The following is a 142,418-nucleotide window of genomic DNA, read 5'->3' as shown; positions in this document are numbered from 1 at the left end:
TGCATTGACACCATCAAGCAACGTGTTGTAGCCATCCGAGGGGGCTGTGTGTCACTTCACATGTGAACTCTCCATGCACACCTCTCCAGGCTGGGATTTCAGTGTCATTTATTACTCTAGGCCCCACACAGGTAACACAGAGCAGCTGCTGCTCTGGCAGTAAAACAGGCAAGGAACCAAATATCCTTGCTGAGACTTGACATTTTTGAGTGTATTCTACACCTGCAGTAAATTCATCCTTCACTGCACATTATCCTGGCCCCCTGAATGCTCCTAGCTGTGGGAATGTCCCTCGCAGGGCAATAGCTATCATGCTCTCAAAGTATCCTGGTGCTGGTGGACTTGATCCCTTCAACCCTGTGGACCTTTAGGATGTGGCATCTGGGGAAGAACTGATGATTTTTTTGAGAAAGGACTAGCAAGTTTGTGGCTTTGGGTGGAGTGAGGTGAGGTGATGGTGAAGGATAGTTGCAGTTTCTTCCACTCCTGGTTTTAGCATATAACCATACAAAGCACAAAATGCTTGCCAGGGTGGGGTTTTTAACTTTAAAGTGCCAGTGCAGGCTCTCACTGCTCCTATTATCTGGCAGCTACAGCCACTGCATCCCATCTCCCATTACTTCCTCCATTTTTCCTGGTTTAAACTGAGCAACCCCCCAAAAAGCCGCTGTTTTGTTCAGGCAGCTCAGTGCAGTGAATGACCCATTTTTCCTCTTGGATGAGTCATGGATCCTCCTCTGAAAGATCTCATTATTAATGTACCATTTGAGGGATATGGCTGGATTTTCCAACAGTGGCAGTGGCTTTGTCTGTGCTCACTAAAGGAACCTACACAGTTGATAGCACGTGCCAATTGGCTGCACCCTAATGCAATAGGTTTAGGATCTATCCATTTTTTAAGGATATATTGCTCTTTTAATGGGCATTTTAAGATGTAATATGCTTAACACTTTTGCCTTATTATAAATCTGTTGGAATTCTTCTCATGAGGAAGTGAAGGGGATCCCTCCCCAGATGGTGCATCTCGCAGAAGAGAAGTGGAAGGGGACAAGGGAGGTATTTTTGGATGTGCAGAAGGGTCACAGAGTGGGGTTGCAGAGGGGGAGAAAGCAGACTTCACCCCTACATCTGGGCTGCAGCACATCCCAAAGGCCTGCTCTTTGTCTTTTGCACAGACCTCGTTAAGCTGTTGGAGAAAATGAACCCTTGTTTCAGATGCCCCTGTAAGGGGAAATGCAGAGTCCAATGGGAGATCAGAGTTGAGTTTGTTTTAGGAAGAGGCCAAATGCAGAGTCTGGGCTGTCTGAACCCCACCTCGAGTGGAGACAATCTGCTCTTTTTTAAATGATACCTTTACTTACAAGCTCAAATAACTTTTCCCTAACATTTGTGCAGCTCCTGCCTCCAAAACACCACCTGAAGAGTGACTTTCAAAAACACCTTCCTAGTCTAGCAGATAATGTTAACTCAAGGGTATCAAATGCAAGCTGAGAGAGGATAACCTTCTTCTCATTTTCCACTTGTTGGTTTCCCCTGAACTGCATTTTCAAAACCTGACTTCTCTGCAGCATCCTGCAAAAGCTCAGCCTCCAGCAAGCCTAGAGAAAACACTTAACCACATATACACACACACACATACATATGGATTCATTATACACACATGTTTAACCATCCAGGAATACACACATAGGTAGTTATGTACTGCCTTGCTGTTGCAACTGTCATACCACAAACACCTGCATGCATCCTCTGCACATCTTGCATCTCTCTCTCCCATTCTCTCATCCCACACAGAGTAACCAGCACTGAGGTCTCTCCCATGGACACTTCTGCTAAAAGAGTCCAGTTACTGGACTGGTTCCAAGTGACATATTTTATATGACTTACACTAAAACCTAATTGCAGGCTGATTATATACCATAGAAATCATTAGCCTGATAAACTGGCTGAGCTGAAGGGTGAGCACTCTGTGCTCTGCTGAGAACAGCTTATAGGAAAAGGACTCAATAGTCAATAAGGTTTTTGGAAGCACTAAGCCTATTTACAGGTTTTGGGGTAATTCTGTTTATGGGGATTCTGGGATCAGGCAGGTGCTGGGAAGAGCCCTGTGGATAATTGTCTATTTGTGCAGCTCAGCTCTGCTATGAGACTGAGACATCCCTCTGATTAGATTAGTTTTGCACACCGAGCTCTGCCTTTTTCCACCACCCCTAAACCCTTGCCTATTATCATGGATCTGCTGAAAATAACAGGTCTTTGCCAATTTTGGAGCTGGGCTTGTGCTGGGGCAGAGCCTGGCAGCTTTTCAGCCCTCCCCATTTCTCAGAGGAGTGTTTGGGTGTGCACAGGATTGATGCACAGGAGGGCTGCAGCCAGGGGCACACAATTTAAATGATTTTAACCTGTAGCTTAGTGACTCACTTTAGAGGCTTTTTAATTTTAAATGGAGGCTTTGCACATGTGCCTGTCTGGCCTGGGGCTCTCAATGTCTGCTTAAAGTGGACAAACACTGTTCTAGTGGATTTAGTGATGGTGCCTGCTCAGGCTCCCTGAAATGGCACCAAGCAGCTTGAGCACGTGGGGAACTCTGACCTGTTTTCTGATTTGGGAGGAGCTATGGGATGACAGCTGAGATGTGCAAGAGGTTTCTAGAGAAGTAGGTGACGTGGGAGCCAGATACAGAGTCCTGGGGGCCAAGGCAGTTGGCACCCTCCTGGGGTTGTACCTGGATCTGTCAAGGATCCATCCCAGCCATGTCCTGGCTCAGCCCTTCATTGCTTCTGGGAACTCAAGCACCAGCTTTCTGGGGGCAGATCCTGTTGGTCACTGGTCTGTTGTGTCCTTTTCATCATGAGGAAGGTCTGCTTTGCACTTGTCCATCCTAGGAAGCAAAGCAGAAGCAATCTTAAACACCTTCATCAAACAGGGTTTATTGAAAAGTGGGATGGAGACTGAGAAATAAATTAGCCTCTATGGCACTCACAGCCCTGGGAAAGGCAGCACTGAGACCTTGTATCTCTGGTGCCTCCCGGAAGGCAGAGCCGGACAACAGGTTTTACATAAGCTTCAGCAATTGAATCTTAGCCCAATACATTTGAAACCCAATCTGCCTGATCTCTGCTCAGACAGTTTCTCTGGGCCCTGCATCAGGTGAGAACTGTGCTGAGCTGGGGCAGCTGCTTGCCCTGTGGGAGGCTCTGCTGTCCCAAGCGTGAGTCCTCTCCTCAGGAAGGCTGTGGCTGGTGTACTCCAGGGTAGCATTGTGCAGGTAGTGCAGCATCCCTGGCCATCTCTGGCATCAGTACAATTTCTTCTGGCTGCTTTTTGAATATGATTTTGAACAATCAGTGGGTGACTCTGCAATAAGAATGCTAATTAAGTGGCACTTCCACAACCGTGGGGTTAAATTAGCTTCAGCTGTCACCAATGACTTATTGAACACTTGTACTCCTGGAGACTTTTTGTGATTTTTCTTTAAATGTTCTTTAAATGATTCTTCTTTAATTTTTCTTTAAATTTTTCTTTAGTCCTGAATCCAGAGTGGTTCCATTGTGATTTGCTTCCAGATTTATAGTTGTGTGGTTGAATCTACAACCTGTCTGTAGTTTGGGCTGAATCTCCCTGTCAGCATCTTGAGAGAAGTGAGACCATCCAGGACAGGAGGAGACAACGAAATACTTTTTGCAGGGTGGAATCTGATCTCTTTTAATTTACTGAAAGGGTTTGCTGTGGGTATCTTCTGGCTTGGCTTCACCATTAAAGAATAAAACAGACTGAGTGTTAACAATACAGCTCACGTGGGCAAGACAGCAGGAGGGTGGGATGCCAGGATGGAGAGAAGCCATAGTGGCTTCCCCGGGGTCCACGTGTCCCCTCCAGGCACAGAGGGATGTAGGAGCCAATCTGCAGCCATGAGCTGGCTTTATTGCCAGATGGATGTATTGCTGTGCTGTCTGGTTTGGCACGTGCTGTCTGTTCTTCTCTCTACCCCAGAGTTCTAAAAAAGCATTGCCATATGTTGTAGGAGCTATAGGCCATAGGGGATGAATCACTGCTCCCACAGCTGAAATGAGGCTGTCTCCAGCTTGGATCTTGGTGTTGTCAATAATATGTGACTGTTTAGCATGATGATGTGGTGGCTGAACTAGTGCCAGGAGGTTGGGGTCAGGCCAGAATGGTAACCCCACAGAGCATCCAGACTCAGAGCATCCACACAAGGTCTGGTCCAATGGCAGTCGAAATCCCCGTGCTGGGCTCTGAGACAGACCATGGGGCTGGAGGTGTCCCTCAGCTGGGTGAGAATCCAGCTACTGCCCTGTCATGCTTTTGGCTGGGGTAGAGTTGATTTTCTTCCTAGTAGCTGGCACAGGTCTCTGGTTTGGATTTGTGCTGAAAACAGCATTGGTAGCACAGGGATGTTCTGGTTGTGGCAGTGCAGTGCTTGTACAGAGTCAATGCCTTTCCTGCTCCTCACCCCTTCAGCGAGTGGGCTGGGGGTGCACAAGGAGCTGGGAGAGAGCATGGACAGGTGAGCTGGTCCAAAGCAGCCAAAGGGCTATTCCAGACCACAGAACATCATGCCCAGTGTATAAACTGGGGGGAGTTGGTGGAAAGGGGTGGATTGCTGCTCAGGCATCTGTCAGTAGGCAATTATCTCAGGCATCACTTGTTATTTTCCCTTGGGTTTTACTTCTCTTTTTCTCTTATATACCTTTTAATTACAATCATTATTAGGTATTTTTATTAAAAATGCTTTTATAATATTTTATTTAATTTTAATTGTTAAACTCTTCTTATCTTAACTCACGAGTTTGACTTTTTTTGCCCTGATTCTCCTCCCCGTCTCACTGAGAGGTGGGGGGCAATGACCGGGTGGCTGCATGGTGCTTGGTTGTTGACTGGGATTAAACCATAACATGCCCCTATTTTGTGGATGTTCATAGTTTGGGAGGGAAAATCTGAGCAGCAAGTTTACCTCTATACAAGCCTCAGCTTTCAACACTTTGCCAAGCCTTTCAAAGCAGAATTGATTCTGAAACGTTCTAATTCTCGTGGATTATGGCAGTTATGTTGAAACCTGTTTACCTTCCCGCTCCCTGTGGGTCTCAGAAACGAAATGTGGGGGACCAGGGGAGTGGAAGTTGGTGCTAAAGCTGCACCTGAGTTTCACCTCTAACTTGGATGTGTGTCTTTTTTTGCTGTATGTGATTAAAGACTGTGTTGGTTCCTTTTTTTCCTGTTGTTGCCTCCAACCAGCCCCATAGGGCCAGGAAACAAGACAGGGCTATTCCAGTTCCTTTGCCATCATACATATTGGTGTGGGATTTGAATTTGGCCCAGTGGCATCTTTTTGCTAAGTGAAGGCTCTAAGATAAGATAAAATAAGATGCTATAGCTGGATGCTGTGAAGAGGAAATGCAGGCAAGGCTGTGGCTGGTACCTGCCCTGCACTTGCCAGACTGTGAAATGTTGTCTGGACAGTGAGGATGCAGAAAGCTGCTTTACAGCAGGGACTCCCAGAGGGGTGGGAGTGGGAATAGCTCACCATTTATTAGCATTTTCTTCCTTTCTTGCAAGAATTGGTTGCAGGTGAGGGACTAGTTTTCTGGCTGAAGTAAAGCAAATAAAAGTGGTTTGGATAAGATGTAGTAGGTGAGAAATTGTGGCCAGATACTGCAAAACCAGGAGCTGCAGCAGAGCAGGGATGGGGAAAACAAACTTAAAATTTGAACCTGATCAGGATCTTCTTTCTAGAAGAGAGGTAAGTACATGAATAATAAAAAGAACTAGTCATTTGACTAGTTCCCAGAGAGAAAAGACCCTATGAGACAGGGCATACTGGTGAGCAGGCCTAGAAGGACACAGCACAATTGTCAGTGTGAAACTGATGATTGAAGAACAAAAGTGGTTCCCTCTCTGGTTCTCTAAATTGCCCTTGCAGCAATTTATTTTAGTTAAATGCTTCATCCCTGCTAGCTCATTTGGGGAACTGGTCTCTCTGCTAATGACAGATTTTTTTCATGGAGCCAGATTCTGCACTGATTTGCTTTGTGCCCTTTCACTGACTTCCCTGGTGATGCCCAAGGTGTAAAAGAGCATAGTTCCCACATGCCAGACTAAAAAGGAGCCTGTTTGCATAATAAAATGCCTTTTATGCTACTAAATGAACAGTTTAAAAACAAAGCCTAAAATCACTGTTATTAAGCCATGGCTGTTGCTGGCCTCTGCCTTTTCCTGTAGGTTATTGATTGCCACCTTAGGTATCAATTTTTCCTGCTTGGGTTTCTTTCTCCCCAGGCAGCTGAGTTCTTGGGGAACCCATATTTGTCTGTGACATCCTTGTACCCAGGGCATGGTGCTTGCCAAGGTGGCCAGGGTGAAGTGTGGGCTGTTGCAGGGAGGATGGCTGCTTTGCCTGGTGCCTTTTTCCTCCCTGCAGAGAGCTCTGCGAAGACCGAAACTCTGCCTGAAGCCTGGAGTTGCAGCAACACTGCTCTGTAATCTGAGGGAGGCAGCTACCACTGCTTATAAACACCCTGCAGAGATGAGATCTTTTGGTCCTTTCTCTCAGGAAAGCTGCTCAGCTCTCAGCTTTGTTGGAACACTTCAGCACAGGCTGGCTGTCAAAGGAGCCTGCGGGATGAGTTACGGATGGGTGCTGTGATAACGCTCGCTCTGCTCCCTGCAGCACCTCTTCAAATACACAAACAATAGCACACTCTAATTTTTCTATTATGCTCATTCTGAACATGCAATTTCCAAACAGCTCTGGGTGTTTGGTTTTTCCATTAACTCAGACAAGGCATCCTCAAGTACCACCAGAGACCAAACGATATCCCTGCCAGCGTAAGCAAGCCTAGGAGATGTTCTGCTCTGTGTTTTGCAAGAGAGACGATAAAGATCGGATTTCCATGTTGGGTTGCTGTAATGTTTGTTGCTGCTCGTCCCCTAGCGATGCTGCTGAAGTCACACTGGGGCTGTGGGCCAAATTCAGCCTGGGTGGAAGCACCAGGCTCTCCTTGGCTTTGCAGAGGGTAGGGCAGTGCTCTGTGTCACTCCTACCAGTGCTGGATCAATGCAGGGACTTTTAAGGAAGCCCCAAAATTCAGCTAGTCTGAGATTTCACATGCTGCCAAAAGCAGCTTCCAAATGTCAAGAAGGCTGCCCTGCTGCTGGAGACATCTTTCTTCCCAGGCAGGTGGCTGCTCCATGTTGCACCAGGGTTACCCCACAGTCAGGCTCTCCTGGCTGGCACAGGGATACCCTGGCTGCACAGCCCAAAAGGGGAGCACCAGCTCTGCCCACCCCAGGGGGACAGCAGCACTCACAGGGATGGTGCAGAGATGCTGGCCACTGGGCAGCATCCAGCCCTGGATGCTTGGACAGCACAGAAACTACCAAGAAAAATGAGTGGAAAGGATGTGGCTGCATGGGATTTTGCAGACCCATCATCAGTCCCTGTGGCCTGAGGAGCATTGTAATGGAAACCTCTCAGATTAGTGTTTTCTCCTTGATTTTGCACGGAACACGTTCAGTGTCTATTTGTACTTGGTCCAAATGCCAGATTCCTTGTTTGGATCTAGGCTTTTAGCATGTCTTACTCCAAGTACCATTGCGGGAGAGTGAGAGCTGGAGCAGTAATGCCCTCGCAGAGCAGAGGACAGAATGAGTCAGGCTTAACAAGCAGCTGGCACATGGTAAGTTTTCCTTAGTGTGGAAAACATTTCATGCATTTTCTTTCAGCAAAGAGCCCTGAGGAAATATTTCCCATGGAAGCTGGCTCCCACAGGCTGCCAGAGGAGGCCGGTGTCCTGTGGGAAGATGCTGCCAGCTCAGGTCTCCCCGCTGTGACACACAAGGAGTTTGTGGCACAGTGGCATTTGCAGGCAAAGCCACCTTGCTGCCCCTAATTAATGCTGTCACTAACTGACTTTTGTTCCAGGTGCTTCTCCACACAAATTTCCCATATTGGTGGCAGTGGGCTGACCCAAGCCAGAGGCTTCCCAAGATGATGGAGAGGAGCTGCAGATCTTTCTGAAACCCAGTGCAAAGAGGCATCTCTGGTTGCTGCTACCACTGGAGCAGACATGGCTCACCTCAGAGGCTCCTCTTTGTAAAAGTTTGCTGAAGCTAGAATGTGTTTTTTCTCCCCAGCCTCCAGAATGCCACTTTTCACTTTTACTGCTTCTGATGTGACAGCATTAAGGACAGAGGGCTCAGGGCACACTCACGGTTCATGCTAAGTCTGCCCATAGTCATGGTCAATGGTGAGCAGGGATGAAGGAACTGTCCCTCTCCAAACACTGAGACCAAGTCCACTGTCCTGCTGTGAGGCTCCTGGGAGATCATTGCTTCAGACCAGGAAAGGTAGGACTCCAGAAGCATCCTGTTAGTGGGTTTATGCCCCATGAGTTAAAATCCAAGTGATGATTTAACAAAAGCAGTGGGAATTGGGACAGGGCTGTGGCCAGGAACCAGTGGGTAGATGAGGGATTTGGCTGGAAGTGCCCAGGGGTGGGGCAGGTCAGGTTGGAGACCCCCAGCAGCCTCGCTTGGTGGCATGGCAAACACCAGCCAGGACGCAGTGGGAAGGAGGAGCCCAGCAGGGAGCTGGGAAGAAGGCTGCAGCCAGGCCCTTGCTAGAGCCTGCAGCACCAAGCAGCTCAGTGCTTCCACCGCAGCCTCCCGCCCCGTGGGCAGCGCTGCGTGTTGGCCTCCTCATGCCCAGAGAAATGAAGGTTTTTCTCCTTAATTTGGCACAAGCTGACTTGCAGAGCTGGGGTAGCTTCCCTGCTGAGGGCTTTCCGGATCTGCCAGACAGGCCCCTGGGGGGCTGGAAATGCTCAGGCCTGACTTTGACCTTACCGCAGATGTGATTATCCTAATGCAGCACGGCTCCTGTTGCATGATTACGCCCCGTTGGCAATGAGCTTCTCCGTATCAAGTGGCTTCCTCTGGGTGCAGGCACCCACGTCAGCCATGGTGGGGAGGGATTGCCACCCCTAGCCTTTCCTCTGCATGCAAATGCCACGATCTGCTCTGCAAATCTCAGTTTCTTTGCGCCTCTCTACCTCTCTTAGTTCTTTCTGTTTTCACAGGGATTATAAAGCACCTCTTTGCAAAAGGCCTATTGAAAGCAAACATCAGGTTCTGCTGTTTGCACAGTGCTGGGGATGGAGGAGGAATGGCTGCAATCCCAGGCAGTGGCAACAGCCTGGTGGGGTGCTCCAGGTCCTGAATCTCTGCAGGGGCTGATGGGCCAAGGCACAGCAGGTGCCTGGGGTGCACACAAAACAGCTCAGCAGAGTCAGGCAAGAAAGAGATGCAGCACAGGGAGAGCAAAAGGAAAAGAAAAGCAAGTGGATGAAATCTCATGGTGGACTTACCATCTTGGGAAAGGCAAAACTCAAGACTGAAGGTTTTGTCTGAGATGCTCTGCTCGAGCTCTGCTCGTGCGCTTGAAGTTGACAAAGATGTGTACTGGGAAGCTGTGCAGGGCAGCAGGGGAATGACTCTTCAATCATTCCAGATGCAAAATTTAGCGTCTGACCTTGGGCAGCCAAGGCCAGGCTGGGGCTGCCATCCCCAGGGCAGCTGGCCACGGTCAAGCTGAGGACGCTGATCCCAGCGTGGGCGGGCGACTCTGGGATGGGAGGCTGAACTCAGGCCAAGGAGGTCAACCCAAGGTGAGTGGTTAGGTTATTGTTTTTCTGCCCCAAACAACACTCAGAAGATAAAGTGCCAAGTTCTTTGGTTGACACCTAGCCAACACCTGGATGGACAGCCCAGCACCTGCTCAGGGCTGAGGGGAATGACCAGGCGTGCCTGAGGTGGTTGCTGCTGTTTCTCCCCTGCGGGGCAATGCCTGTGGGGACAAACTGGGAATGTTTGTGGGAGATGGGAGTGCTTGTCAGGAGAAGGCTGGTGTGGCTGCAGCATCGCCCCTGCCTTGTGTGCTCACCACTGCAGCCCCATGGCTAAGTCCGGCTGTTTGCTGCAGCAGACGAGGAAGGAAAAACGTCCCTGCAATGTGCCTGGCCACGGGGTGAGCTGCAGCTCTCGGGGACAGAGGGAGCTGGTGCAGCGCACATACGTGAGAGAGTGCTGCCATCTTTTGGCTATGCAAATCAGGAGAGGGATGGAGGGATTATAGCCAGTCCCTCTGGCAACTTGCGTTGGCTGGGAAAGTATTCTTTTCACCATTATTCCCATGACTGTGTATTGTTCCCTTTACCGTGTGAAGCGGCCCGGGGTGCAAAGGGAGAGCCCTGACCTATGCTCAGCACTGGCCAAAGCAATACTGTGGTAGCTGAGCATCCAAGCAAGCCTTCCATGTTTTGGGACAACTGTATCCCTTTCTTCCCAACAAAATGCCTGGTCAAGTATCTATTTGTAATGTTTTAACCTAACATAGATAAAGACTTTCTGTAAATCTGAAACTGAATTATTGAATGATGGAGAGTCTTGGGTTTATCTATTTGCTTCAGTGGCACACTGCAATATCTGGAGCTATGTAATTAGCATTTTCTTGGGTTTAAAAATGGAGTGTGCAAAAACCAAACAAGTGAGCATCTGCTTTATACAGTGTTTACTGTGTATGCGTTGCTCAGGATTGAATAATAACCTCCACCACTGAGCACAAGTTTCAGGTCTCTGCTGAGCACCATCTAGAGCTCAGCATGACTCCCTCCCTCCCTCCATCCATCACCACAAAATTCACCTGTGTGATTTCTCTCGAAGAATAGGGGTTATACTTTGACAGGTCCAGGGGATCACCAGCCATAGAGACTGTCAATATGGCAGCCTTTCTGTTTAATCTGTATGGGTCTAAATAGCTCATTTGCAGTCCTTTGACTTTGAAAAGGAAAATGAAATGGAGTTTATTGGAAAAATGTAAGTTTATACTCGTGGCTGCTGAGGCTGGATGTAGGAGAGGCAACCTGACAGCTCTCTTTCTACCCTAGGCTGGAGCCGAGCTGCTGCCCATGCTGCAGTGGCATGGTTTGAACCCCACTGAGGCTGCTTTGTGCTTTGTAATCCCTTCCCCAGATGGGAAGCACTGGCCACTGGTGCTTGATTCTGTTCCATCATGGCCATAGTCCTGATGGGTGGTTTGGCAGGAGGTGCTGGGCCGAAGTACCTCTACAGGGGCTCATCCTGGTTTAAACTTCTCTTTTGGGGTGAATGCTTTTTAGGAGAGCACCACTGTGAGAACAGCCCTGAAAAGCTATTGTGAGCATTTGCTCTATCAGTCACTCCTGTCCTATTTGAGCAGCCATGAAGAAAGAAAGAAAAATCTCCTGAGGAGATTAAAGGGTCAGACTTTGCAAGGTGCTTTGTTGATGCAGGTGTGATCCATTTGAATGTGACATCTCTGGCGGTGACATGAGCTGCTTTCCCAAATACAAGGCAGTCAATACATCCCTTTTCCAATAGGGCAAAATACATTTCAGTGATGCTGCGCTGAAAGAAGTTGGGGGGCGAGGAGGATGGAGACCTCCTCTGAGATAATAGCCCATCACTGAGAAAATATGACTGCTGAACTGGTGCATTCCAGGCTGTTTTTCTTGCCTCTGCCCAAATCATCAGCGGTGAGTCATCACGGCAGACGGGATCAGCTGCTGTGGCGTTCACAGCGGTTGATAGCTCAGGCTGCTGAAACCTGCTGCTTTCCTCTGCTGTTGACAGGGGCAGGACTCTGATCCTGGCCAGCCTTGGCATCAAAGTGGTGATTGCTCATCAGAAGTGTGGTTACAGGAGCTAGAGACCCTATGTTTTATTTTCAGTACCAAAAGAAGTGGTACCTGCACACCTATCCCTGCACCAGCGCTGGGATGGGAGACTGGGAAAGGCTGGGCAGAGGCTTTCTGAGGGGCACTGGGGAAAAGGAGCTGTGAGACGGGTGGCCCAGTGCCCCTGTCTGGCAAACCCCACAGACACAGCCTCCTGAGGGTCTGAGCATTGTGGTACCATTGTGATAGTGATATAGGAACTCTGTAAGAGGTAGCAAAGCAAAGGGTAAGTTTTAGTCTCCACCATCTGTACTTTGACCACCCCTATGCCAGAGCATCCCTGCAGGTCCAAAGCAGTGTTCCCCCTGCTCTAGCTCAGCAAGGACTGGAGTGAAGGGGAGGCAGGGCCAGCTGGGCTCTGCTGCAGCACCCTTTTGTTCTGTGCAGCTGAGTGCCTGTTTTGTGGAGACAGGGATGGTGGGTGGGGAAAGGGGAGTTTGGTACCTTGGTGTCCTGGAACAGTATGAATTCAAGCTGTCTCCAGGGCATGTCCCCACACCTGTGACTGAGGCTCTCTGTATGCACCCACTTGTGCAGAGCTGATGCAAGTTTTGTGGGGTCCCATTCCTTTCTCATGTAGAAGGCCAATGGTACCCTGGCTTGTATCAGAAATAGTGTGGTCAGCAGGACCAGGGAAGTGATTGTCCCCCTGTACTTGGCACTGGTGAGGCCTCAAGTACTCTGCTCAGTTTTGGACCCCTCACTACAAGAGAGACATTGAGGTGCTGGAGTGTGTCTGGGGCTGGGCAATGATGCTGGTGAAGGATCTGGAGCACAAGTCTGATAAGGAGCAGCTGAGGGAATTGGGATTATACAGCCTAAAGAAAAGGAGGCTGAGGGAAGACCTTACCTTCTCTATAACTGTCTAAAAGGAGGTTGTAGCAAGGTGGGGGCTGGTCTCTGAGTAATGACAGGACAAGAGGAAATGGCCTCAAGTCTGCCCAGGGAAGTCGTAGAATTACCATCCTTGGAGAATCTTAAAAGACATGTAGATGTGACTCAAATCCATCACTTTCCACCCCAAAACCTCCTGGCTGGTGGCTCCAGGAAGGCCAGCATGGTGCTTGGTAGGGCAGAGTGAGCCTCCTGGGGCAGTACCTCTCTTCCAGGCCTGCAAGTGCCCATGGCCAAGGACTGGGGAAAGCCTCAGGACTCGTAGTCATTTCCCAGGCTTGACCAGAACAGCTTAGCTAAAGGTCAGTTCAAGGCTGGAGCCAACCAACAGTCCTTGCAGGTGCAGGCACATCCCCACAGCACCAGCAAAACCAGCAGCTGCTGAAACATGCTGGCAGGACCTGGGAGGACTGAGTTCCATTTGCTACAGAGGGAAGTATGGCAGGAGTTTTTCAAGGTCAATGGAGATGCCCTTTTGTCTCAAAGCTCTTGTACCACAGCTCCTCTCTGTCTCTTGCTAGGAAAGGGAAGTACAGTTGGAAGTCAAGGGAGCAGAGTTGAATGCTCTGTTGCTTTGGCACAGCCTGAGGTCTTTGCCTTATGAAAGCCCTGGCTGCCCAGCTCAGGATTTAAGAAGACAAGCTTCTCTGCTGCCCACATAGCTCTCTGCACACAAGCAATGGGATGAGGAAAGCATGAATCTGCCTAATCATTGCTATTAATGCCATGAGCCCAGTCTCCAAATACCATCCTCACAGATAACAATCAACCAGCCAGGCAGATTAACCAGATTTCTGCATCCAAATCTGATGCTGATGTCCACTTCAGAGCACAGGCAGTTAAATAGGAAGGTGTTTCCTATTTGTGCACGAGGATTGCTCATAGGAGATAAGGACACATAATAATAAGAGTCAGAGGAAACAGGCAGCAGCAAGGCTGAATTAGCAAGGGGTTTGGTATGTTTTTGGTCTGATAGTTACTACAGCCTCAGGAACTTGCTAATTAGATGTGTAGGGCAACTAATTATCTTGTCAGCCAGGAAGTCAAATAGTAATTCAGTTAAAGTATTTTTTTTTCTCCATTTCAAAGCATATTTGTCACTTTAACATCTCTGTGTGCTGTTGCACAGGCTGCAGGTCACGTTTCCCACTACTATGTGGGGAGGTGGGGTCACAAGCAGCAAAGGGATCTCTAAGGTGACACTGCACACAGCCTCACTTGGTGCTGCAGGAAAGCCAAGTGTGGCAAAACATTAAAGTTTGGGGTTTTATTTTGGTTGGGTGGTTGGTGGTTTTTTTTGGTCTTTTTTTGTTTTTCTTCATCCTTCCACAGGATCCTGAATTATGTCTGAAGGATGGGGCCAAAAGCCAAGCCCAGAGCAAGCAGGAGCTTTCAGATTGCTATTTGGAGGCAGTGGTCTACAAATACCAGAGCTAGCCAGAAAATAGCAGACTGAATGTTTTTAATATGAGACACAGATCTCAGCAGTACAGAAAATTTTGTCTTAAGCAAGTGTCCTCGTTACTCCAGGCCCTAATTTCCTCAGTCTCATATGCTTCTCACGTATCTGAAGCTGTGTGCACTGGATGGGGTAGAAATTAAGAGCTAGAAAATACTTCTTTTCTTTTCTCCTAGTTGGTAAATAATTTGGTCTGTGGGTTTAACCCTGCTCTGAGTGATACCAGAGTAAATCTGAAGTTAATTTAATGTCTCAGAGTTACTCCAGGTGTAACAAGCTGCAGAATTCATCCCTGCATCTGGCGAGGCATCCACATCCTGGTCAGGAGAAGGAAATCTGAGATCAATGCTGCATTTTCCCCTGTCAGTGTAAGAATTATCTCCCCTGAGCCAAGGTGACTTAAATTATTAATGAGCTGAGTCCTAATGAGGCTAATCAACAGCTAATTAAAGTCCTCCTATTAGATATCATGTGCTGCTTTGCCCTAGTGTACAACGTGGGGAGTTCTTAGCTGAAGAAGCTGAAACAATTTCTATGGAATAAATTCCAAAATCACTTTAATATGTGATGTGTGCTGGGACTGGATGAGTCAGAGCACTGTGATGGGACTGTGAATGGGATGCAATTTATTTGAGCTGAAGTTTAAATGAGATTGATGGAGCCATAAAAACATCATTGAAGAGACTTCACAGTGGAGCCTAAGGGGAAATAAAGCACAGCAACAGGCTCTTGCTTGTGTAGAGTCCTCCCACTTTACTGTGGGCTTGTGATGGGGGTAGGTCTTCTTTGTTGGATGAGTTTGGGTCTGTGACTACCTGTAGGCTGGGGTGGATGTCTGGAAATTGAGAGTCACCAAAGCTCTGCAAAGAGATTTGCCAGGGAATGTGAGACAGCCTGTAGAGTGTATCTTGTAGAAGTTTAAGGTCAATGTGAATTTTCTGGTTTAAATCTGAGGTTTTGTCAGAATTGGCCTTGAGGAAGAAGGCTGGCAAGTCTGGTGAGGCCCAAGGCCAGTGCAGTGGGGATAACACAGTAGGGATGTGGAGGTCCCAGCTGATTTCAGCTGCAGTTCCTGAAAAGCTGAAATCCTCCAACTGCCCCTTTTCAACTGCAAATTAATATTCAGTTGCCTCCTAATGCATTTTACTAGCAAATACACAAAACCCCACTTCCAGGAATATTCACTTCCTTGCCACGAACTAACGACCTGAACATACCCCAGTGGTTGAAGGGTAAAGAAACGTGTTGGTCCAAAGGATGCTGGCAAAAGGCTGGATTTGGTCAATTTGCTGTTTCCTTGAGCCATTTCCAAAAAACTTCCCACGAGTGGAAAGCTTGAATCTCTTCCTGTATTCCTTGAAACAGTGATGGGAGAGTAGATCAGAAGATGATGTCTGACTGGCTGGGATGAGTCAGGGCCATGGCAGGGAAAGGTGTTTTGCAACAGAAACCAGAACATCCAGAACCACTGAAGGTTTTGCTGAGAGTTATTGGTGCTCAGACTCTTCAGAGATGGCTTGGGATGCCTCAAAACCTCTTGGGAAAGAGCATTCCTGCTCCTACAGGTGAAACTAAGCTCTGTTGCTGGCTGTGGTGCCTGGGAGAATCTTTGCAGTAGCAAGTGACTGCAGAAGAGAGATGCCTTGGAGTCCAGGCCCCCCTCATGGAATTTGAGACTGTCCCTCCAAATCCCCCTTCCTCCAGGGCAGCTGAACTTTGTTCTCCCTTCCTCATCCCACTGCTTCTCAATGGTGCTGGAGCCTCTGCAAATGGTGCTGTGCAAGGAACCCCGCCAGGCTGTAAACCAGAGACTGTGAGTCTACCACAAACACTTTTGGGAGGAGAGCAAAAGAAGTGGAAGGGATGCTATAATAAAACTACAAAGGATGATTTGCTTTGGTTTGCTTTTCAAAGATTAAGTAACTCTTTCAAGTGTCTTGGGCTTCATTTATCACCTAGATATAGACTAATGCAGGCAATTATGGTATAAGATATCTCTAAAGGTCTTTCTTTGTACTTCACAGCTGTGAGGTATCAAACTCTCAGCTTTTTAATGATAGTTTAGCCAAAGTAAGCTGTAAAGAGGAGCAGCAAGTGCATACGGAGCTGTGGGAGTCTGCAACCACAGGCTGGGTGTTCGTGGGCAGCTCTGCTTGCCCTGTCCTTGTCATGTTGTCACAGCATCACCATGGTTCAGCAGCAGGGATGGTCTGGGAAGGGTCATGAAAAGACTGTTGCAAAATATTTACAGGCATCTCCTTTTGGAGAAAGCCTCTCCATTTGGGTTTATAGAAAGACTTAGTGGTGGCTGCTGCCTTGAGGGTTTTCATTGCCACGCGTGTGCAGCTGACACATGCAGTATTTCTCACTTGGAAATCTCTTTCCAAGCACACTGAGACCTCAGCTTCAGGGCAAGGAGTAAGAAAGACCCAAGACACACCAGGCTTTCCAGATGGGATATTTCTATTATTGCTGGATAAAAAAGTGCTGAAGCAGGATCTTTGTGAGTAATTCAGCCTGCCTTTGCGACTGGGCACGTGAGTCATCAATATGTTGACACATACTCATTTTAGTAAAATCTGGTATTTGTTTCACTACTAGTGTTGATGTACAAAAGGCATTGAAATTAAGTGCTGCATGTTAAAGATCAATTAGCTTTTACTCCCACTGAAAACGACATTGGTATTTGGAAGACATATGTGCACCCACGTCCTTGCTTACGCCTGAGGAGAAATTTATGGCTCTCTCCCCAGCTGCAGAAAGGACATTTCCTCTGCAGCAAACTTGAATCTTTGGTTTCTAGCTCTGCTCTGTCTCCATTTGAGTGTGTTTTTGTCTGCAGGAAGGAAAATCCTGGAAAGAGTGAGTGGATAAAGGCCGGCCAGGAGAGGCTGGCAGCTGCCAGCCGTTCTTCAAAACTCACTCCCTTCTCCTGAGGCTTATTTTGGGTAACTAAAGGAGCTGATTCACATCATGTGTATGGGCTGCAGGTGGAAACATATCACTTGCCATGACAGCTGCACCCCATGGGTCATTAACAGCGGCTGAAGGGGAGGAAGGGAAGCACCGTCACAGATCTCTCCAGGACACGTGCTGTGAAGTGCTGTGCAGAGGTTTGTGAGGCTCATACTAAGGGCTTTCTGCTGCTCTCACAGAAGAAGAGATGAGGTAGGAGAAAATATGGTGAAGATGCTTGTCTGGGTTACTAGAGACTTTGCCAAGTCTGTCCCAGTCCCGATGGGCATCCTCAGGTAGCTTGGGGCCCTGCTGACTTTCTGCTCAAGCAGCTTTATTTATCAGTTCCCAGTGCTCTTGGGCCACTGTTTTAAAAGAAAGTGATACTTCAAGGAGTAAGGCACACCTCTCAGGTGCATTATTTAAAGCAACAGTCATCTTTAAACAGAGGGTGGCACCTGCCTGGACTTTCCTGTTCCTGTGGTTGGTGTTGTAAGGAGGTGGAGGAGGCTGTTGCTCAATGCCTGTCACTAACACACCCCTCCCTGCCCACAGCTCTCCTGAGGAGCAGACACCCCAGCACCTGGAACAGAGCTCTGCATGAGAGGACATGGGTCAAAATATCCCTGGGAAAAGGAGATGGAGGGGATCTTTTCAGCCTGTGTGGTTAAGGGGGCTGGACAGAGTCTGCTGCTGATGGAGGAAAGGTGTGCTTAAGAAATTTCTTGCTGCCAAAGGAATTGCTTGAGAGGTAGTCACAGGTGCAGCTGTACTGGCTTCAGCCACTATTCAAAGATAATAAATTGACAGAGAAGGGAGGTGATTCTTGCATTGGATCAGTTCCCTGGTGTGGCTTTTGACGTGTCTCCCCCTAAAAAGGTGTAGTGGCCCAGTGGGGGTAGGGCTGTGCCAGTGGGAAGATGCTCTGCCCTTGAGAGGGGGGCACTGTGCTAGGGGCCAAGCAAGTAAAACACAAGCTTCCCTCGTGGCATTTCGCTCCCTTCTGGACCCGGAAATTCAAGCACTGCTGCGTGAGGGATATGAGCACCTTTTCCCGTGTTGTGGCTTGTTTTCTCTTCCATCGCTGTGTGAAGGAGACACAAACTGGGTTTGGTACAGAGTAGCTACAGAGGGGATTTTAATTGCCAAGAACAGGCTTGGAAAGAGAGAGGGACATGTGTGTTCTGCCTCTTGTTTATATCCAAGTCATAGATGTTATTTGTCATTTCCACTTGTGTCCATGACTCTGGTTAATCAAATCACTCCTTTTAACGCTAGACTTGTTCAAGGGCTCCTTTTCACTCCTTCTTTGTCAGGTGAAGATCTAACATGGGTAGGGCAGGGGGAGGCCATCCTGCAGCCTCCCCAAGGGGCTGGTAGCCAGGGCTGTTGCTGAAGGCCGTGCCTAGCTTTGGGCCGGGGCAGGGGCTTGACACACAGCAGCAGTGAGTCAGGGAGGGCCCCCAGCAGCGGTCTCTGCCATGGTGCTGGTCCCTGTGTTGCTGGTCCAGGGGAACTCGCCCGGCCGGGGAAGGTGTCCGCGGGTGACGGCAGGCGGGCGGCAGCCAGAAACTTGACGTCACCCGCTACGGCTGCTCGCTCTGTCTCGCCTGCTGGAGACTATTTTTAGCATTATCTCAGAAGTGCCTCCTCGCTGGGGTTCAGTTGCTTAGCAGCGGCTGGCGTGATGAGGATGGGAGCAGGCGGCATTAGTGCACACGTGCGGAGATTACCCTGCGGCTTCCACCCCAGGGCTGGCCAAAAACCTGCCAGCTCCTGCAGCTGTGGGGCTGGCTATGGGGTTTTCTGCCCCAGGGGCTGATCTCCCCCGCGTGCAGTGGTGACCCTGGGGGCTGCCTGCATCCTCTGTCTTGGGCTCAGCTCTCTGGCATGGCAGGAGGGTTTGCTCTGTCTAGGGACAGGCATCAGAAACGGGGCTCAGGCTCAAAATATGCCCCAGTGGAAGTCCCAAGCCCAGAGCTAAGAAAACATGGTGCACAGAAGATTGGCGGGATGCTTTGTTTATTCTTTGGTGAGCCATTTTGCTTGCAGATGATCTGTTTTCTCTGACATATATAGAATTGCATGTTTCTGAAGCTGCCTACCAGGATTGCTGGTATCTGAGAGTGGAATTATGTTTGTTTTAAAGTCGGTGATACCCTCAGTCATAACAGGGCTCTCAGAAGACAAAGGGAGTTATTTTCTCAAATTGAAAAGTTTAGTGCTTAAATTATATCTACTCAAACTGATGAAATCAGATTGCTGAGGCACAGGTAACTCTCTGTTAAGCTGAAGAAAAAAAAATCTTTCAAGTTTTCATCTCCTGAAGGGCTCCATTTAAACCTGGAAAATCCTCAATTGAGTTACCAGAGGTACAAATATAATACACAAAATAAAAGGACTTTTAGGGACTGGTTCTCAAAATGACAGGAGCCCAAGATGATACACAATCTTAAGCACGTCCCAGCTGCTGGCAGAGTGATGTCTGCCCACGGAGGCCATTGCAGCCTTCCAACAGTCAGAGTATTGCAGCTCCTCCTAGGAGTTGCAAGAGGTCGTTTAGACAGCAAAGTTGGCCTTCGGCCTCTGTCCAGAGATGATCTTGCTCAGTGGTGGTGTTAGTGCCTCTTTGGGATGGCTGCTGGGCATAGGGACAGCCAGCATAGTTCAGCCAAGTGCCTGTCCCAGGGAACCTTCATAAAGGTCTTGGAGATTAGGTGGTAAAGATGAGCTTTTGTGGGTGGGCAGAAAGAGACTTCCACCACCTTAACACTACTCTTGACTGTGGTCTGGCCCTCAGCATGCTCTTTTTGAGCTGTTGTAGAACAAGAAGTTCCTCAGCAAGGCCCTAGCACCTTTAATCCTTTCCAGATCCTGGGATTGTGCAAATAATGTACCTCAAGAGGTACATTAGGGGGGTTGGACTAGATGAACTCTAAAGGTCCCTTCCAACGCTACCATTCTATGGTTTTATGAAGAGTACATGCCTTTGAATGCACCAAAAGCTTGCATGTAGACATAGAGCAAAACTGGAGATGGCACAAAGTGAAAAGTTGTGCATAATCTGATAAACCTGAACAATCAGACTGAGGCTGTGTGTGTCTTCTGGGACACATCCTATTCCTGTCTGCCCACAACCCTCAGGGACATGCTGTAGCTCCTGTTCCTGCATTCTCATCTCCTCATCATGTATGACTAGATATGTCTGGGAGAGCATCCAAGTTACAGAGCTGTGATGCAGAGCCACAGGTCTCTGAGCACAAGCAAAGGAGGAATTGGGGAGGGGAAGGCAGTGAGGGTGTATGGGGAGGGCTGTCAGGGTGAGAAAGTGCTTGATTTGCACAGCTGAGGGAGGGAATGGAGATCTGGGATCTCCATGATAACCCCTTGCCCTGTTATCAGGGAGGGACATGTCATTGCAAGGACAGATGCTATTTCAGGAGTGATGCTGTTTGTGAGACAGAAGGTCTCTGTTAGACACCAGGGCATGAATGCTGCTGGCAGGAAAGGGTTTCTGCTGCATGTCAGAAGCTGCCAGAAGAGTCCTTCAGCAAACCAGGGATCAGGTTCCTGCTCAAGGGAAGTTGCCTCTGAATATTACCCCCTGTTTAATCCAGAGTAGGTTATACTACTGCATGTTTTATGCCCAGTATTTCATATGGAACCTCTCCACACCCCTTCTAGGCTGTGGGCAGGGATAAGGGTTGGGAGCACTGGCTCCTGTCATGAAAGCCCTGTGTGCATACCTGTAGTCAAATTGATTTAGCATAAAAGGAAGAAATCAAGTATGAATTCAGCCTTCTTTGCCAGCTTGGTCCACAGATAATGCATTTTTAGAAAGCCATCCTACATCCTTCATGTAACTGAGAGATATGGGCCATCACTCAATAAATACCAGCCAAGTATTAAGTAGGGTATGGGAATGGGGCAGTAATGTGTTTCCTGACACTGACACCAAAAGCCTTCCTGGTGGTCTGTGTTCCCACCCAGCTAGCTGGCAAGCTGGAGCAGAGCTTAAACAGTTTGAGGAGAAGTAAAATATGGTACTACACAATTGAGGTGGCATTTTGGTTCAGTTATGATTGGCACCCTAGAGTAATCTTTAGTCATTTAAATGATTAAATGGCAATTCCTGAGCTACTGAAAACTTGGCATTTCAGGAAAAATGTTCCCTTAAAGCATGCTTGAGTGATGGAGCTGTTTCCTCTCCCTTTGTCTTCTTTAATTGATGGTACAGTGAAGGATGTGAAGGCAGTTACCAAGTTGTCTTTCCTGACCAGCCCTTGGAAAGGTGAATCTGGCAGACAACAGCAGCAGTGGCCTGGGAGTTCTGGACAAAGCAGCAAGACATGGAGGCATGTTTCTGCCATGGTCCCAAAAAGGCAATTGGGAATTGAGTATTCCTGTTCCCCTGCTCCTGTTCTTCTGCAACTAGAGCCAGCTCATTTGCCGTGTCTGGCGCATGGCCTGGCTGCGTCAGCCCGGCGTGTGCCCAAGTGTCTGCACAGGCGTGCCCTGAGGTGATGCTGGCTCCTATCAGTCACGTTAGCACCCGCATTCGGATCAGTTCTTCCCAGAAGTGATGTGATGCTGAGGCATGAAGTGAAAGCCCCTCCGCCCTGACGAGGCAGAGTGAGGGCAGGTTGGTGTACAGCTGTTCTTTTGCAGAAACAACCCCTCGCTGGGCCTTTTTACCTTTCTCATGAAACACTTTCTGCATTCCAATTCCAGCTGCCTCTCTCTCTGCCAGACAGCACCTTCGCTCTGCCACCTGCTGCCAGCATTGGCTGCAATGCACCCTGGCCCAGGCCTTGGGCTGTTTTAGGGCAAGAGCTTTATCCTACTCCTTGTTTGCTTAACGCTCTTTACTTTGGCAAGCTGTCAAGAGTGGGAAAGGAAATGAGTGTTCACATTTGTCACACATTTGGTGATATTGCATATGGAAAGGTAAATGCCAAACGTACATATGTCGTTTTATAAATAAATGCTTCTGGCAAGGAAAGGCGTTTTCCACCCAATTATGTGGCCTTTTTGATGTAAATGTTATGAATGTGTGGTAATATTTGGCCATCTGCTGATGATAGTAAGAATTGCATGGGCATGGCAGAGCAGAGTCCCTCGGTGCTGCCGGAGCCAAGGCCACTTGTGCTGCCGCGAGTGGGAGGAGGCATCCCAGGGCCCACAGCATCCCACAGAGGTACTGGGATCCTTCTCCCAGTGGCAGGATGGGGGTGGCAGCCTCATCTGGGCTTCCTGACATCCAAAGAAACTAAAATCTAGGTTTGGGATCAGCATCTCAGCCTGTAAAGCGTATCTGCAAGTGTGAGGTAGATGACCCTACTGGCCTGTGGCATGTTTTCCCCAGGCTCTTGGTCACTTGTTGCTTTCAGTGGTTGGAGGAGTTTCTAGAAATGCATTTACCTAATGTCTGTAATTTATAGGGTCACCGACCCCACCTTGGAACAAAGCAGGGCACTATATCTGGGGAGAGAGAAAAAAGAAGGTGAGATAAGAACACCAAGCGAAAAAGGTTTAGCTCAAAAAGCTGGGACAGTCTTGGTTTGTGTGGTCGAGCCTGTGTGAAGAAAGAGGTGGAGGTTGAGAGAATAAGGAAAAGCTAATGAGAGGAGGCATGGAGACAAGAAAATGAGAAAGGCAAGGAGCAATGGAAGTGATAAGCCTCTCTCAGAAGAGAGATTAGGATCTGCCACCCAAATCACAATATGTAGAAATTCATCTCTTGAAAGTCTCTTGTGCTTCCCCTCTGTACACACAGGCCATGGGACAGCAAAGATAAGGGGAGGGGGCAGGACTTTGTTTTCCTTTAGCAGGACAGGGTTTTGTTTTCCTTTTCCTCTCTGAGACTGGCCACCCTGTTTTGTGTGCCAGCAGAGACCAGCACTGCAGTGACCCTGGCCAAGGTGGACACGGGGACATGGATACCCCAACCACGTCACCAGGGAGACAGCTGGTGCTAAAGTCTTCACAAGTCCTTTCCCGCTCCTCCCTCATCACATCCACACGGTGCAGGGTGTAATTGTGGTAACTGTGCCTTACAAAAAAAGGTTACTTAAAGGGATGCCATTTTACAGTCTGCCTGGCAGAAGGCATTCAGGTGAGTTCTGACAATATTTGTCTTCTCCTGTCAGAGGGAGCTTTCAGAATTTCTCACCCCTGCCACCCCAGAAAACGTACCAAGGAGGTGAAAAGGGAAGACTTGGCTTTTAAACCCACAGAAACATCAGGAAAGGTTTCTAGAGGAGACAGGTAAAATAATAGCACAGCTGTTTTCTTTTGATCTTTCGTAAACATGTTCCTTGCATCTCCTTCTGATTAATTAATCTTGAATTTTCTCAGCACAGCCAGAGTTTTGCCCTGCAAGCCCAACCCCAACAAGGGAAGTGGCATGTGGCATCATAACACCAGTTCCACTTGTGTCCATCAAAGCCTGAGTCTCAGCTGTGGCTCATGAGCTGGCAGCAGAGGACCATGTCCTACCAGAAGAGCTTCCAGTAAAGGAAGGTGACATATATGTGTCAGGGATGCTGAACCAATGGAGTTCAATAGGAGTATGTTCCCGAGGCTGGACAGTGTTGAGAACCTCCATCATGAGGAGCAGCCCTTGGGGTGTGTGTTGCTGCTCATCTGGCTCTTGTGGAGGAGAAGGGGAAATTCTCATAATCTGGTAAAAGTCATCACCTGAACCACCTCAGTCCCTGGTTCAGCCCAGGTTTCATACCACTGCTGCAATGAATTTGTGCCAGGTAGAGACTCTTTTGATTGCATCTGTAAAATAAATACTTTTTTTTTTTCCTTTATCATCCATTTGAGAACCACTTCCATGTTTGACAGGAAAGGTCTTGACTTGCTTCTGATTGTTTGTTTTCCAACATGGATTTTCATTTCCCATTCCTCTATGTCTCACCAGGAGCTATTCAAATTTTCTTTGACAGGGCACATCCTCAGACTCAGTACTGCAGACTTTGGACAAGAGGTGTGTGCTTCAAGGCTTACAGCTTAGTTTTTTACAGAAACATGAACAAGTTGCAGAGAGGTGCTGTTTCCAGTGAGTGCAGCCAGAACTGTGTAAGGGAGATCCAGTACAGCATTGTAGCCACTTTGCTGCAGCACTATGGTTTTGTTTCAGCTTAGAGTAAAAAAATAAACCTGACATATAGTGAAGGAATTGGTGGAGATGTCAGACAGAAGAGCAAGGTACTTGTTTTACATATATGGGGTTCCCTGTAGGGACCTTACAGGGGACAGCCTGACTTCCAGGGGGGATAGGATGGTCCTTTGGCCAAAAACCCCGTGCAATTCCTTCACCCTGCTAAGTGAAAAGCTATGTACTCCCTCTCTTATCACAGTCCTTAATTGTGAGTGAAAATCTTTCCACAGGTGGCTGACATCTGTGTGTGGCCTAACAGCATTCATATCAATTGTATTTCAACTTCTTATTTGATAGCTTAATAATATCCTGAGTAGCCTTTAATGCTACTATGATTAATTGCCACATCTGGTATAGAACAAGTATTGATCCTTTACAAAGCTGGAGGTTCATGAAAACTTTCCTTTATGCTGTGTTCATTGTTGATTTATTTTGTGTTGCCCTTTTGCATCCTCAGTTTCAATTAAAGAAAAAAACAGCTCTGAGGAGAAAGGAAAAAACAAGTGGGAAGGAGAGAAGGCAGTTTCTGTGGGCTCATGTTAGTGTTCCTGACCTGAAGCCTCTCCTTGGTCAGAGAGCTGTGAGGTTAAACCAAAGCAGAGAGAGAGTAATTTCTTACCAAGAGACAAATGGTATTACTCACACAATATGAACAAGATCTATCCCAGGGCTTATGAAGACTGTCAGCTGTGCACACGTGGATAAAGGAAATGTCTCTTATTTTTTGATGTGTTGTCTTTTCTGGGACTTGCCTGTTTGTTGGGTTTGTGCTCGCACACTGAACACATTTCAAAGCTCTGTTCAAGTGCAGTGTCTTTACTCGGCCTCACAGGCAGGCACCTTGTGGGACACAGTCTGTCTTGTTGGCAGCCTGTGAAAGATTTTGCCATTGTTCTTTTTCATTTGGCATGCAAGTGTCTGCACACAGTGTCCAGAATAGCCAGGTCCAAATCACTGATGACATCATGGTCTCCGGAAGAAGAACTTCCTTGGGAGCAAGGGCAGTACGTGCAGCTTTGGGCTAACTACAAAACAAATCCCCTTCTGAGAAACATACTCAGAAAGATAAAAGGGAATAATAATGTTGGCCATTAGCAGAGCACGTGTTAGATGAGCCCCAGCTCTCAGTGAATTCTTCCTCATGCCTTTGTTGGAGCTTTTCCTCTTATAGGGGCAAATCATGGTCCAGAATGACCTGCCAGGATTCAGCAGCAGCTGACCTGAGGGAAGGTAGGGCTCTTCAGTAAGCCTCCTGGCTTGGGAACACAGCAGTTCCAGACTAGAGCCTGCTGGGCCCCAGGTTCTGACTTGGGGCCAGGTTGGCTTCCCTTTTCCTTGTTTTTCTTTCTTTTCACTTGAGCTGACTGCTGATAGCAAATGCTAAAAGCCATTTTTGCTGACACTGCTGCAGGAAGATTCAGAGATTCCTCTTGGTTTTCAGGAAATACCAAAAACCCCAAGGCAGGGAAGAGTCGGTTGTGAGGGAGAGAGGAGGAACATGGCAGGAGCTCTTCGGCGGTCCAAGGAGATTCACATCTTTCAGCTAACAACTGAAGAAGGGTATAATAATGAAACTAATTTTAAATTGCCTAAACAATCAAACAGCAATTACTCCCTTTAATGACAAGTGAGATCGGGGAAACAACAGGATCTAGTTTCAATAAAATCTCAATCAACTCAGCCGTGACTTTTAGCTAACACAAAAGTGACAAAACTTCCTGCTTTATGATATGATACATGTCTGAAAATACTGTGCTTTATCTTCACCATTGACATGATAACCCATGGTATGGACTTTGTTTAATACTCAACACCTGACTGAGAAATAAACCAGGGACACACACTTTGTTTTCAAATTATATCTGTAGTATCTGCTCTCAGTGCCAAAGTTCACTGGGAGAACCCAGCACGAAGTTGAATGATGGCCTCTTAGTTTTACTAGTACTTATTCATTATATATATGTTTTAGACACCCCCCCCCCCCTTCAAGTACTGTAGTTCTTTACAGAGCAAGAGCTAACTTGATCTTTCCCTAGAGGAGTGAAGGGCTCAGAGAGAAGGATGTGAGGGGAGCCATTGGGTAGTCCTGGGCTGGAAAACCTTACCAAAATCTGGGTAAACAGAAAGGGAAATGAGAGCAAAAGTAACAGCTGGACTAGCTGGCTACTGGAGCACTGTGGGCAAGCTGGTGAGTGGCACAGCTGTAGAAAAGTTTTGGCTTGCTTCTTCCTGCTTTTTTTGCCTTTGTAGTTACAGTTTGGGCTTTTTTTATCATTATTCCAGTTTGGTAGCATTTAACCTTGCTGCTGTAATAACTGCTGCAGAAATTGTCATGAGGGAGTTTATTCAGACTTTGTGAATATGTTTGTACAGTATGAAATAAAGAAGGCCTGAGGCAAGCTGTGGAACAACAAGGAAAAGACAAAATATTGACTTACCAATTCAGTAAGCATCATCTGCCTAGGGTGTTGAAGAAGGGCAGTGGATCTCTAAGAATAATCTCCCTTGATCTTGTTATTAAGGAACATCTCATAAGGCAAAGGAACAGGAGGACTGGAGACATCTGCATGGCCTATAGTAAGCCTGATAATTTTTGAATACCTGTCTTTGCAGCATGGGAATATATAAAACTCATACATAATTCATATAGACAGGGAAAGGAACTGATATACACAGACACATACTTCCAATTCCTGTAAGTCAGAGGTAGTTTCATTCCTGTTGTTAGTAGTTACATTTATTCTTATCTTGGTTCCCATTGCTTTTATTTAGAGTAGCCTCTTCTGACGTCCTGAGTCACTTCAGAAGAGGAGGACATGAAGATCCAGCTTTAGCTTCTCCAGGCAGCGTTCTCAGTCTCATGCCTTGGTTGTTGTCAAGGAGACATATCTCTGGCATATATCTTCTCTGTGGTTTCTCTTCTTAGTATGATTTTCCATTGCTATGGAGACTATCAGAAACTCATTTAGCAACTCCCAGTGCCCCATGAGGAATGTGTCTTTCATAACTCACTGCTTAGAACAAGGAGTGCTGTTTAATTTTTGGCCTCTCACCTGCACTGTCCAGCCTGGCTACGCCGGGGACTGTCTGTGCTGAGACTTTCTGAACTGACACAGCACAGCTCCAAGGGGCAGGGCTGTAAAAAGGTGTCTTTGATGGGGACAGTTTCAAACCTGAGGCAAACCTGGCATGTGGGAGGTAGCCAAAGGCTTGCCCTGACTACTTGGCATGGCTGTCCAATGATCCTCTCATTCTTCAGGTCTTCAGCTTGCATTCTGCTGAGTTCTCATGCTACTGCTGTTTCCAGTAGAGACTGTTTCAGATCAAGGAGCAAAGTGTTTGTGTGCTGTAGCTGAACTGTAGCTCTGGAGACGTGAAGGATATCCTAATAAGTTATTTTGAGGAGACATAATTACATAAAGACTATTAAAAGAAAAGTCTTCCAATAGCAAGAAGTAACTGGACTTGCTGGGATAAGCTGAGCAGAAGCAGCTCACAAACTTGAGGATCAGAGCAGAGAATACAGGGATGTTTAACTTGCATGGATACTACTTGAAGCAAAACAGGTGGAACCAAGGAAAATGCAGAAGTATAAGGATGCAAAAGAGAGGGAAACAGATCCCCTCCGTTGGTCACCACCGCAGGGCAGGAGAGACGGAACCCCTCAGTGAGCCTAGCAGTATGGAAGTAAGCAGTAAGAGGGAGGATCTGCATCGTGATTTGATCAGCTCCCAAGACTGCCAGCATCCTAACATTGCAGATGAAGGCTGCATCCCCCTCAGGGCAGGACCTGAGTTTGTGTCAGTGAAGCAGTGGCCTTTGGACTCCCACTTGCAGCTGCAGAATCCCAGCTACAGGAATGTAACGGTGTGCTGCCACTGTGCATTCAAGTCACTTTGGCCAGTACAGAAGTGTAGGCTTTACTAAGAAAACCAAGACATAAGCTATCATTTGGTGTTTACAACAACTGGCAAATAGGAAAGTGGTTGCTGCTGGGCTGAAGGGCCAGCAAACAGTGGCTTTGCCACACCAGAGTATCTTCTGAGACAGGGGGGAGAACAGTCCTTGCTACCTCATCCAAGAGGGCCTCAGTACTGTGGGAAAGGCGCATTTCAAAGTGGATGCAAGTGAACAGGCAAAAATTAGAAATAAATAGAGCAGTCTATAAAAGAATAAAATTCCGTGTTCAAGATGGGAATTATGGCCCCTCTCATGAGCTCTGTGGCTCATGCTGAGATGGCAGCTAAGGCTGCAGTTCCCAGCTCCCTGCCCTATTTTCCCACTCCAGTGCACTCTGACAGTATAACTCTCAGTTCTACTTTGCATTAATATATTGGTCTATGCCCTACAGTAACTCAGGAACAGATATTCTGTCTTTTGGCTACTAGGACTAGAAGGCCATGGAAGGGCTCTGAGCCACAGAATCATAGAATGGTAGGGTTGGAAGGGACCTTTAGAAATCATATAGTCCAATCCCCTGCAGAAGCATGGGCAGTAACTGCATTACACTTCCTGGGTAAATCAGAGCCTACTCACAAACAGAAATCCCTGAGTAGCCAGGTTGTCTCCAAGTCACCACCTCAGTGCAACACAGAGCCATAAATATTCAGAAGGTACTAGGAATAGCTGAACCCAGGTAAAAGAACCTAAATATGTAAATAAAATGAATTTAAAATGTCCAAAATGTACATTTTACAAAAAAAGTACCTCACATTTACATATTTTACCAAAGTACGTGGTTTGTAATGAAATAGGGTGTGGGGAACCAAAAGGAATCATGTACACTCTGTCACTCATGCAGATCACACTCTATTTACTGATTTTTACAAAAATCAGTTACAGGTGAAGCTGCTTTAAGATATTGATGTGCATCTCCCAGATGTGCCTCAGGCTGTGTTTATGTATGCTGTGCTGGTGTAGGAAGCACACCCCAAAAGCACCCTGAGCGTTAGGGAGCCAGCACACTGTGGCTGACACGCTGGCTGGCAGTGGAGAACGAAGAGAGGAGGGAAGTGTATTACAAATCCACCCTGAGAAACTGATTTCAGTGTGTCTTAGAAGTGATGGATCACTTTGTAATTGGCTTCAGTGTCATTTTTAGTCTTACCAAGTTCAAAATGTAAAGGATGCATTTAATTCAAACTTGGGTGTTCCTTTCTTTTTTTTCAGCTTGGATTCCAGATTTAAAGGAAATCAGTTGTGTTGATCCAGCTTGTGTCTACAGAAATGTACATGTATGTGTGTGTACACCACACAGGCAAATCTATTTCAGAGGAATATCTGTGTCCAAGCAGCAGTTACCTGTTCAGCTCTGGTTCATATTGTTATATTTCTCAGTGTAATGGGTTTGCTTCCTAGTGTTTAAATGCTCAGCTTGTTCTTTAGCTGTGTATTGGTGAAACTGCACAGCTGGGATTTATGGATTTGTGAGCACGTCATTATGGGGTTGGTGGACTGGGTCTGCAGGCTTCAAGCCGAATTCCATTTATCTGAAGAGTAGGTGTTTAACTAATGGACACATCAGACATGGAATAAATGCAGGGCAGCTTCTACCGTCAGTGTTTTACAGAAACGTGTGAATGAATGAGCTGAGAGAGCAAAACATTGCCTGGTTTTATATTCAGTGAACAGAAATAAGAAAAAGCACCATGATGAAGCACTATCCCTGTGCATTACTTACTATTTCAAGGTTAATTTTATTCATTCTGAATGATTGCTGTTATCTGCAAGACCGAGGAACAAGTCCAGAGAATTAAGTAATTACAAACTATAGGCTGAAAACTATCTAATATCTCAAATAAGAATCTAAAGGAACTGATGTGAAAGATAACAATAAGTTTACACCACTTATCAATTACTTTCTAGTTGAATGACAGGTCGCTCATGCTGGTGTGTGCACCAGCTGTGTGAGTTGTGGTCTAAGAAAGGGGCTGTGCTACAAGGAACCAGGCATGAACTATGGTCTAGAAAAGCAACGAAAGACAGAAAGAGGAGAGAGATGTGCTTGGTTCAAGGGCTCATTCTTCTTCAAATGATGAAGTTCCCACCCACTTCAGGCTCTTGGACAATATAGCAGATTATAGCAGAATTATTAGACTTAACATTATGTTCTACTCTAAGATTACAACTTGATCAAGGTCTTACTGTGCTAAACATAAGGAAAGATGTGATTTCTGCCTAGAAAGCTTCACAATATACAATGTTTTCTAGATTAACGTGTTTTTTAGGGGAAAAATCACAAGTATTGGGGACTAAGGAGTATCAATTATGTGTAAATCACCAACAAAAAAAGTTCAAAGAACACGTCAATACTGTGTGGTGAGATCTGCTCTCTTTCTTCTGTTTATTTGTGATTAAATCCTTGGAGTTTTCTCTGTAAATGTGCCAAAACTGAATTCTATGAAGGCTACAAAAGCAACATTTGCAAATTGGGAAGAATAATTCAGGTTGACTGGGAATCATGTATGCTTTTTATGCACAAGAACACATGCTATTTTTTCACCCTGGCTTGGAGATGAGTCAAAGCTGCGTATTGAAGGAAGCTGTGATTTGTAAGGCTGTTGTTAGAGAAGCTGGAAATTGTAGTGATTTAGATAGGGCACTACAGGAAGATGATCTGGTGGTTACAGTGGATGTATGTTATTTGGGAAATCAGATTCTCTTTTACATAATGCTAGACAGCTCTCCCACACCAAGATTTTCACAGGCTCAAATTAATAGCAAGTCTTTGCACTGAATGTATCTGGCAGTAGATGATGACTTATTTGTGTTTAATTCAGCTTGAATTGTCGTGATTTGGACATGAACTCAGCCTATCTCACAAAAACAGCATGCAATAACAACTACACTTGAACCATGCAGTGCCTAGGGCCTCAGTTTCCCCTTGTGGAGACTTTGAACGCTCCTGGGTCTGCTGTAGATAGCACCAGACACCCACAGCCACAGGCTTGGCCATCCTCTGCAGCACCAAGCAGAAGAGCCACAGCTGAGCTGGAGCTGAGCAACTTCTGCTGCTGCTGTCCCCAGGGGTACTCCAGTTTTCTCCACATGCCACAGGTGAAGGAGTCTAACTCTGTTTACTGCTGGTAAGTGTTTTTCAACCATTGTAAGTGTGAAACCACGCAGACATCCAGAGGTGTGAAAGACTTTGTCTTCTTAGCTGGTTGCTTATGGAAGCAGAGGTTACATGGTCCCTTGACCAGTAGCTGGGCTGTGGATCGTTTAGTAATAACTTCTGGTCCCATTGGCAGCTCTGTTGTCAAACATCTCAACTTGTGAGTTTCCACAAAAACACCCTTCAGAAGCACTGTGAGAAAATCCAAGTGGGACTTGAGAAGTATGTGCAGAATTAGCAGATAGTCTGGTTGTACTTCACCCATGGAATCATTCCCATGGAAGACTGCTTGGGTCAGAGCTTGAACTCTGGTGGACGAGGGCTTGCTGCTTAAATCTCACTCTAAGTCTGGCCCCATGCCTCCTCCCTTTCGTTCTTTGATTCAGTGTTTTTTCTCACAAGGGCTGGTTATTGAGCTGTCTCTCAAAGAATGATCCAAGTCACATTTCTAGCGATATCATCCAAGTCTTTTCTGGAGGCTTCAAGGAAAGACAGAGACATAAGGACTTGGTAATGTTGAGACTCAGAACACACTAAAAAAAAAACAGGTAGGAAAATAACCCCAGAAAAAGCAGTTAAAATTAGAGAAGGTTAAAAGGTAGATACCCTGGGGGAGTTTACTGTATGTTTCACTTCTAATTGTACTGCACTTCTTAGACTAATTTTTCTTTTAATGTTTATAGCACTCTACTATCAGAAATAAGCACCAAACTGAGAAAAATTAACAAGTTGGATTCGTTACACAATCCAAACAAATTACCCTGGGCTTATTATGCCTTAAAGGCTCAATACTTTCCTGGCAGCCTCTTTCAAATTACCCCTTCAGCAAACACGACATAAACTTGGGTCTGCAGAGCATGAAAATTTATGACAGAGCAGTTATTTTAACAGATGGGAATTATCAGATTCACCAGAAAGGTGAAGCATCAAGTACACTGTTAATTTTTCACAAAGACTTCACGGTATAATCGCATTGCACTATTGGCATCCACGGTAAAAGATAACGGCTTCCTGATCCAACTTTGTCTTTTTCTGCAGTGCAGTGCAGCAAACGCCAGCTCCCTTCCAGCACTGTGAAGCATTTCGTAATGTGCAATTGCTAGTAAGCCCTGATTCAGCTTTTCAGTCTCACGGGATGCAATGTTTCTCACTAAGCTTCTGCCTAGGCTCTCCAGAAGTAAGGCAAGCAGCACACATCTCCCAACAGCTGCTAGTCAAAACAGTCACCTCTTGCAGCAATGTGAACTGATCTGCAGCCAGGCTGCTTGGCTTGCAGACAACAGAACACCCTGGGCAGGAGCTTGGGTACAGAACTGCCTCACTGAATAGAAGAAAGGGAAGTGCTACTCATGGCACGTATTTGGCATAAGTAAAAGCACACTGGATTCTCAACTGGTGCTTCCTACCAATCAGACATGCCGTTGTCCCACAAAGAGTTTGATTTTTGGAGATGTTGAGAAATCCTTTTAAGCGAGTTGCTATGACGCTGTCAGTGTAACTACGTAACACACTGCATGCAGACTATGACTTTCCTCTAAGGCATTCTGTGTGGCTTCCAAAACTCGTAAAAGGATTGCTGCAGTTTCTGCTCTCCTGAAAAGCAGCATGGAAACTACTGCTTTGGGCTGTCTCACCATCTTTACCCTAGCTGGAATTTTACAGATGTAATACAGCTGGTTGTGTTGACAAAAATTTTACTTTCCTATCATATTTCCTTGGGAATTTCAAGACCTAAATGTTTAAAAACCTGCAGTTGTATGTATTTGTCAGGTCCATCTCCAATGATGACTTGTTTAGGGAACCAGACACTTAAATGGAAGTGCTCAGTTTTCATATGTTATCTATGACTGCTGCTGGTAATATGTAAATGATGCCTAGGACATTTAAGGAAGCATATAGTTAATAAACAGAAAAGCATACTGTTGATAACACAGACAATGAAGAAACAGCTTATATACACAACCAAAGATTTCTATAGTCCACAATGTTGTAAATCTATAGTGAATGTCTGTGACAGGAATGCAAATATTTACTTGTATACTGCACATAATACTTCCTTACCTAGGAGGTGTAAAACACCTTGGAGAAATTCAGTAGAGCAAAACCAGAAGCTCTAAGAAAGTTAACGGATGGATTTGTGGCATGGATGTAGAGGAATACTGTTCTGTAGAAGTTATCCTCCAAAAGACCTTGAGGAAATGGAGCAGATGGTTCCATGTGCTATCCCACTTAAATTCAAAGCGGTTTTATAAACACTCAGAAAAGGTAAAATAATATTTTCCTTGGCCTTTTATGTAAAAGAAAGAAAGTAAAAGATGGGTTTTGTTAGTACTCAAATCGCAGTGCATTTAATATGGAATTCTAAAGTAGAAGATTGACTTTTCTTTTTGCATGAAAAAGATTTTCCACACAAAACTCTGGAATGGTTCAATATGCCTCGCCATCAGCACTATTTGTACATTGGATTTCCATCCTAATATACCCTATAGGATGAAGCAAAATCCCAGTTTGGGATGAAACAAGGTAGGCCCCAATACAGACGGCACCATTTGTGGATGATAGATGGGACCTTTACTCAGCAGGACAATCTCCAGAGATGGTTCTACCTGCTGGCATTTTAATGAAGAAAACAGCAGGAGCCCTGAGAGACTCACTGTGCATGTGCTGATGCGCTGTGCCTGTGCCACAAGTACAATATGTTCTGGAAACCCTGGGCTCTCTGTGCCTGCACAGATTGGCCATACATCACGTGTGCTTTGAGTCTGCTATGGCCAGAAAATAGTGTATTGGGCCATTCAACTGAAAATTTTGGAGGTTGCTGATAAAAACAGGATTCTGCCATCAAAGCAGTAGAATTGGCAGGTATAAGGAATAACTATTCTAGGAATCCTTTATCATTTTTTAAGAGGTATCCATCTGCAATATACAGGCTACAGGATCTTGGCGTCTGGTATTTCTTTGGTCTAGTTAAACATGATTTTACTCCTTGGCTTCTGTCCTATTTCCAGAAGAGGAAGTAGCATCTCTTTTTCTCTCGTGGCTGGTGATTATTTTGCTCTCAATCTGTAGCTTTGTTATGGATCACAGGGAGCCAAGGGCCAAAAGCGACTTGTAATCCTGAGCACATGCTACTGTTCCTAGAATACAGCTTAGTAAGAAAATAAACTAGTAAGGGGTAAAAGATGAGCTTGCCACCCTATTTCAGTACATTAAACATATGCAATCTGCACTTCATCCCAACTAAAAATAACACTCACATTAATACAGCGTTCTGCTGTACATTAAATAGAGAAATCATTACCATGAATCATAAAGCAGGAGAAGTGTGGTTCACGGTGTCTGTCACTGTGGAGTTCGGCATCAGGATGGATGTGAACAGTCGGATGGAGAGGATTGAGCGTGCACCCACGAATGAGACGGGAGACGCATCTCTGTGAGTGTCATCAACTCATTTTGAGATTTAAGACAGGTCTTGTAAGTCTATATATTTCTGTTTTGAGAGGGTTCTGATTTAGACATATTTTTTTGTTTTTCTTAACAAGACTCAAGAATCTACACCTCCAATTGATGTCAGCAATGTCCACTAAGCACCCAAAACTGAAGCCCCAAACTTGAAGACAAAAAATTAGAAGGGAGTTTTGAAAATCCAGGCCCCAGCTTTGCTGGGCTTCTTCAGTCATAGAGTGGTGTCTGAATGGCCTTATCCATCTTTGCAAAGCGGCTGATTGAAATCTGCAACCAAGAAAGTGCTGTACAAATAATTACTGTTCTATCTTACAAATCATAATGAGCATTGTAACTATTATCTAGTGCACCATTCACATTTCACAATATAATCGCCCTTTTAGAAATAGATGAAGTATGTCTTTTCATGTGGCAACTATGTAACATTTTAGTTTTAAGGCTGCACACAGCAGCAGTTTAGAAAACTAAACACCACTGATCCGTTTTACAAATGGAGATGGCTGCACTCAGAAGAGGAATCTGCATTAGACCACACAGACTGCAGCAAATTCACCACTAGAATACAGGATTTCTGATACAAAATTTACGTTACCAAACACTAAATCAGTGGTTCTTAAACTCTTGCTATACGCAGGCAGTTGTTGGTCATGGTATGCCAGCTTTGTTTCTTGACTCCTCTTGCTAAATTAATGTAAAAGGTAGTTAAAAAAACATTCCTAGTGTTACCTCGCCCCTCAAGTGATTCATGTTGTTACCATTGGGCTAGTACTAAGTCATGGAATAAAGAGAAATCATCACCTGCTGCATCAGCAGGGGCAGAGTAAATCTGCAGTGGGTATTGTTGCTATAGTCATAAAAAACAAATATTGCTTCAGAGTGTGTAGTTCTGGCCGTCTGTCACAATTACACAGAAGGGGAAAACTGATTCTCTTAAGATACACAGGGGTATGTCAGCTGAAACGGAGCCTGATAGGCATGGGGTTGTACTGCACCAATTACAAGGCAACAAAGCCGTGTGATAGGATGTTCACATTTTTTGTCCTGAAGCTGAATTTGAAATCTGTACAAGTCTTGCATGCATTTCTCATGGACTGTAAGCCAACAAGTCCGTATCAGCAGGATGATGGCTGCCCAGCAGAATCCAAGGGAAGCGGCAGTATGCCATCTGTCTTGGCTAAGTCGCCAACAGAACCGTGGCATATTAGCCTCAGGGGAGTTTTAAAACTCTCCTCAGGTCTCAAAACTAGGATATTGTAATTAAAAAACCCCAGTTTGATCTGCTCAGATCGCTGCTGAACATCTGACTGAAATACATTTTTTCATAACTATGGAAATATTCTGCAGTAAGGAATTTGGTTTATCAAAACAGCTAATCTACGTTTCCAGATCTTGCAGGAGAATTAAAAATATGCCTGAGAGAGTCTTTACATCTTTTTTCTGGGAAATGTACTCAGAATATCTTCCAAATTGAGGAGACATTTCCCCCCCCTTCAGACTTGCCTGCCTTCCTGTTTACAGATAGGCTTTCCCCACAACGGACAAGAAATGCCCTTCTAGCAAATGTGCCGACTACTTTACACAGAAAAGTCATTCAAAGCTTAGAGAGACCTTGTTTCACTAGTCTGCTTTTGAAACACTTTTTAGCAGCTGTGAAGGAGGGTTTAGTTAGTATTTAGCGTGAGATTATTCAGCTCTTTGCTGACCACTGACTGAAAAATCAGACTTCTCCCTGGCAGTTAGTTACATATGGGTGAGATGTTCTAAAGGGGAGAAAAGTAGGGGATGAGTATGTCATCTATTTGGAGGGGCCACAGCTCCCCACAGACACTCCAGCAAGGCCAGGGACAGCACTGACAGCAGCGGAGGGAAGCAGGGAGGATGTCCACAACCTCTTGACAAAGAATGGGAGTGGCGCAGGAGTCTTGCTCCTCTCAGGGCTTCAGGACCCCAGCCTCCCCTCACACTCCGGGTACCTTAGTACTCTCAGCATCCAGCGGGCTCAGGCTGCCCTCAGGATCCGGGATCCTGTGGCTCCCCTCACAGCTGGGGGACTGGGAGTCCCGCGTCCCCTCATGACCCAGGGACCTCGGCCCCTCAGGGTGCCAGGATCGGCTCGGGATGCCCCAGATCCCTTCGCGCTGGCCAGGCCGGGATTAGCTGGCTGCCTTCGTGCACAGGGGCCCGCGGTTCCCCTCACAGCTGTGGGGCCGCGAGCCTGCCGGCTGTCACCGCCTCTGACGGGCCTCCGGCTGCCCTCAGGCCCCGAGATCCTCCGCCGGTCTCTCGCCCCGAGGAGCTGGGATCGCCCGCTTCGCTCACGCTCCGGGGCAGGGTGATGCCGACGGTCATCTGCTCCCCCCCGCGCCCTCAGCGGGGAGGCGGCAGCGGCGGGGACAGCCCGTCCCGCGGGGAAGCCCGTCCCGCGGGGAAGCCCGTCCGCCCCTTCCCGTGGAGCCCGAGCCGGAGGCGGAGCCCCCCCGCCCCCGCGCCCCGGCCCCCGCCCTCCCGGCGTGCCCCGCGGAGGGGCGGGCGGCCCGTGCCCGTGATCCCGGCATGCCGCGCGGCCGGGCAGCAGCCGGAGCAGCCGCGGCGGCCGTGTCCCCTCCCTCCGGTGTGAGACAGCAGCCGCCCGCGGAGCGCGAGTGAGGAGCCGCCGCCCGCGCCTCTCCCTCCACCCTTTCTCCTCCTGTGCCGCCTCCGCCGCCCCCGTCCCGCGCCGCTGCCCGGCCGGCCATGCCGTCTCGGGCAAGGTAATGAGCCGCAGAGCCCCGGGGTCTCGGCTGAGCGGCACCGGCAGCAGGCAGCACTACCACCCGCGGGGCTGGAATGACTGGCAACCCAGGTGGGCAGGGCTGGGGCCGGGGGCGCGGCCTGGCCGCCTGCGGGGCGCGGGGGCCGCGGCTGGCGGCTCGGCTCGGCTCGGTCCGGCGCCGCCGCCGGGCCTGGGGGAGCGGAGCGGGGCGGCGCGGCGCGGGCCGCGGCTGCTCGGAGCGGCGGCGGAGCCACTTCCTGGCTGCTGGGCCTAGTGCGGGGCGGGTGGCGGCGGGCCGGGCACCGGGCCTAGCGGCGGGAGCCGGGCAGGGGCGCGGGGGGGATTTCCGGATCCGTGTCTGCCGGCGGCCACCGATGAGACGGGGACAGGTCTGTCACTGCGCGGTGCTCCGTGTGACCCCGGCCAGGGCTCTGAGCTGGCGGGCGGGAGCGCTCCTTCCTGCCGCCGCTGCCCCTCGGTCTCTGGCGGCTCGGAGTGGCTGTAGCGTAGCTGGCCGGTACCGGGCGTGTGGCCGCGGGCAGCGACTTCTCTCGCGCTGCGCATCGGGGCGGCAGAGGCGAAGCGTGGGGGAGCCTGCAGTGGGGCGGAGAGCAGGGGGATGGGCTTCATACCTGTTTTTTTTCAGTCTAGTTTTCAGATGGCAGTAAATCAGAAAAGAGGAGAAGCTGCAGAAGTACTCGTAGTCCTTGAGGGTTAATAAAATAGTACAGGATTGCTTATTTTTTTTATTTGAGGAAAGTAGTTGAGCTGTAAATAGGGTGAGAGCTTATACAGTGTGTTAGATGTTAAGGTGTGCTTATGCCTGGTACTTCTTAGTACCAATCTGATTTCTTTAGTCAAGTACAGAGAGTGTATTTCAGGTCTTGATTGCTTCTAACATTTGATGCCAATGGATTTGCTGTGCTGTCCAGCTTTGCTATTTTAAAAGTAAAAATTGTCATGACGAAATTGTAAATAAGTTTCATGTTTCTTATTTTTTTTTTACATGTGAAAGATTGGGAGGGTTTTTTTTTAACTGCTTCTGAAAGTTTGCCACAATACAGGATCCTACTCTTAAACTTTTCACCAAGAGCAGAGTGGCATGTGCTTGGAAATGTTTTTACAGATGATGGTCTCTGCTGCATGTGGTAGGAAAATTGGGTATATGTGAAGGGAGATCTTGGGAAACACAGATGTAGCTTCATTATTTGCTGGGAAGGAAGCTTTCCTTTTCCTTGAGCAGCTAGCACTGCAGCCTCTAGGGCTAATGCTAGAGGCTGTTCAGTTCTTAATCTTATGTGGGGCATGGTTATTTAAGTTGTAATTTCTTCTGTTGTTGACCTATTTGGTCAAATAACAGTATTTTTTTCCTCACTTAAAAACTTGAAAGCCTTATTGGTGACATAGCATCTAGATTTTAGGGAGGGCAATTAAGTCTCGTGTCTTTTTTAACTACAGCCTTACTTCAGATTTTTGGGCTGCAGTCTAGAATCTTGGACTCTTGACTGTTGACCTTTCCACCTGGGAAGGTACATCTTATGTCTTTGCAGTGGATGGCTTCTATAAATGCTCTTTGGTTCGAGATATTAATGTGTCACAATTTTTGTCTTTTAGCCTAAAAAATAATTCTCAAAGGGGCTGGGGAGCTGACATTGTCTGCAATGTATTCAGTTGTGATGGGAGTGAGAGTAAGAGTGTAGCTGCAGAAGTGTTTTGCCCAATGATAGAACTGTTTTAAGAAGTTAGGCTGTTATCTCCATGTCTGACTCTGATCCATTCCCCATTCTGTGTTTTGTTGCCTCCTGAGCTCTCAAGTATAGCTGCTGAAAACTGGGCTGCAAAAACAATTACCCCAAAAGCTACAACAGAAAGAAAAATCTGAAGGCACTGGGGAAAGTGTGGGCAGACTAGTGGAGCCTCATAGTGTGGATGGGGCCTAGTGCAGTTTCTGTCACACTGCGATTAGAGCTCCTGCTAATAAATAGGTAGTATTTCTTCACTGATCCTGTCACTTGTTAGAATTTAGCTTTATCCTTTCTTTTAAATATATATTTAAAATCTAGTGAGAGAACCCAGGGATCACAAATGTTTGTGCAGTCCCAGACTCAGAGCACACTTTTCTCTATATTTTATGCTCAGGTGTTTTAAATCTCAGAAAGATAGCTCTGGTGGTATGGAACCTCTGAGTTTACACCCAGGGCTTAAAGAATGACACAGATTAAATCAGTCTTTGTTGCTTTGGTGTTAAATAATTTTGAAAAGTGATTCACGTGCATGGTTGAAAGGACATGTGTTATGTAAAACTGACAGTGAGTGGGGGTTTTTGTTGATTGTTTCGAATACTATCTTGGACAAACACCACAATACAAAATATACCCACTTATTCTTTCCCTTCTTTTCTGTTGATTTCTGTTTGATTTAGCTTAAGTGATGTTGCTGGTAGATGCTTTCTCACAGGGCATGGAAGAGGGGAATGCACATGGCTAAAGTAATGAAAACTGCAGTAATTTTGTTTCAAACTCCTAAAGGGGAAAGGAGAACTGCTAATGCACGAGTATATTATCAGATGAATATGTTTTCAAATGCACATCTTGCATTGATCTAGTAATTTTTACACAGTGTTCATTACTAGGTCCAAATTCCTTCTTATTTTTAGTAATGCTCATGAGTATCGGGACTTGAGGTGAAAACTGTGTGAAACTGAAAATTGGAGGCTGCATCCTTCTTTAAGGGAGAGGCATTTTTAATTAGAATATTTTCTTTGGTGCTTGCATAAATGCAGTCATATCTGTCAGATGCACGTGGACTGGTTTTCCTACAGTGTGTGTATTAATAGAGCTGTGTATTACAGAGGAAGGAATTGTCCTGATATATATGGGCATAGTAGTTTGTGCGCTGAGGTGTACCAGATTCTAGACTAATAGCAACACAAAACCATTTTATCTAGAAGTGGAATTTTTGTGACAGAACAGTGAGGCTTTTTCAAGAAGGCTTGATAAGATCTTGTTCCCTATTCTTCTGAACTTTTTAGCTTTCTACACCTTTACTTCTTTTTTTCTTTCCTTGATTGACAGATCTCGCTGCATTTTCCCTGATGTGACTTCAAGGGAAACCAAAATTATGTCAGTGTCCAGGTCTTGCATGTGACCAAAGTTAATTTGGTAGAGTACTAAAGGCTAATTATATAGTGAAACAAGCAATACCTCCCTTTGATAGGGAATGCTTTGGTTGGCAAAGCAAGTTAAGTTTCGTGTGCTTACGGTGGTACTAAGCAGGAGTGTGAGTGCAAGGTAGCAGGTTAGCAAGCGCAGAGTGCACCAGACTTCCTTATTCTTAGAGAAACTGAGAAAAGGAAGGTGAGACTGTAATGTACAGCACTTCTTGTCATAAATGTGGATTAGCAGGGGAGTATGTGGAAAAGTGAAAACATTTTTCACTTCTGAGAAATTCTAGAAGTTGTCTTATTAGGTTCAGTACTTAAATATGTCCTTTTCATGCAATGTAAGTCAGAGTTATGAATTACTAACTTCTGTTAGCAAGCACCTGCCAAACCAGGTTATTGTCTTGGTCCCCACGGGTCTAGACGTGATGAGACCAGACAGTAAAATCTGGCTCTCCCTTCAGGTAGCTTATATCCTAAGCAGGAGATCAGTATTGACTAGCACTTTATAACTGAGGACAAGTACCCTGTGTGTAATTAAAGGCAGAATGGCAGGTATTGGCAGGAAGCATAGACTCTCATCAGAGCAAATGGACTAAGAAAGTGATGGTTAGAGAAGTGGGGTGTTTTTTATGTGGCTGTGAGGTGCAGAGGCATGCCTTTTACAAAAGGCAAGCACTAATTGTTATGGATATTGTCTGTTCATAATGCTGGACTAACACATTGAATGACAAGCAAGGTGATGGTAGTGGATGCTGTGTATAAGGAAAGTTGAGATAGAGACTATTCCTTCTGCATTTGCATGTAAAACAAGGTATACAGAAAATATTGGTTAGAAATAGACTGAATTTTTCATTTGGACAGGTCTGTAACCAATCGACAACACGGAGATTTCACTGAAATTACCTAAGAGTTGACATAGTTACAAGGAATGGAAGTTGGTAAGGCTTCTTTACCTCTCCAGGGATAGTTGAGATAGATGTGTACATTGGGGGAGGGAGAGAGAGAGAGAGAGAGAGAGAGAGAGAGGAAAAAATAGTCTGTGATGTTGAAGGCAGCTTGGAGAAAAAGATGCAGTATCAGTTGTGAGGTGCCATTGTGAAGAGGTCAATAGAAACCTTGGGAAGAGATTCAGTAGACTATGTGGGAGATGCTGAACAGGAATGGGTTCAGTTCTGAACTGGCAACAAGTAATTCTTATTCAACATACTCAGATACAAAAAGAGATTATGCTGATAAGATTGGGAAGGTGTGAGATGAAAGATTGGGGAGCCTAAGTTTATAATGTGAAAGCCTTTGTCTTTCATGTGAAGACAGAGACCAACATGTGAGAAAGATGAAAAATGAAAGTATGTCAATGGGAAGCAAAAGGAACTTTGAGACCATATAGTCTTCCAAACAAGAAGCTATATGAGATCAGGCCAGTGATTTAGCTAACATAGTATCCTGTATCCAGAAATGACTGTCAGAAGCAGCCTATGGAAAAATAGGAACAGGGTGCATATATGTGATATATTCCTTCTATGTCCATCACAGGACAGAAGGAAATTGATGAGCTACTGTGTAAGAAGGGAGTGATAAAGAATCAAGAGTTGGAAAGCTACTGTGGCTGCAGGTAGTTGTCCAGTGGAGATTTTAAGTAAAGAAGAATTTATCTGCATTATAATAAATAAACTTGCCAAATAGAGCAAATAAGTAAATTTACTGATTTGGACAATAAATACAGCTCATACAGTAGAATTTTCTTAGAATAAGTTCTCTATGTAGATCCTGTACTTGGAAAAAAATTAAATAGAATAACAATTATTTTTGTCTCAAAATAGTGTCCATATGGCAGGGTCCTTCTGAAAGAGCTACAGATAATGAACAGTGTACGCCAGATTATTTTTAACAAGTTTCTTGGACAGAAATTGTTAAGGCTTCTGTATAAATAAAGGAAAATGACGTATTTTTGGTTGAACTATTTTTCTTTTTTTTCTAGATATAAAACCTTTTATTTGAAGCCAGTTGTTCTCAGACATGTGTTCTTCAGTTATACAGACTGGCTAGTCAAATCACGCTGATACTTTTGATGGGATGATACACACATTTTGAGAAGTTTAACTTTCCTTTTGTGTGTCCCTGGAGAAAAAATTAAATAGTTTTTTTTTTTAAAGGGAGATGTAATGGCCATTTCTGCTTATTTGAGTGAACTTTTTTCTGATGGGTAAAGGCAGGATAAAAATCATCCTGCAAGAAACCTGAAGGCAATCTTTTCTGTATAAATGATATTGTGAAAGTGGTGTATGCAGGTAATCGATGCTAGTGTTGATGCTAAATCAGGCAGTCTTCCACCCAGAACCAGGCACAGATGAAAACCGTTAGATGAACTCTTAAAGTACTTTGCTTATTTCATCAGTGTTCTTTTTGGGGGGAATTAAAGCAGAGTAATGTCTCAAAGTGGGAAATACGCTTTTGAAGCTGCAGTGTAAGGTAATCAGTCATGTTCATCCCTGCACTTTTCCATTCCTACTTTGTCTAATATCAGACTGTATTTGTACTTTTGCTTATCTGTTGCTGACATTGTATGTTGTGATTTTATTAGTATACAATATTTGCTCAGGTATGTGAAAATATCAATGTATGTAACTGATAAATGTCTTGGGATGCAGACTTCTTTTGAAAGCTGGTGCTAAGCATTCATGAAACATGCTAAGCTGTCATGAAACGATCTGCTTGGCGCAATGACATTAAAGTGGAAGCATTTTAGAAGAGAAATGCCCTTCTGAAATGCGTGGCTTGTGGTAGCTGGGAGGACAGCTCTTTCCATCACCCAAGGGACTGGCACCAGTGTACCTGAACAGGCTTGGGGGGAAGCAGAAAAAGTGTTTCTTTATAAGACTTTGGCAAGTGCCTGTCCATAGTGTGACTGGGTTGCAAGTTCTCAGTGGTTGTCTTCCAAAATCACAAGTATGTGACTGATGTGAAAAATGGATATTTTTTTTTTTTGTCAGAAACAGATTTGAAAATGAAAATGTCTCTTCCTGTGCATATAGTCCTTGCTTTGCTGTGAGTTTGCACTGCAGTGTCCTGCGTCACCCAGGCATCTGGCTTCCTCAGGAAGGGAGCACAGATGTAGGTAACAGGCACTGGGGTCACATCTGCAGATCTTGACGAGCCCGTGCCACAGACTCCCAAAGTGCTGATGAAGGAGTCAGGAATAAAATTTTATTCCCACTTGAGAAATGATGTATGTGACTGGACAACTGGAAATGCACCATGAGGTGGTGGGCTCTGCTTCTGATGTCAGTCTTATTCCAAGCTTCTTTCAGTTCCAAATTCCAATATGGACCATAGCAGCCAACTGGGTCACAGAACTTAGTTCTCTGGAAACAGTATCATTCTATGAAGTTTTTTTTTCTCTGCCTGATAAATGGCAGAATGTTGAATATCTAAGCTACACATTTATTGTACAGAGAACAATGTTTTCAGTGGGAAATACTGTATCTTTAATTGATATATGAGAACATATGTATCTTTAATAAAATGGTGCTCACCTTTTAGTTGAGTGATAAATTGTGAATAAATTAGGTTGCAAAAAGACGTTCCCAAAGACAGAACAAAGTGAGCGTGTGGCTTTCTCCAGGGAAACAATAGGCCAATGTATTTTGAGTGGAAAATTTTAGGAAGCTTTCAAAGGCTGTGGTAAGTGAGGTTAGCTGAGAACACATGTAGTCCTTCAGTTGTTTGAGATCTGCAGAGCAGTCTTAAAAATGGTGTGTTTAAGCAGCTTGCCTGAAGGCTTAAGAATTTCAGACTTAATACTTGACAATTGGAGATGATACAGTCTGCAGCACATATAGCCTTAAAAAAATGATGCTCTTTGAGGAGGTACACTATTTAGGACCCATCAGCACTTCACTTTAATTGAAAATTTGTCAGTCACTTTCATTGAAAGGCTAAAATAATTTAATTGTCCCATAATAGACTCTGCTGCTTCTCAAAGTGAGCTGGAAGACTCCTGAGATTTTTATGGCAGGGCTCTGTGGGCTCTGTAGCTGACTGGAACATTTGCACACGGTGTCAGCACATTTAAAGTTGATACCACTTGAAGGGACAGAGCAGAACTTAGTTGTTGGTCAGCATAACTTAGGTGAGTGATGAAGGTCTAACTATGTAAGTATTCCTACTGTCTTAGTTGACTGTCGTGAGCAAAGACTTTTACTAAGGCTTTGCCTCTTGCATAGAATAGTGTGTTCTATAAAATAGTCCAAGCAAGCGCTTGACAAAACAATGGATGTGCTGCCACAGTGAATACTGAATGACAATTAGTACTGTGTATATATCTAAAGATTAATTTACTTATAGAGCAAAATAGCCAAAGCATAATTTTATTCTTTTGAGCTCTCTTCCAAATTGATAGTGTATCGTCTTTTAACATTCTCAAGAGAACAAAATATGTTGAAGGGGTTCTGTAATTCCAGTTATTTTTGCAAATATCAATCATCATGGTGTTACTCTTCCAGATGTACTGAGGATGAGCCATATTTGAAAGTAGCAGTTCTTCAGGACAGCTAAAGCAAAAACTGCTTTTCAAACATTTTAACTGGGTTTTCCCCTTTTGGCCTTGAGACATATTTAGCTCCTTTTCCCTGAATTTGTCTACCAGTTCTACTCAGTGTTCTCTGGAAAGTAGAACTGAAAGATTTTTTTTCCTCAGGAACATGCAGTGTTTTTCCTTACACAAATTTACAGGAATAAAAAGAAATTACCTGTCGTACTTTCTGTTAAATTAAGAATTGAACTGTCCAAAGCTTAAAAGGAAAATAGTACATCTTCAGCGTTTGTTTAGGAAAAGATGTCTGTAAAGAATTGGAATAGTGCAATTCCAAATATATTTGAGTTGAACAAAATTCTGCTGATTTCTTTTTCTTGATTTGGATGGGTATTGTTTTACTGGTTTTAATGCAAAACCTCCAGTATTGCTTGTAAGAATGTGTTTAAAGCGATTTGGGTTCTGAAGTCTCACGTGTACAAGTTCAGTATATTAAAGTTACTGTATTTTTAAAGATTAAATCACTTAATGTGTCAAGTGAGAAAAGTTCATTTCATAATTTTAGTGCTTTGCTTAAAAGTTGATTGTGGTCTGTAAATCAGTTTCTGAGTGGTTTAAACTTAATGCAGAGTTTTTAATGTAAACATTTACTCTAAAGGACAATGCAAACATTAACACATAAGGATGACATCTCTTAATTTACACCAGGTTTTTCCACAGTAAAGTGAGTTTTCTTGCTTTGTAAAAACTTAATATGCGATTCCCATATTGATTCAGTTACATGCTAGTAACACCTCCATCTAATAAGTAGTTTTACATGGCTCAATAGAGCCCATAGCATATGATGTGAATTAGAAACGACTTTCACAAATGGTAGAGACTGTCTTGCCTAGCTGTGGTATATACCTATACCTAGTTGTATTTGAGTTTTCACTTCTGGGAAGTAATTTGTCTTTGTATAAATGTACAACTGAAAAGAGACTGGAAAGTCCTGAGAAAAAGCACTGACACACTAGAATGCGTTTCCTTTGCATGTTACCAGTCAATTCTGATCCCAATGTGAATTTCAGGTCACTTTTTAAGAAGCAGGTTAGATGTACAAGTTTTTTAACACAGGAAATTACATTTGGGATTGCCATTTAAATATATTGCATTTGTAAGTGAATGTGACTCCCACTCCTGTTATACTTCTACATAAAAAAAATATTTTTCTCTTTATAGAACTGACAGTGCATCAGCTGACCAGGACAATTTAAAATACTCTTCATCCAGAGATCGGGGCAGTTCTGCCTCCTATGGATTACAACCCTCAAATTCAGCTGTGGTGTCTCGACAAAGACACGATGATATCAGAGTCCACACTGACATACAGAATGAAGAAAAAGGTACACAGATTGCTGTTTCATGTGTAAATTGCGAGGGGACATTTAGAGAAAGACAGTAAACTTGAAGTTGTGGAGATTCATTTTCTTTTTTACAAAGGCAGTGAGCTGCTACAGCTCATTGCCACAGTGTCACTGAGATTTAGCAGGGATCAAATAAATGTTATCGTTGATATGAATAGTGGAAAAAATATGCAGTTACTTTAGAAGAATGTAAGAGATGACTTAATACATTAACAGAATTAACTTTTTTCTAAACAATAGTATCCTTTATGTGTCTGATCTGCAAGTTGTCATTTCTTCCTGAGTACTGTATAGCGCTTCTGCTGTTGAAAACGAACTGCCTAAAAAATGGACTGCTGATCTGACACATCACCTCTTCAACTTTACTGCAGTAAACTAGAACCTTTGTTTAGGAAACGAATTGATATTTTGTCGTTAGTGGAAATTTCTACTTCTGTGTTCCTCAGTCTGACTTCATGTAAATTATGTGATGTATGGTTCATACTTTTTTTTCCCATTTCTTTTGAAGAATGGAAATACTTCCCCCCCCCCCCCCCCCCCCCCAAATTAGCTAAAAATTCAGAATCATATATTTTTCATCTTTAAGAAAAAGTCTGTATTCTGATATTTTTCAATTGCCTAATCCAGGTAGAAAATAAGATTTTTTTCAATTGCACGGTCTCTTTTTAGACTATGTAAATCTTCTTTAGGCAGTCCAGACTCAAAAAAAAAATTCACAGGAATATTAGTGTGGGAGTTTCTATTCAGGAACTTAAAAGCTTTTGCACTCCTCCTACTTCTTTGCCCAGTAACTGTCTGTAAAGGGTTGCTACATCTTAGGGGAAATTGCTACTGGGTGCACTGATGCAAATTTAAGGGTTTTTTTAATAAATAGTAGGTACTGTTATGGTGAGGCAAGAGCATGAAACAGGCACTTATCTACATGCCTTGAGAGCCTTAACCTTTTTTCAACTTCAGCAGAGAAACTGCTTAGGAGTTGAGTGTTTTTGTTAGTGTGTCTACTAACATGGAGAGTTTCACACAAACTGACATAGTAGGTTATTCTTATGCTCTGAAGTGTGCTAGTATTTAAGGAATAGGGTGCTAGTATTTAAGGAATGTACTGACAGCACAGTGACATGGTAAGTTTTGAACTAATTCAGTAAGATACTTTGTAAAGCTGCTGGAAAAGCACCTATCTCTCCCTCAAATTCTGTATCTTACAGGGCATGTCTCTGCTAGTTCAAAACTAACTGCTGTGTTGCTCAGGTGTGATGTGAAAAAGGGATGGTTGGGATAGTCTGTTGTATAAAACCAAATTCCAAATATCTTGAGCTCAGTTTTATTATTGGAGAAATTTGTAAGGTCACAGATGCAGAATAGTTCATTTGTTTACTAAGATTTTTCAGTTAATTTGTTGGAGTCTGCCAACATGGAACCTTCATTTTTAAGAACTAATTTTTCTATTCTGCATAACCACATGACAAAAAGTACCTACAGTCCTTGAAAAGGTATTCCTTCTATCCCTCCCACCACACACCTCTAGTTTCTGATGTTCATAATGAACATGACTTCCAACTTTATAATTTCTGAGAGTTGTTCATGTTTGAAAACCTCCAAGGATGGGAGATTCTGCATCCTTCCTTAGCCTCTGTAGTGCTTTGCCACTCTTCTATTAAGTAATTTTCTCGTACTCAATTTGCCTTGCTGCAACTTACGCTTTTGTTCTTCTAATGATTCTATGGATATTTTTAATAACCCTTCATGTTAACCAGTGGAAGATTGCAGTTAGATCTCTTCTCTCCTTCATAAAAACAAGACGGGAGTTGGAAGATTTTAAGTTTCTGAAACTAAACAGAAGGCCTTTGGGTTTTTATTTCTAGATGAGATGTACTCCCTTCCTGCACCACTTTCCTCCCTTCTAATTTGTAGTTGTGGTGTGCTCTGAGTCCTTACTGTTAAAATATTCTGCACTAGTATTTATATGTCATGATATCTGCATATTTATGCTAAAATTGATGTGGCGTAACTGGTCATATTCTTCCTTGGTCTTGGATTTAACATTTAAAGGAAAACAAATAGAGTTTGTGTATATTGTGATTTTTTTAAGACTTTTTAGACCAGGAGATAACTGGAGAGTTGTAACATAATATTTACAGCTTTATTGCCAAGAAACCCGATTGCCTTGCTCAGTTTTAATTACTCTAAATGAAAATTTCTTTTGTATTTTTACCAAAGATGTACCATCTATCTGTCAAGTGGGAGAATATGGGATTGTGTTTAGTTCATTTAAGATGAGGTCAAATACATACTGTAGCAAATACTACATACCTTTGCAGATAACCAAAAAAGCTGATTTTGTGTGTACTAGAGGGCAAGTGTAGTAGCTTCAATTGCTCCAGTAGTGTATGGTAGTAAGTCTGCTTTTGCAAGTTGGTGTCTGAGGTCTGAATGCATGGTTATCCAACATCTTCATTTAAACTAATGTCTTTGTTACTTTAAACAGAAGTGTATCACTAAAATTCAGCCACAAGTGTAATTATTGCTGTTAGAAGTGATTTCCTTCATAGGACACTATGATTTGGTGTGACAAAATAACATTAAAGATATATACATGCTAGTTTGTGTTTAAAAATTGAGTTTAGTGTTGTAAATCCAAATATATACAAATTATCTTTACTGTAATTGTAGATAACTAGTTACCGATGAGACTATGTGCAGGATTTTCTGTAATGGTAGGTAGTCCTGTTAGTAGAACTTTATGTTTCTATACACGTAGTTGACAGCTTCTTTTTATCAGGAACATTGCCTTTAAGATGACATTCTTTACATCCACTAAGGTCCAGATTCACTGGGATGTTTTAACTTTTTTCTCCATCCTGTAGTCTCAGTAGGCTGCCTCTTTTTACATTTCCCCATGTCTCCTTTTCCCCTTCTCCATTTCCCCAGACTTTCTTCTATACACTGATGCAGGTGGAATTGTGGAAATAGGTTTTCTGAAAGAAGTCTTGTATATCTTCTGTTGTTGTGGGTCTAATTTTATTAGTTGATTTTTCCCTGTCTCAGGCAGGGAAGTAACTTTAGAAAGCTGCCTGCACAGCTGCCTCAAAGCGAGTGAAATATTGGGCAGGCTCAGGGGATAGTTTCACTTCTCCACAGTACTGCAGAGGGAGAACCTGCCCTTCAGAGTGGTGTGTCAGACTGGGGAAATCCTTGGTTTCAACATTCAAGTATGTAAATTCTTGTGGATCTAGGAGTGAAAATAATAGAATTACTCAAAATCACACTTCTGTTTCTGTTTTATGTTGTTACCAAAGATGTACCATGTGTATCTCAAGTGGGAGAATGTAGGATTGAGCTTAATTAATTTAAGGTAATGTCAGTATTAATGTGTGAAAATATGGACTGTTGCATATTTGGAGAGAGTTATTCAAGCTGTACATATAAATAGTCTTTGGCTTTTTAAAAGCTTTCTCCTATTTTTGGCCACTTTACTGAACCTATGTAGTGGATTTCTAACAAAAACAGTGGAAATTTGATGTGCATAATGAAGGAGCGAGTAAGTGAATGTGTCTAGACATGTGTACTAGGAGTTTGACACACAAGGCCTTGTAAAATACAGGGTCAACATTTATAATAAGAGAACCCCAAATCCAACAAAATTGATGCTAGACTTCATTACAAGACTTTTTTCATGTGCTTAAAAAAAAAGATTGATGAGATTCTGAATATGTGATGTGGAAACTTACAAGGAATAACATTTTTGCATGTGAAAATGAGAATGGAAGCTAAAAGAGAGGCGGTAGATGATAGGGTGGCTAATTTGCATATGAATTGGATAGCTCATAGCATACTACTTTACTACATATATAGTGTCACAACCTGTTTTAATCTCATGTTGATTTTTCCATAGGTGGCTACAGTGTCAATGGAGGATCTGGGGAAAATACTTATGGTCGGAAGTCGTTGGGGCAAGAGCTGAGAGTTAACAATGTGACCAATCCTGATTTTACCAGTGTTCCGCATGGGAATCGTGCTTTAGCCACAAAAGACATGAGGAAATCACAGGGTAAGGGTAACACAGATCTTCAAGAAAAGAGGATCTCTTTGGCAACATCTCTTGTGTTTAGAGTATGAAGAGAAGTTCAGTACCATTAGGCAATCCATATGGATTTCGTGTTTAGTGATACATGATTAGATGATGTTGATGGAAACCGTCAGCTTGTATTTACTGTTCCTTGCACTGAGACATCCTCTGTAGGTTAGACAGGTCTCTCAACTATGTGGCTTATGCTATCAGTCATTCAATTTCCTTTTAAATAGCTTTTGAACTGTTTATTTAGGTTAGCCAAATTTGGCAGAGACCAAGGGCTCCAAGAAGGAGAATTTGCTCTTAGGTTTGTCAGAAATTGATACCTGCTTAAAAAGTTCTCAATTAATGAGTCCCTAGTGCAGGAAAACTTGCAACGGTGAGCTCAACCGTTATTTGTGTGCACTGGCCTGCAGGTCAACTAGTCATTACATCATCCCAACTGATTAGTCAGTAGATGTGTACTCGTGAAGCAGCCACAATTCATGCTCCCTCTTGCGCAGCTGACTGTTGTCAGTGGCAGGGGCAGGGAGGAGTTGGAGGCATCATAAGAATGTGGGCATGGTCTTGGGAAATCCAGTGAGAGGAAATCTGGAGTTGCAATGGAGTGCAAGAATGCTAGGCATGTGTTTTTTTTGAGAAGGTGTTATTTTCCCACCCCCATTTGGGTTTAAATCATAGTTTTTGTTAAAGTAAGTTATTCCAAAGATGTCAGAGTGAAAATAGAAACTTTCTTATGACTAATCATTTCTCGCATCAATTAGTTTAAGTGGTAGTTGATCCACTGACAAAAACTGACTGCTTTATGCCAGACACGTTACAAGCATATGAAGACACATTGTTTCACCTCGGGGATTTTTGTTAGAGGAGCTAAAAGGTGTGAAAGATGAGTGTTCAGTGTGCTCTGCTAGTGGAAGAACAGAGATGCAAGTGGTAACATGACTGTTGCAAAAGCCTGGTGTTTGGAATGGGTTAAACCAACACTTCATAGTCTCATTCCAGTATCCTAGTATAAAAAGTACTCAGTCCTTTTAGTGTCTTAAATTATGTTGACATAGAGGAAATAGATAATTGACTAATAGAGAACTCTGTAAATACTACTACTTGTAGTGGGCTTCAGCATGAATTTGCTGTTAATTAGTGCTGGCAGAAAATTCAGACTGTTCTCCTAGGTATGTGAGCACATCTTTAGTCCTTTAAATATGAGGAACTATAATTTCAGATGACTATGCATCTGTCTAGATGTCAGATTTCAAGAGTGTTTAAATGGGCTTAGCAATTGTTGTGGCAAGTCATTTTGATTTTTCATATCTTCAGAGTACAGTGGGATTATTTTGCAACGGGAGCTTAGTTTTCAAAGTCTGTGGTATTTTTTGTTTGTGAGTGTGTGCATTGGGCAAGTTTTGAAATAATTACCTTCTGTGAGTAAGTTAGCTTGTGACTGAGACCTTGCTGATTTTTCACAGTGGAAGTCATACAGATGTTCATCGACTAGTGCTTTGGTTAGTGTGGATTCTGTCATGCTCTTGGATAGTTTATTCTTTTTTATTTTTAGGTTATGATTATGGCTTGACAGATATCTAACACTCCCTTAGGGAATAATGCCAATGTTCATCAGATATTAACCAAATAAAAACAAAGCTGCTTCTAGTATAGAATTTTGAACAGTACGTCTTGTTCTAGCAGCCGTTAAATGTATGTCTCATACCAGTAACCTTGGTGGTGGTAGTTTTATTTATACCATTCTAGTTTTAGGATTTTTTTTTAATGTAGAAATGCACAAAGATATTTCAAAGTAAATTACAGTTTTCAATAAAGAGACTTACAAACAAAAAGAATGCAGAGAAGACAACACTAAAGTTACAAGTTGCTGATTTAATTAACTCAAGGCTTGTATTTACTGTTGACTTTTCATCTGACACTGAAGAGTCAACTGGCATTTTTAGGGACTGGAATGAGGACTGTTCTAGGGATCTTGCTGAGCTGTAGAATGTCTTTGTAAAGGATTATTTAGTAAAAATAATTTTTGATGTTTTCCAAACTACTCCTTTGTGGTTTGCCCTTCAAGAGCACTATCTAATGCCTGTGTAGTTTCCCATGTGTTTACTGAGTGGGAGAGATCAGTCAAACTGGGGGTGACAGAAGAGATGTTACGTGTTTCTGTTCCAGATTAGTGTTGATAAAGTGCAGCTGATTGTGGAATAGATTTTTCTTTCTCCTGAGGCACATCTGTTGTCTTGTAAAGGACTGTCATATGGGATGGCCAATGCACTGAATCATTCAAGGACAGATTCAAATTGCTGGTTTGAGAGGCTTCATATGTAGACAGTCTAATAGTGAAACATATTTGGGTTCATTATAATTGGTACCTAAATCAGGTAAACCAAGTTATGACTTTTGCTGGTATCAACTTAAAGTCTTTCTTAGATGCTAATTCTCATGTATTATCATTACCTTAAATTTGGAACCATTGCACATCTGCATGCCATGTACTTTTGCTCATCCTAGAGGAAAGGTAGATCTATTTTTTTTTTTTCTAAGAACCCTGCTAACTGTCAGAGGACTACTCATAATCTCTCTTTGCGTGCAAAGTGGTAGAGGAAATCTTTATATATTCAGTCAGAAAGTTGATTTAATCTTACCATACCCTTTTTTTAATTCCATCTATGTATAATGGAACTAAATCCAGATTTTTATGTAGAAGTAAAACAGTTCTACCTAGTTCTGGGTGAGTTCTACCCAGGTACTGGGCTATCCACTGGAAGAAATGAAAGATTTTGGTAGCTAAATTAGACATTTAATTTAAAATGAATCAAGGTCTAATTGCTTTACTTTTTTTTCTCAAATTACTATTATGACTTGCTGAGTGTACAAATACACATTTTGGACAAAACAGGTATTACTGGTTGACTGTTGCAGAAAAAAGAAATCATTGCCTTTTTCAGAGCGATCGTTGTCTTATTCTGACGAGTCTCGACTGTCAAATCTTCTTCGGAGGATTACTCGGGAAGACGACAGAGACCGAAGACTGGCTACTGTAAAGCAACTGAAAGAATTCATTCAGCAACCAGAAAACAAGCTGGTTAGTAAATTTTACTTTTCCATAGCACTGGAGTATTTCTTATTTAGTAAACCTGTATTTTTATGAACCTGAATATCGAGATGTCTGCGAGGAATCTCATATACGAGGGATTGCCTTTGACAACGAAGGAAAGTGTTTCTGGATTGCCTGTGCTTTTTCTGGCATTCAGGACTTTTTTCATTGCTTGATTACTTCTGACGTGTTGCCTTAAAGCAAACTGAATGCATGAGCTGTAGGAATAAACATGGCTTATGTGTGGGGTTTTCAACTGGTCTTAGCAATATCCTCTGGATCATTGTGCAAAGAAATAGAAGAAAAAGGAAGGAAAATATGTTGTTTAAGAATTGTTTCTATATTTTAAATTAAAAATATGCAGATATTTATACAGTCTTGTGAACAGTTGATCTCAAGAGTTACTCAGCTTTGTAGCTAAACACCTTTGTGTATGCCCTTTATAGGAAGAGAACAAAGTGAGTCTGTTTTCATTATGCCTTTGGATTTTTTAATGGGTTGTTGAACTCTCTAATACCCTTAAGTGTTTCTAAAGAATTTGAGGTTGTGAAGGAAGTTCTCATAGTGAGTTCTGTTTTTAGTATTACTTTGAAGTATTAAGAGTATTTTATCTGACAAATCATCCCCACTGTTTTTGAGAGCTTTGGAGTTCTCCCGGTATTGAAAAAGCAGGAAGCGATGACTTTGTACCCTGCCACTCATTTACAGGGAATTCTGTGATATTTCAGTTGGGGACTATGTGTCTGTCCATTTGTGTAAGAAGTTGATTCATTCTCTCATATGTTAATTACCAAGTGGTAATTCTGCTCGTTTCCAAAAGGCATGACAGAAATGTTGAAACTTTTCTGTTATATAAGCAGACCATGGACAAACATGGCTTGTACTTCAGCTTTCCTCTGAAACTAAACCATTGTTAGTACAAGGAGTTGGGGAGTAAATGCTGTCCACAATTATTCTGTGGGGTTTTAAAAAATTACTTCCATTATTCTAAATCTTTTTTCCTCTTTTCTTGGTAACTGCATTTAATTTATGTTTATTGATATCTTAAAATATATTGGAACTACCATTCTAATATCTAACAGAAGTAGCAAACTTTATACTTACTAGCAGTCAGAATGTTGGGAGTTTGTCACTGAGAAACTTTTCTTTATACTTTTCCCATCTTATAATGAGAACAAGATCAAATATCAAGTGATACCTACAATGATAAGCCTAAAACTTGATAATAGACACTGTTTAACCTAGCAATAGTTCCTGCAGTTCTTGACACTGAGTGTAGTTTAACAGTGTTCTTTACATTGTAATGTTGAAATGTATGTTCAACAAAGTAAAATAGTACAAGTCACTGCGCAGTGGCTTTGTCATGTGATGACATTGGTCATCAGCTTCTACATTGTACAGATGCTTTCTCTTGTCTTTTGTAGCCTTCTTGCAGATACCACTTTTAAAATGTGTGTTCTGAGAGGCCAAGCTTGTGGACCTCTTTCTCTCTGGGCCTTCCCCACCCCAGATCAAGAGGGATGTTGCTCAAACTAAACAACAAAAATTAGATTAACATCCACTCTGTTAAGGGTTAGTGTCTTTCTGAAGAGAACAAAACTTTTAATACCTTGTCAAGCAAACTTTATCTTGCACAGTTCCAACTATGTATTATTTTGCAACTGAACTCAGTAATGTGTTTTTTTAGTGCATATTAGGAAAACAAGTATTTCTGGTTATGCTTACGGAGAAACACTGGTTCATCAATAGTGTTTCAATCCCTTGAACAGTACTCCATTTCTCTGAAAGTCAGTTCTGCCTAAGGAGAAATTTTAATACTTCTATTGATGCAATGTGATCAACTAAATATTCTGCTGATACAATTGATTTGTGTAGGAGACTAGCTTTTCAGTAGACACACTAATGAGCTGTATGATGTGTCTTAACATTTGTAATGTTACCAACAGGAACTAAACTTAGAACAAACCTTGACTGCAAGCAGCCAGTGTGGGGGTTTTTTTGTGGCTACTGTAAATAAATGTGAAATGTAACATGTAGGGTAATATTGCAGTATTGCTTAATATAGTTCATACTAATCTGCAGTGGCCATGGAAAGCATAATAGCATTCTGTTAGCAAACAACTGGCAGTGATGGTTTTTAATGTGGGTGTAAATAAGACCTAGTTGGCAGAAGTTATTGTGAGATTATTATACTTGTGCCTTTTGTGTGTCTGTGTTATAGGTACTAGTTAAACAACTGGATAATATCCTGACTGCCATTCATGATGTGCTCAATGAAAGGTAAGCTGGAAAAACTGAGTAATTTGAGGACTTTGAAGGGGAAGAATAAATTAGAGCATTAGGTTTGTATTTCACAATAGAAATGGAATAGAAGGGAGAAAGGTTGAAAGTTGACCCACTAACTTTGCATAGATGTGACATTGCAATAACAAGACGGAACTGGGGAAGAGTTAAGACTCTTAGGCATATCAACAATACTGGTAGACTGTCTGGAGTACATTTCACACAGAATTTGAATGCCCAAGTGTGACTTGTAGAGGTAGTATGAAGTCTGCCTCAGCCTTGTTCAGTCACCTGGGTGTAGTAGTATGCTGCTGTGATTGTCTAAGTTGCAAATAGCACTGTTTTTTACAACTTGATCTGATTCATTTGCATCCAATTAAGAGGGAGCTCAGGTGTGTGTGGGGGCTTTTTGGTCTTTAGGTTTGTGTTATTACCCAAAGTCAACTGTATGTTAAGTATTTTCTTCTTCAGATAGTGTTGCAAATAGAAAAGTCTATTTATTGCACACTTATATTCAAGGTGATTTATTCCACAGAAATAATATTTCATAGAATTGTAGAGATAATTAACTTTTGTTTCAGCTTCCACATTGCTGCCATTAGGTAGCAGAGAAGCAGCTTTATTTATGCATATATTTTTCTGCTTTAGAAATGGTTTCATTTGTTCATGGCTGCTTCTGTTCTCATTTGGAGGTTTCACATTTTTTTTTCTCCCTGTAAATATAGTAGCAAATTGCTTCAAGAACTGAGACAGGAAGGAGCTTGCTGTCTTGGCCTTCTTTGTGCTTCTTTGAGCTACGAGGCTGAGAAGATCTTTAAATGGATTTTTAGCAAATTCAGCTCATCCACAAAAGACGAAGTTAAACTTCTTTATTTGTGTGCAACCTACAAAGCACTAGAGACTGTAGGAGAAAAGAAAGCCTTTTCATCTTTAATGCAGGTAGGACTACAAGTTAAAATGTGATTGTTCATGGTTTTTTCAGCACAATGCATGAATCATCAACTTTTAAAACTAGAATGAGCAATAAATACTGCTATGTTGACATAAGTAAATATAATTACAGCTGGGAGTGAACCTTCTGACTGAATGGGATTATTTTAGTGATTGTGATTGCATAATGAAGGAATGTCAAGTCTTTGTAGCATGATGTGCATTTTGACTTTTTAGTATATATCGGAGATCTCCGAGGAAGAATCTTGTTGAGACCAAAAAAAGAACAAGTTGAACAGTATACAAAACCCAGCCTGTTGATTGGTCTGTGCTGCCTTCTATTTAAAATTTCTAAGTCAAATCGTAATTAGATCTAAGAGGGAGTAGGATGTGTGCAGACAAATCTTGTCCACTGGTTGAAGTTTTACAATCTGTTATTTTGGGTGTTGAAAACTACATCCAGGTGTGTGCTCCAGTTTAATATTTGCTTTTAGGAGGCAAAAAAATTCGTCAGGAGAAACAAGAACTTAGTTGTCCAGTGACTGAAGAATTAAATAAAACAGTATCCCCAAGCCTTGAACCTGAGTCTGCCATATTTCAAGCAAATGTCCACTTGAAATGATGATTTAATGCAATATATGTGACATTTTCCTTCTTGCAGAAAGAGTATTGAGAGATTTCTGCTGTTTGAATCAAAGTAGTTTGCTAAAAAGTATTCAACACAGAATAAATCTGTGTCAAATACCATAACTTTTTCAGATGTTGTTTTAATGAAGTAAAATGTCTTAGTGGCTTTGCTTCACTTTTTAGCTTGTAATGACCAGCCTGCAGTCCATTCTAGAAAATGTGGATACCCCAGAATTACTGTGTAAATGTGTCAAGTGTATCCTTTTGGTGTCCCGATGCTACCCACACATTTTCAGCACCAATTTTAGGGTAAGGTTACTTTCTTATTTGTATTTTCTTTCTCACATAGAAATATTGATGAAGCATATTGGCTAACCAACCTTTTTTCAAATTTGCTTTCCAGGACACAGTAGACATACTGGTTGGGTGGCATATAGATCACACTCAGAAACCTTCGCTGACGCAACAGGTGTCTGGTAAGTTTGGCCACAGTCACTAATGTAGCCTACTCTGGCTTGCAGATGCTGTAGGCTTATTTACACAAATCTGGTCCTACTGACATGGAAGTTGACATAAAACCAACTCGAATTTCTGACTACGTAACAAGAGACTTTTTTTCCCCTAATTTTTGAGTTAATTTGTATTTGCCATTTTATCCTCTTATCTGGAAAACTGGGATGCTTTATTGAGACTCCATCAATGTTTTGTGTAACTTTTAAACACATTTTATTAAGTTTATAGATCTTAATTTATTCTCTGAGGAATAAATCCTTTCTCCTGTACAAATCTGTGGTAAAGATACTGTACTGCCATTTAAGAAATTGACAAACTTCTTCCTATAGCTATAGCAGGTGTTTTGGAATTAGTTGCAGCAAGTCTGTTATCTGTCCTGTGTCATAGTCCTAGATTCTGTCCTTCGTGTTTAACTGCTGTGGGGTAGGACTTGAACCTTAAAATGAATTTGTCAACAGGACAAAAGACGGACCTACAATTTACATTTACTTTAAAAAGAACATATTAAAATTTAAATGCAGATGACCACCTCCTAACTTAGCAACTTTTACTTCCGCAGCCTGCAAATAAGATGTAATTTTTATATGTTACCTTGTTCTCTATTTTAATTGCCTTGGTATTTTTACACAGGATGGCTGCAGAGCTTGGAGCCCTTCTGGGTGGCTGATCTTACTTTTTCTACCACACTCTTGGGGCAGTTTTTGGAAGACATGGAAGCTTATGCTGAGGTAAATAAGACTCTGATATATGCCAGAATTAATTCTTGTGAATGTCTTAATAAATTTACAGCTATGATTCTTATGGATGTATTACCTTTGTAGAAAATAAAATGATATGGTTTTCCTGGGGAAAAAAGGATCAAATGACAGAGTATACTTCAAGTGTGTACAGTAACAGTTCTACACGAGTCCTCATGAACTACTTAAGTAGTATCATAGCTAGCCTTTCAACTATTGTTATTTTGAAATATCATGTTATAATAAAAAGAAAACAATTAACCTAACAGGAATGCCTACATTTAAAAAAAGCTGCAGTGAAGACATTTCATAATATTTTCTCTTATTGGCATTTTCCTTGGAATATTCTCTAATTGCCTGACTTCAGAGTTTTTCAGAAGTAGTGACTACTGGGAGAGATTCTTAATGCTTCTATAGATTAATGGTATATCTGTCTTATTTTATAAAACATCAAATAGCATTTATATTGTGCAGGAGATAATGCAGTAGGGACTGATAGAAAACTAAAGTATATTCATTTAACATTCTTTGTTTTGATTTTGTAACCTTTGCTTAGTTAACAGGATGTAGAGTTTATATAATCCTGTCATTAAAGAAAGACTTGGTTGGGGAAGGTGGGGAGTGTTGTCTTGTAAGGTATATGTGCTCATGTATATATGCTTATAACTAGATTGTGCTATATTATATATGTCAACATGCAGATCCTGTAGGTGAAGCTGTACTTCCAGCATAATCTGTTTCACTTAAAGGAGAATAAATAATTTGATTTTAATTAGTATACTTGGATGTACACCAAGACTTCTGGTGGTACAGCTTTGAGTTAGGATTAACAGACACCTTTGGTAGTGTCAAGCCCACAGAAACCTGTGCTGCTGTGACTGTAGGCACACGGTTGCAAGTGCTCAGTCAGTGTAGTAAGTCACTGCTGATCAGCTTGTCTGCTGGACTGAACAATGTGTGTATTCTTAGTCACAGAAGAGTTTAAAGGTAACATTCATTAAGTCATGGAGGGATGTGGTTCCAGCTAGTGTGTGTTTATCTCCCAGTGGGGTAGTCCAAGGCTATATCTACACTAATGAGATCAGCATTTCTGGGAAAGTTCGTAGGAACTGATGCCAACTGGCATGAAATAGCCTGGTAGTAAACTCATGGTCTCTAGATCAAGGTAGCTGTATGTGAACAGTGCAGTGGGAATGGCCACTTGAACATCCTGACTCCACTTAGTGGATGAGAATTGTTTGGGAGAGTGGTAAAAGTGTGCAGAAAAGTGGGTTAATAGCGCAGCAACAGGGATGGTCATGTTCCAGAAGCCTGGAACATCATAAGCCTCCATTTTAGTGTACAAGATAAAGTCTGTTTCAGTGGCTATACTAATGATCAGCATCTCATTAGTGCTCTGTCTTGCTCATTGTCATTGTGTGCCTATATCCCATCTTCATATGTATATGAAGTTAGAGATATTGGATAAACATACCTGTAATTTAGTAGTATCTATAAAATGTCTGGATAATAGGTAGATGGAGTATTTTCAGTGTTGTATTTTGGTCTTCTATGCATGTATTATAACTGTTAATGGTGTGTTCTGATCTATAAAAACTTCTGTGCTGTAGGACCTCAGTCATGTGGCTTCTGGGGAATCAGTAGATGAAGATATTCCTCCTCCTTCAGTATCACTACCTAAACTGGCTGCGCTTCTTCGGGTTTTCAGTACTGTGGTGAGGAGTATTGGGGAACGCTTCAGCCCCATCAGGGGACCACCAATTACAGAAGCATATGTAACTGATGTAAGAATTCAGGTTTTCTCTTTGTTTTTCTTTGTTCCTGACATGATTTATCACCATAGAATGATGTTATTTGCTGAGTTTATTTAGATTTTGTGAATTACATGAATATGCATTCGCTCAGCTTTGAACAAATGTATTTTCTTGAAGAATGTGCTGTAAGACTTTTACAGAATATTAAGATAGAAATTGTATATTTGTAGACACTATATATATATAGTCTATAGCATACTATAGGGTGGTGTATACAGAAAAAATATTCTAAGTAGCTGCTATACTTTTGAAACAGAAACTGTAGAAGTTGTAAATGATCTTTTTTTTTTAAATGTACAAATACCTGCAGTCAAAATCTGTTGTTCCCTCATGAGCTGCACAACTGGAATTTATACCCTAGCAGAATTCTGAGGGACAAAACTTCTTGCTTAAATTAGTGTATGGATTTCCCAATTAAAGTCAAGACAGTTATGTAACTTGTGTCTTAACCTGCAGAGGATTCTTGTGACAAAGCTCAAAAGAGGCAAACTCTCCTGTCTTTTGTGCTAGAAGTTCTACTGACATCAGTTGGAACTGAAGAGAATTCCTAATAAGGCATTTAGGTTTTCTAAATCTTTATGGGCCTTTTGCCAAGTAGGAAACCAGGCAATTGAAGGTTTGGGTTTTCCTACCCTTCTGAAGTATAATGCCATGATGTGAATTAGTCAGAATAATCTACTGACAGAATTTACCAAGCTGCAGAGTATGTGATGGGACAGGATATCAAATGGATGTGAACGTAATTAAAAAGTATTCAGTGCTTGTCTCTGGTTAATAAAAGTTTTTAATTTAGATCTGTTTATAATTTTCCAGGTTCTGTACAGAGTAATGAGATGTGTGACTGCAGCAAACCAAGTATTCTTTTCTGAAGCTGTACTTACAGCTGCCAATGAGTGTGTTGGTGTTCTACTTGGCAGCTTAGATCCAAGTATGACCATACACTGTGACATGGTCATCACTTACGGATTAGATCAGATGGAAAATTGTCAGACTTGTGGCACTGATTATATCATTTCGGTCCTGAATCTATTGACACTGGTTTGTATATATTATCATTACCACAGTTTTTTATTAGGAAATACTATTTTCCAATACAACCTTACTTTTCGGTGTGTGTGTTAGATAAATATTTAGAACTGTTTTGTTCCTGATCACAAGCAAGTAATTCTTCTTCTAAATGCTTGTGTTCTCTGAAACCTCATGCTGACAGCTTGTTTATGTGTTTGACTTGTTGCTAAAGTGGGATTTTGTTTTAGCCTGAGGGTTTGTGTGGTTCGTTGGTTGCTTCTTTTCTTTTCTCTCTGTCTGGCTTGACTGTTGGACAGTGCCATTACGAGGCCTCTGCAGCTGGTAACACCACCTGATGAATCTCAGATTCTTAGTGCTTAATATGTTCTATTTATCTACTTGTGCCATGACCTGGGAAATCAGGTCTTCAGAAACATATCTCTTCATGTGTAGACCACAAACTCAAACCCACATCGATATAAGTGAATCATTCAGCTTTCTCAGCTGTGCTGTTAAAGCTTGAAAATTCACATTCAGATAATTGTTTAGCAAAGCAAATACAAAAATAGTTGCATTGGTGTCAGGAGGTTGGGACATCCCTTTTTTCGATGGTATCTAGTAACAGGACAAGGGGTAATGGGATGAAGCTGAAACACAAAGTTCTATTTAAACATAAGAAAGAATTGTTTCATTGTTCAGGTAAGGGAGCACCGGCACAGGCTGCCCAGGGTGCCTGTGGAGGCTCCTTTCTTGGAGGTCTTCAAGACCCGCCTGGACACGTTCCTGTGTGACCTGATCTAGGTTGACCTGCTTCTGCAGGGCGTTGGACTAGATGATCTCTGAAGATCCCTTCCAACCCCCACCGTTCTCTGATTTTCTGCATTTAGTGCATAGAGTCTAGCAAGGCAGTATTTTAATGATGATAATGTATTATAATAAACATATATGAAATACTTAAATTTTGTCATTTTGCATTTTTTTTCCCCAGATTGTTGAACAAATAAATACAAAACTACCATCATCATTTGTAGAGAAGTTATTTATACCAGAGTCTAAACTACTTGTTCTTCGTTATCATAAGGAGAAAGAGGTAAGAGTAACTGACTTTTACAAGTGTGCTCCAAAGCCTTCATGCATATCTTAGAATATATTTATTAAGCTGTAAAACTTTGTTAATTTTAAATATACTTCATCTAACTATATATCTGTGAAACTTTTGAAAGTGTGGATGTAGCCAGTTCTTAGTTTTGGCACTTGATTTGTTAACAAATTAGTAAGCTGGCTGTCATACCAAACAGAAGTTCGTAGCTAATGTGGCTTTCCTACCCAATGTGTTATGTGGGTGATCCAGAAATTAATTAATAGATTCTGTAAGGAAGTAGTACTTAATTACAGAAAGCTGAACATAGGCATTGTATATCAGGCTAATCTATTCATAGATAAAGAAGCATGATTGTAAATTCTATAGAGATGATGAATACGTTTTTATGCTTTCATGCTAATCAATTATTACTGTAATTATATTTCCAAGGTTGTTGCAGCAGCCCATGCTGTATACCAAGCTGTATTGAGCCTGAAGAACATTCCTGTTTTGGAGACTGCTTACAGGTTAATTCTAGGAGAAATGACCTGTGCTCTAAACAGTCTTCTCTATAGTTTACATCTTCCTAAGGCCTGTTCTGAAATCCAGCATGACTCTTTCAAGAAGCATATACTCAATGTGGATAATGCAAAGTTTGTTGTTATATTTGACATCAGTGCTCTAAGTACCATTGGAAATGCTAAAAACTCATTGATTGGGGTGAGTGAAACTCTACAGATTATAAAGTTTGTGCAATAACCAATTTTTTAGCTAGTGAAATACACTATAGTATGTTCTAGGTAGTACGCATGCATCATTAACATGATCATAATTGTTTCCTAACTTATGTTATAGAAGATATTCCAATATTTAAACTTCAAGGAAACAGAATGAGTGGGTTGTGTCTCTAGAATTGGTACATAATGGAAAGCAGTTTCTAGGGAGGAACATCTTATCAGGGTTATTCATAGATCAAGTCTAAGATTGTCATAGTAATTATTCTGGAAAATCAAGACAGATTTAATGTGTCCTCTAGTAGCATGTCAGCCATGTGCAAACACTTGTTGCAGATCTTTCCAAAGAAAAATGTAAACTGCTTTTGCAAGGTTGTTTAAAAAGTGAGAGAAGTTCCAATTAAGGTCAGAAAATAATAGAGTTAAATTATTTCCCTTGGGAAAAAGCAAAAGACAATAATGGTATGAGAACTACACTTAAAAATAGATCCTGTTTATTATGTTTCTTTCCTTACGTTGCACTCATTTTATAGATGTGGGCCCTTTCACCAACTGTGTTTGCACTACTGAGTAAAAATCTGATGATTGTTCATGATGACATAGCAGTTCACTTTCCTGCTGTCCAGTATGCAGTACTCTATACGTTATATTCTCATTGTTCCAGGTATGAATCAGTATTTTATCAATACTTTTAAGACCGCTTCAGTAGACTGATCTGAAGGGATTATATTGTTAGAGGGATGAATTTAAATAGGCTATTACAATTAAGCTTTTGCTCAAACATTCATAATCAGTTTTTACTTTCATTAATTGCAGGGAGTCTCTGTCTCAGCCAAGAAAGCATATCCTGGCTTGAAATTTGGCATGTTATTCAAAGGCAGATTAGAAGTCTTGTGTTTGAATAGAAGTAACTGAGGGAGAGATGTACTGAAAGTAAATAAGGAAAGATTATTTACTATTTTGCTTACTGTGAGATCTAGGAGAGGTAATAAAATGTAAACAACAGATTTAAACACATTTTGGTTGTTCTTATTACAACATGTTGTCAAAGTAAGGGAATGTGGTAGTTTAACTGTACATTTCTTGGTTTGGGTGATTTTTTTTTTTCACTAGATGTTTGGTAGCAGCCACAGTTGATCCCAGTTTACTGCACTGGGTGGACTAATGTAAAATTGCAGCTTTCTTCTTTTGGGGCAGAGATCAAAATTTGTGGGTTTTGACATAATGTAGTAATTATGTGGGTATACATTAACTTTTGCTGCTGGGTTTGGGGTTGGTTTTTTCTCTTGTTTAATGGGTTTTTTGGGATTCTTTTGTTGTTGATTTTTCCCTCTTCTTGTGTTCTTTAAGGAAGTATTCCTAGTCTTGGGGTGGTTTTGTATTTTTATGATTTTTCCTTGCCTTTTCAGGCATGACCATTTCATATCCAGTAGCCTCAGTTCTTCCTCTCCCTCTCTGTTTGATGGAGCAGTTATAAGTACTGTCACCACAGCAACAAAAAAACATTTCTCAATCATACTAAATCTTTTGGGGCTACTGCTTAAGAAGGATAACCTTTCTCAAGATACCAGGTAACTAGCATTTTGTTTATTATTGGGAGACTTTTTTTGTTTCCAGGAGAATGCCTTAATTAAAAAACCAGCATAACTTTCATCTATAAAACTTGATGTGAATTTAACCAATCAAGTATTTGGGTTTTTTGAAACGTTAATAATGAAGTACCTGTAGGAAAAGTAGCTGCTCGTTTTTGTGAGTGAAAACTAGAAAGATGGGAACCATCATAAGACTTACACAGTAAATGCAGAGCTATCAGACTTCACTGGAAAAAAAAACCATGTTTTTACTCGCTGAAAGTACCCTTTAAAATAATACGATCTTGTGTTATCAAAATACTGTGAAAGCTTAAGAGGTATTTTTAAAGTTATGAAGCTTTTGTTTAAAACTCAAAGGAATTATGGTGTACTCATCTGTAACTTGAAGTAGTTAAAGTTATATTGGAAGATATCATTGTGTAACTATATAGAGTGACATATACTTTTGTTTTTTGAAGGAAACTACTTATGACATGGGCTTTGGAAGTGGCTGTTCTGATGAAAAAATCAGAAACATATGCACCGTTATTTTCTCTCCCATCTTTTCATAAGTTTTGTAAAGGACTTCTAGCAAACAGTAAGATATTGCATAGTTTTACTTATTAACTGTTTCTTACTTGGCATAACTAAGTGCTTAAGTGACTTTGTCACATACTACTGATGGCTGTAACCAGACTTTGTTCATTTACTTCTAGGGCTGCTTCTGGTTTGTATTGCACAAAATCTTCCTATTGCACTCTCTTTCTATACCTATTAGTTATACAAACAATTTCCTGAAAATAATAACTTGTAATTGTGAAATTGATTGACCAAGAATGTCAGTGATATGCCAAGTCTTGTAAGGTGGTTTATTTTATCAAAAGCGGTTGAACTGTTCCTTAATGTGATTTTTGAATTTCAAAACCTGGAAACAGAAATATGGGAACAAATGCTTTTAGTCTAAGCATAATAGTACCAAGAGCAGTAAGTTTCCAAGGGCAAGTTTATGAACTTTACCTTAGTTTTTCTTCCTGTTGAAATACTGTGTATCATGTCAATGTATTGAGACCACAGAAGGATTAATGTCAGCCATCAGAAGAGGCTTCTATGTAACATGTAGCACAAGTAACTTTTTGCTACTAAGCATTTACTTGCAGTAAAACCAGTAAATGAAATGAAAAGTAATGCTTAAAGCCTGTGTCGTCTTCTACCAGCTATGCTGTAAAAACATCTTCAGATGTTCTACCACAGTGCAATGTGGCAGCAATGCATAAATTATCTAATTCTAGCAAAAAAATAACTTTTTTTCTTTAACTCTTTAATTTAGCCCTGCTGGAAGATGTGAACATTTGCCTTCAAGCATGTAGTAGCCTCCATGCCCTGTCTTCCTCCCTCCCAGATGACCTTTTACAAAGGTAGTTGTGTGGACTTCTGTGTAGTATTTGAATGAATGCTGTGAATGGAAATATTTTCACATTTTTTTTTCCCTTTTGGGTGTTGCAGGTGTGTTGATGTGTGTCGTGTTCAACTAGTACATAGCAGTGCTCGTGTGAGACAGGCTTTTGGAAAACTTCTCAAGTCAATTCCTTTAGATGTTGTGTTGAGGTAAGTTGTTCAATTAACCAATAGAGAGAATGGTTTATTTTCTTCAATGACATCTGAAAAGTAATGCCAGTTGAATGTCATCATACAGTTCTTAATTAGAAACCAAAAAGCATGAAGTGTCTAGCTATCTCTTCTGCTTTATTATAGGTTTGAGAACAATAGGTAGTACACAAAGTAATTAACAAATTTGATAAGCTGTGGAGCACTTCTTTCAGCAAATAGGAATGAATACTTATAGATTCATGTTATCCAGAGCTTCAGCAATTTCATGCCCTGTAGTTTTTCTCAAAGACTTGAACTCTTAAAGTACTTTGTTTTAATACCAAATAGTATACTTCTTTCCAGTCATTGCAGGCATATATATGGGAAGGTGGGGGGAGGGGTGCTGTAACTTTTTTCCCCCAACGTTTTTTGACTTTCTCAAGTACGTTATAGCATGAGTTGTTTTTTCACCCTCTCTTCCTCCAGTAACCGTACCCACACTGAAATACAAGAAATTTCTTTGGCTATAAGAAGTCATATGAGCAAAGCTCCAAGTAATACATTCCACCCACAGGATTTCTCTGATGTCATTAGTTTTATTTTATATGGGAACTCTCACCGAACCGGGTAAGAACTTCTGAAACTGAAATCCATGGATGGTTATAGTTCTAAAAATTCCACATATATTTGTAGTAAACAATTCCAAGCTATGTTTAGTTTAAAAATCATAATTATCTTTACAAATTACTTCAAATTGGTTTTTTTACACTTCTGTTTAGGTATTTATAAATATCTACAGATATACACCTTTTGGCAAATTTGCCCATGCCCATTGCCATTTAGAAATAATCCTACAAGAGGTTTGGTTTGAGAGCAATAGGGAGCTGAAGTGTACGCAGTATAAACTTGTTAGCATGTGAACTTGTGTTAACATCCTGATGTTTTCTTTCAGGAAGGATAATTGGTTAGAAAGATTATTCTATAGCTGTCAAAGATTAGATAAAAGAGATCAACCAACCATCCCTCGTAATCTGTTGAAGACTGATGCTGTTCTCTGGCAATGGGCTGTTTGGGAAGCAGCTCAGTTTACTGTTCTTTCAAAGTTACGAACTCCTCTGGGTAGAGCCCAAGATACGTTTCAAACAATTGAAGGTAATGTAAAAAAATTATACTTTATTTTTTTTGTGGGGTGTTTTTGGTGTGATGGTGCAACTATGAACTTCATGCCCAAGGCAAGGAGCATGATGGCTTTATTTTTCAGTGATGATACATTTTTGCATTCCTTTGTGTCAGAAACATGCTATGGCAGAAGAGCAACTGCATAATTACTATGAACTTTTGAGAGATTTTGCTTTAGCATTGCTATACCTTGATACATTTCAATAAACTACTGTGTGTTAACTTATTTTCTGTGTTTTGGTAAAATGTGTAGGTATTATTAGGAGTCTTGCAGCCCATACGTTAAACCCTGACCAAGATGTTAGCCAATGGACTACTGCAGACAATGATGAAGGACACAGTAGCAACCAGCTTAGGCTTGTTCTCCTCCTGCAGTATCTGGAGAACTTGGAAAAATTGATGTACAATGCTTATGAAGGATGTGCCAATGCCCTTACCTCTCCACCCAAGGTTTGTCTGTCTTAGAGTATCGCTTTTACTTGAATCAGTCTGTTAAATGAACAATGCTTGCAGGGTTGTTCAGGTCTTAAATGTGGAGCTCCAGAAGAACTTCTCAAATGAAATTTGAGACTCATAATTGATCTGGCTTTGACTGTGGCTTATTCCTAGAGAACATGTGAAAACAGGATTTATTTCTGAAGTACCAGCTTGTATGGTGGTACAAATCAAGCCAATCACTTATTTGTAGATAACAGCAGTTCTGTTACTTTTATCACAATTATTTGAGGCTTTAAATTGTTTTGTGAGGAATATAATAATTATTTATAGACAACATACCCTTTTATGTAGCTTTAACTGCCAAACATTCTTCACTGTTGAGATAAGCTGTTTAGTTAATCTTCTTTGATGTGACAGTAATACATAACTTATTGTCAGCTCATTTCAAGATTTTTAGCTTGCCAGCCTGCCTGGCCAGTTGTGTGCTATGTGTCATTTCAGACCATCTGCATTAATAAAGATGCAGAGTTTTACCTATTTCTTCATCCCTTAATTGAAATCTCAACTGGAGAAAAGAAATCTGTTCTGCCTTTGAGTGTTGTCCATTTTAAGTACTTGATGTAACCTGTTTTGATTCATACAGAAGAAGAGTATGGTAAAACTTCTCTTTTTCTCTCTTTAAAGGTTATCAGGACATTCTTTTATACCAATCGTCAGACATGCCAAGATTGGCTGACGCGGATTAGACTTTCAATCATGAGAGTTGGATTGCTGGCTGGCCAGCCTGCTGTGACAGTCAGGCATGGATTTGATTTACTCACAGAAATGAAAACTAATAATAGTATCTCTCAGGTACTATTCTTTTCCAAGTCTGTAGAGTACTGCAAAAAAGTTCACGTGATGTTCTAAAATAACTAGGCTAAGACAATTGGTAGTTATTGAACCAACTGGTCTGTAAGGAGATTTTCTTGTTTGAAGCTACATTTTAAAGTCATGCTTCTGTATTGACAGACTTTTCTGGTTAAGTGATACTGTAGGTTGAAGATTAGGATGTGTACTGTACACTGGTCATACTATACCCAAATGAATGCTATAGTTGGTTTGCAGTTTGAATGAAACAGTTTCTTCTTAAGCATAAGGTTCTGCTTAAGCTTTATGAAACTTCTGTTGTAGTAGTTGAGGCTTTCCCAAGTTTATGCTGGTGGAGTATCTTTGCTTAGCTCTGGATGTCAGCAGGAGGGGGATGTATCCTGAGAGTGTCCTTTCTCTATATGTGATATCCTTTGTCTATATGTAACTAGCAGGTAAGTGTAGGGGTGGGATGAGTGGATCAAGTGGTTAAAATTTCTTAGGTTGAATAGTTTCTTCAGTACATTACTTGATTTGCTTAACTATATCAAATAAAATATTTATTGCTTCCTCTTATCTTATGAATCTCAAATTAACACAGTTGTAGACTGTATTCAGGCTGTGGATTCACAGCATACTCTCTTCCCTTAGCTCCACTGCTTTTCCAAAAGCAGCATCATGGATGGATAGACAGAGCATTTCACTTGCAGATGCATATAATGAAGTAATGCTTTACGATTTCCCAGTATTTAACCACAAATATAGCTCTTATTTTAAATGGTAAATTAAGCTTTTGGTTTGATTTTAGGGAAATGAGTTGGAAGTGACAATTATGATGCTGGTAGAAGCGTTATGTGAGCTTCATTGTCCTGAAGCTATTCAGGGTATTGCCGTCTGGTCTTCTGCTGTTGTTGGGAAGAGTCTTTCCTGGATCAATTCTGTAGCTCAGCAAGCAGAAGGGCGGTAAGTGTTCTCAGATAACAATGTTACAAACTTGGGTGTTTTCTCCTTATGCATAGTTCTGAATCTTTTAAAATTGTGGCATGAGTCAAGGCTACCAATTTCTAATTTCTGTGTCAATTCAAGTCATTGTGTCTTTCAGAGATACCTAAAACACCCACAATTGTTATGTATTTTACCTTTTAGTTTTAACTAAATTACAAGGATTTTAAAAGAAATGGTGCTCCTAAGAAATTTTTTTCATTTTTTTGTACACAACAGGACTAATTTCATATGGTATTTAGTTTTCCATTGCAACATATTATTTATTTAAATATCTTCTGAAGTTTCTGACCAATGGTGTGATCTCATTACCTGCCACAGATTGCCAAGAGAGGGACTCTGAGGGAGATGCTTTGCAGTTTTAGTTCAGCTTTGAAAGTGTCTTCTACGTCTATTGAAGTAGAATCTTTGGCTGCAGATACAAATAAATGGGTCAATGTTCAAATAAGTGGGTATGCATTCATTTTGGTGTTTTCATCTCCTTAAAGGAATGCATCTATTCATCTGTATGAAATGAAAAAGGGACACCTTCCATTATTTACCCCCATGTAAAAATCCACAAACAAAACAAATGAGCTTTTATATCTATTTTTCCCATTTTTATATGATTCATTAAAATAATGTGCAGTTTTGACAAGTTTTAGAAATGTGAAGTTTAAACTGTGAGCTGTTGCCCTAGACCCAGCTTCACAGTCGTCTATTAAATAAGTCGTTTATCAATGTTCATCTTTATTCATTCAGGTAAATAGTGTGACAATCAAATACAAAACTTGTTTATCTCCTTCAGTCTGCTCTTGGTGTGAAGTTGGCATTAAAACCTGAATGCAAAAGCTTTTATGCTATACTGTAACCTGGAAATTCAGCTGGTAAACTTGTATTCTCTGTTAATTCCATTCTTTCGCTGAAGGTAACACCTGAGCTTTTTGAGTATTTGTGGGAATGTTTAAAATATAGTCTAGTTACCAAAAAGAAAACTGATTCTGTAAAATGCTGACTAAAATCTTAAACCATTTAAGGTTTGAAAAGGCAACTGTGGAATACCAGGAGCACCTGTGCTCCATGACAGGAGTGGATTGCTGCATAACAGGCTTTGACAAAACTGTTCTGAAGTTGGCAAATTCAAACAGTGTGAATAATGCCAGCCCAAAGCATTCCTTGAATGGTCAGTATTTATTGTTTTCTTTTTAAGAGAAATGCAATTTTTTACCTGTATATACATAGAATTATGACATTTGGTGGTGTAGCCATAGTAATGATGATGTCTAATTCTTACATCTGAAAACCTGTTTCTAGCTATAGTTATGTTATTGAAACGAATATTATGTGCAGATATGAGGGTTTGCAGTACTGAGGTCTAGCTAAGTGAAACTAAAGATAATGGGTGAAATATTTTGTAAATTACTAATTTAATTTGAATTGGTTTAGATCATTGTAACTTAAGATGCTTAGTATGTATGATCTAATTGTATCATAAATTCACTAGTGACTCAGTTTAACTACTGAGACTTTATTGCAGTATTCAATTTCATCTTTCAAAAGAGACTTTCTTTTTTTCCTCATTTTAGTTTGGTTTTCCTTTTTTGATGCATCTGTACAGATATGGTCTGAATTTTTCCAAAACCTCCTTTGAAAAGTTTCTAGTGGAAGAACAATACTGTAAATGTTATATAATTATTTTATTTTTTAATGTATTGTTCTTGACAAAAGACAGAAAAATTACATTTGAGTGATAGAATTGCTACTTAAAAATATAGAAGCATAAATATATATTCAAGTATATATCTACTAATTTTTTGTTTCACAGGAGAAGCTAGAAAAACTGTTCTGACTAAGCCAAGTGACTCTTCACCTGAAGTTATAAACTACTTGGGTAACAAAGCATGTGAATGTTACATATCCATTGCTGACTGGTCTGCTGTTCAGGAGTGGCAAAATATGGTCCATGACTTGAAGAAAAGCAATAGTAATACCTCAATCACTCTGAAAGCAGATTTTAATTACATAAAGTAAGGATGTAGTTAACTTCCAATGTACCTTAGAGTTTTGTATTTTAGAACTGAAATAGTAAAGTTTTTATGGTTTTAGAAACTGGATGTCATTTAAATAGAGGTATGACAAGAAGAAAGTCGTGTTCCTGGGAGGGGGAAACTTGGTCATGATATTTACCAACCATGCAAATAAGAGGTAATATCATTCTAAAGAGTTACTGTGACTTTGACTGCTAAAGTTTCTTAGTATTCAAGAAAAACATCTTTTTGTTGAGAGTAAAAGAGATCAAATTCATTCTTTCTATTGACAGAAGACATCTCCTTCTTGCACAACTTAAGTCAAATATAAAACACCTGTCGGGTACAGTTCTTAAAATACTTTATTAATCTAATGTGAAAAGTATCTTAAGGAGGTGATCTTGGCTGCTTAAATCATTTTTTTTTCATTTTGTTTTCTTAAAATGTAATTTGGAATTGTAGTTTGTTTATTTTGTTTTCCAACCTTTGGTATTTGTGACATAGAAATAGTCCTTCAAGGTTTAAGGGTCCTTTCTGTTTCATTTGACGGCTTGGTTACTATTGTGGTGAACATCATAAAATCCTCTTGACTGAAATTTCTTCACTTGAAAATAAAAGCATAAAAGAAAGCTTTGAAATAAAGTCTTATAGGTCTGGGAAGGTGACTACTTCTCTCACAGAAAGGACTGATCCCTTTTTTTTGTTACTGCAGTAACTCAGTGTTGTGCAGATAATGCATTACGACTGAGTGTCGTGGATGTGAAAATGTACAATTTCTGAATGTTCATGTTTTTGTACTCCAAACCCATTGTACTTCTGGTGAACATCATGTGTGCTTGCTGTAAAGTTGCAGAGGTCTGGTCTTTTGGCTGGTTGGAGTTAGTTTTCATCCAAATAATTGCTGGAAGTATGATTACTGTATCAGGACAATGTTGTAAAGAGCTCGTGATGATTTGAAGCACTTGATGTTTCTGCTCCTGAGCAGGCTGAGAAAAGACTCTGCGGTAATGAGAACTGAAATAATTCAGCAGAAAGTGGATTTTTCACATGCTGAATTTCCTTTTCTTTTCTAATACAAATAATTAGATATTCCATCTTCAGTGGATAGTAACAAGAATACGGAACCTTTAAGTCTTCTGTATTCTGAGCTATCCAGCCTTTCAGTGCTCTTTACTTGTGTGGTTCTGTAAAAGTCTGTATTACCCAAATTTTATTTCTTAATGTGGAACAATGGAGGAAAAAGTGAAATTTGCTGCTTTGTGCAATATAGATTTGTGTAATCTGTGACCTGCACAACATTCTAATATTTCTGGAGTTTTTGTTTTGTGTAAACTGAGGTGTTGAAACCATGACCTCATGAAAATTTGTCTCATGTTCTACTTTTCTGTGCATGGGAAGGAAGGGAAAGCTTTGAAGTTCTCTTAATTTTTGAACTTTTCCAAAACCAATCTTTTTCTTCCTGACTATACTAAAAGAGCATTATATATAGTGGTGATAATGTGAAAAACTTCACAGCTGCAGAGGTGTTTTCTTTTCACTCTGATATTGAATTTGTCCATTTGATGCAGTACTATTGCCTTTTATTGATCTATGTGAAAATTGAGATTTTTGCATAGAATTAACTGTGAGTGCTCTGTCGGCTTTTTTGAGTTAGGCTTGAGTTTGTCTCTTTTTTTTTTTGCTGTATAAGATACTTAACTGAAATTAAGTAAGTAGTGTGAAAATAAAACTGTATACGTTGAATTGCAGATCTTTGAGCAGCTTTGAGTCTGGACAACTTACTGAATGCACTGAACAACTAGAATTATTACCAGGAGAAAATATCAACCTTCTTGCAGGGGGATCCAAAGAAAAAATAGGTATAAATGGATAAATTAACATTACTACAAATACAAATGAAATATTTTTTTCATGTATCTGTTTGCATAAATGACAGATTGAAAGTTCTAAATGTGATTTGTTGTGTTTGGTGGACTGACTGTAACCTTCATGAATTGAGCTTCAAAAGGATTGGCGGTAGTCATTCTAAATGTTGATGAGTGGTGTGGTTTTGGGAGTTACTATCTTTACTTATCATAGAATTATAGAATGGTAGGGATTGGAAAGGACTTTTAGAGATCATCTAGTCCAAATCCCACTGCAGAAACAAGTTCACCTAGATCAGGCTGCATAGGAACATGTCCAGGCAGGTCTTGAAGACCTCCAAGGAAGGAGACTCCACACTCTCTCTGGGCAGCCTCTTCCACTGCCCCTTCACCTGAACAGTAAAACAGTTTCTTCTTCTGTTTAAATGGAACTTTTTGTGTTTCAACTTCATCCCGTTACTCCTTGTCCTGTCACTAGATACAATAGAAAGAAGGGATGCCCCTACCTCCTGACACCCACCATTTAGATATTTGTAAATGTTAATAAGATCTCCCGTTAGTCTCCTCTTTCCAAACTAAACAGCCACAGTTCCTGCAGCCTTTCCTCATAAGGAAGAGGCTCCAGTCCCCTGATCATCTTGGTGGCCCTGTGCTGGACTCTCTCCAGAAATTCTCTATCCTTCTTGATCTGAGGAGCCCAGAACTGGACACAGGACTCCAGATGAGGCCTCAGCAGGGCAGAGTAGAGGGGGAGCAGAACCTCCCTTGACCTGCTGGCCACACTCTTCTTGATGCATATAAGTAACTTATAGGTAAACCTATAGGCAACCTGATTTATAAGTAACTTATCATCAGTTTCTAATATGAATACCTTATGCCTCTGTGTATGTATTAAAAAAAGTTTTTCCAAGTTTTCTGGTGCTCAAAAACACTTTTTCAGACAGTGATATCTGAAAAAAATTGACATTTCTAGTTGGTTTCAATTGTTTAATCTCTATGTAGACATGAAGAAGCTGCTTCCTAATATGCTAAGTCCTGATCCAAGAGAACTTCAAAAAGCAGTTGAAATACAGCTTTTAAGAAGTTCGGTATGTCTGGCAACAGCTGTAAACCACATGGAACAGGAGCAAAAGTGGCAGTCAATCTCTGAGTAAGTTGAAGTGCGCTATGAGGTCATGTAATATACTGTGTGAAAAGCTCTTCTGGTTTGACATAACTTTGTGAAAAGCATACTCTGCCCTGTACTTGGTATTATGCTACCAATTTTAACCGTTGGGAGTTATAAGCTTACTGAGGAAAAATAAGATGATTTTGAACTTAGAGATTATGTAGTTCTTTGGGTTGATGAAGTACTGCTTCTTGTCAGTTTATTGTTTAAGTATCATACTGTAACTTTTGTGTGATATTCCAAGATCATCTTACCTCTTTGAAGATGTCAAATTTACCTTTTCTTCTAGTAATTTTATATGTGTTGAATTTTTGTTAGATAGACTTTGAGTAGTTTTTTGATTCTTTTATTTCAGAAATGTTATTAAGTACTTAAAGCAAACAGCTCGAATCGCTATTGGACCTTTAAGACTTTCCACACTTACGGTGTCTCAGTCTTTACCAGTGCTGAGCACTCTTCAGTTACATTGTTCTTCTGCTCTAGAAAACACTGTATCCAACAGGCTGACATCAGAGGTATGGCTTTGTGTTTAAAACATAATTTAGAGTGATGTCTTTCTCCATGTTGTATCATGAAGTATTAAATATAGAACATAGATTGGTTTGATCATTGTTAATCATACTGTAAAAAGACCTCATTTAGTTTTCTAACATGCCTTGGCCCAAGTTACATCTCTGGACTACTTTCTGTAGTTATGAATACACTGTCTCAGTTACACTTACAGTATTTTTAAGTTCATTAGTAGTTGCTTTTTAAGGAAGTGTAGCTATTCTCTAATAACATTGTAACACACCTATAACATCCACTTGTAATTTGTTTTAAAAGCAGCTTTAAAATACCATTTAAATAAAATCACTTTATCAATTAAAAACTCTGTCAAACCTCAACCAACATAAATGATCTAATTGGAACTTCTAATCATATTTTTCAGATAGTAATTGTGCTTGTTTTTGAGCTATTTTTAGTGTTGTCCTCAAAATCAAGCATCTATTCCTAGAGTTGCATCAAATATATTTGCATTTTATTAGTTAAGGATAGAATGGCTACTGATACAAATGGAATTACTTATGCTGCACTAAAATGATCTCAGGTTTTAATACAGGAAAATACATTTCAGTAAAGTCTCATTGAGTCTTGCTACAGCTATTCCACTTCTTCTTCCAGGACTGTCTCATACCTCTCTTCAATGATGCTTTGAGGTCATGCAAACAGCATGATGTAAGGCCATGGATGCATGCATTGAGGTACACAGTGTACCAGAATCAATTGATGGAAAAACTTAAAGGTATATTAAGCTCTTGTTTTAGTGTTATGAAAGCTGAACGCAGAATTTGTACTTAAACCTTTGGCTGAAAGCAGCAGCTGTGTCTTTCTGTATTATTTAGACAAGTTCTGGTTATTTACAGCTGGGGGTCTCAATTGTTACTGTAATGTAGACAGTATTGGAAAAAAAAAGCTGCTGAAATGCTTTGCAGTTCAGTACTCACTCTCCTAATCACATTGGCTTGTCTCTTCATACTTAAATACTTTCTGTTTTGGACTGTTCAACGTTATCAACAATAGGTCTTTAAAAACAGGCACAAAAGCCATTTAAGTGTGCACATGGTAAGAGCTAATGGGAGAAAAACCTTTTCAGGGCAAACAGATGGATTTCTGAGTGAAGAATGCTTACAGTGAAACAAATTACTCTCGCCTAGCAGATAATCTGTGGGTATATTTTGTTGTTTCATATGATGTATATGAATGTTCTGGGCAGAAATGAAGTCATCTAAATTTCTGAAGATGTTGGGAGGTGCAAAAGAGCTGTGCAGTTTTTTTACTGAGGGCCATCATGTACAGAACACATGGGGCAGAAATTGTCTGTATAACCCAGGCACAGCTATTATTAAATAACTTTGTTTATAATGTCTTGCTTTCCTCTTCAGAACCAACAGTCCCAATTAAAAGCCATCTAATGGAGCTGGGCTTAACAGCGGCAAAATTTGCCCGGAAGCGTGGAAATATTGCCTTAGCTACACGTCTGCTCGCCCAGTGCAGCGAGGTTCAGCTGGGCAAAACCACCACTGCACAAGACCTAGTCCAACACTTCAAAAAACTGTCTGCACCGGGTCAGACAGATGAAAAATGGGGTCCCGAACTTGATATCGAGAAAACAAAATTGTTATACACAGCAGGTGAGTGTTTGCTATTGCTATTGTAAGTAGTTCAGCTTCTTGTCCTTATAACCAGCCTAATTTCTCTGACCTTGAAGATATCATAGTAGGACAGTATCATTAGAACCGACTTTACAATTAACTGTTGTCCAGGTCTGAAAGTGCTTTCATAAGTCTTTACTTGTTAACTTCAAAAGGGAAATTTCTCTGTAAAAATATCTCGTTACAAGCTGTATCAGAGTAAGCTGAATTTCAGAAATAGTGTTTCAAATAAAATGAACACTTTACTTCTTATGATATGCAGGTCAGTCAACACATGCCATGGAAATGTTGAGTTCTTGTGCCATATCCTTTTGCAAATCTGCCAAAGCTGAATATGCAGTTGCTAAATCTATTCTCACGTTGGCTAAATGGATTCAAGCAGAATGGAAAGAGATTTCAGGACAGTTGAAACAAGTTTATAGAGCTCGACAGCAGCAGAATCACACTGGTCTGTCTACTTTGTCTAAAAACATATATAATTTGATTGATCTCCCAACTGTTAATACACTAGAAGAAGAATATCCTAGGATTGAAAGTGAATCTACAGGTAAATTTGTTCTCCTTATTAGTTACTGATGATTCCACTTGAGAGTGTGTGCTAGTTACATTAATAAAGACTAAGTGCTGCATAACTTATGTGTTTGTTTTCCTAATACACATACAAACAGTGTTTGTTTAGTGCAATAGGTAATTCTACACTGATTAAAAAAAATCAGATACCTTAATGTTGATATTATTCATTTTTCTCATTTGAGTGATTGTATCCTTAAGAAAACTGGAATGTGTTTCTTTTAAAAGAAGATTTTAACATTTTGTTATGTTTTTGTGTGCTTTCATCTCCTGTATTTGCCAAAGTTTGAATGAGTTTCAGAAAAAGCTTCAATGGGATTTATATTTTCAAGGCCCTGATAGTGTGAAAAGCAGTTACCTTAGGTTTTCTTGTGATCTTTAATCCGTACTTAATTTGAATAATAAAATTACAGAATGGTAGGGTTTGGAAGGAACCTTTAGAGATCATCTAGTCCAACACTTCTGTTACCACAATGTACTCCACTTCACAATTTTTGGCAGACTTTTCTTCAAATGACATTATGAAGTTTGTTCTTTGCTTAAATGTGAATTTCGTAAATACCAGTTCCTCTCTTGTAGAGTCAAAATATTTTAGAGCTTGTAATGGGTGTTAAGTAATGACTATTTTCTGAATTGATGGTGAAGAAAATAAATATGTACACAAATAAGCACAAACACACTGCCCTAGGTACTTTGTAAAAGTCTGCTCTTTGAAGTATCTTGTTCTTCTGGAGATCATGAGTTTGTTGCCTCAGTTACAGCTTTCTGTGAAAAAGAAAGCAATTGTATAGTACAGGCAGGGGTTGTTGACCAATGAAAAACAGGTCTTTGGCTGTAAAATAATGTCAGAACTGGAAAAATAAGTGCACTTCAGAAAAATAATTACACTCTTAGGTACTATTCTGACTGAAAAAAATACTATGTACTTACAACGTTTTGGTGTTATGTTCTATGCTAGGGAAATTAGAAGTTGTTTTTACATCATAATGTTTATTGCTTTTATTCCTCACCCCACAGTAAATATTGGAGTTGGAGAACCTGACTTCATCTTGGGACAGCTCTATCACTTGTCTTCAGTACAGGCACCTGAAGTAGCCAAGTCTTGGGCAGCCCTGGCCAGTTGGGCTTATAGATGGGGCCGTAAAGTAGTTGATAATGCCAGGTAAATTCATCCTAATGTTTAAATGTATGTAGCACAATTAGTTTTCCTAAGGTAAAACCTAACTTTGTATTTATAATTACTGTTCTTTGTGGTCTGAAGTTGCATGTGAGCAGAGCACTGAATATTCTCTTGTTTACTTGCCCTCTGTAAAAAGAAGCACATTTAATTCTGAGATAAGGGTGAAGTTTTCTTCCTTCAAGAAGTTCTATCTACAGTCTTAATGGATTTAGTAGCTCTACAAATATTAATACCTTGGGGATCAATAACTCATTTAACATTACAGTCAGGGAGAAGGTGTTCGTCTGCTGCCCCGGGAAAAATCGGAGGTTCAGAACTTGCTTCCAGACAATATTGCAGAGGAAGATAAAGAGAAAATATATGGAATTCTTGGCCAAGCAGTGTGTCGTCCAGCTGGAATTCAAGTAAGTATAAATTTGCTTGCTTAAAAAGGGTTCAACTTCAATGTGACCTTGATTTTTCATCTATTTATGATTCATATTAGCTCTTCTAAATGTTTTCAAGTTAAAACTCGGACAATGAAAGAGTTCACTAAGAAATCACCTGTGAAATCTTCTCTCTGTTTGCATTTAGGATGAAGATATGACTCTACAAATCACTGAAAATGAAGACAATGAAGAAGATGATATGGTAGATGTTATATGGCGTCAGTTGTTAACAAGTTGTCCGTGGCTTTCAGATCTTGATGAAAACGCAACAGAAGGGTTAATTAAAGTGTGGAGGAAAGTTGTAGACAGAATCTTCAGTCTCTATAAACTCTCCTGCAGTGCATACTTTACTTTCCTCAAACTCAATGCTGGTCAGGTTAGTGTTTGTACTGATGAGGAAGTACAGTTACAAACTTTTCTAAATGATGGTATGACCTATATGCTTAGCTTAGAGGGGTATTTCTTTCTTTCAAGGTTGCACTTGATGAAGATGATCCCAGGCTGCACTTAAGAAATACTTCTGAGCAAAGCACTGATGATGTTATTGTGATGGCAACCCTAAGATTGTTACGGTTGCTTGTGAAACATGCTGGAGAACTTAGACAGTATTTAGAGCATGGGCTAGAAACCACACCTACTGCTCCCTGGAGAGGTAAATATATGTTACCTAGTTGTTAAAATTAGTTTTGACACAAGGGTATTGATTGCAATTTCATAAAATTATTGTTTAAGCATGTTGGAAACAGATTCTATCTTAAAGTCTGCCATGCATTTTGGTCTTAGAATTTGTGCTATTGATCTACTCTGATCTCACTGTCCCCTGTGCCTTAAGACAGTGAAAGAAGAAAGGAGATGTGGTTTGGGAAGTATTACATTACCACCTTTAAATAAAATTGTGATGGATTTTCTCCTAGCTGCAGTTTGAAATGCAGCTTAGAGATGTGTGACTGAACTCAGATATCTCAGAAGTAGTTGTTCATCACTACACTGCTAGATGTCATTGCTCAGGGACAATGACATAATTGGTCATAACCAATGTGGTCATAACCACAAAAGGTTATTGAGTTAATGTGCAAGGCAGCAGAAGAGGGGGCTCACTATTGCAAAATTGTACTTTCTTTTGAAACATCCAGTTATGCAAGCTTAAAGAGTATTAATGTGACTGAGAAGGGAAAACAGGTACAAGCTGGAATGTAAGAGGTTCCAAAGAAACACAAGGAAAAACTTCTTCACTGTGAGGGTGAGGGAGCACTGCAACACGCTGCCCAAATGGGTTGTGGAGTCTCCTTCTCTGGAGGCATTCAAAACCCACCTGGATGAGTTCCTGTGTGACCTACTCTAGGTGGCCCTGCTCTGGCAGGGAGATTGGACTGGATGAGCTTTTGAGGTCCCTTCCAACCCTTAAGATTCTGAGATTGTGTGACTCTATTTTTGAAAAATGATACAACAGTTACAACATCCAAAACTCAATTCCTGCTACTTGAATAAGTGATTTGTGTCGCATCTCTGCCCGTATAGTGGAAGACAATAAGCTATTGCCTGAAAGGCAGTTGTTTAAAGGAAGCTTTTATTGGGAAGCTAGACATTTATGTTCTCACAATGCAAAGCCAGCATGCTTTTAAAAATAAAATCAAATGAAATTCCACGTCACTTGAAGTGAAATGAATCATCCTGTTTTCTTTTCCTGTTTGTGAAGGTATCATACCTCAGCTTTTCTCCCGCCTAAATCATCCAGAAGTGTATGTTCGTCAGAGTATTTGCAACTTACTGTGTCGAGTGGCTCAAGATTCTCCTCATCTCATACTGTATCCTGCAATAGTGGGGACAATTTCACTCAGCAGTGAATCCCAGACTTCAGGTATGGAGGAAAAACAAAACGTTCAAATATACTTCAGCCAATATATTCATATATACTGGATAAAACAATAGTGAGGTTTTTCTTTGAGTAACTGATACTCTCTATCTTAAGAATATTTTTGTTACAGCACCTCACTGTTGCTTCTCATTTCATTTGCCAATTTGGCAAATAAGTTAGGTTTTTTCCATGTTACCATCCTATACTTGGCCAGTACTCAATATAATGTGGGGATCTGATGTTAAATGAAGTATTGAGATGTATATTTCAAGGCCAGAACAGTGGAGCTAATATTTTAACATCTGTTTTTAACTTAGGAAACAAGCTGCCTTCTGCCATCCCTACTTTACTAGGTAATATTCAAGGAGAAGAACTGTTGGGTGGCGAATGTGATGGAGGGAGCCCACCAGATTCTCAAGAAAGCAGTAAAGATGACACAAAAGTTGGATTAAATGAAGATCAAGCAATGATGCAAGATTGTTACAGCAAAATTGTGGAGAAACTCTCTGCTGCAAATCCAACAATGGTATTGCAGGTAAATAATCCAAATGGATGCTACTTGTGATCTCATTTGAACCCCAGAACACATGATTTGTGTATATTGTGGGTAGACCTGAAAGTTTGGTGTGTCATTGCTGTTACATTTTTTTTCTCAGTTGTTAATCTACAAAAATAAATCTTAATACTAGTACTCTTAAGTAACTGAATTTCAATTTGTTTGATACAGGTTCAGATGTTAGTGGCTGAACTACGCAGAGTTACAGTTCTTTGGGATGAGCTTTGGCTGGGAGTTTTACTGCAGCAGCACATGTATGTCCTCCGAAGGATTCAACAGCTGGAAGATGAAGTCAAGAGGGTCCAAAACAACAACACTTTACGGAAGTATGTCTTGTTTTAATAATTCAAGCAAGATTTGTAACAAAGGTTTGTTTTTGGGAAAACATGTAGTCAAACCAACCAACAGTGATGTTGCTCCTGAATTCATAAATTCTAGCTGCTTCTTTGGAAGCCAGGGGTCTTATTTCAATGAGGTTTTGATGCTAGAGCCAGCATTATAATCAAATGAGAAACAGCAGTCTACCTGTCAATCCACGCTTTGATTTCCTTAGTAATAACGTGTTACAACGCAATGCATATTAACTTGTGGATTGTGAAATTCTATAGTTCTTCATTTCTAAGGTGTTTCTTATAAGTTGACTGAAATGAGGACAAGCATGTCAAAGGGTGTGATCTATTTGGAGTTTACTATAAATGCAGGTATTTGTAAGCAAAATATCTTCATCTGCTTTTGGTTTTCAGTGTTTAGCAGGTCTTTCTTTTTCTCTCCCTCACTTGTGTTCTCCTGTGAAGGAATTTGTGGAAGAAAAAAGCAATTAACTGGACACCTGGCTAAGGTTAAGAATGCCTCTTGAATTCTGTAGTCAGACCTGACTTGGAATTGGGAAGCAGCATAATCTGAATCTGTATTTTTCTCTATAGTGTGGTACATCTTCAGGAAAAGTAGTAAAGAACTCTTAAGGAAATCAGTTCCCTAGAATGGTTTTAGCTCGGAGCTTCTTAGGGTTTCCAGTGGTGAAGAACCCAGTTGAAATGTTTCCATTTAAGAAAACAAAACCAACCTGTGGTTCAGAGGAGGATGCATTCAGTTGTGGGATGAAATGCTTTTCCTTGTAATACAGTCACCTTTTAAGAGCTCACTTTAGAGGTGTAATAATTTTCATGAATTCTTAGGTGTCTCATTTACAGTCTTATTTTAATGCTTTACTTAGGAAGTGATTTGATTTTATGGAGTTAAGAGGAAATTTTGGTGTGTTTTGTTTTTAATAGAGAGGAGAAAATAGCAATCATGCGTGAGAAGCACACAGCTCTGATGAAGCCAATTGTATTTGCTTTGGAACATGTCCGGAGCATCACTGCAGCTCCTGCAGAAACTCCCCATGAGAAATGGTTTCAGGATAACTATGGAGATGCAATCGAAAATGCTCTAGAGAAACTTAAGAATCCTTTGAATCCTGCTAAACCTGGAAGCAGCTGGCTCCCATTTAAAGAGGTATTACATGCACAGACTAAGAGCACAATGTGGAGACTCCTGATACTTGCTGCATTATGTGCCAGACCCTTAATATTCTCTTGCCAATCAGTTGCAGCCTGAAGCTTTGTCTTATCTGGAATCAGCAGGCATGTTAGACATGAACACATAGTAATTTTTGCCTCTATGACAAGTCCTACTGACCATCTGCCTTATTGCATTTACACCCAGTGAAATTATTTCCTAACTTTCAGATCTGCTGTCTGGGATGCTGCCAGTTTTGGGGCTAGAGGGCTTTATTTTTTAAAAAAATACTGTCTTTCTGAATGCTATTTTTTTAGTGGATTTAAATTTTAACAAGTTGGTACTCTTATTATCTAAACATAGTGATTGGGCTGTACAGAAACAGTGATCAGCTCTTCCCAATGATACTTTGTTGTTCAATTATATGGTCTTGTTTTAGTTTTTTGTGGGTCAGAGGGAGAGCAAAATGTGTATTCACTTGGATATCCAGAGCCAAGCTGCTGTTTTTAAAATACTTTGCTAGTCAGAACCTAGATTTTCACACAAATAGACTACTATTTTTGTAGTTCATCTGCTTTTCAGAGCAAGCAAGTGTGCTGATGCAAAAACAGGAGGTTGCTGAGTGCCTTTGACCTCAGTACAAATACTTACAAATGCAGGAGCAAACCTCTTGAAGAGTTTAATTTGTTGTGCCTCTGGTGCTTATCACCAGGCAGGGGATATTTGCTGCATAAAGGATGTTTTTCATCCTAAGCTGTAAATGCCTTAGTACGGAGGGAGAATGAAAAGCAGTGTAAGAAAAATCTCCATGCTTTCTGGAAGATGGCAACATTAAGTCTGTTTTGTTGGTGTTTTGGGATGTGTTTTGATGCTAGCTATTAAGATAACCTGAACCTAAACCAAACATTTTCTTTGGAATAGGTTATGCTAAGTTTGCAGCAAAGAGCACAGAAACGGGCCAGTTACCTTTTACGACTTGAAGAAATCAGCCCTTGGTTGGCTGCCATGATGAACACTGAAATAGCACTTCCTGGGGAAGTGTCTACCAGAGACACAGTCACAATTCATAGCGTGGGCAGCACCATCACAATCCTGCCTACCAAAACCAAGCCTAAAAAGCTACTTTTCTTGGGTTCAGATGGGAAGAACTATCCCTACCTGTTCAAAGGTAAGAAATGCAAATTTTCTCATACAAGTGCCAGTTCTGTGTTCTAAATTAGACTAAATAAAAGTTGGGAAGATGCATGGTTGCCTGCATGATATGGAGAAAGTTGTTTGGGGCATCTGCTCCCTACGTCCCACTTCATCAGACATTTTCAAGGAACTCTGCCTTGTGAAGCTCTAAGTCAGGGTGTTTCAGATCCTTTCTTATAAGACTTACCTCAGAAACATTGTTCTGCTTGCATAATGGCAAGATTAGCTGGATGCACTTCTGCAGAAGCTTAAGGTAGCACCCAGAAGAGAACTTGAGAGACTTTCCCTGAACAGGAAAGACCTATTTGTTATGTTAGTAACTGTTGTGTGTACTTACTGCTCAGAGACATGTCATAAACTACTGATTCTAGTAGGTAAATGCTATGTAAACACTTAGGTTTAGACTGAACAGCTCGTTCTTAATCTGCAGAATTTATAAATGTATTCATAGTCTGAAATGAAGTAAGATTTAAAAAAGTACTGAATTTTAGGCTTTCAGAACAGGTTTTTTTAAAAACCAGAAACTAAATTTGACCTGAACTTACCACAGGTTTGGAAGACTTGCATCTAGATGAAAGAATCATGCAATTCTTATCAATTGTGAACACAATGTTTGCTACTATTAATCGACAAGAGACACCGAGGTTTCACGCGAGGCACTACTCTGTGACACCTCTGGGCACAAGGTCAGGTTTGATCCAGTGGGTGGACGGAGCTACACCTTTGTTTGGTCTTTACAAACGGTGGCAACAGCGAGAAGCTGCGTTACAAGCACAAAAGGTAAGAACTTCTTGTTTTATGCCACATGGAATAATTCAGAAGAGGAACATTCTGATTCACTTTGCAGTTCTAAATAATGTGGTCTTAAAAGGTTTGTGTTTTGTTGGTAATAATGCAGAATGTTTCTGTGTGTACATATCTCTTGGGATTTCACCAGATGTCAATGAACTTGCATATATGTTTTTGTTAGATACTATGTGTATAAATATACTGCTCTGGCATAATTTAAGGAGAATTGAGAAAATACAGTTAACTTTGGTTAAAAGTATTTTAGTTCCACATCTTAAGTTTCAGAAATACAACTGTAAAAACTGGATTTAAAATTTGCCTTGCTAAGGGTGGAGTTAGGCCAGAGCAATATATGTTCTGTTTATTTAGGCTTTTTAAACTGTTGATTTTGAAAGAATTCCAAGCTGTAAAAGTCCTTTTTAGTAGAAGGAGTTGATGTCATTATTTCATTCCCACCAAAACTGAATTTGTGTTCCTTGTCTGTGGCAATGAGTTGTGATATGTGAACTACCCCTCTTACCTCTTCTAGGCTCAGGACTCTTATCAAACTCCTCAGAATCCTGGAATTGTGCCTAGACCCAGTGAACTTTACTACAGTAAAATTGGACCTGCTTTAAAGGCAGTTGGGCTTAGTCTTGATGTATCACGTCGTGACTGGCCCTTGAATGTTATGAGGGCTGTTCTAGAAGAACTGATGGAAGCAACTCCTCCAAATCTCCTAGCTAAGGAGCTCTGGTCATCATGTACTACACCAGATGAATGGTGGAGAGTTACACAGGTGAGTTACAACAAATATGTTTTCCCTTTGAAAGGCTGTGGTTTTAATGGGGTGAGGGGCAACAACTGTCTGGGGTGTCGTTCAGGCAGTGATACTTGAGTTAGGTAAACTAGCACTGCTGAAGTTTCATGTGACAGGAAATGTTGGTAATTGTACCATCTGGAATAAAAAATGAGTATACACCTGGCAGCTCTGCATTATTGTAGTAGAATTGTCAGCCTAAGACATGAAGTCTTGTAAAAATATCATCAGACAACAGCTTGGAATAAGTTGCTTTTGATTTGTCTTACACTTAAAATAATGTTTTAAGATGGTAGTCATCCAATGTGTTGGCAGAGGATTCCCACAAATAATTTTTTCCTGAAACTCTCTTTAAAGTCCTATGCAAGATCCACTGCAGTTATGTCCATGGTTGGCTACATCATTGGTCTTGGAGACAGACATCTGGATAATGTTCTTATAGATATGACTACAGGAGAAGTTGTCCACATAGATTATAATGTTTGCTTTGAAAAAGGTAATTTAAAAAAATGTTATATGTTATTCAAATAAAAAGTTTCTCTTCTTGGTAATTAAAAGAAGCAACTTACATTTTTATCTTAAAGGAAAAAGCCTTAGGGTACCAGAGAAGGTTCCATTCCGGATGACACACAATATCGAAACAGCACTTGGAGTGACAGGAGTAGAAGGGGTTTTCAGACTTTCTTGTGAACAGGTAAGTTAGGAAATTTTCAGAAAGCTTGAGGGTTATCACTTGAAAAATAATGTTTTAGAACTCTTTTATTAAACATTCTGTTGTTTTATGAAGCCTTCACCTATTCTACTGTGATTTTAGTAGCACTTATTTTAGATATGTCCTATTGGAGGTGTTTAAGAAAAGTGAGTTTCAGATAAATGTATATGTAAGTAGTGGTACAGTTACAGTGCAGAGAGGAAGGGCACTTGTAGGTCTAGATGTAAAATGTTATGGTTTCCTTGAAGCTTTTTCTTTAGTGAAGTTCTGCTTATCCTCTTTCTTCGGGACCTGTCCTTTATAAACATGACAGGTATGTTTTAAAAAGAAAAATACTCTGAACAAAGAAGAGGGTTTTTATTCAAGTGTCTGTTGGTATAGAGTTTGTGTGGAAGGCTAGAATGCAATCTTTAGTGACATTCCTACAGGCTAACTGCATTTGTATGGATTGTGGTGCTCCTCCTCTATCTGCAGTGGTTAGGCCTATGTTAAGGATTTCTATACCTAGCCAAGTACAGTATGTTGCATGTTAAGTTCCATTGTTCTACAAGGATAACACAAGATCAGAATGAGTCTGTTTAAAATATGATGCAGGTCCTTCATATTATGCGGCGTGGGAGAGAGACTTTGCTTACGTTGCTTGAAGCTTTTGTTTATGATCCTCTGGTGGACTGGACAGCAGGAGGTGAAGCAGGATTTGCTGGTGCTGTCTATGGTGGTGGTGGCCAGCAGGCTGAAAACAAACAAAGCAAGAGAGAAATGGAAAGAGATATTACACGTAGTCTGTTTTCTTCAAGAGTGGCTGAGATCAAGGTGAGTTTACTACAGAAATATTCTGTTTCCTAACCAAATTAGACCCTGTGCTTTCACTTTATTTGCATTTTGGGAGAGGTGGAATAGGGTGGTAATTTATTGGAAAGAGTTCACAAATGTCATTGAGCTAAATTGGTTTGTATTGAGGGAAGTGGCTACATGGAACTTGAGGCAAGTACTTAGTTTTCATTTTCTGTGTGCTTAATTCTAAAACATGCTTTAATGTGTTGCCTGAATCTGGACTAGAGGAATAAAACTAGAGGTTTAGAGAGCAATCTAAATAAAAAAAAGTCTGTTAAGCTTTGGCATATGTAGCACTGGAGGTAGTCCTAGATGAACAATGTAATTGAAGGGTTAAGTGCTGCCACATACTACTTTCTCTTACCTGTTTGAATTAAATCCAGCTCTATAATGTCTCTGTCTTGTTTATAGGTTAACTGGTTTAAGAACAGAGATGAAATGCTTGCTGTACTGCCAAAATTGGACAGTAGTTTAGAAGAATATCTGAACCTGCAAGAGCAGTTAACAGATGTAGAGAAGTTGCAAGGAAAACTACTGGAGGAAATAGAATTTCTGGAGGGTGCGGAAGGAGTGGATCATCCCTCCCACACGCTTCAGCACAGGTACAGAGGAGCCAGACATTCCAACGGGAGCCTCACAGTTCAATACAGTTGATTGTTGAATAGTGTGCTTGTGAGTTAAACATTAAAATGTATATATGAGAAAGATTAATAGCTGGATAAAAGCCACTATTACAGTAAGCAAGTCACTCATTGTACAGAAGAACTATTGAAACCCTTTTCCTAGTGAACAATGTTATTTGTCTTACACCTCATACTCCATCAACATAATCTGTGCTAGTCCATGTTTCACACTTGACCCTCATGGCAAGAGACAGCATGTGCTGAATGTTGTGTCTCATCAAATTAATCCACATAATGCAGCTGTTGATAGTTTCTAATTCTTTCTTTTTCAAGTGTATTTGAAATTGATTGGGGGTTTCAGAATTGCATGAATATCGTGTATTCATTGGTTTATTGGATAACATTTTTTTATTAATGCAGCATTGTTAAAATTGGATGTAATTGGTGAGAAAGTATTCATTTTCTGGTCAACAAGGTAGTTATATTGTTCAATATGGTTTTGTATTCAGTATAGTTAAGTATAGTAGTGTTTTTTTTCTCACAGTGCTTACTTGATTCTGTGGCTTCAATAATTCAGGTATTCGGAGCACACTCAGTTGCAGTCTCAACAAAGAGCTGTCCAGGAAGCAATCCAGGTGAAGCTGAATGAGTTTGAGCAGTGGATAACACATTACCAAACTGCTTTCAGTAATTTAGAGGCAACACAACTTGCAAGTCTTCTTCAAGAGATTAGCACACAAATGGACCTAGGTATAAAATAGTATTTGTGGGGGTTTTTTAATGGTTGAAAATAACTAGAGTTTACTATCAAGAGTTATTATGAGTAGCCTTTAACTTAAAGGCGATGACTTGTATAATAAATGAAAAGGGGTTCTTCAAAGGGTGATTTAGAGCACTTTAAGGTTCCTTTGCCAAGCTGTCTGAAGGAATGTGTCTGTGTTAACCTAGCTGAACATGAGATTATGATCTTACCTTGTGCACAAAACTCCCAATGTGAGTTCTTCATGCCTCTTATCACAAGTAAAATAATACTTTTTAAAAGACCTTAATGCTCAGTATTTGGTTGTTATAAATTTATGTTCTGCAGAGACACATCTACATTTTTAACCATCTTTCTCAAAAGGTCCTCCAAGTTATGTACCAGCAACAGCATTTCTGCAAAATGCAGGCCAGGCACATCTAATCAGTCAGTGTGAACAACTGGAAGGAGAAGTTGGTGCTCTTCTTCAGCAGAGAAGATCCGTGTTACGTGGTTGTCTTGAACAATTGCACAACTATGCGACGGTAGCTCTTCAGTATCCAAAAGCTGTGTTTCAGAAGCACCGAATAGAGCAGTGGAAAACCTGGATGGAGGAACTCATCTGTAACATGACGATTGAGCGTTGTCAGGATATCTTCAGGAAGTAAGTTGACAGAAAAATGGAATATTTCAAGAATGGAATTTTCAAGCTATTCTCGGGATTTTCGTTTTCTAATCAAAATTATTAGTCTTCTGAGGATGGATCTAATTATGAAGCAAGACAAGATTAAGTTGTAACTCCAGAACTTTAGAGGAAAAAATGAGAAACTACTTTCAAAATACTGTTCCAGAATTTAATCTGTGTACTACAAAAAGGAAAACTAAGTAACTGTTCTTCATTTGTTCATTACACAGCACCATGTTTATGACTTTAGGGTAGTGAAATTTAGGGTTTTTAAAAGCTTCTAGTATTTTAAAAATCACTTCAGTAAATTAAAATGTTATTATTAAGCAGACTTTCAAACTTTTTTTACTTCTGAAGTCAGGCCATTTCAGCATTATTTCAGTTTAGCTTACAAGATCTAGATGATATTCAAGCATTTACACTGAAACATGTTTCCTTCCTATTTCTTATAGTCTATTCATTCGTTACCTCAGGGGCTATGGTAGAAGACTATTGTCTTCTGTCCTTGCAAAGAGGTGTGAACTGTCATAGAATCACAGAGTTGTAGGGATTAGAAGGGACCTTTAGAGATCATCTAGTCCAACCCCCCTGCTGAAGCAGGTCCACCTAGATCAGGTCACACAGGAACACAATGAGGTGGGTCCTGAAGACCTCCAGGAAGGAGACTCCACACCCTCCCTGGGCAGCCTGTGCAAGGGCTCCCTCACCCTCACAGTAAAACAACTTTTTCTTATGTTTAAATGGAACTTTTTCTGTTCCAGCTTAAGCCCAATTACCCCTTGTGCATTCTGGAACTTTATGAAAGCATCCTCAGGATAGCCATCAACTGCTGTGATATTTAGAGTTAATATTCAGTAGATGAGGTGGGAACTCTTCAAATGCAGAGTATTCTTCCTTCCCCCAGAGCAGAATGCAATTTGCTAGCACTTGAGAAGGCAGGATTTTGTCGTTGTGCTTTTGTTTTACAGGTATGAAATGCAATATGCTCCTCAGCCACCTCCAAGTATGTGTCAGTTCATAACTGCTACAGAAATGACTCTGCAGCGCTACGCAGCAGATATAAATAACAGACTGATCAGGCAGATGGAGCGTTTGAAGCAGGAGGCAGTTACTGTACCTGTTTGTGAAGAGCAGCTGAAAGAAATTGAACGCTGCATAAAAGTTTTCCTTCATGAAAATGGAGAGGAGGGTTCCCTGAGCTTAGCAAGCGTCATCATCTCTGCTCTTTGTACGCTGACAAAGTGAGTTCCCTCTCATGAGATGTTTTTATACACATTCATGTGGAGAATGCAGTAGCAGGCAGGTTTACTAACTGTCATAATTCATCTAGGCGAAATCTGATGATGGAAGGTGCAGCATCTAGTGCTGGAGAGCAACTGGTTGATTTGACTTCAAGAGATGGAGCCTGGTTCTTGGAGGAGCTTTGCAGCATGAGTGGGAATGTTACATGCCTTGTACAGTTGCTGAAGCAGTGTCATCTTGTACCCCAGGACTTAGATATCCCTAACCCAATTGAAGCGTCAGAAGCTGTTCACCTAGCGAATGGAGTATATATCTCACTTCAGGTGACACTTCTATGTTACTTTTTCTTTCCTCATCCTTAGCCTTCTGAGACTTCAGTTAAGCCATTCTTAACAGATTCTTCCTTTAACAGCTAAATGTTTATGATGTTGCTGAGGGTTTTTTGTTGGACATTAATCTTGATTGCTGTATTTGGCTGAGCTGAACAGACATTTCCTACTGCCATTTGCATGTTTATTGGTTGGAGGGAAACCATTTTTATCTATACATGACAAACTCTAAAAACTGTTGTCAAGTAAATACATCTGATAACCTCAAGAAAAGTTATTATCAGACATATCAGCTTTATGTCTTGCTTTCATTCTTTTATTCTGTTACTGGCAGTCCAGAACAACTTCCAGACTGTTTAACCCGTGCTCTTTCTCTTTTTTGTTCCTGATAAACCTTATATATTTTCACCTAAAACAAGTAGTTTGAGACAAATTTTGAAGAACTGTTTTACAAGCCCTTATCTGCAAGATTGGGAAGGAGAAAAATATTTTTACTATTCTGTGGTTTAGGAATATTTCCAATGGAACAAAAAACCATTAGTGGCAGCTTGAGTAAAATATCTGCTGAAGATAGGTGGTTTATGAGCTGTGACTGCTGTAAATAGCTTTTTGAGGCTTTTGATTCCACTGTATTGAATTAGAAAAATATTTTCCTACCAACCTGTGTAAGTACACAGAGATTTTTTCATCACTTTGTTTCTTTGCTCTCCAATCGCACCTGAGGTCTTTCACCCACGTGGTGTTGTCCTCCCTGTGAGCTCACTGAGCAGTCAAAATAACTAATCTTGTTGGTATGTCTTGTCTCACCTTGGAGACAGAGCACATTGCTTGGTTCTTTCTGTGGCTGCCTTTAGCACTCTGATGCATTCTGCTTGGGGAAAATTGCTTTATGCTGCTTGCATTGATTTCTGCAGCATGAGTAGGGCTCCAGCAAGGTAATCATAATCTGGAAAGTCTTACATTCTTTTGCCTTGTCTAGTTTAATCAATTTAGCAGATCATAAATTCAATAAATAACTAATTTATAGTTAACATAATGGAAAAGAAAAGCTATATATGTTGATGAAATTGATTTGCAAGGTGTGATTTCTCTCTGCTGGGGAAGACTGTAAGGGATTGCTGCTGATGCTCTTGAGGTAGTTGTTGCTGGATTATGCAGATGTCAGATGTCTGGGTGTGTACAACAAGGTTTAAAGTATTCTTGATTTATTTTTTTTAACAACAAAAAAAGTAGATTTTGACTCTTGGCTGACCACCATCATGTAATCTTTTAGGTAATGTGTACAGCAAGGGGATGTAATACTAAAATGAGAAAGAAGATGTTGCATGTGATACTTCTTGAGGAAGGAAAATTTCTTAGGCTTTCGTGCTTACTTCCTTCCCAACAGGAGCTGAACTCCAACTTCCGACAGATCATTTTTCCTGAAGCGCTGAGGTGCTTAATGAAAGGAGAGTATACTTTAGAAAGTATGCTCCATGAATTAGATACTCTTATTGAACAAACAACTGATGGAGTCCCTTTGCAAACATTGGTTGAATCTCTTCAAGCCTACTTACGAAATGCTGCTATGGGACTAGAGGAAGAAACACATACTCATTACATTGATGTTGCAAGGTAAATCACTTATTTTTTAGTGCAGGTAGGAGCAAATGAAGACTCAAGAAAAATAATTGGTCTAAATGTTGTTATTTGTTTGACATACAGGTTTTTCTAGCCCAACAATACCCTTAAGAGTGCAGTGCCTGAAGTGCACATGTTTCCTCTCTGTGTGTTTATCCACGAATGTAGAGCTATATTTACATAGGCTTAAAGTTGACTTTTGGTAATCAAAATATGTGGTTAGATATTATGTTTGAAGTTGAGATGGTAAAAATGGGAACAGGTCTGTTAGTTGGTATGAGGAATCTGTGAAAGGGAGAGATTGTAAGCATGACACTCCTCTTGTCAGGAGGCTTGATGAGTAGCTTTTGCATAATGAATCAGTGGCTTGATTAAAAAAAACCAAAATACAAAACCCCAACCAAACAAAAAAAAGTGATAGATATTTGTTTATCTTCTCTTAGCTTTCTTCCTGGCTTACCCATTGGCAAGTCTGCTCAGCCTCTTAGTTGAAGGTCGGAAGAGATATAAGGGAGGGAGAGGATAAAATTGCCCTTTCAGGAATGGCACTCTGTTAAACCATCTCAGCCATAACCTGGAAGCTCATCCTCCACCTTTTTACCCCATGCTCCATTCAGTCAGTTACATGCCTATGTTATAAAACCGATACTTGGTTTTCAAGGAAGCTTCATAACTTTTACCATGCTCATAGGAAACTGGTCCATCTTAGATGGTATCCTTTGCTGTTCTGATGAGACCAGCATTAGGATTCAGGGAGTAAGTGGGGAAGTGCAAAAATTTCACCTTGTTGAGGGACAACTTAATTCCAGTCTGCTTTGTGAGATTAGTCAGTTTAAGAAAATTGTAGTGATTTCTTGGGGACTAAGTGAAACCATGTAAACTTTCTTGTTTTTTAAGAGTACTTCATGCTCAGTATGGTGAACTCATTCAGCCAAGAAACGGTTCAGTTGATGAAACTCCCAAAATGTCAGCTGGTCAGATGCTTTTGGTAGCCTTTGATGGAATGTTTGCTCAAGTGGAAACTGCATTTGGTTTATTGATCGAGAAGGTATGGATTTGTTCTTTTCAGAATACTCTGAGTCAGGAACATGAAAGTTTTATAAAACCAAACCTGATTTATTTCCTTTATGTTACACAGCTAAACAAGATGGAAATACCTGTTGCTTGGCGTAAGATTGACATAATTAGGGAAGCCCGCAGCACCCAAGTGAACTTCTTTGATGATGACAATAATCGGCAAGTTCTGGAGGAAATCTTCTTTCTGAAGAGACTGCAAACAATTAAAGAGTTTTTCAGGCTCTGTGGTACCTTTTCTAAAACACTGTCAGGTAAATAAATGTTATCCAAGATTCAGTATCGCTTTGTCCACTTCTCATCCCACGTCCATTAGAGAAGAATGCAAAATTTTAGTCACTCTTACCACAATTTACCTTTTATATGTGGCAAGTATGAAGAAATTTAGTTCTTGTAACATTGCTGTGTTTGTATCAGACCGTATTTTCAGATGTTTATAACAAAAACACTGTTTCTTTCCTTTAAAAGGGATCAGTTCACTTGAAGACCAGAATGCGGTAAATGGACCTGTTCAAATGGTCAACGTGAAAGCCCTTTACAGAAACTCTTGTTTTAGTGAAGACCAAATGGCCAAACCAATCAAGGCTTTCACAGCTGACTTTGTGAGACAGCTTTTAATAGGCCTTCCAAATCAAGCTTTGGGACTTACTTTGTGCAGTTTCATCAGCGCTTTGGGTGTCGATATCATTGCTCAGGTAGAAGCTAAAGACTTTGGAGCAGAAAGCAAAGTTTCTGTGGATGACCTGTGCAAGAAAGCTGTGGAGCACAACATCCAAATCGGCAAGTTCTCGCAGTTGGTCATGAACAGGGCAACAGTGTTGGCCAGTTCATATGATACCGCGTGGAAGAAGCACGATCTGGTGCGCAGACTTGAAACCAGTATTTCATCTTGCAAGACCAGTCTTCAGAGAGTACAGCTGCATATTGCCATGTTTCAGGTTAGACCACAATGTGTGTTCTTTCCAAAGTGTTTCTGTGGAAAGTGAGCTTTGGTTACTGTGTCTGAGCACAAGAACTTCATATTTTGTTGATTGAGCTTAGATTATCTTGATAAAGTAGTTTGGATTTAAAGTATTGCAAATATGTAAGGAAAAAGTGTTACAGCTTGCTGCTTTTGAACACCAACTGCTTTGGAAGATGCAAATGGGGCCATATATAAATTATTTTTCAAGTCCATTTTATTTTTATTTCAATAACCATTAAGTCATTTATTGGAGAAGTCGTCATTCACTGGCTTCCTTACTAATGATGATGTCCTGTTGTCCCCTTTTTTTTCAGACTAGGATTTTAAGGGACAAACAGGGTATGAATTGCTGAATGTCATCTTGTACCTTTCTTTCATGTGTTAACTGTCTCCTTGCTCCACTGTTGGCCTCATGAAACAATATGAATAGCAGCCGTGTTAATCCTGAAAACGTTCTTTTGTGAGGCTTTAGCTAAATGCTGTTGTGTGCCTTGGACTGTGTGCTGGTACCCAGTTGTATTGTAGCATCATCAATCTTTTACTTTGTAGTGATTTGTAGATTGAGGGTAAAGGCTTTCTTCATGTCAGTTAAACCATTTCATAGACTGGTAAGCAAAATTGTCTTGGTTATAATGCGTTGAAATAAATTGTTTCTGATTATCGATGTATTTTCTTTTAGATCAGGGAAATGTGTAGAAGTCACTTTTCATAAGTTAAGTTAATGACTGATTAATGTTATAAATATCCAGGCCAGCAAAACATAATTTACACTTACTTATGTGATTTGATGCTCTAATGATTTAGGACTTTTAAGTGTGCTGACACGTAGCTATTTTAAAAAGCCTTGAGTTACAAAGTGTACCAGAGTACTAGAACTGCCACTTGTGAAGCCTTGCTGAGCAATAGTGATAAACACGTGTTCCCATTATTTTCTTAAAGTGGCAGCATGAAGATCTCCTCATCAGTCGCCCACAAGCTATTTCTGTTACTCCTCCACCTCGTTCTGCAATTTTAGCCAACATGAAAAAGAAACTTCATACGCTCAGTCAGATCGAAGCTTCGATTGCAACAGTCCAGGTACTACTGTTTTTCTGAGGTTTGTTTAGCAGCATATTGGAATGGATATGCTACCTGCAGGTTATGTTCTCTTATGCTGTTGAAGCACAAGTTTAGTGTTTTTTTTTAATTGATCTCTGGCTGGCTGACGTATACTGTTACATTGAGTTTGGTGTCTCATACAAAATATTCTCTGAAATATCAGAATACCTGTTTCATGAGCTAAAATACAAATATGTGAAAGTACCTTTCCTTCTGAAGGACAGTCATGCTCTTATTCTTTAAGTCTGTCTGCTTTAGATCTTCCTTTGCAGGTCTGGACAAATCAGTTATCCTGTATTTCAAGATTTCTGTGTGCTGTGGCTTGGCTCAGCTTTTTAGGCTTTTGGGTGTCAGTAGTAGGGAACATTTAGTTGTTTGAAGTAAATACTGATTAGCTTATTGAATTTTAATTTCCTTTTTAGTTGTGAAGGTACTGTTTGAAATCATTTTTTGAAAATGATTTGTAAAATAATTCAAGACTCTGACTTTTATATCGTGTTTAGTCAAGAACTATGACTTTTAACTTGCTTCTGTGTTTTTTTTATAGGTTAAGATCTAGGCAGGTGACTGTTTTCATAACAATCAAATCCAGTTGTAATGTGTTGAAAACAAACCTTTAAACAGCATAAGCTGATATTGGCCAATCATAAATACCACATTATTTTTTATATAAGGGTATTTTTTATATAAGAACATGTCTGCATGTATATATGTGCATATTTATTTTTAAAGTTAGGCTTAAGATGTTATATGTATCAGTATGGATAGTCTGTGTATTCTTTTTCTTCTCCAATGCAGGAGAAACTAGCAGCACTTGAAGCAAGTATTGAGCAGCGTTTAAAATGGGCAGGAGGTGCTAATCCTGCACTAGCACCAGTCTTGCAAGATTTCGATGCCACTATTGCTGAAAGAAGAAGCCTTGTACTGAAAGAAAGTCAAAGAGCAAGTCAGGTACTATGCATTAGTACTATGGAGTTGAGAAGTGTGTTCACTCTGTATTTCCTACTTGAGTTATACGTTGAAAGTATTTTTCCTCCTCAGCGTCTGAAGAACAAACATAGATAACCAAGTACTTCTGGGACTTCCACTTCAAAATCCCACTTTAAAAGCAATATGAATAATCTCTGAGAGTACTGCTGCATGGTTGGCTGACCCTGAAATGAAGCCACTACTGTAACAGAGTGGCTTTACTGATGTATTTAAAATTCTGACCTTCTAAGGACATGGAACAAATGCAGTTTGTATAACAGATGATTTCATACAATCATAGAATGGTAGGGGTTGGAAGGGACCTTTAGACATCATCTAGTCCAACCCCCCTGCAGAAGCAGGGTCACCTAGATCAGGTCGCATAGGAACATGTCCAGGCGGGTCTTGAAGACCTCCAGGGAAGGAGACTCCACAACCCCTCTGGGCAGCCTGTGCCAGGGCTCCCTCACCTCAACAGTGAAATAGTTTTTTCTTATGTTTAAGTGGAACTTTTTGTGTTTCAGCTTCATCCCATTACTCCTTGTCCTGTCACTAGATACAATAGAAAGAAGGGATGCCCCAACCTCCTGACACCCACCATTTAGATATTTGTAAATGTTAATAAGATCTCCCCTTAGTCTCCTCTTTTCTAGACTAAACAGCCACAGTTCCTGCAGCCTTTCCTCATAAGGAAGAGGCTCCAGTCCCCTGATCATCTTGGTGGCCCTGTGCTGGACTCTCTCCAGAAATTCTCTATCCTTCTTGATCTGAGGAGCCCAGAACTGGACACAGGACTCCATATGAGGCCTCAACAGGGCAGAGTAAAGGGGGAGCAGAACCTCCCTTGACCTGCTGGCCACACTCTTCTTGCTGCATCCCAAGATGCCATTGGCCTTCTTGGCCATGAGGGCACATTGCTGGCTCATATTTAGCTTATTATCAGTCAATTTAACTGGAATCATGTTTTCTCACTCTTTCTTTGATCTTCAGGTCACTTTCCTCTGCAGTAATATCATTCATTTTGAAAGTTTACGCACTAGAACAGCAGAAGCCTTAAACCTGGATGCTGCATTATTTGAACTTCTCAAACGCTGTCAACAAATGTGCTCATTTGCGTCGCAGTTCAACAGTTCAGTCTCTGAGCTGGAGCTTCGCCTGCTTCAGAGAGTGGTAAGTAAAGGTCAGAGCGAAATATGTAACATGACAGAATCACTGTAATCATGAGTTCTAAATTTTGTCCTTCATTCTAAATTAATGTTATGGATACCTTCTAATGGGTTGTGGATTAGAGTTTATTCCATCAGCTGATAGACACTTGGCAGTAGCATCTACCCAGTAATTGCATTTTATCTCCGGATACAGATACAAAAATATTTCTGTTATTTTTAGGGCACTGGTCTTGAACATCCTATTGGCAGCTCTGAATGGCTTCACTCAGCTCACAAGCAGTTGACCCAGGAAATATCTACACAGCGAACAGTACAAACTGAAAGAGAACAGCAAACAGAAACAGTTTGTGAAACAATTCAGAATCTGGTGGATAGTATTAAAACTGTGCTCACGGGTCATAACAGACAACTTGGAGATGTCAAACATCTACTGAAAGCTATGGCAAAGGTATGTCTGCAACTTGGATTTATTCCTCAAACCCATGTCAGTATAGTTTAAGAAAAATAACACTTGAAACTAGGTGCTGTTTGAAGTATCTATAAACAGTGACATGTGTTCAGGCCTATAGAGTTCAAGATATAAAAGCGATTTAATCCCTAAGAATTCATAAAGCTTTATTTCTGGATATTCTTTTTAGATGGAAGTACTGAAAATTCTGGTTATATGTAGTCAAATGACAAACTGAGGCACTGAAAAGGCTAAGAAATGCTCAACTTTATTCTCTCAGCCAAAATTCAGCAGACAGTTAACCTTTTTGCACATCTCTGTTACAGGATGAAGAAGCAGCTTTGGCAGATGGCGAAGATGTTCCCTATGAGAACAGTGTTAGGCAGTTCTTGGGCGAATATAAATCGTGGCAAGATAATATTCAGACAGTTTTGTTTACATTAGTTCAGGTTATGGGTCAAGTCCGCAGTCAGGAACATGTTGAAATGCTGCAGGAAATAACTCCCACCTTGAAAGAACTAAAAACACAGAGCCAAAGGTAAGAAAGTCACCTTCTCAGGTGAAGGTGTTTTGGCTGATGGATGTGTATACAGCAGAAACACGGCCTGGGGTACCTCCTTGGTGTCTGTCTTACAATGTAGAAATCTTTTTGCAAAATTTTGACTTTCTTTTTGAGTTTTCAGTAAGTCAAGTAGTTGCATGAATATTCATCAGCTCTATTATATTTCCTAGTGTCTACAATAATCTAGTGGGTTTTGCATCACCCTTAGTCACGGATACAGCAAATGAATGCTCAAGCCCAACGTCAGCTGCTACCTATCAGCCAACCTTTGCTGCAGGTAATGCTGGAAAAAAACTATAGACATTGAAACTTCAGGAATTGGTATTAGAGAGGGGATCAAAACTTTTATTCAACTTTAAAATACAGACAGTCTTGTAAGACTATAAAAGCCTATAAAATCACTCAGTGTGCAGTAGTGAACGACTGTCTTTGAATAACCTTCAAGATCTGGATTCACTCCACAAAGCTCAGAACATGGGGAGTGTATTGTCATGTGGATTAACTGAGCTGTGCTTTCCGTTGAAATCAGTATTAAAACTTATGGTGACATTGGAATAAATCCTGAAATCTTCAAGGCATCCACACTTGCAGAATTTACATTACGTACAGTTAAAAGCATGAAAAAAGTTTCATATGAGCATGGATTTCTTCCTGTTCCAAGGATTATTCCATGGTTAACATTTGGACTAAGCACAGGTTCCTGATATCTGTCAAGCACAAGATTTGTGTTTTATAATTGCCATAGAAAATGGCAGAATTAGAGGTTCAGATGTGATAAATATTTGCTTAATGTGAATAAATGTTCCTTAGTGGAACACAACCCCTCAGTAAAAGAAATTAGACTGAAGTGGTGCAGAGTTTAAAATACACATTTGTACTGAAGTACTGGTAGCTGCATTTGATACGTGTTTAATTGTGCATTTTCTTATGTCTATAATGTATTATTTTGAATACTTCAAACACTTTTAAACTTTCTTTCCAGCTGTACGTAGCAATACAGGGCAGAAAACTCAGCCAGAGGTGATGTCACAGAATGCAAGAAAGCTGATTCAGAAAAATCTTGCCACGTCAGCAGATACTCCTCCAAGCACAGTCCCAGGAACTGGCAAAAGTATTGCCTGTAGTCCCAAAAAGACAGCCAGGGACCCTAAGACAGGAAAAGGTAAATACAGGGCTGGGGAAAAAAACCCACGGAAAATAAACCAAGAAATCTGCAACTGACAACAAAAGACCCCAAAACATACCAGTGGGCTTCTGTGCAGGAATGTCAAACTCAATGTTGTTGTATTTTGTACCTCTAGCTGTGCAGGAAAGGAATTCATATGCAGTTAGCGTGTGGAAGCGGGTCAAAGCCAAGTTAGAGGGCCGAGATGTGGATCCCAACAGGAGAATGTCTGTTGCTGAACAGGTGAGTTGAAAATAGTAAAGCCTCGGTAGCAGTCCTTGCTGTAAGTATATGGTAGTAAACACATCTGTGTATGCTGAGGTAGGCCTTAAAGACTGAAATCCTGTTGTGAATGAGGAGGTCCCTTTGGAGGTACAATTTATGCACCAATGCAAGTCAAGGAACGCTGCTGCCTTGTGGTGCTGTGTTTGGGGTTTTTTTGTTTTCTACATCGTAGACTTATGTAAAGTCAGGAATTGGATAAAACTGTTAGTTTACTGATACACAACAAAGAGCTATGTAACAAATGTTGATATCCAGGGAGAATGTGAGATAGTACAGCTGTCTGTAGGACAGAACTTGTCTGTGTTCACTAGGGTAACACAACCACTCTCCTGGTTCTGGGGACCCAGATATCCAGGTAAATTTGAGAACATTCAGGGTAGAGGCTACAAATAAAGTGCTGCATGGTCTTTTTTTTGTCCCTCTAGTGTAGATTCCTATTTCTGAGGTGAACTGCCCAAAGTTGTGTAAGATTAGCTTTACAGCTACTATAGAGTGTTCTCACTGAAACTTTGTATTTGCAGGTGACATCAGTAAATTTTCACATCACTTGTACACTTAAAAAAAAAAAAATCTATCTCATTTTTAATTACTTGTTTGACCTTTTTAATAGGTTGACTTTGTGATTAAGGAAGCAACTAATCTAGATAACTTGGCTCAGCTGTATGAAGGTTGGACTGCCTGGGTATGAGTAGGGAGAAAGCAGATGAGTCTGGTTCAGCGAGGTCAGACATCCACCAGAATCAACTCGGCCTCAGGCATCCGTAGCCGCACCACAGTCGGTGGTGATGCATACTGGGGCTTAATCTGAGGAAACCTAGGAAATCTCGGTGCACTGGGAAGTGAATCCTGCAGGATAGCTGCACTCAGGGATACGCTAAACACAATGGTCTGCAACCCCCACGGTCAAGGGTGGAAGCTCACCGCTTGAACAACACGGTTTGTCTTTCTGCTCCGGAAGAACTGCAAACGTGTCTGGGGGTTGGCTGCAGAAAGAAATCGGGATGCTACAAAGCGCAGAGTGATTTGGAACTCAATTCCACCTGACCCTGTGAACAATTCAGGAAACACCGAACCCTGTTCAAAGAAAAACAGAAAAAACAAACCAAGGGGGCCATGAAGAAATCACAGCAAGGGAAGATTTGATGCATTCAGATTCTTGTAACTCTTGTTGCCTGGCAACAGTGCTGGTTGAGTCGACCAGTTAGTATGGAAAAGGCTACAAAATGTAAACTTCAGAAACAGACTGAAAGCAAAGAGCTGTACATCGGATATGCGCTGCATTGGAAGAACTTCTGAGATAGAAGAAGAAGCCTTTGTTCTCTTCTCCCTTTTTCCTCTTTCCTTTCTCTCCTCCCTCCCAGCTTCTCCTTGCACACACCCCCCTCTTGGCTTATTCTTGTAGGTTAGGCGTACTTCCAATATACTTTTTATTTCAATCCTTCTACTTCACAGTTCAGTCAAATTTAACAACTTAAATTTTGTTTGGTAAATGAATTTTCCAAAAGCACTGAAAATGTAGGACATCAATGATTGCTCATGAGTTGGATGGTCAAATGCAAAATGTAATTTTGGTTATTTTAAAGTCATTTCTGTGATTCTATTATGTACAGTTTCTCAAAATTGTCACTGTGCATTTAAAAGTAATGAATCCTACAGGCATTTGGTTTAACGTGCACTTCCCTCTGCTTGCAGTGTACACTTTTTTGTAATTCAAACTGTCCCTCCAACCTCATTCTACTGTGATTGCTGTAGTTTCTTTCGTACGACGTAGCTAATCCAATGTAATCTTTACCTTTTTAAAAACCGGGATAGAGTACCTAGTAGAGTTTTACATTGTTGATGACAGATAAACAATAAAGTGATGTTCTGGTGGAGGTAGAGTGATATGCTTTTTACTTCACTTTCCTCATACTTTTAGTTTACGCTTGTAAATTATAATGCTTCAGTTCACAGGGGTATACATATAATCCAAGAAATGAAGGACTCTCCAATTTTTCTTCAACTAGATCTGTAAAGATTCCTGCAAAGTAATTTTCCTTTGCCATATGACTTCTCTAGATGATTGTTCAAGAATTCATCCATAGTGAATCTTCCTCCAAGGTTTTTTGGATTTCTTTTTAAAATCAGTTCTGCACTCAGAGTGTGATGATGGTCAGAAAAGTCTCTCTAGTAATGACATCTTCTTTCTTAGCTCGGTGTCCAGCTTGTCTGCTGGTTGCCTGAAAGATGTCTCCCTTCCTTTTTCAAGTGGGACACCTTTAGGAAAAGGCTACTTCTTACTCTTAGAGTGAATAAGCCAAAACCAATTCAGTTAGTCTTGCAGGTGCTGATAGCTAAAGCAGAAATGCACAGTGGCGTTCTCAGCCCAGGTACATTTGTGTAGCTCTGGAACACGTTTCCTTTTTGTGAACTCGGTGAATTCATTATACACGGTTGCTGAAAAACAAGAGATGTGGGAAGATGCTCTATGCCATTTTAGTCACTTTTCAGAGTAAAAATACACTTGAAATGCAGTTTTTGTTTTCAATCAGAATCTAAGTATTAAAGGATTTGAGCCAAGCCCACTACTGGCATAAAATTCATTTCATGAATGAATGGCTTTGCAGCAGTTCATCTGAGTAGAAAGCTTGGCTAGTGATTTTCAGATAACACAAATTAATACCAAGTGTAAGTGATGGACTTGTATTATTTTCCCTGTTTGCACTATTGCTAACTGCTCTGCCTCCCCACTAGGTCTTAGAACTCGCTCTCTCCTCTGTTGCCAATTTTCTGTGGACATGCACTTTGAAGCATGAGCATTTTCAACAGACACATGGCCTTTTTTTGCATTCTGACTGCCTGATTAGGGGAAGTCACAGGCTTTATCTCTAAGGATGCCCGTGCAAATGCATTCCACTGCCCTTGCTTCCTGAACCCTCTGCCAAGCCGTGCATTGAGTGTTGCAGTGAAGAACATTCATATGCAGAACAAAGCACTTGACATTCTAGGTCTTTTTTAGTTTTCTCCAGTTAAAAATAACCTTAGAAGCCAATTTGTTTGGAGCACCCTAGTAACAAGAGTGTATTATACATGCTGCTTTTATTTCTTGGAAGCCTGGGGGGAAGGGAGGGGCAATGCACTCACCTGTGGCTCATGTATTATACCTCTGCTATCCAGAAATGAAACACTTGTGTGGAGATGGGTTCTTACTGCATAATTTAATAAAGTTTTTGAATTAAAAATATGCATTCATAATTTCCTTGTATGCAAAAACCACTTGTGCTTATGAAAAGTAGGGGGGAAGGATGAAGTGCCTAATACAAAACAACTCCCAAATTAGACCAGGGTTCTACAGAGACTGGAATTTGTGTAACTGATACTGAGGAGACAGCTCCCAGGCTGAGGCGTCAGTGGGGCTGTCAGCTTTTGTGTGTCGTTGCTTTTTTTCTTGGTAAAGGTTGGCAGTATGGCAAATTGGGACAGTCTTAGTTAAAATAAAATATAGGTCTTGGCTGAGCCTAAAATACAGATCTGCACGTGCATCTTGCTTATAATAAGACTACATTAGTTACATTATCTTGTTAAAAGATGTGTTGCTTTTAAAGAGATACCATCCCTTCATTTTTTTCAGTAAATGTCTTAGTTGTACTTTTTTTTCCTGCAGTAAGACAGACCTATAATAATGCAAATCTGGGATCAAATCCTTGCAAATATATAGCAACCAGCTGAAGCTACAGAAGTTAAACCGTTCAGCTGAAGGCAATTTTCTGCACCGTGCTGACCTGCAGTTAAGTGCTAACCAAGGGACTATGCCACAAATGAATTTCTGGAAGTATGCTCATCAGTTCTAAGTTGTTACCCCCTCCCAATTATAACTCTAGAGGCAAGGAGTTGAGGTGCTCTTAACCTTTTGAAAAGCTAGTTGCTTGTTTGTCTCTCTCCCCACTCCCCTTCTGTAAAGCCCTCTCTAAAGCCAGGATGTGGGTCCTGCTCTGGGGTGTGTTTAAACAACCCGGAGTCATTAGTGGTGTCCTAGGTTGTTTTGGTGGAATAATGGCAGTGTCAAGTTAATAACTGGAATAGATGTGTACAGATAACAAATTTTGGTACTTTGCAGGCACTTAATGATGAGTTTTTTCATTTGCAACAATTACTTTTGCCTGCAGTGGTCAGTCTATTGAAGTAGTAACACAGTTTTACAGAAGCTTGAAAAATAGACAAGGACTTGAGTCTCCCATATAAATCAGAGAGAAGGAGCCAGTTTTCTAAGGAAATAGGAGACATCTATAAAAGCACTGGTGCCATTTAATGCTAGCATGTGGTTACCTTGTGTGAGAAAGGAGGATGTTTCACTGCACAAACTCCAGTGCAGGGTGTGTACCAGCCATCAGCTGTCCACTCTGGTGAACTGGTCAAATAATATTAATCTTGTTCACTGCTTTGTGATGCCTGACTGAAAAGCACCATCTAAAAATATTCTTTCAGAAACACTGGAGGGCTTGGAGAGGTTAAAGCTCTATTTTCCTAAATAGTCCTCAAGGTTAACTTGCTTTGATTATTCATGAGTGTGTTCTGTGCCTAGTACATGTGTCCATCTTATTTTAGCACACTCAGGAACTTTAAATGTTTCTTTCCACTTCACAGAATCACACTTCCCCAACTTTTCTTTTTTTACAAGCTTTCCCTAAAATTGTCAGACACTTTTTTTTTTTTGCATGAGAGAATTGGACTGGGAAAAAAGTTTAGGATGTCACCTGCCATCCATCTTTCTGCATTATTACCAAGTAATAAATTAAAACCTGCTTTTTTTTAAGCAGAGAATAGTTATTGAGTATATTGTTCACATGTTTTAGGTAAAGAATTTAATTGAAAATAGGGATATTACATAAAACTACTGTTGTATGTACTTAAATATGCAGCTGATATGACAATTTTGCCATCCATTAGACTTTTTATTGATAGCATAAGAAAAAGAGCTTGAGGTGTGTTTATTGTATTAATGGGATGAGTGGGTGGAGGCTTCACACATAAAATGTGTGTCTAAGTGCACAGAGCAATTAAAACTCCTTTTAAAGGTGCTTTGAAGTTAGCTTGGGCGTTTGTTTAATTTTCTGTGCATCTGCTAGGAGAGAATCTGTGTGTAGGAAGAATGCATCACACTGCAGCGTGGTATGTGTCACACGTGGGAGCATACAGAAAACAATTTTATAGCTCAGGTAATACATACGAGAGGTGACATGAAGGAACTGCACAACTCTGGGCCCTTGAGGATAGGAGAAAAGCTGTAACAGGAGACTGACTTGAGCTGACTTGTGAAAGAGTGGCTGGAAAATAATTGAATGTCACAGTTGCTGGAGATGATGGAAATAGCTGCTTTTTCATTGGTAAGTGCTTGTGGTTTTGTGGTGAAAATCACACATATTATGGGACCAGGAGCTACTTGACCATACTAAACAGCCAGAGAGGTGGTTTCTGCAGGATGCTGCACATACTCTGGAGAATACCAATGTTCATTGCTATGTGTGTCTGTGCTTTCTCAAGGAACTAATCAGAATTAGTGCTGGTATCAGCTCCCTGTGAAATTAGCTTTTGTTTCAACTTTTCTGTGGTAAACAATAGATTTTGAGGATGGGCTCCATCATTTTCTATGAGCAAAGTGATACAGAAAAATGTGCTTAGCTTTTAGCAACATGTAAATGAATTTAAAAGTTCGATAAAGTATCTATTCTTTGTATGGAACCTTCAATGAGTGTGAAGAGCACCCTGTAAAAGATAAAACAAGTCAGTACAGACAGACTTTTACAGTATCATCCTTAGTCCTTTTTTTCCTCTCCTTCAAACTGGTGAGCTGGATTAGAAAAATATTGCAGGTTTGGTGCCAAAAAGTGATGTGCTCTTTGCCCCCATTTTGGAATTGCCTTACATCCTAGGGATTAAGATTAAGCTCATTAACACCTGTCACTGGAACACTTAAGTGAGAAAATTTGTATCCTAATGCTTTTTTTCCCCCCCGTTGTCTATTTCCATGCTCCTAAGGCTTCTGAAAGAAACCAAACTAGCCTAGCCAGGTCAGGCACTGTTGGTAGTAGGAGCTGGAGAGCCTCACGGTGTAGTCGAGTTGTTTCATCAGTTGCCTGCGGGGTTATCTCAGCCCATCTCAGAGAGGGGGATGTCGGTGCCTACAGCTGACACGCCGCCTGCTGCGTGTCAGTCACGTACCAGAACGAAATACGATGTGCTGGAAAAACAGCAGAACTTTAAGTCAAAGCCGGTTTGTTGGCGAGTGCCTCCACGGCCGTGTTGCAGCAGTGAAGGGCTATGAGTCAGCCTTGAGCCACTCTCCTGCGGGAGGCTCGGTCTAGCTCATAGCACACGAACACAAGCGAAGGTAACGCGTTTTTGGGCAGCACAGAATGGGGCTCTAGGGGGCAGGATTTTCCAGTCTTCCCCGTGACCGTGGGCAGGGCCCCGTATCAGACAGCAGCCCGCTATCGCGCCGGGGCCCGGGCAGGCCCCAGCCTCGCCGCCCCTCCCTCGCCTCAGCCCCGGCCCGCGCCTGCCGCAGTCGCATTGCGACGGGAGGCCCCGCGCCCATTGGGCGGCCGTGGCCATTCGAATCCCAGCAGCCAACCGGCTGTCGATGAGGCGCGACAGCAGCTCTGGGATTGGCCTGCGGTGAGTTTCGAGTAGGCCAATCAGAGTAGGGAGAAGACCGGCGGAGGCTATAAGAGGCGGCGGCGCGGGGCGGGAGGGTGTGTCCGGCGGGAGGCGGCAGCCGGGGCCGCGCAAGATGGCGGAGGGCGACAACAACAGCGTCTACCAGCTGGTGAGGGCGGGCGGCCGGGCCGGGGGCTCGGCCTGACGGGGGCCGGTCAGGAGCCAGTGCTAAGGGAGCCAGGCCTGCCCGCGGCGGCCGCCGAGCCTGTGGAACGCGGGGCAGCTGCCGCCTTGTGCTGGTGGCTGGGGAGGGTGCCGGCTTGGGGCGCGGTGGGGGCTGGGCCGCAGCAGGCTGCTCTGTGTCTCTGTGTGCCGCCTCCGGGCGCCGCAGCGGCCGCGGCGCTTGTTCTGCTCGCAAGAGTATCTGGGCCCTACCTGATGCGCAGGGCTCGCGTTTCGTATGCACGTCTTTGCGTTTCAACGTCCGTTGGCTTTGTTACCGGGCGCTTCAGAGGCGCAGGACAGCGGCGGGAGCGGAGCGGTTGGATTAAATACGTCCAGGCCGGCCTTGAATACCTAACAAATGAAATAAATACAAGGATATATGCGTATTAGTCTCAGGGTAAACGGCTGCCATGGGAAAAGGGACAATTAAGGGTAAAAGCAGGTGAAGGGGCCGAGGAAGGGAGGCTGTGCGCGCGTGGTTGCGCAGGGAAGGTGCTTGGAACCCGACGGGCAGAAATCCGTGCGGTGTTCGCGAGGGCAGCTCCTCTCGGAGCACAAGTTCCTAGTTATGGAAGCTTTATGTTGCTTCGTTAATGGAAAAGCTCTGCCTTTGATGAATGGACTCTGGAGTGAAGGTGGTGTTGATAAAAGCTGACCGAAGTTTTCTCTACGTGGCCCAGGGGGAGAGCAACTTGCAGTAGTTGTCGTCTGCGCTGACAGACACAGGCTGTTATTAATAACGATTCCACCCTGTTTCCTGTTATCTTTTCTCTTGATTGTGATGTCAAATGCAGATAGCCAGGGGTAATGAAGCAAAACAGTTTGTCATAAAATGTCTTCTGTAGAAGTGTAGGGTTTTTTTCCCTTCACGTGACAGTTTTCAAATAGTTTCTGATGGTATGAGGCAGGAAAACTGTGCTTTACCGTGACAGCTGCACTCAGCTGTCCCTGTTCTAGTGGTGTGAGGCTGCCCATTTGAACTCTGTAGCCCACAGTTAAGAATGAAACCTGCTCTGCTTTTGCTGCACAGCACATGTGAGAGTCTTGATGACTTCTTCACCTCTCACTACTCAGGCAATGATGGTTTCTGCTCACAGCTCAGGTTTGTAATCTCTGAGATACCTTTTCCCAGGGAGGGAAAAACCGTTAAGCTGTGTTAAATGTGTAATGCCTCAGGTGAGCTGTGAAGCAAGTCAGGCATCAGCCTGCCCTTCTTGCAAAAGATATGTAGGGAGGAATATAGCAATAATATAGGAAAACAACTTTAAAGACTGCCTGGTCACTGTCTTGGGCAGCCTGTGGGAAAACTTTCATTGCAGTTCAGATGTGATCAGTTGGGTTGCTTTCCTCTCTTGTGGATTCTGAGTTTTTCATGTCTTGCAAATAATAATTAAAGAATTGGTGTTGGACAGCAGCTAGAGGGCTCCAGTTTACTGCAGCAGGGTGGTCTTTGAAGTTACATACCTTTTAAATAGTTCTCATATTGTAATTTTCCAGATGTTGACACCAAAAACCTGGGAGGTTTTAACTTGATTTTTTTACTGATTAGAGGGGAAGGGGAGTACCATAAGTGGGGGGGTTGAGGGGAAACACCTTGGCAAAATCTGGAAGGAGATACTGTTTGGTCTAATAATATATTTGCTGCTACCTTGTTAGGATCTTTATAGTATTGCTGTTACATAACTTAATCTAAAGCTTAGAATGTTATTACTAGTTGAATTACTCAGAAAGGTTTGTGACTGAGGTCTTTAATTATGACTTTTTTTTTTAGCTACTTCAACTGTGGGAATGAATTTGATACTCTGGGTAGTAATAAAAGGGTTTTCTTCTCTTTTTGTGTAGGCTTCAGAAACTGCTAGCTTGGAAGAGCAGTTGCAAGGATGGGGAGAAGTGATTTTGCTGACGGATAAAGTCCTTCGCTGGGAGAGAGCCTGGTTTCCTCTGGCGCTGATGAGTGTTGTTTCCTTTTCTTTTCTGTAAGTAGCTTGTGGAGGGAGCCTAAAACACTGTTGTAGTTTCATGGCTGGTAGCAAACAATTCAGTAAATTAGCAAGGTGTCTTTAAAAACCTAAAACTTTAAAAATCTTACTCTGGGTTCTATTTCTGAATGTGTGTGAACTTTGTTGAAAAGAAAACCCCCCCAAAAAGTATTGAGAACAGGAAGTAACATAAATCACAATCTGCTCAGAGGAGGGGCAGTGCTTTCGTTTGCCAGCTGTTTGAAACTGTGCTCAGCTGTGTGTTCCTCATTTGTGTGTTTGCTTCTGCCCTCATCCTTTGTATCCCGCTGTGTGGTCAAACCTGGTTGTTTCCTTTGGCGTTCTTCCCCAAATCAATGGCAGTATCAGTGTGGAAAATTAGATTCTGTAGGAGAAGCTTTGCTATTCTGCATCTTTGGTGTGGTGTTCAGGATGTGTTCAGTTTTTGCACCATTGTTTTTTTACATTTCCTGTCCTTTGAGAAAGGAGGAAAAGAGAAGTCTGCAGGTAACTTTCAGCCAAGAGGATAGGAGAATGTTACTAGTCTCGGGACTGGAGATATAGAACTGGCTCAGTGGAGGCGTTTCTACCTGCTTTTATGTAACATGGGTAGTAGTCAAGGTGACCCCAACCTGCCTTGTACAGATAAGTGTCCATGCCAGCTCTGGAGCTTGCCAATTGAGTAAGGAAGAGAATTATAATATCTAAATGGTGGATGTCAGGAGTTTGAGACATCCTTTTTTTCTACTGTATCTAGCAACAGGACAAGGGGTAATGGGATGAAGATGGAGAGCAAAAAGTTTTATTTAAGCATAAGAAAAAGCTATTTCACTGTTCAGGTGAGGGAGCCCTGGCACAGGCTGCCCAGGCAGGGTGTGGAGTCTCCTTCCTTGGAGGTCTTCAAGACCCACCTGGACGTGTTCCTATGCGACCTGATCTAGGTGACCCTGCTTCTGCAGGGGGGTTGAACTAGATGATCTCTAAAGGTCCCTTCCAACCCCTACCATTCTATGATTCTATGATAAAAATAAATGTAGAACTAGGTAAGGCTGGGATAATTGGTCTTCTGCCTAATATAAATTTTATGATCTTCAACAGAGGTAATGAGAGTGGAAATCAAGTGAAACGGAAAAGTAGCTTTTAAAATGAGCACTTGCATGAACTTCAGGGTATCCTGTTATAAATTCAGTGGTTATAGTAGGAAAATCTTGTGTAGAATTAATACTTTGAGGAAGTAGGCAGAACTACTTCAGGTTCTGAACTGGCACGGCATCAGAAATGAACATTCAGTGAGTAGCACAGTGCCAGATGTACAGAAAGACTGGCCTTGCAAGGGACTGTGCAATTCATTTCTTTATTTCAGTGTTCAATAAGTTCTGTCAAGTGCAAATAAGTAGCACGAAGCACAACTGAGGGTTAACAGCTGCTTAGGAGATGAGCTGGTCCTTGTCCAGCAGCCATACTGCTGATCTGAGTGATGACATTTAATATATCAAAGCACAACACTGCCATTATCAGAGATTTATAACTCCTTATCCAAACCAGATTTGGTTGGCTCTCACAGGTTAGAGCAAAGACAACCTGTCATGCATCAGAATGCTGTGATTTACCTAAGAACCAACAAGGTTAGAGCTTTTCTCTCTACCTGGTTATTTAGTGTGTTCTCTCACTCATCCTCATCCCTCAGCTGCTGTTACATTCACTAGATATTGACTTCTGAGAGTGCAGCAATAATGAATTTTTACTTCCACTGAACTTCCTACTATATGTGCTGTATTGTATTTTCTTTTATAGTACATTAAGAAAACTCTGGGTTTTTTCTGTGGTTCTTTGTAATAGTGTCGAAATACTTAAACCTCTTTTTATTAGTAATAGGAGCAAATGTTCACCTTTTTTGAGGTTGGACAAAAGGATATGTCTGCTGTTTGAAATCTTGAGCTAATTTGAAGAGATTACTAAATATGTCTGATGTTTAGCAGTCTGAACATCCAGAACTCATTTCTCTTGTCTTCTTTCTGCAGGATGATCTACTACTTAGACCCATCAGTTCTTTCAGGTGTCTCCTGTTTGGTTATGTTCCTCTGTCTGGCTGATTATCTTGTTCCTGCTCTTGCACCTAGAATCTTTGGCTCTAATAAATGGTGAGGAAAGCTTGAATTAAAACAGTTTGATTGCAAAATAAATACGAACTTTATCAAAATGGTTACCTGACTTGCAAGTATCAAATGATTACTTAGTAGAGTTATGGTAGTAAGAAATTGGCAATCTCTCTAATATATGAAGTGAAGACACTAGTAAGATGTCCTTAATTCTTCTTTTTTCTTAAAGATAACTCTTGCAATGGTAGTTTGTTCTGCTAAACTAGCTTTTTAGTAATTAATCAATAATAGATACCGATAACTAAAATTATGAATAAGGATATTGGACTATATGCTTGGAAAGAGTGACAGTAGTAAATATGACCAAGGAAAAGAGTAATGCAGAGAATGTGAATGATTGTAGGCAACTGAAACAGACTTGTGATGGTAACAGATATCACACTACTTGTGTGTATCACACTGGTATCAGATGAAAATCAATGGGCTTCTAGTTGGAATGTGGCCTCTCTTTGGGAGTCTGTTTAAGAGTCAGTGTACAGCAGAATTACACAGGCAACTGCATTACAGGGCTCAGTGAAGACAAGGCATAAATGTAAGTGTAGCAAGTGCTGGGATAAGTCCTGGATACATTTTTACTCCTGGAAAAAACACCATAGAGGATTTAATAAAACTTCAGATGAAATCTTAAATCCTTATTTCTGACTCTTTTTTGTTTCCCCCCTCTGATAAAAGGACCACGGAGCAGCAGCAGAGATTTCATGAGATCTGCAGCAATCTGATAAAATCCCGTCGCCGGATTGTTGGCTGGTGGAAACGGCTCTTCACACTGAAGGAAGAGAAACCCAAAATGGTATTGAGTTACAGGAGTTCATCTCTATTGTTAAAAGATTGTATTGATTTTGTTTTGTTTGAGGAAACTGGTTTTTCATACCAAGAACCAGCAGTTTTGGCTGTTGATGCCAGTTGCATCTAATCTTCTTCAAACCTGGAGTGGCAAGATAAATGACTTTAAACTTACAATACTGTGCAGTTAGGAGCATGCTCTTGATATTAAGATAAAGTTAAACTCAGTTTCTTTGGGGGTAGATTTTTGGCAACATGGCTTGTTGCCAGTGTACATGAACTATCCAAAAAGAAATCTTAATAAGGAGTCAGGTACATGATACTGAGATCACTGTCCCAAAACCAGATGCTGGTACTGTGTGGGGTTGTGAGTTGTGTCAGTGGGGATGGTGTAGATGACTAAGGATATCTGGGCAGAAAGGAACTGGTGTCCAGTAAAACTAATGGTCTGGAAAGAAAACATAATTGTAGACTCTAATCTCAATGCTGACAAGCCCGCACATAGGTATTGTGTTTGGAAGGGCCAGCAAGTTTCAAGTTAGCTTGAAGTGTTGCAGGTACTGGAGGGAAGGGGGAGAACTCCCAAGAGATCTGTGGTAACTGCTCCCTTTTCATTTTTTAGTACTTCATTACCATGGTTTTTTCTCTTGCTGTGGTGGCCTGGATTGGACAGCAAGTTCACAATCTCTTTCTGACCTATCTTATTGGTAAGTGCAGCAGGAAAAACGGATGTAGCTTTTTTGTTGTCTCCCTGAAATGGCATGAAGCTGCTAGAAGTAATTTCTGATTGTGTCAGTGTGGTGACTTTTTTTTTTTGTTTGGGTTGTTGTTTTTGGTCATAGGGTTATATTTTTCTGTTTTCAAGCAGTTAATGGGGCTTAAGGGAAGCAAGGAATTGCAAGGTGACAGAAGCTCCTTAAAGGAGTATTAAACAATTTTTTTTTTTCTCTCCCTAGTAAGTTTCTTGTTGCTGTTTCCTGGACTAAACCAGCATGGGATCATTACAAAGTATGTTGGAATGGCGAAGAGGGAGATAAATAAACTTCTCAAGCACAAGGAGAAGAAAAATGAATGAAGACCTAATCTTTTACAAGAATGAAAGTGTTCCTTGGGAACAGTTTTGAGAATTAATGTGTAATTAAGATAATAGAAGTCATATTGCTCACTGGCTTTTTTTTTTTTATTGGCTCCTTGATGAAGTGAAAATGTTACTGTAGCAACTGCTGTGGGTTTGTGTCTCTCTTGCTGTGCTGACCAGGGTCTGCAGCCAATCTGATGTGAAAGATTTTTATATATGAAGCTTATTATTAAGTGTCTTTACCCAAACTGTAAGAGGATACAACAGCAGAATTGAAATGTGTGTTAGCATTTCTGTAACTGTGTTCATTTCACTGATCATCACTCTTCTAATTACTGATGGTTACTTTGTGGCTACAGCAAGTGTGAAAGGCAGTTCAGAAAGCTTTCACTACTTGGAGGCTTGTTGTTACTACTGATCCTTGTGGAAGGAGGACAATTAGCTGAGTAAAAATGATCATAGCTGAGGGTGCATACCCCAAATCAGGGCAGAAGGTGAGCTCATTGTCTCACTGAATCCGTTTTGCTTCTTTTTGGCTGCGTATACCAGGTGATTTGTTGAGTAAGGGTCTGGAATATATAAATATGTAGTTCAGTTATTTAGCTGTAGTGTGAACTTCAACTTGTTGCACTGAGACTGTAGAGAATCAGTTAAGGTGTGTTACCTTAACAGCTGATTGTTCTAAAACCTGCTGTTGTCATGGAGCTGTGTAGCACGTTTGGTTTGATATGAATGTTGTTGTCTGGATACAAAATCAAGTTGAATATCCTTGATTTATCTGTGTAAATATGTCTGTCTGAATTGTTTGTGCTTTTCTATGACCTCTCCCTCCTTTTTTTAAAAACTGAACTCTTTTTCTTTAAAAAGCTAAAACCTGTGTTAATGCATTTTAAAAGTTGACTGTTTTAAAATGAACTCCTCACCATCTATTGTAGCTGTGGAGTAGATAAATACAGATTAAAGAGACAAACAGACTTTACAGACTTGCTCTTTGTGAATGAATTTGAAGTCTGAAATACAGACTTTAAGACCTAGTCATTGTGAATATACAGAAACTTGTGTTGACTGCATCTTGGTCAGGAACAGGAGGTGGGAATGTGGGTAGGGGTGTGTGTGTGTGTGCTGTCTGGTGTCCCAACACAGAATCACCTTTTTGCTTGATATAGCTCACTGGAAATAATAGAACTTTTACTAGCCATGACAGTACAGTGACAGCTCCTCTGGCAGGGAAGAGGCTGTGATGTTATCTGTAGTTGATAAACAGTGATAAAAGTGACAAGTTTATGGACAAACGTGACCCAATCAGTAAAATTTGTCATAGATCTGATCTGTGGGCAGCTGTGCCAGTGCCATCTCGAGGTGGCAATGGGGAAGCACTCTCCTTAGCTGAGGAAATCATAGAATCACAGAGTGGTTGGGGTTGGAAGGGACCTCGAGAGATCATCTAGGCCAAGCCCTGCTAAAGCAGGTTCCCCTTACTCAGGTCGTGCAGGAACACATCCAGATAGGTTTGGAAACCTTCAGGGGAGGAGACTCCACACCATCCCTGGGCAGCCTGAGCTGTAAAGAAGTTTTTCCTTAAGTGGAACTTTTTGTGTGCCAGCTTATGTCCACTACCCTTAGTACTGTTGCTGAAGACAACAGAAAAAAGTGTCACCCCCATCCTCCTGCCATCCTTCTGTCACCCCCATCAACTGTTGACGTTGCAAGTGTTGATGAGGTTCCCCCCCCGCCCCTCACTCTTCTCCAGGCTAAAGAGCCCCAGGTCTCTCAGCATTTCCTCTTAATGTGAGAGACGTTCCAGTCCCCTCATCATCTCCGTGTCTCTCTGCTGCGCTCTGTCCAGTTCCCTGCGTCTCGGGCTGGTGAGCCCGGCCCTGGGCACAGCTGGAATGCTGAGTACGGCCAGGCGAGGGGACACTGCGAGGGCCAGAGCTGTCCCGCGAAGAGCTGCCGGCAGCCGCTCCGCCCGCCTCGGCGCCGCTCTGGGGCGAGAGCCGCATTCCCCTTCGGAGCTGCCTCTCTGCTCGGTGTGGCTCCGGCCTTCAGCTCCCCGCGGTCGGCCCTCGGGACACGGAGCGGCTGTTCCCGGTGCGTGCGGAAAGAGGACACGGCTGCCCGTGCGCGCTGCGGGGACGGGCCCACCTCTGCCCCGGGGCGGCTCCGCGGCGGTTTGTCCCTCCCGCGCCGCCGTAGCGCCGCCAGGCGCGAGGCGTCGCGGTTTCCATGGGAACGCGGCGGCGGCGGCGCTCCGGAAGTGCGATCCGCGACTCTCGGCCAATGGGAGGGAGCCCAGGCCTGGCGCGCGGCGCCTTCCCGGCTCGGACGTCAAATCGCGCGAGATGTCACCGCGCGCGGCGCGCCACCTCGCGGCCATGGCCCTCCCATAATCCCGCGCGGGCGCCCGGCCTCTTCCTTTTCCGCCATCTTGCTGCTCCGGTGAGTGGGGGGTGCTGCGACGTCCCGGCTGCCATCCGCCGCCTCCTGCCCCCATCCGCGCTCCGCGGTCCTCTCTGTCCCCTTCGCCGGGGCCGCGAGAGTGCGCCCGACCGGCCCAGCCGGTTTTGGGCCGCCGGCGTGTCCCCTGGCGCTCTCTGGAGCCTCGGGAGTGGAGGGTGGGGGGACGTGCACTCCTGCCTATGGCTCCGCGCTCCGCAGAGATGAGGAGCGGGAGGCGAGGGTGGGGTCTGGGGCTGGCGTGGCAGCCAGGCCAAGGCCCGTGCTGAGGGAGGCTGGGCTGGACAGGGCTCGGGGGAGCTGAGCCGCGGAGCCTCTGGACTTCAAGGAGTTAGGAGCGTGTGCCGAGGCTCGGGAGGAGGTAGCAGAGGGCTGGGAAGAGGGCGGCGGGCCGGGCCCAGCGAAGGCAGGAATGCTGCCATCTCTCCATGGGCAGGAGTTAGCCAGGCCTGTGCGTTTGGGAGGCTCTAGCTTAGTGGAAGAAGCTCTCGAGTGCTATAGGACCTGACCGTCTCGGGAGTGGCCCTATGGCCCAGTACAGAAGCACCTTCTTGGCCAGTTCTGACAGTGAGGCTACAGTCCCAAGTCTTGTCACGTCGTGTAGTCCAGGCATCAGGTCTTTATCATGGGAATGCAAGAGTCGATGCACGTTTTTTTTCCTAAGGGTGCTGTGTTGCACTTGTATCCTGCAGCGTTTTTTCAGATAAGTAAGCCCAACAGGATCTGTTACATCTCACACCACGTATGACCTCGTTTTTGAACAGGGCTAGTACCATGTAGTGGAGTTTTAAAGTTCAAAACTGTACACTTGGGAAAGGTGTCCTAGTGAGAAAACAGGTGGTGGCTTTTAAATCTTCATTTGTGCTTGTTGACAGAGCCGAGTTTCAACCAGTGTCAGATTTCCTAAGTTGTCAGTCCTCTTGAGCATACCCCACTGTGTGATTTGATCTGCTTTTCAGATTAAGAATACTTTTTAAGGTTTGATGTAACTGTCAGTCTAGATCTAGGTCTAAATAAAAAGCACTGCACAGAATTTCTCTGCTGCAAAGCTCACAAGCACAACCTCCTTTCCTCTCCTCTCCCCACAGGCACCATGGTGCGCATGAATGTTCTGGCCGATGCTCTCAAAAGCATCAACAATGCCGAGAAGCGTGGCAAGCGCCAAGTGCTCATCAGGCCGTGCTCCAAAGTCATCGTCCGGTTCCTCACCGTGATGATGAAGCACGGTGAGTCTCAGACTGCACAGCCCTCGCTCTCTTCTTCTTGGTGTCTCTGGATGTCGTGGTATTAAGGTGCTTTTTTGACTAAAAGTAAACCCAAGATGCTTGAGCTGGTTTGCTATGATGTAGTTAGTTGGGTTTTATTACTGTAGCTGGGTGTTGTGTGCTTGATTTGTCTGGTAATCTTTTGTAGGTTACATTGGCGAATTTGAGATCATTGATGATCACAGAGCTGGGAAGATTGTTGTCAATCTCACAGGCAGACTCAACAAGGTAGGATTGGTCTTCCTGAATTCAGTTCTCTAAGTGGTAATGGACTTAAGCTGGAACACAAAAAGTTCCAGTTAAACACAAGGAAAAACCTCTTTGCCGTTGAAATGAGGGAGCCCTGGCCCAGGCTGCCCAGGAAGAGCGTGGAGTCTCCTTCTCTGGAGGTTTCCAAACCCTCCTGGACATGTTCCTGTGTGACCTGATCTACGTGGACCCACTTTGACAGAGGGTTGGACTGGATGATCCCCAGAGTCCCTTCCAACCCATGCCATTCTATGATTCTGTGAAGGTGTTTAAAGAAACTGAAATGAAATATTTTTCTGCTCCAGTTCTGAAAGAATGACTTGTCATGAAAGTGGCATTTGTTGAATCCATGTAAGCAATGGTAATAAGAGTGTTACCAGTGGTTATCAAATGTGGTTAATGTTTCTGGATTTGTGATGGTATGGTTGACAATTTATTTTGAGGTCAGAGGATGTAAAACACACACTCAAGGAAACTGCTTGTGAGTGCTGTGTGTTTTTCTCCCTGTAAAGTCTTCCTGGCTGCCTAGTGGTGTCTCAATTTCTTTGATGTGTGAGCTGTCTAGAGCACTTGTCTTGAGCTGGGAGCTGTGTCGTTTTCCAGTTGACATTTAATACTTACAAAAGCTGAGAAATTTTTTGCTGCTAGATGGGCTTTGTTTGCAGTTGAGGGAAAACTGAATCTTGTGTTAATTAGTGCTTTTTAAGTTCCTGGGGCATAGGAAGTATTAATTCATATATGTTTTGGAAATGTTTTAAATGCTTTTATCTCAAAATGCCAAGCTTTCTAGTTCTCTGATGGCTTGCTGTGTGTTGTCATTTCCAATTAAGCTGTTTAGGGGAAAGGTGGCTCTTTACTAATGAAACAAAAAAAGTTCCTTGGTTAGAATATGTTTGGGACTGTTTCCATGATGAACAAATACTGCAGCTGAACATTACTTGAGTGTAGTGGACATAGAATTCCAACACCACCCAAAGTATAGGTGTTCTGCATCTGTAGTACAATAAGGTGTGTCAGGTTGGAGCTTAGTGTTCCTTGGGGAGTGACACACTGATGGGTCTTGGAGGGTGCAGGTGGATATAATGTTTCTCTCAGTAATTACAATAAGGAAACAGTGGTTTGGTTCAGAGGAACATCCACCTGTGCAGGAAGGTGTGCTTCTGTTTTGCTCTTGGGTATTTATTAAGGTAGTTAGAGCCAGTGAGGTAACTGGAGGTGGTAGCAGTGGTCATGTTGAGGAAGTACCACGTTTCACTTGAGAACTTCAGTAACTTTTATGCATGGTAATTTCCCCCTCTTTAAAATCTACAGGTATTTTTTTGCTAACTGTGTGTGATGATAAGTGGAATGTCCCTGAGTAACTGCAGGTTTTTTGATGATAGAGGATGCTTCCTCTTTAGTGGTTTACAGTAGCCTCTTGTGCTAGATCTAGCCATTAATTTGTTTGTTTGGGTTCAGCAGCAGCATAAGTCACTCTGTTTAAGTGAGGAGGAGGCAGCAAGGCTGAGGAAGTCACAGCTGAGTAGCTGTGTGAGAATCTCAACTGACCTCTGACCTGGGTGGGAGGAAGGGCTGTTTCACACTTTAAGCAAGGGGATATGCTGCTGGGGTAGTCTTCTGCTATCTTGTTCTGCTAAAAATATTTCAGTTGCAGTTGTGTTAATTGGAATGACAAATGTGCAAATCCCAGTTTATAAAGTTTGTCGTGGAATTTTGTTTTGTAGTGTGGTGTAATCAGTCCCAGATTTGATGTTCAGCTGAAGGATTTGGAAAAGTGGCAGAACAACCTACTGCCTTCACGTCAGTTTGGGTAAGTATGGAAAGAATTTAATCTGTGTCATGTAAAAATGGTGAGGATTTGTTATGGTTTCGTACCACCTCAGTTAGACTCCCCCCACACTTTTCCCCTTTGATCAGTCTGGAGGTAGATACCAGCCTAAAATGCACCTTCCTTATAAATGCTCTCTTTCACCAGTTTTAAAGGGGCACTGCTAAGCAAGGACTTGTCTTTTCTTCCCTTTGGTAAATCCTGCTTTCACCATTTCTACAGTTCACAGGGAAAATAGGGCTTTTCTCTTCTTTTATTTTATTAGGGGCCACATACAGATAGGGTAGCAGTCATGTAAGTTATCAGGTCAGTAGAAGAGGTTGAATTACTTTAAACTTTCTGGTTGCGTGTAAGTTGATGCTAAGTGATAAGAGACTCAGAGCCTCTGTTAACAAACCTCCACAACATAAACAGTCTTACTACTCTGCAGTATATATTTACTTCTGCAAATCCACTGAGGGGAGTAACAGACCTCGGTGCAGCGGGGTGGAAGAGCTGAGAGCCTTCAGGGGCTTGTCCTGCCTGTCCCTCCCATCACAGGGAGCTGAACAGTGTCTCCTCATTTCTGTTCCTGTGGCTCCAGTGGCACACTCTGGAGCTGCTTGTGTGTGTGATGTCTCAGGGCTTCCAAGTATTTCTGGAGCGGTGGGCCAAGGTTCTGCGCCAGGAAGCTGTGTGAGGTGCTCTGGTAGCGCAGCCACGGGTACTGGCAGTGACCAGGGCTGCCAGTCCAGACTCAGATACTCTGCTGATCTGGTGCCTGGGGCTGGGAACACAGTTGGGCACAGTGCTGGGGGCTGGGGGGTTGTCTGGTAACATGGCAGCTCTGCCTGCTTGGGGGAAAAAAGCTTGAAAGAGAAGCAGACTTTGTGTAGAAACTGTAACATTGCTACAACAGCTGAACTGACCATACAATGGGAATGCACAAGAAAACTTCTTACTGAGACTTAGCAAATAGCTGGAGAAGAGCATGTTCTCTGCATGCTGCAGTGCTGTGCTTGGGAGAGGAGTTCCTTGTTGGTGTCTGATAACCTCATCTTCCTTCTGTTAGACCCATTCTGACAGGTGTTGCTGGTGTCCTACAGAGGGGACACCAGTGCTGCCGGAGCACGGCGGTGAACTGAGCAGATGTTCTCTCTCTTGGCAGGTACATTGTCCTGACAACCTCAGCTGGCATCATGGACCATGAGGAGGCGAGGCGAAAACACACAGGAGGCAAAATCCTGGGGTTCTTTTTCTAAAACTTGTAAAAAAAGAGGATACTAATAAATTGTTCAAATGGACTCTGGTGTTTCCAGTTGGTATTTAATGGCTTCGAACACTACCTCTGGTGGTGCTGGTAACAGACAGCTCTGCAGTGGTGCTTAAGTTCCAACTGACTTCGGATGACGTTTAGATCCTGCACCATCCCTGGTCACAACTTTCATTTCTGTTAATGATGTGACACTTAATAGTTACCATGTGCATGACAGTTATGGGTCACTGTTACATGTATGTGACTCTGTAGTTTCACCTTTTTGACTGTGATGCTGTATTTTCACCCTTTTGGCTAAATAATAGAAGATGCCTCGTGAGAAGGTATTTCCTTGTTACAGTTTAAAAGGTATGAGATGTGGGACTGGAATAATTAAGGTGGTTGAAGTTTGATTTCAGATCACAGACTTGTTCCATATCTTACAGCAGTGTGGCCAGGAAGGCCAACAGCATCCTGGCTTGTGTCAAATAGTGTGACTAGCAGGACCAGGACAGCCGTTGTCCCCTTGTACTCAGTGCTGGTGAGGCTATACCTGGAGTGCTGTCTCCAGTTCTAGGCCCTTCGCTACAAGAAGGATATGGAGATCCTGGAGCATGTCCAGAGATGGGCAACAAAGCTTGTGATATGTCTGGAGCACAAGTCTGATGAGGGAAACTGCGAGTATTTAGGCTGGGGAGAAAGAGGTGGAGGGGAGATAACGCTCTACAGCTATCTGAAAGGAGGTTGCAATAAGGGGAGGGTCAGTCTCTTCTGACATGTAGTGACAGGAAGAGAGGAAATGGCCTCAAATTATGCCAAGGGAGGTTTAGATTGGACATTAGGAAAAGTTTCTTCATTGAGAGGGTTGTTAGACACCGACACAGGTTGCCCAGAAGGTGGTGGAGGTCCCCAACCCTGGATATACTGAAAAGCCATGTAGCTGAGGGACATGATTTGGTGATAGCCTTGGCAGTGTGAGGTTAGTGGTTGGACTCTGTGATCTTAAGGTCTTTTCCAACAGAAATGATGATTCTGTGATCATGGTGTACAGAGTACCTGAGGTAGGAGGATTTTACTCTTTTTATTAAAATGTCTACATAGTTCTTTGAAACATCAGGTTTTTGGGTAGGTGGTTGCTGTGCAGCTGCACTGTGTGGTGCCACAAAGATGCTGCTGTGGGATTTCTTTCAGGTATTGGAGCAAGGAAATTTGAGGTGGTGAGTGTTTGGCATTGTTGGTCTGTTTCGGGTATCAGATGCATGACAGCATAAGGTACTTGATAGAGAAAAGTGATGTGCAATGGTAGGACAAGGGGCAGTGGGTATAAGCTGGAACATAAGAGGTTCCAAAGAAACAAAGGGAAGAATTTCTTCACTGTTCAGATGAGGGAGCACTGGAACAGGCTGCCCAGGTGGATTGTGGAGTCTATTCTGAGAACATTTAAAACCCACGTGGATGAGTTCCTGTATGACCTACTCTAGGTGGTCCTGTTCTGGCAGGAGTTGGACTAGATCTTTTGAAGTCCCTTTCAGCCCTTGAGATTCTGTGATTCTTCCCAGGCAGTGCACAGAGCAGGTGACTGCAGTTGAAGAGCTTCTTGCATATGGTGGAGAGTGGGAAGCAGCTTCTGGCTGATTGCATTGTCTTTGGGCAGCAGTTGGGAATATCTTGCCTTCTTTTGCTTTATTTGGAGCCTTGATCAGCAAGGAGCCTGTAGCAATGCAGCAAGCCTGTCCCAATGAGCTATTAAGCAGCTGTTGGACTTGTGATTCTGACAGAAACAACCTTCCTTCTCGGTGATGTGTCTGGTGCTCAATGTCTGCAGTTGCTGGAGTTGCAAATCTTATGTCTTGAAGGTGATATGGCATCACAAAGCTTTGCAGAGAGCCTTGGGATGGAAGTGTCTTCAGGCACAAAGTCTGTAGTTTGTAACTTGGTCAGTCTGTTACTGTTTACTGAGAAAAGATGGTGATGCTGTGAAGCGAAGGAGTTTCATCCATCTGTTGACAGGCAGCACAGTCCTACCTGATGTGGTGGCTCTTTGAGGAACAAGAATCTCACATCTGCACAGAGCTCTCACCCCAGTGTCCTGGTGGTATCCCCAAAGGGACATGCAGCTGACTGAGAGGAGCAGGGAGAGAATAAAATGACTAGTTTGGCTGTTTTGTCTCAGTCACCAGCTGGTTGGGGTCCAAGAGTGCGGATGGCAGATGACATCCAAACATGCAAATGTGATTGATACAGTTCTTGGTTTGAACCAAATTTGCTTAGCTGAAGATGAGGATCTGTAAGCTGAATTACAAGGAGGAGTTAGAAGTCAGAAGTCTGGATCCTTTTGTCATTGTCAAATCAAGCTATTTGTTCCAGGTTTGTTTTCTACGTTGAATGAAGTTCATTCTGCAGTACGAGGTGTGATACACGCATGACATTTAGCGTTTCTTGCTCAGAGTAACCCTGAAGATCATGCCAAGGTTCCACGGTTCCTTACTATAAAATCCAGACCAGAATAGGACACCCATTTCTGGTACCTGATGGGAGAAGGTCCCTGACACTTCAAGGCTTCCTTTAGATGAATTTACTATTGCTTCAAGTTCCTTGGTAGCTTGACATTCATGTTTTAAACCAATTGTACAGGACACCCACGTCAGTTTTTCTGAACCAGTTTACCTCTGGATGTCTTTTGCCACCACAGAGACTCTTTTGAAGTAAGAGAATGTCTGATACTCTCAGTTGATGGACCAGTAGGGAATGGACTGTGTGAGTTTATTTCCCAAGCAAACCCAATGACTTCTGTAGAATTAAGAGTACGTTATAACTCCAGTGTGAAAGGAATGACTAGGAGGGAAGGCTGCAGCAGCAGGTGCACCTTCTCCACAGTGTAACAAATGCTGCCTCAGCACGTCGAAGCTGATGTGGCTGATCAGGGCTGAGTCTGCAGCATCCTGAGGAGAGCTCTGCTCCTGGTCAGTCACTGCTGGCTGAGAGGGAAGGAATTCCTGAAGCAGGAGTCAGGAGCTGACACGCAGGGTTATGACATGCCTTGTGGCACAACTGCTTTCAATGGGTTTGCAGAAATTCTCTCAAGACACATTTTTAAAGCTGAGAGTGCTGCTTCTTTAGCCTCAGTGATGTTCTCCAGAGTTGAGGGCTTGTGCCTTGGGAAAGCAGTGTGTGGGTGAAAGCTAACTGTTGTTTTGGGTGCTAGAAGGATTAATAGGGAGAGGTGAGAGGGAAATGGCACAAAGCTGAATGTACAGTACTGACTGCAACTGGCAACTGAGGCGAAGTGTTAATTTGGAGAAGGTGCTTGGGGAGGGGGACATCAATGACATCCTGGGCAGGATAGAGGCAGTTAGCCTTCAGGTGGGGAAAGCCTGGGGGTGGGTGACACCTGTGGAGAGCATTTGTGCTGCAAACCCCTGAATTGCCCTGTTTTACTGCCAGTGCTCTCCTGGATACCCCTTGATCTAATGTTCAATGAGGCTGGAGGTGATTGTGTCCCTCCAAACCCTTGCAGATGGAGAGAAGCCTTGGCCTTTTGGCTGGAGCTCTGCCTCTGCTCACCAAGCCCGATGTGCACGGGTCTGTGTGACCAGAGCCGTTTGCCTGGCCGTTATCCCGGGGACTGGTTATGCATATCATGGTATGGATAGTGTGTGGTGGTGCTGCACTGCCTCTAGTCCCTCTTACCTGCTCAGCTGATCACAAGGCGGCAAACATCCATGGTCCTTGTCACACGTGGTAAGATGGAACTCAAACTGGAGTTGTGAATATCACCTATTAATCTGTCAGCCGGTGGGAGAGGTGTTGATGGTCCATTTGCAGGGTACAACCTGCTCTCTTTGTCGGATGAATGACCAGAGTTTCCGAATTCTGTTGTTCCTTAACGTCGTCGTTGAACAGGACAAAAAATGTTCGAGCAGCCTGCAGTGGGTTCAGAAATTCCTCTCTGTGGGAAGTTGTCAGCAGGTGGCAGCACCTGCCTTCGAATGGCTGGAGAATGCAGCGGGGCTGTGTGCTGGGAGCCCGAGGAGGGCTTTGACATTGCTGCTGCTGTCCCTGCGCTTGCAGAGCTAAATATCCTGAATTCCCTTGTACTCGGCCCACTAAAGTAATATCTTTTGTGTTTGATGCAATAGAACCTGATTGAAGGTAATCCAGCAGGTGACAGTAAGTATGGATGTTCGAAATACAGCACCGGGGTAACAGCCCAGCGTGTCAGAGTCACTTCCCTGGAAATGCATTTTGTCCTCCCTGTCATTTTGTTTGTTTTCTGCCACAGGTAACTCAATCAGTGACATTCCCCTGAATGGAGCGTGTGTTTTCTCAAGCTCATGTGCCAATTACTTGCACCAGAAATGCTGGCAGTAATTAAACCCTGGTCTCCAGTGTATCTCAGACGCTTCCACGCCTACCACAGTCTAGATGAAAGCCAGTGAGGACAGACAAGCATGTGTGGTAGTGCAGCAGAAAGCAGGGAGAGAAAATGGGTTGAAGTGATGAGTGAGGCTTTAGAGATCTTCCCAGGGGATCTGGCACTGAGCAGTTCTTGCACAGCAGTGAAGAATGAGAAGTGACTGGTTGGGGTCTGGATGCAGGGTGCAGGAACGGGCAGCACCGTGAGGAGTGAGTCAAGATGTGTGGGTGAGGCTGATGGCAGAGCAGAGGAGATGTTATTTTTAAAGGATCTGGGACTGCCAAAGCTGCTGGTTTAAGGTTTTTACTTTAAATGACACACTCTCAAATGACAAGAGTTTTGTGTTTTGTCTAATGCTATTTAGCTAACTTCATTTTAAGACGAGACTATCTATTGTTCGGTGTCTTACTGCCACCTAATGCAAGTATCAGGCAAACATCTGGGTGGATTTAACCACAGTTTAGTCCAGAGCCAAAGAATTTCAGAAGCTGGTGGCCTCAGTTCCCACTCACACCTCTGGTGCTTCCTCTACTCAAGTGCTGCTCTTTCACTCATGCAGTTCCATTTAAAAAGAAATGTATCTGTTTTAGTTCTCCTGCTCACCATCTGCTCACTCTGGTGTGATGTAATTTTGACTACCAGTTCATGACCTGGATTAATTTGGTCTTGGTTACAAATATCATTAGGTAGACAGAAGTGCTGGCAGAGGAGGTGACAAGAATAACTGGGTAAATTGTATTGCTTGACACACAGAAGTGCACCTTCTGCTGGGGAAAAAAAGATTTCCACTAACCTGATCCCCTAAGATGAAGTGAGTGAGGATGTCTGAAGGCATAGAACTTTCCATTTAGTTTTAAGTCGATCCAGTCTGGTTTATTTTATGAGATATGTAGGAATAATCTCATAAATGCACTAGAACCAGAGGACAATGTGTGCACAGAAATATTGTGTTTCTGGCCAAGGTAATGAGAGTTTGACCTTTGTTAGGACCACTTTTAATATAGTCATGGATCTACCACTACCTCGTGGCTACCCATGCTTTCAGAAGCTGTCCTGGCCGTCTTGATCCAGCTGCACTGGGTTTAGCAGCCAATAACTGATTCCTACCCAGCTTGTGGCTGCAAACTTGAGCCTATACATATTGATATAGAGAGCATAAATTAAAATCTGTGCTGTTGGGGTGCTGAGATGCACAGGGTGGGTGCCCCATGTCGCAGGAGAGCACAGGCAGAGTGGTGGCAGCTGCTGGGAATTTCGCCATCCCCAAAGGGGTCGTGGCTCCACCAGGACAGGCTGTACCAGCTGGGTCTTTTCTCACACAGTACCCAAAATGAAAGGGTGTGCAGATATTTGATTAACAACTAAATTGCAACCTGGTAAAATGTGTCACCTGTGGCAGTGTTTTAGTCATGCTTGGTCTGTGTTACACAGGTTTCAGCAGTGTGCTGATGCTTCAGCATGTGGATTCTTCTTGGTGTGCTAGTTTTCCGCCAGCAGAGAACTGGATGTCCTTAATCACCTGATGTGTGTTCCAGCTGGAGTTTCACTGGCTGAATGTGGTGGAAGGAAAGCCACCCAAAAAGAACATACAGAGTAAAAGGGGGGAAAATAATCTTCATGTCACCAAGAAAATTGTTCTGCCTTCCAAAATCTGAGTTGGGAATTAAGTCCAGAAGAGACTCTCATTTATCTTCCCTGACCTTGGTATAACAGAGGCCCCAGACCTCATTCCTGTTGAATTTCATAGAATCATAGAATGGTAGGAGTTGGAAGGGACCTTTAGACATCATCTAGTCCAACCCCCTTGCAGAAGCAGGTCCACATAGATCAGGTCGCACAGGAACTGTCCAGGTGGGTTTTGAAGACCTCCAGAGAAGGAGACTCCACACCTTCCCTGGGCAGCCTGTGCCAGGGCTCCCTCACCTCAACAGTGAAATAGTTATGTCTTATGCTTAAATGGAACTTTTTGTATTCCAGCTTCATCCCATTAACCCTTGTCCTATCACTAGATACAACCGAAAAAAGTGCTTCTCCAACCTCCTGACACCCACCCTTTAGATATTTATAAATGTTAATAAGATCTCCCCTCAATCTCCTCTTCTCCAGACTAAACAGCCCCAGTTCCCGCAGCCTTTCCTCATATGAAAGATGTTCCAGTACCCTGATCATCTTGGTGACCCTGTGCTGGACTCTCTCCAGAAGTTCTCTGTCCCTCTTGAGCTGAGGAGCCCAGAACTGGACACAGGACTCCAGATGAGGCCTCACCAGGGCAGAGGAGAGGGGGAGCAGAACCTCCCTTGACCTGCTGGCCACACTCTTCTTGCTGCATCCCAGGCTGCCATTGGCCTTCTTGCCCACGAGGGCACATTGCTGGCTCATGGTTACTTTATATTATTATTTATATTTGTATTATTGTTTATATTATTATTTATGTCCAGTTTCTATTAGTTTCACCCTGTTTAGTTCTTTCCAGGTGTGAGGGAGCAAAAGAGAACTGCAGGCTATGCTAGTGGTGAGGCTGCCTTTGCAGGCAGAGCGAAGCTACGCCGATTACTCCAGGAAGCAGCAAAGCAAGTTCAAGCCCCTTTTGCAAAATCTCTGCTGTGCTGGTGAGAAGCCTCAGCCTAACGAGGTAATCACATTTGTGTCTGCCTCCTTCAGTAGACTAAATGTAGCTGACTGCTACAGCTGTGTTGCATGCCTTACAACCCTGTTTCCTCCATCCACTGGTTGTGACACTCAGCTATCTGAGCAAAACCTCTGGGGACGTGTGTTTTGTCCTTGCATTGGCATCAGGGCAGTGGTCACTGTGCAGTTGTAGCTGATCAAATTGTAGTGCCATGCAACAGTGTCATGCAATAGGATGTCTGAGATCAGCCAGCTGAAGTAACACAGCAACCGCCACTTATGCTTTTTATAGTGACATAAAACACTGTTAAAGTGAATGCTGAACTGGCCTATAAAAACAAAAGGGTCAGGGGGCATGTTGTAATGCAATGGGTAGCTTGTTCTACCTGTTCTGGGCTATAATTTTCCTGACCCCCATCTCATCAGTCTTGTGTGACTGAGTTGAGAACAGCGATGCTGTTGGTGCGGTTGTGCTGGTGGGATGCACGTGAGCTTTTGGTTTGGGATTTAAAGGGCAAGATTCACATTCCAAGGCTGGGTGACTTACATTTCAATGAGGGTTTTGTCTGCTAGTGCCACACTTTGTCATTGCATATGTGTTCCTATAGTGTTGCTTACTTTTGGATAGGGTGCCCTAGCAAGGTATGTGACCCACCCCAAACTCTGTCTGCCAAGGAAGTGCTTTTCTTCACAGTTTGGGCGTAGTGTTGTGTGAAGGCAGGCCATGGAAATGGAGAGCATTCCTGCTACTCTAATCCATTGATACTTCCTCTTCAGTCTTCACCAGTTACAACCAGGAGTTGATTTGGTTCAAATTTCATTCATTTTATTGATCATTCCCACTCTCTAAACACATCATGCAACCCATTCTACAGAAAGCTGGTTTTCCAGAAGCTTGCAGTCCCCTGCCTGTGATCTCTAGGTGTCTCTCTTGCCCTAATATAAGAAAATAGGAAAAGAGCAGCAAAACACTTACTACATATTCTTGCATAAAAAAGTATATGTGCAACACCCTTCATCTGCACCTCCCCAGCCAGATTAGAGTGGGATTTGCCTCTTCTGTTGTGAGGAAGAAACGTGCCATAACCATTCTTACCATATTCCACTGATGCAAGTAAATTGTCCTTTCAGCTGGGCCAGGCTGTAAGCAGGAAGGAGCAAGTATTATACTTGGGAGCAGGAGGAGAAAAGCAGATAACAAGTGAGGTTAAAAGAAAATCTGCTGCTGAAACCCACCTCTGGGCTACCTTCTGAGTCTCACTAAGCCCTAGGGATGGGGCCTAATTGGTGTTTGGTCCACTGTCTTGTGCAGTTTTAAAAACAAAGCCTAGGAACATCAACGAGAACTTTAGGTTATTAATCTTTATAAATCAGACCTTTAGCCATAAGAATGAAAAAAGTCAAGGGAAAAGGAAAGGATTATTTTTCCTTTCCTCCCTATACCTCTGAGCTCACATGGATGCTTATGTCCTGGCTTGCAGTGACATGCCCAGCTGTGTTCTTGCATAACAGGATCCTCAACATGTAACCCACAAGACTGCGTGGGCTGGTAATTAGTGCTGGCCCTCTTTCAGTCCCTGGGATTTGTTCCTCAGGGCAGCAGCATTAGCCTCCTTGGTTAAGTATCTGTGCTCCTCGGATTGGAAAGCATTTCTCCCCCACTCTGTCAGGCTGTGTGTCCCAGGGCTGAGTGCACACATCGCCTCTGTGTGAGCCGAGAGCTGTGTTTGCTGTGCTGTGGATGGGCAGGTGGGTGTCCCTCTGGGGCACAGCTCAAAGCCTTGCTTGTATTCCACACTGGTGAAGGATTTCTGACTTGCTTCTATTTTTGGTTTAAGGTGAAAAAATAGTTCCAGTTCAGCTGAGGTAGCAGGAGTTTCTGAGTTTGGTGTGATGCCCGGTTACTGTGTGTGTGAAGCATCGTCAGGTGAAAGATGAGATGAAAAGTCTCTCCCAGCCAAAGCCATTCCATGATTCTATGTATATGGCAGGAGCACTAAATTCCTCTGTCACATGCCAGGTGAATGTTTGCTCTGTGAGCAGAGCAACAATTGGGAGACTGTTTTTAGCTCCAAAATACTTTTATTGACTGGCATTAGGTCCTCACCAGCCTTTGATAAGCAGAGAAATGGTCCTTCAAGAGAACAATGGAAGGTGCCTGGACACGAGCTTGGCTGGTGGCCACCCATGCAGGGCAGCGCTGGCTGAGAGCCCACCTAGAGCATCAGAATGGACCCAATCTCTGGTAAAAAGGACTCTGAGCCCATTTTCCTGACAGAGACCAAGTCCTACAGTGCAAGGAGTGGGTCTGAGAACCACAAGCCTGTTGCCCCTCCGGGGTCAGCCCTGTGCCTAGGTGGGCAACTCAGTGAAATACAAACCCAGAGCTGGTAAGTGGCAGCTCTAGAAATAGATTCAGTGATAGCAGATAATGCTCCCTGGCAGGTGAAATAAAAAGAATTAAGCTGTACAAAACTGTGCTTTAATTGCTAACTCTCTCCTGTCTGCTTAAATTGCTAGAAATAAAGGTCTCCTCTTTAGTGATGAGCAGTTCCAGGCAGAACAGACATGATGGGAGAAACATGTTTGGAATAAATACTGATGTGAATGACATTTATTAGCTACAGTGTGGCATATTTATGTTTCTGTAGTTAGCATAATAGTACAGCTTGAAATGAGAAGGATTCTTTACTCATATCTATGTGTGTGTAAAACTACCAATGGATTGTTCTGGGCAGACTGAGGATGATTTTCTCGTCTCTGCAATTTAGCACTGAGGTTGGGATGCCATCACTTGTGGGAGGAGTGAGTGAGTGGCCTGAGCATGGCTGTGCTTTGAGAAAACCTTCTCTTCCTTGTGTCAAACAGGAGACAAGCAAGGCAACAGCACAGCAGATTGGCTCTTCTCCCCTGTCTCTGTGCCAGAGCTGCCTGCCCGCAGCAGCTCTTCTATGCTTTCAGGTGCTTTAGAGCTTCTATGAGGGTGAAACATCCCTTGCCAGTCCCCTGGGACTCCTGTCAGCCTGGACACAGCCAACAGTCTTAACACAAGCTGTGTCTGGAGCAGGAGGGGAGTGAAACCATCACAATTATCTGACAGGAAATTAATCTCAGACGTGTGTGTGTCTGGGTGAAGGCTTTATTGCCTTCTGAGGAGCTGGGAGTGGAGATTAAGTTGGTTGCTTATGTGTGCAGTTTACCAGCCTTTCTGCTGGGGATAGCCTGCTCATTTTCATAGAATCACAGAATGGTAGGGGTTGGAAGGGACCTCTAGAGATCATCCAGCCCTACCCCCTGCTGAAACAGGTTCACCTAGATCAGGTCACACAATGAACATATCCAAGGGGGTTTGGAAGCCTCAGGAGAAGGAGACTCCACACCCTCCCTGGTCAGCCTGTGCCAGGGCTCTCTCACCTCAACAGTGAAGAAGTTTATCCTTATGTTTAAGTAGAACTTTTTGTGTTCCACCTTCTGTCTATTACCCCTTGTCCTGTTACTGGAGACAACAGAAAAAATGAGAAAAATGAAAAAGTGTCACCCCATCCTCTTGACATCTACTCTATAGATGCTTGTAAGTGATGATGAGGTCCTTCTTCGGTCTTCTCCAGGCTAAACAGCCCCAGGTGTCACAACCTTTCCCTATAAGAAAGATATCCCAGTCCCCTGATCATCTTTGTAGCCCTTTGTGGCCTTTGCATCCTACTCTTGTCTTGCTTTTCTGTACCTGAGAGCTGTGTGCTTCTGGCTGCCCATCCCCAGTGTCCCCAGCTGGGAGCAGTAGTGACTGTGCAGGAAGGTGCTGCTTGTTCTTTTGCCTGCAGCCCACTCTGTCCCATCCACCCCAAGGTTTCTGGAGCGTGGGAGGGGAGCTTTGCTCAGGGCCTGTGCACTAGGCTGATGCTGACTGCCAGTCCTCATGGGGTGAAGGGCCTCATGGCAGCAGCTTCTGGGCAAACCACCCATCACTCGAGTAGTTCAGCAGGCAGCATCTGTCAGGTGCTACTTTGCAACAGTAGTAAGATTTCTCATCTCTTCTGCATTTGTTCTAAGGTAAGAACATGTGGAGAAAGCCAACCTTGGCCCTTTTCTGTCCTGTTTAAACTTTGAGTGAAGCTGACTGGTGGATTGCAGAGCTGCAAAAGAGTGGATAGACAAAGGGATTATCTGAGCTCTGCCTCAAGCAAAATCACAAGGCCTTTCAAATCAAAGGACCCAAGAGCTTCTCAGGTCAGTTGTGAATGCTGAGTACTGTCTCAGGAGCTGTCCTGAAAGACTTTTTGTTGAGAGGAATAATTATACTGTGGCAAAAGTATTTACTTGCCAGGTATTTGCCTGCCTTATTTGTACTGTATTCATCCATTGCCGAAATGGAAGCTGAAAAACCTTAAGACATGCCCGGGAGTAACAAACTTTCCATTCTTTCTAAGTTTGCTTGATTGAGTGCTTGGTTTAGAAACACCATAAAAGTGCCAGGCCATAGCTTGAAATATCTCATTACCAGGTGTCAGGCTGCTCATAACTTTCACTCAGGGATTGTTGAGGTGTTTTTGGGTTTTTTTTGTGTTGGCCTTCTAATGAAAATGCCAAAGGGGGAAAAAGTATTACAAAAACTGAAAGAAATGCTGCTTTGATTGAAAGCAAAAATGCTGAGCCAGCAGTGGCTCTCGGTGCTGCTTGCTCTGTGGCATGGTTCTGACTCTGTATTATTTCACAGGCCTAAGGGAACGTTGTGTGCTGTCAGAGTCTTGTATGTGCTATTTTTCAGCCTGCTGGAAGGTGTTATGAAGCTGAGCAGGGAGTTGATGTTGTGGAATTTCCTTCCTTGGAGGTCTTCAAGACCCACCTGGACATGTTCCTATGTGACCTGATCTAGGTGACCCTGCTTCTGCAGGGGAGTTGGACTAGATGATCTCTAAAGGTCTCTTCCAACCCCTACCATTCTATGATTCTATGTCAGTAGAAGGATTCAACGAGGAGGCAAGAAGATTAAACCACAGGTTGTGAGATTATACAGCACTGACTTGGCTGAAGTCAGGCAGGTGTCCACCATGGTGCATGGGAAGCATGGCCAGGTGAGGGGACAAGGACCTTGCTGGACCTCTTGTGGCTGCTGGTGGTCTGTGGCAATGTGGGGACACTGTTTTAATGCTCTTGTCTTCCTTTACAGGATTGTCTGCTCCTCTAGCTCTGGGTGCTAGCACAGTAAGTGATGTGAGAGCTTAGAGCGTTGCCAGGCCCTGTGTTAAGGCATCTGTAGGACCAGTGAGGTTGCTGTGGACCTGTGAAACATGGCTGAAGAAGCAACTGAGAACTGATGGTCTGAAGAGGCAGCAAGGGTGCTGGAAAGGGCAGCAAGGGTGCTGGGAAGGAAATGTGGGGAAAGCTAATGCAGAGCACTGCTGGAGAGACTGAGGAGGCCAGATCTCCTCTCCCTGAAAGGAGGGGGCATGGTGCTTCTCTGGAGACCTCACTCATGTTTGGAGATTCACGTGGCATCTTCAGAAGCCTCCTGTTGCAGAGATGCTTTAGAAGGACGATCTTGACCAGCTCCAGCCAGTACCAGCTTTGGGTGGCATCAGGATCTATTTTCAGCCTTGGACTTCAGCAGTGCTTCTCTGCTGCCTGGGCATTTCCCAGCAGAAGGGATGGTTTGAGGATCTCCACCTCACGCTGGAGAACGTGCTGTCAAGGATGGAGCTGCAACAGCTTGTGCACCAGCACCTGAAAGTGCTGGCTGCTGGGAAGCCTGTGGTGCTGTTGCTGCCTCTCAGTTAACTGTGTCTAGCACAGGAAAATGTCTGGGACATGCAGACAGAGATGCTCAGACCCACCATCCACTGTGCCCCAGAGCAGCCTGCATTTGTGGGAGGTTTCTGTCATCCTCTCCTAGGCTCAGCTGACTGCTTCTTTGGGCCTCCCAGAGGCTGCAAGCCCTCCTTACAGCAATGCTGGCACTTGCCACAGCAGGGAAGGAGAAACTTGGAGACGTGGCAAGCAATTTGCAAATAATAAGAAACTTAAAGCTATACAGAAAGCATCTTGCATGGAAAATCAGACAGGGCAGGAAAAACAGCACTTACCATCAACATAATGCAGCTGAAATCTCTTTCTTGGAGATAATAATCTCTGACTCCAGCAGTAAAAATAAAGGACAAAAGCTGGAAGGAGGCAGAAAGCATAGTCGTGGGAGTAAAGCTCAGTGAAATGAGAATTAAAAACACAATGAAAGGCAGAGAATTGCCTTAAGTAAAAACAGAGCAATCTGCCTACAGCAACAACTGAGATTATATGGGAAGCACGTGGGGGTGTGGGGAAGCTGAGCGCGGGGCTGCGGCGGGGCTGGGGCTGTGCCAGCACTCGGCCGTGAAGGAAGGAGAGAGAGACCCCCTGCCTAGGCTGAGGGAGATCTGGATTTCAGGTGTCCCTCACAGTCTAGGAGACATTCAGGTCCTTGCTTTTAGGTCTGAAAGATAATTTAAGGTCTTTCTAGAAGCTGATGGCTACTCCTGGCCCGTGCCTGCTCCTGCCTGGTGGAGCTCATCCCCAAACTGCTGAGCTGCAGTGTGTGCTGAACTGGCCTTCCACAGCTCACATTTAAAGGTCTGTGTAAGTCAGTCCTCATCCAAAACTCAGACCATTGAAAGGAAGATTTCCACTGGCACAGTTCCAAACCCTACCAGGCTGTGACAGCTCAGAGAAAAAGTGCCGCCAGCTGAACCAAACTGAGCAGTCCATGGAGTTGATTGTTGTCCCTGCTATTAGGGAGAATGGTCTCATGCAAATCAGAGCCACAAAACTGGGCTCTAAATGTTATATCCCACTGTAGGTTTTAAACAGTCATTTGATAGACCTTCATTTAAAAATAGGTATCGGTTTCTAAGTGCTGCAGGAGGTGCACAACCTTTTATCAGTGTATGATGTGAATACCTGTGTCTTGTGACTGTTTTCAGATTGACCTTGATGGATTTGTTATGCTAAGTGTCATCAAAATCAAACTTGCTTGATAAACTGTCTGCTATTTCCCACAACACCTAGAAGCACCTGGGGCCCTTCTGCTCCCTGTAGTCAATGGCACACAGAGCCTTATGCAACTCTCTTGCTCTGCTGGTGGCTGCTCTTTTCCAGAGCTGGTGTAAGGTATTTTTAGATGCAGAGGAGAAGTGTCTCCTAACTGTATGCTAATCACATTTTCAAAGCTTCAGCTGATTTAAAAATGATTCAACCATTGCCTGATTTCACACACTTTTGTTTGTTGCTTTTTCTATGCTGTGTGTAGCTCTTCATATGACTCTGACTATTTTCTACCAAAACCATGGTTTGGGAGCTGCCATGCAACAAAGGATGTTTTAATCCTTTTTGAAGATCTTTAGAGTTATCCTCAGCCCCAGCTATCTAAAATACAGACTCATGCACATATCCTCTCTCTGCAGGCAAAGAACAGAGGCAGGAATAGATTTTATAGCTGTGGTTCTCAAATTTTATTAGTCAAAGAGCTGCCTGACCTTCAGGGAAAAAAATGTCTGTGAACCATCATATCTGATGCTGCCACCCTGGTGTTTGTTTATGGCCAAATAACTACTTTATAAAATACATTTTTTTTATTAGTTTTGCTTGCCCTTTTGTTTACTTCCTTGCTTGGTTGGGAATGTGCTCAATAAATGTCTTTGTCTCTCTTCATGGGTCACGATCCGGTGTCTCACTCATGCAACGCCCTGGGGCCCACGCTCAATGCGTGTCTGTAGCCCTCGTGGCCTCTGCCCCCTCGGTCTCCTGTGGTGTCTGCTGAGCTGAGAAAAACAGTCACTTTTCTGCAGCTAGTGTGGTGAAATCAGTCCTTTTCTTAGGAAAAAGATGCTGCACACCCAGCCCATTGCCTGAGAGTGAAGAGTTGTTCTCAAATTCAGTCCGTGACAGAATGAAGTCACTGGGTACCTGTATGAACAAGGGACACAACAGGTGATGGCTGTGGCTTCTCCTGCTTACTGGGTGCTGCTGAGGACCAGGGTCCTTGCTGGTGAGGTTTACTGGGAATGAAGGGGGTGAGGAGGGAAGACCCAGATGAGCTTTGCTGGTGTTTTCAGACCCTGGGAGCTGCTAGCACGGCTGATGAAGGTTGTTAGCTGGGACAAGCTGGGGTCATCTCTGCAGGTGGAGTTTTGGGGATCCCCATGGAGGGACTGCTGCTTCCAAAGCCAGGCCTTTTGATGGCAAAGCAGTGCCTGAGTAGGCTATTACCAAAGGCAAGGGCTGCTGCTCTCCCAGGCCATATTGGCCTTGGGCAGAGAAACCAAGTTGGGGCACCCTGGGTTGTGTTTCTGGGTATTTTGGAACCTCTCCCCATGCCAAGTGCTGTCCCAGTTCCCTACCCATGGTCTCAGAGAGGGGTCAGGTCTGTATGTGCTTCCCTGAGGTGGATAGAGGCTCTGCCCACCCCTTGCTCCCCTTCCAGAAGCAGTTGGCTGTGATTTTCTGCAATGCAATGTGTGTAGGGAGGGAATGGCCTCCTGTGGTACAGACAGCACAAGTATCAGCGAGAGTCAGGCTACGCTCTTATTGCCCTGTTTTCCAAAGCATCATCCTGTCCCCTTTCTCTTTCTATTAGCTGGGTGATTATCACTGGCCTCCAAGTTTCTGGATCTTGTGTCTCCTGAAAGATACAGGGTTGCCAGCACAGCTTGGCTCATGGCCCGCTGAGCCCTTTAAAAGCCACATGGCCCCCTCCTGTATCAGCTCCTGGCATGGAGCATCATTGCTAGAGATGGGGTTGATCTGGAGAGGGCAGTGTTGCAGGGGCATGCTGCTGGGTGTCCCCTCTTTTGCTGAGGCCCAGCCAGGCTGGGCTGCTGGTGGCCACTGCCTCACAGACTGGGACCAGCCTGCATGGCTACTGACCCATCCTGGCTGGTGCAGTACCACAGCTGTGCCTGCTTTGGCCCAGCCCTTCCTGCGGGGCTGAGGGAGCTGATATAGAGGGTGGCTGCTGGAGTTTTCAGCTGTTCCCAGCTCCTGCTGCTCTGTGGGCACTGAGTCTCTTCTTGCTTTTCAGCTGCCCTCTCCAGAGCAGCGGCCTCTCAGCCTCTTGTTTGTCTACTCTGCCCAGCCATGAAGGCTGGTCTGGCCCCAAACCACTGGCCTTGAGGAGAAACAGCAACACCAGTGTCACTGAAGTGCAGTGAGTGGCTCCAGCAAGGTTCCTACATCCAGGTGAGGCACAGAGGAGCTTTTGGAAGAAATTAATCTTGTGTAATTCAAGCACCAGAGTGAGCAGCTTGCACTGATGGGGTATTTGTTCTGTGTCCCTCTCCTTCTTCCCTGTACCACTTTATTCCCCTCCTCCTCCACTTTCATCCCCATCTTTCTTAGATTCAACTTTTAATCCCGATCTTCAAGCACCAAAGCAAAATACTTCCACAGCTCAGGAAGCTGCCTAGATTTGCATTTAACATTTAAATATTTAACTTATTTAAGGCTGAATTAAAGCAAAAGGAGACACAGCTTGGAACAGACTGAAGAGCAGGGAGGGGTATGTGTGTGTATACAAAGGAATAGAGGCAATGCCTGAAGATACACCAGCAAAAGAAAACATGAGAAAGAAGACAGAGAGAACCCAGTCCCTCTTTGTTGTTGTATCAAGCACACTGTGACTAATGGTGATAATTCCCCCCACATCAGTACCACAATAGGAGAATAAAATTAATTGTCATCTGCCACCCACTGTTTGTAAAGCAGCTTCTTTTAAATAATTCTTGTGTATTGAGTTCAGCTGTCAAAAGGAGATGCCTTTTATTCATGGTCTGCAAAATGCCTTTCAGTATGAACACAGCTCGATGCAAAGGTCACCCCATCAAAAATGTTTTCCTTCAGTAGTGAGAATAATGGCAAGAAAGGCATTTTGCAGACTATTCTCACAACTTTACTTGATATTTCTTAAGTGGTAGACAGCTGGAGATTAAATTCCCTTTGATGGGCAGAAGTTGAGGGAGAATGTTTTGTAGTGGATTCTGGGTTTCCCTCTCCCATCTGCCATGCTGTGGTATGGGCTCTTTAATAGCTACTTATAACAGGTAGCATGAGCCACAAAAAGAGCAGGAGAAAGAAGAAAACTACCTATGGTTTTTCAGATTGGCTATTTTTGTGTAGGATACTTGTATGTGTTCTTGTGTGTGCTAGTGTTTTAATGGCAGTCTGGTTCCTGGATGCTTAAGTTGCTCCTCTTGACAGTGTTTCCATTTGTTTGATGCATTCCAAATAAGACTTTAGGAGCCAGCCTGCAGAGCAAAAGTGACCATGATAACAGTAAATATTACTATGGGCAATAGGCAGAGATCACAGAGCAGTGAGATGGAGGGCTCCTGCTAATGCTTCCCCAGGATAGTCAGGGTAAGGTGGTTTGAGGTTATAATGACAGGTGTACTTGTGCCTGCTGTGTGTGTGTGTTCCCAGACACGCTTGTAACATAAGCTGGTGGGGGAAAGGAAAAAAAGCCAAAGGTCTGACAGGCATCTGAAAGTGGGTGTTACATCCTCAGGGAGGTACCTTGCATGTTTCACCCACCTCTTCACAACTGCTTGCTACCTTTTGGAGTTGTGGAGGGAAGTCTGACAGAAGGCTTTACTTGCTCCAAGAGGAAACGGTTTCCACTGTTGTGCTGCTTGGAGTAACCTGTGACAAGGAAAACAGCGGCTCTGCATCAGCAGTTGCCAAGTACAAACCAAGTGATCTTCTTGCAGTGGCAAAGAGAAGCTGAGGGCTGTTTAGAATGTAACTCTAGTTGTTCTCTCTCCTCTAGAAGGAAGAAACTGTCTTTCAAAGAGACATTTCTTATCATTTCATCTGTAGTTTGATTGTGTGCATCGATTTAGGCTTCGCTCTGCTTATGTGCACAGAGATCTTCAAGGAAACCAAAAATAAAGCACAAAAAGGATGTTAAGCCTTGAGATTTAAGAGCTGCCATTAAAGGCCTCAGGAGAAGTTCATGTAGTAATGGATGTTGGTGATCAAGTTGCCCTGGAAGATTCAGTGGTGGTAGGTCACTCTGAAGAGACAAGAGGCTGTACTCCCTTGAGGACAGAGAAGTGGTGTCTGTCTGCACGAGAGCTAGGGCTTGCCTCAGAGAAAGTGATGTAGTGTCACAGTAGTGTCCTTGTGTGGTGTCACGGTCAGAACTTGTCCTTGACTTTGTGTGAAAACAGTCAGGACATAAAAGCAGCTTGGATATCTTAATCATTGGCCTTCAGCTGGGTCCCTGGGTGCAGATTGAACCTGGAGTATCTGAATCATTAAACTTGAGCTGTTACTGCCTGATCTGTCACTACTTGAGCTGTTAGTGAGTGGCAGTAATGGATGGAAACTTCTGTTGGACCAGCTTCTGAGACAGCAAGGGGTGCCTGGGATAATGTAGATCACACCTTACCTGTGGGGAGGTACTGTGCATTAAGCCCCAAACAACTTCTGTGGTGGTAAAAGTGTTGTTTTTTCTCAGGTACCCATCAGAAGAGAAAATGTCCAAGCCTCTCCAGGCCTTATTCATCTCTTAAATGTTAGTTTTACATTTTTTAAAGAGTAACTGTACCACATGTAAAAGATTTTTAGTTCCAAGTGTGCTCTAAAGGCAGCAGAACCTGTTTTGTTCTGTTCTGCTGGCAAAAATGTGTTGACAGAGACGGGCGTTGAAGCCCCAGGCTGTGCTAACTGGCCTGGAATTAGGCAGAGGATGTTTTGCAAGGGTGTTCCAGCTGGGCAAAACCACACAGTCTGGTCTCTTCTTGCTTCTATGCTGCAGTGCAGTCTAGAGAGCTCCCTTATTTTGTGTTGTTCATGGCTGAATGATAGGGGGTGAAGGAATCCTTCCTTTGAGCCCCTCTGAGGGTGATGGTGCCACGAGGTGGCAGTGGCCACCAAATAATGTCTGGCCAGAAGCACAAGGTCCAGGCAGTGCATTTGTCCAAATCTTTGCTCCCTGATGTAAGAGTGGGAAGACAGCCCAGCCTCTAAATGCCAGCCAAAGCACTGCTCTAGCTTACGCTTTCCCTTTGACTTTCAAGTAGACCACATTGTTTGAGCACCTCAGTAAAGTCAGGGTGGGAGATGACCAAGTTCCTGATGAACGATGCATTGCTTTACTGTGTGCACACTCCCTGCTATTCAAGCTGCACCTTCACTGCAGGGTTAACTGGGGTGTTTCTCATGATGGTGGTCCTGTCTCTTTCCCTAGATATTCCATTTCTGGCTGACACTTTGCTCCTCTATACCTGGGCTACCTGGGATAACCAGTGGGAACTGCAGCATGAATAAAAGCTAAATCACTGGAGTGGTGATGACTCCACTGCCTTCCCACAGGTCTCTGCATCCAAAAGGGCTGAGAAGTTTTCCTGCAGTTTGGTGAGACAGGCTTTTAGAGATGGCTGACCTTGGGGCTTTGTAGTAAATTGAGGGATATATCTGTTAATCTTGGTGCTGCATGTTCACAGGAGTCTGCAACACCACAGAAAAGCCAGAACTCCTGGTAAGCCTTTGTGGTGTTTCTGAGTTGTTTCACTAATCCTGGGAAATCTGCCTTCCTGGCCTGGAGGAGCTGGCCCATGCCCAACCTACCTACTGTAAACAAAAGGCCATTTACACTGTGGTGGGCTGTGTAGGCTTGGCCAGTTCAAGAACCAAACTGGAGAAATAGAGGTATGTTTTTAATATTTGCTGATGGCTTTTTGCTGTCTTTAGTGTACACAGTGTAAAGCAAGAACCATGCATGTACGATAAACATAGAATGTCTGATAAATGGGAACAAACATTCATGAGTGGCCCTGTGAATGGCTGAGAAAGACAGGATGGCTTTTGCATTCTGCAGTCAGGTTGCTGAATAATATGAAGATGGAAAGGAGGCAGGAATCACCTCTATCCTGTTTTGTTCTGCTGATAGATCAAGCACAAAACTTAAAGCACTGTGATATTTTAGGTAGAAAATTGTTCATGGATGAAACGTGCTGCCTACCTATGATGGAAATCTTCACTTTCTAACATGGGACTCCATTGTTGTCACATCATTTGGGCTGGTAAATACCATATGCAATAGATTTCTGTAGACAAAATTCCAGGTTCTTCTCTGTAAAATGTATTTCAGGGTTGATGTGAGAATATGTTTGTTGATATTCTTGGGGTCTTCATCTATTTTTGGGAGAGGCTTGAATGAGAAACTCCATCTGTCAAAGCATAGAATCATAGAATGTTAGGACTTGGAAGGGAACTTTAGAGATCATCTAGTCCAACCCCCCTGCAGAAGCAGGTTCACCTAGACCAGGTCACACAGGAACTGTCCAGGTGGGCTATGAAGACCTCCAGGGAAGGAGACTCCACAACCTTCCTGGGCAGCCTGTGCCAGGGCTCCCTCACCTGAACAGTAAAATACTTATGTCTCATGTTTAAGTGGAACTTTTTGTGTTCCAGCTTCATCCCATTACCCCCTGAACAGAAACAAGAGATGCCCCAGCCTCCTGACATCCATCATTTAGATACTTATAAATATAAATGAGATCCTCCATCAGCCTTCTCTTCTCCAGACTAAACAGCCCCAATTCCTGCAACCTTTCCTCGTTTGAAAGATGTTCCAGCCCCCTGATCATCTTGGTGGCCCTGTGCTGGCCTCTCTCCAGCGCTTCCCTGTCCCTCTTGAGCTGAGGAGCCCAGAACAGGACACAGGACACCATATGAGGCCTCAGCAGGGCAGAGTAGAGGGGGAGCAGAACCTCCCTTGACCTGCTGGCCACACTCTTCTTGCTGCATCCCAGATGCATACCCATAACAAAACTGGTTTGTTTATTCATGAGTTCAGGCAGGCTTATTATTGTTTTTCTAACTTTGATCTACCAAATTGTTTAGTGTAGTCTACCACATCTGCTGCTCTGTGCTTGCTGGGGAGGGCAGACACCTGGTGTCAGTGGAGGGAGAGTAGTAGAGTGGAAACAGTGGCCTCACTGGGGATTTCTCTTGAAGACAAAACCCCTGCATGACTCTTTGTGAAACAGGTTTTTTTTTGAAGCAGCAGCACGAGTGGGTATTTTGTCAAGTAGGATATGTTATAAAACCACAGTAACTGCAAGTTAGCCAAGCGTTTAATGTGGATCTGTGAGTTGTGACAGGTGAACTCATGTGGCAGCAGCACTGGCTGCATGGCTGTGTCACACACTAGTGGCTGCTCCTGAGACACATTTGTACAGCGTAAGCTGTGCTCCTCAGTGGAAGATGCAGCCTGCTTTCATCATCTTGTCCTGTGGGTCAGATAGGAAAATTACACACATAGTCATGTGCAATGATCACAAGTGGTTCTGGCCTCCTGGAGCTGCAAGCACAAAGCAAAATGTTGTGGACAGAGTTTGGTAGGAAGGGGAAGCAACCTGTGGAGAGGGGTGGATGTCTGAGCACTGCGGCTGCCAGCGTGGCCACTCGAGCCTCTGCAAGATATAAATCACAGAAAATGTGTGTGCTTTTCTTATTGTGTCAAAGCCAGAAAGCCCTGACCCAGCCAGAGGAAAATAATAATTTGAACAGAGATCTCATCAAGCAAGATGTTCCAGCTCATTAGAAAACAACCTACTGTATGCTTGAAAGGCACCTGCAATGCATAAAGAGAAATGGCTTGCTGTTGCACTGGA

At 42.4% G+C, this 142,418-nt stretch overlaps 3 protein-coding genes and 1 long non-coding RNA gene across 6 annotated transcripts; 3 read left to right on the top strand and 1 right to left on the bottom strand.

Annotated features, from left to right (window-relative positions):
• Positions 1-30,415: 30,415 nt before the first annotated feature.
• Positions 30,416-37,284, bottom strand: LOC133625142 (uncharacterized). Of its 2 annotated transcripts, XR_009818462.1 has the most exons (4): positions 36,821-37,284; positions 34,684-35,114; positions 33,444-33,669; positions 30,416-31,861 (listed from the first exon to the last, which is right to left on the bottom strand). It is a non-coding gene; the product is annotated as an uncharacterized LOC133625142 (long non-coding RNA). The 2 variants fall into 2 exon arrangements; XR_009818461.1 differs by having other exon boundaries at positions 34,684-37,284.
• Positions 37,285-37,415: 131 nt separating this feature from the next.
• Positions 37,416-104,058, top strand: SMG1 (SMG1 nonsense mediated mRNA decay associated PI3K related kinase). Of its 2 annotated transcripts, XM_061994365.1 has the most exons (63): positions 37,416-37,689; positions 46,515-46,678; positions 50,592-50,747; positions 53,714-53,850; positions 56,084-56,142; positions 56,871-57,084; positions 57,886-58,011; positions 58,106-58,178; positions 58,846-58,943; positions 60,563-60,736; positions 61,580-61,804; positions 62,763-62,864; positions 63,306-63,575; positions 64,123-64,253; positions 64,999-65,160; positions 65,640-65,758; positions 66,488-66,575; positions 66,664-66,765; positions 67,234-67,374; positions 67,700-67,899; positions 68,180-68,376; positions 69,049-69,216; positions 70,022-70,176; positions 71,232-71,377; positions 72,020-72,221; positions 73,971-74,080; positions 75,089-75,236; positions 75,610-75,769; positions 76,419-76,539; positions 77,180-77,428; positions 77,712-77,996; positions 79,037-79,181; positions 79,465-79,603; positions 79,773-80,003; positions 80,102-80,279; positions 81,324-81,485; positions 81,800-82,017; positions 82,210-82,364; positions 83,310-83,532; positions 84,457-84,703; positions 85,280-85,509; positions 86,048-86,296; positions 86,675-86,813; positions 86,902-87,011; positions 87,624-87,842; positions 88,275-88,465; positions 89,064-89,236; positions 89,610-89,889; positions 90,879-91,151; positions 91,241-91,475; positions 92,869-93,095; positions 93,999-94,149; positions 94,240-94,429; positions 94,644-95,113; positions 96,079-96,216; positions 97,036-97,188; positions 98,197-98,376; positions 98,596-98,823; positions 99,150-99,361; positions 99,556-99,662; positions 100,368-100,547; positions 100,687-100,793; positions 101,446-104,058. In XM_061994365.1, the coding sequence occupies exons 1-63, from the start codon at positions 37,601-37,603 to the stop codon at positions 101,521-101,523; spliced, it is 10,989 nt and encodes a 3,662-aa protein (XP_061850349.1). In that variant the 5' UTR covers positions 37,416-37,600; the 3' UTR covers positions 101,524-104,058. The 2 variants fall into 2 exon arrangements, with proteins under 2 accessions (XP_061850349.1, XP_061850350.1); XM_061994366.1 differs by lacking the exon at positions 46,515-46,678.
• Positions 104,059-107,568: 3,510 nt separating this feature from the next.
• ARL6IP1 (ADP ribosylation factor like GTPase 6 interacting protein 1) lies at positions 107,569-114,674 on the top strand. Its single transcript, XM_061992780.1, has 6 exons — positions 107,569-107,640; positions 109,539-109,672; positions 111,697-111,816; positions 112,507-112,624; positions 113,240-113,324; positions 113,574-114,674. The coding sequence occupies exons 1-6, from the start codon at positions 107,605-107,607 to the stop codon at positions 113,690-113,692; spliced, it is 612 nt and encodes a 203-aa protein (XP_061848764.1). The 5' UTR covers positions 107,569-107,604; the 3' UTR covers positions 113,693-114,674.
• Positions 114,675-116,074: 1,400 nt separating this feature from the next.
• Positions 116,075-120,777, top strand: RPS15A (ribosomal protein S15a). The gene is made up of 5 exons (XM_061992650.1): positions 116,075-116,134; positions 117,241-117,378; positions 117,566-117,645; positions 119,391-119,476; positions 120,642-120,777. Exons 2-5 carry the CDS (start codon positions 117,246-117,248, stop codon positions 120,733-120,735), a joined length of 393 nt encoding a protein of 130 aa, XP_061848634.1. The 5' UTR covers positions 116,075-116,134; positions 117,241-117,245; the 3' UTR covers positions 120,736-120,777.
• Positions 120,778-142,418: the final 21,641 nt, after the last annotated feature.

This window comes from Colius striatus, chromosome 3 (assembly GCF_028858725.1).
Source record: "Colius striatus isolate bColStr4 chromosome 3, bColStr4.1.hap1, whole genome shotgun sequence".
In the NCBI taxonomy this organism is placed as follows: domain Eukaryota; kingdom Metazoa; phylum Chordata; class Aves; order Coliiformes; family Coliidae; genus Colius; species Colius striatus.
Note: the sequence above shows the minus strand (reverse complement) of the source record. Positions and strands in the feature narration are given on the sequence as shown.

What these genes read in the sequence shown, in the direction of transcription:
- SMG1 (XM_061994365.1), top strand. Translation starts at nt 37,601, where the DNA reads ATGAGCCGCAGAGCCCCGGGGTCTCGGCTGAGCGGCACCGGCAGCAGG. An exon ending in CCTTTAGATGTTGTGTTGAG is followed by an intron (nt 66,766 to 67,233) that starts GTAAGTTGTTCA and finishes CTCTTCCTCCAG; the next exon opens with TAACCGTACCCACACTGAAA. An exon ending in AAAGTCAAAGAGCAAGTCAG is followed by an intron (nt 97,189 to 98,196) that starts GTACTATGCATT and finishes TTTGATCTTCAG; the next exon opens with GTCACTTTCCTCTGCAGTAA.
- ARL6IP1 (XM_061992780.1), top strand. Translation starts at nt 107,605, where the DNA reads ATGGCGGAGGGCGACAACAACAGCGTCTACCAGCTG. An exon ending in ACAACAGCGTCTACCAGCTG is followed by an intron (nt 107,641 to 109,538) that starts GTGAGGGCGGGC and finishes CTTTTTGTGTAG; the next exon opens with GCTTCAGAAACTGCTAGCTT. An exon ending in CTTTCTGACCTATCTTATTG is followed by an intron (nt 113,325 to 113,573) that starts GTAAGTGCAGCA and finishes TTCTCTCCCTAG; the next exon opens with TAAGTTTCTTGTTGCTGTTT.
- RPS15A (XM_061992650.1), top strand. Translation starts at nt 117,246, where the DNA reads ATGGTGCGCATGAATGTTCTGGCCGATGCTCTCAAAAGCATCAACAAT. An exon ending in CACCGTGATGATGAAGCACG is followed by an intron (nt 117,379 to 117,565) that starts GTGAGTCTCAGA and finishes AATCTTTTGTAG; the next exon opens with GTTACATTGGCGAATTTGAG. An exon ending in TCACAGGCAGACTCAACAAG is followed by an intron (nt 117,646 to 119,390) that starts GTAGGATTGGTC and finishes TTTGTTTTGTAG; the next exon opens with TGTGGTGTAATCAGTCCCAG.